At 42.8% G+C, this 101306-nt stretch overlaps 3 protein-coding genes across 6 annotated transcripts; 1 reads left to right on the top strand and 2 right to left on the bottom strand.

Moving 5' to 3' along the window:
• Positions 1-16966: 16966 nt before the first annotated feature.
• KLHL38 (kelch like family member 38) lies at positions 16967-23863 on the bottom strand. The gene is made up of 4 exons (XM_054815108.1): positions 23652-23863; positions 21627-23105; positions 20084-20189; positions 16967-18738 (listed from the first exon to the last, which is right to left on the bottom strand). The coding sequence occupies exons 2-4, from the start codon at positions 22974-22976 to the stop codon at positions 18452-18454; spliced, it is 1743 nt and encodes a 580-aa protein (XP_054671083.1). The 5' UTR covers positions 22977-23105; positions 23652-23863; the 3' UTR covers positions 16967-18451.
• A 9322-nt stretch (positions 23864-33185) lies between these two features.
• ANXA13 (annexin A13) lies at positions 33186-59898 on the bottom strand. Of its 2 annotated transcripts, XM_054815110.1 has the most exons (12): positions 59832-59870; positions 58050-58124; positions 46540-46618; positions 43093-43187; positions 40808-40978; positions 40135-40168; positions 39973-40052; positions 38058-38126; positions 37740-37841; positions 35728-35803; positions 34745-34857; positions 33186-33565 (listed from the first exon to the last, which is right to left on the bottom strand). In XM_054815110.1, the coding sequence occupies exons 1-12, from the start codon at positions 59844-59846 to the stop codon at positions 33446-33448; spliced, it is 1029 nt and encodes a 342-aa protein (XP_054671085.1). In that variant the 5' UTR covers positions 59847-59870; the 3' UTR covers positions 33186-33445. The 2 variants fall into 2 exon arrangements, with proteins under 2 accessions (XP_054671085.1, XP_054671086.1); XM_054815111.1 differs by lacking the exon at positions 58050-58124 and having other exon boundaries at positions 59832-59898.
• A 7073-nt stretch (positions 59899-66971) lies between these two features.
• Positions 66972-94738, top strand: FAM91A1 (family with sequence similarity 91 member A1). Of its 3 annotated transcripts, XM_054815104.1 has the most exons (24): positions 66972-67174; positions 69057-69141; positions 69900-70051; positions 70947-71004; positions 72665-72732; positions 73970-74083; positions 75134-75224; positions 77396-77458; positions 78530-78636; positions 79442-79480; positions 79586-79698; positions 80610-80728; positions 81121-81233; positions 81431-81517; positions 82252-82384; positions 83093-83241; positions 83710-83844; positions 86026-86139; positions 86967-87039; positions 87954-88103; positions 88622-88729; positions 88954-89077; positions 90120-90189; positions 91609-94738. In XM_054815104.1, the coding sequence occupies exons 1-24, from the start codon at positions 67103-67105 to the stop codon at positions 91783-91785; spliced, it is 2514 nt and encodes an 837-aa protein (XP_054671079.1). In that variant the 5' UTR covers positions 66972-67102; the 3' UTR covers positions 91786-94738. The 3 variants fall into 3 exon arrangements, with proteins under 3 accessions (XP_054671079.1, XP_054671080.1, XP_054671081.1); XM_054815105.1 differs by lacking the exon at positions 73970-74083; XM_054815106.1 differs by lacking the exon at positions 87954-88103.
• The last annotated feature ends 6568 nt before the right edge of the window (positions 94739-101306 follow it).

The raw sequence follows: 101306 nt of genomic DNA, 5'->3' as shown, positions 1-101306 counted from the left end.
TGCCATGAATTCATGTGCCATCGCACACTGTCAGAAAAACCACAGCTCCCTCTAGAAAGAGGAATCCATTTTCTCTCCCACCGGGGCTCAAGTAGGGAGAGCAGAGCATTACTGCACTGATCTGACTAAGCTGACGTAATAGGCTTCAAATAAATAAGTCCGAGGCAGACAGCAATTGCAGCTACATGGGCTTAGTGGTGAAAACGCAGATTGCCACAGGTATGCCCCCGCTGCGAAAGAGGGCATTGTGTCTTCCCTTGCTCCTCGCCACATAGGACTCCATTTTATAATTTACAATTATAGCTTGATTGGCACCTCAGACCAGAACCAACAGATGAAACGAAACCTGATAGCCCCTCCCTGCTATTTAAAATAATATTCCAAAAATATCCCCCTGTTCCCCAGACATGGATATCACAAAGGGCAGAAGAGGACATCGCCTCCCAAATTCTGACTCCATCTCTTTCCCCTAGCTGTAGCCTGGTCACATCCGGACTGTCCATACAATGTGCCTAAATATTTCTATCATTAACAAAAGAAAGGAAGAAGAAAAAGGGGCATCCTCTGTCAGCAGGCAAAATGTCTGGCTGCAATGTTTCCAGCAAGAAAAGGTTAAATTCAACTTTATGACATTTTTCATGAAGTGTCTGCTTTCCAGGGAATCTCTGGGTTTAGAAACATTAAGAGTTCGCTGCCGTGGTGATATTACCCCAGTGTGCCCCAGGAGGCAGGATTTTTGTTTCTCTGCTTTTCTGTCCTTTCCTATGGGCTGTCCTTCTCAGTCACAGAAGGTCTTCTGTGGTGCACCAGCATCAATGACTCTCATAACTTACCATTTTCCTTCTCCAGGAGGACAGACTTCAGTGCTTCCTGGGGGTTTTTGTCTTTACCAGTGAAATGTTGGCAGCATAAAGTGCATTAACTACAGGTTCCATAATGTTTAACAGGGATACAAAAAAGTCAGCACTAGAGTTATGCCTATTCACATGTAAACCTAATTTTCTGACCAACCACACGCATGGTTTTAATTTACTTTATTCTCTACAGGCTATCAGCAGCAGTCAGTCTGGTAGCAAGCTGTTGGCTTTTTCCCCTAGAAGAAGTAACACAGAGATGATATACAGGGTCAGAGCTGGAACAAACTAACCTGATGTAAAGCACATTCAAAACAACATAAAAATGAGCCTGCACATAAAAGCTTTAAGTGGTGCAGCATGATACCTGCAATTAAACTGACACCATATCAGTCAGACCATTGATCTGGTTTGCTGGACTAACAGAGGAGGATAAAAACTCAAGTTGGCACATACCAGAGTTTCAGCCCAGAATTTAGTTCTTGGACTAAATTCCAAGACTAAAGTACAGCTCTGAAGGCAGGAGCTCATCCAGTAACTGGTTGATTCCCTGTGCTGGGAAGCAGTAAAAGACATCGCTTTCAGCAGCAAACCAGATGGATGTCTCTTCTCAGAAAACACTGCTGTGAACTTCAGAGGCATTGTGTTATGTACAATGGTCACCTCCCTGGCATGTTGGATGAAAATACTCTATCCATAATAATAAGGCTGTAATTTAGCATATTAAGCAATGTGGCCTCAAAAGTCATCAGACAGTACATGGGAGGATTTAGCCCCTAGTACAGACAACCACCGCATGTGGTTTAGTGGTGCAGGTAGTACTAAAACTGCCCCCTCTTAAACAAAATGCAACATTATCCCAAGCATACAGTCTGCATGGACCCACCAAGACCAGTATTTGGAAGAATCCTGCTGGTCCTCCATTACATGTTCCAGCCAACTTTCTTCTTCCCCTCCCAGATAAAATGCCCTGCAGATCTAATGGTAGAATTTGGCTCTCAAAGCTAGAAAGCTCCAACTGTAGCCAAAGTAATATCCTAAAATAGAAAGAAAAATGAGAAACCAGAAATGTTGTTTTCCTCTTTCAAAAGTTTCAGCAGGAAGCTAGCAGTGAAAAACCGCTAAAATGGCTCTCTCCCAATTACCTCTCCCAATCTGGTCATCTCCTGAAGCGCTCAAAAGATCCCTCATCCTAAGGTCCAAAGGGACATTGATTTCATGCCTGTGGCTCCGGTATCACTGGAAACCACCTTAAGGTAATTGAGCTCAGGATTTGGTCTTTCTGTATGAATCAGTTTTAGGGAAGCTGACAGCTACAAATCCCCGTGTTTTTGTTCTGATGAAAACAGCCTGAAGATCTAAATTTAACAGTTGATTTCACAATGCTCATTTTTGACTGTAAGTAAAATCACCCTTGAAAAATAGCTTATAATAGGAAGAGATGTATTCTCCGAATGCTGGAAAAGCAAACCAAAAAAGCAAACAGGACAAATTTATCCTCATTCACAATTTAGATCACTTCTGATAGAAGCTTTCTACTCTCTGCTTGGGATCTCTGGATGAACACTGTGAATAAAAATAATGTTAGTTACAGAAGAGATTCATAATTCCTGACCCCATTTCAGAGGAAGATACAGCACATATCTGCAGTGTTCAGGTCAAAGGAAACAATGCCTGCAGGTCGAATCTGGGATGTGAATATTTTTTTCACATGAGGAAACCAGACAGAATATTTTTCCAAGACGAAAAAGACTCTTCTTCATGCACACAGTTACTCTGATGAATTTCTCCTTGAAGACAAGTTATCACTATCGCTTACCCCACAGTCACATTACTACACTTTAACAATGTAAAGAGACCATAGAGTGGATGTAAATATGATTTATAGTTGAAGAATGGCATAAATCACCTGCTCATTATGAGGCAATTTATTGTAAATGAGAGTGGGGCCTCTACAGTGAAAATCTGCTCCCAAGAGTGACAAATGGCATCTGCTCCTCAGCGCTTTGTATTTGAAACAAGGTCTGCTTTCAAATAAGCCAGGATGGATACCAGAGAATGACCTGCGTCCTTCTCCTCCTGGTGCCGTGTCAGCAGTTCACCGGGTTCCAGCCATGCAAATTCATGGAAGAGAAGAAGATGTGCATGTGTCCTTGGAAACATGATTTTTATTTGGGAACATCCTGAACTTCGGATGCCAACAGCATTCGTCAGTCCAGTACTTAGGAAAAAAGCCATTGCACTTATAAACTGAACGCAGCAGAGACCAGCTACTGTGAGAAATTACACAGAGGCTTTTATAATACCGTGTACCATGTCACAGCCCCCCCCAAAATAGGAGACGTGCACCCACTATGGCTCAGGGCCTGCCTTTGACCATTGGGGTGACAGAGGTGTCCCCTCTGCCTGTGCGGGTGCACATCTGCATGGACACCTCTGAGGAACCAGTTGGGACATAGGTGCCAAGGGCGCAGATATGGCCCAGGCTGCCCTCCTGGGCCAAGTCCTGGGTCTTCCCTGTCCTGGGTTCCTCGGGGTGTCTCCCAGGCTGGTAGGATGCTCAAGTACGCAGGGTGACCTGAGGCACCCTTCTCTTGGGCTTCATTGGAGGTGATTGTCCCCAAAACCATCTGCCCACTCTGGTGGGGTGTGACACCTGTCTCTCCTGGAAAAGCTCCTCCCACATCCCCCAGGAGAGCTGCTGGCGGAAGGGTTGGCGCTGCAACACCCGCTGCCGATGTGGCAGGCAGCTGGGTGCGTCCGGAAGAGCCACACTCATGGCAGAAGAATGTGACGTGCCTCCCTGGGCTGTGAGGCAGCCTGCGGGCAGGCTCAGCACTGCACGGCTGGTACATTGCTCCGTCTGATGCGTGATGGATGAGCAGGCGATGTGGCACGCTGCTGCTCTTCAGCCATCGACGGGGCCCATCCAGAGAAGCGGAGGGCTGGTGTCAAGCGTGATGTGTGCTCAGATGTCTGGCTGGATGGACCATGAGGCTCTACCTGGGCTACCAGCTCTGCTCCCTGGCTGCAGTTAGCTCCTCGGGAGAGGCAGGGCTTGGTAAGCTCCACCAAGAGGAGCTGAAACAGGGCTGGTATTTGGCCCATGATCAGGGCTATGTAGCAGTCCCACCAGCAGTTCCACTCCCTGTAGCTGTGCTCCATCCTGCTCCTTTACATCCCACTTCTGCTTCAGGTAAGAGTCTGGTCCTCAAGACATAAACAGCAATAAAACCAACTCTTTTTGTATTGCTCCTTGACCTCAACCATGCCAGTTCCCTAGACCTTTGATTCAGAGCAGACTGCAGCTTCTTTAGTCTGCCTCACAGCTGCCTTAACTTCACTGCCAACCTCCTGATCCTGCCTGGGCTCAAACCTGGCCCTACTCTTTGAGCCTGACTTTGCCTTGCCCTATTCATGCTTACCTGAGAGGAGAAGGTCTTTCCCTGTTGCATCCTTGCTCTTTCTTTGGGGGACAAATTCTTCCCACTCTGATGGACTTGGTGTCTGCCTTGCAGAACCCACGAGATAAGGTCTGAGCTCCAGCCACCAGCAGCCCTGGGCTGCCATGGGCTGCTTCTTTAGGGCCTGGGAGTCTGGAGGCACTTGACAGTGAAACTGTTGTTTTGGGTATTTCTCAGCCTGTGTTGCCTACTTTATGTGCTAAAGCTGCAGTTTAATTCCTCTGAACAGTCAAGGTGAGGCTGTTTTAATAAAAATTTTAAAACATAGTACCCCATGACAGACCCCTCATGGTACTAGGACTGGCTTTGTTGATGAAGGCCAGCTCATTGGCTAGAGTTAATCAGTTCAGCATCAGTTTAGCATCAGTGAGGCTTTGATGATTTGCACAAGCAGATTTGGCCTCAGCATCCAGTCCATATTATTTTACAGCAGCTAACGAATGGAGCATGTCATGCTTGCTTTTCCTACCCTTCTCTGAAGCTGCAATGTTGTTGACCTGAAAACATTTTCCCACTATTAAACTTTCAATCAGGATATAAGTCCTTTTTAAGATGCTGAACGCCACACAATGCCTTCTCCTTGTGTGGGAGCAGCTCTGCTGTACCAAGAGGAGGTGTGATCTTGACTTTATGGGATAGAGATTCTTTGTGGCACTGACTCATACGCTGTACGTTTGCGCTCATTTTCACATCTTCCTCCTGATCCTGTTTTAGGCTGTGTTTCCATTACTCCTCCACCCTGGGGGAGGAATCCTCAGCCAACACAGCTCTAACCCGGAAACCACAGAGGATGAAAAGACCTTTCATAGCAGTAATGATGCCATGTTCTTCTCCTCTGCAGCTGCATTTTGAAAACAAAAGACCAGGAAGCAAAGTCACCACCCACAAGCAGAACTTGCAGCTCCGCAGCCGTCGGGGACTGGTGCAAATGGGCTTAATGCAGATGCCAGAGAACATGCTTCCTATTGACACTAGGGAACAACAAGAACTGAAACTATAACCTAATCTAGGGTGAGAACAATGTCTATTTTTGCGTATTTAGCAAGGATAGGGTCAGGCCATAAGCTGAGAATTAGCTTAGCCCACACCCTAAAATCTTTGCGTTTGTAATCAGCTGTTTGGGTCAATCTATTGTAAAGACTAGGGAATGTCTGCAAAATAAGGTGGTGGATGCACTTCCACTTCATTGCACCTCAGTAGATACCCAGGTCTATGCACATATTCCAGCTTTAGTGGCCATGAAAGATTCCTCATCAAATGGATAGGAAGAAACATGGAAACACATCTAGTAGTTAGGTGAATCTGTTGTTTAACACAAAGTGTAGAAGAAGGGGTTGAAGGCCATGTACCGGTGACCTCATTTTACTACAGGCCAGGTTTAGCTGTGTGCTTCTGGGCCAAAGCACTCCTTGTGTCTTGATTTTCCAGCATGGATAGCACTTTTGAACTGGCAAAGGGTAGGTGATTGACATCAGACAGAAGGCTTGATTTCATCAAGGCTTTGGTATGCCACTTGTTGGAAAATCTATTCCGATAAGTGCCATCCAGTGTTGTTAAATGTGGCACTGAAAGGTAAACTAAGTCCCTGCCAAGGAACTGCCGCTCTGGACTTGTCTGTTCTCTGCTTGTATAGGCAGGCCTGATGTTAGTCATCGATGGGAGAAGGTCAGTGGGACTAGGAAGGGTCTGGCTGCATCTGGCTTTAACTTCTGAAAACCCCAGCCACATAGCAGCAGTGTAATCCTGTAAGCTTAGTATGTAAAAACCCAGCTCTTCCTTCTCTTGGACAGGCTCAAGAGCATGAATTGGAAGTAAACTATGACTTAAAGCTCTATGGCATTTCACGCATACTTTATGTGCCAGTGCCCACATGAGGGATAGGATGGTAGAGAACCAAGCTCAGTGTCCACCTGAGACACTGAAATGTCTATGGGAAGCCTTTCTGAGCTTCCCCAGAGACTGTTTCAAACCTAGTGCTAATTCTTTTCTTGACCTGCTATGAGTTCACTCCCATAGCTGCCCAGGGCCGGATAATCTTCTCCAGATCGCAGTGCTCTGCTTGGATTTCTGTCACCGCCTCTGTGTGACCTGTCCTCCGCCAGGCAGAAACCTGCAGGGTCACACGAAGTGGCCGTGCTGAGCTGGAAACACAGGAATGGGTTATTTCTTCTGAGTTGAGTGGACTCCCTAAAATAAGGACCTCATTTCAAATAGCATTTGGTATGGCTGAATGCGTTTGTCTTCTCCAACATGTGAGGTAGGGAAGAGCTATTTTCTCCCCAGCATGGAAACGAAACAGGAGAACTGAGACACCAATGCCCACATCTATGAAGGTATTTAAGCACTCGCTGCGATCTGCACATCGTGGCCAAGCAATTTGTTGATAGTCACATGCAGTCTGGGACAGCAGGTGCCTTATCCCCGTGTTTCCAAAGTCCTAAGGTACAGTCCTTATCGCAGGGTCGGGTTTCTCCAAAGCTCCTTGCGGGACCAATCCTAGGAAAGGGCTGATGCTGCGGGTGCCAGTTCCTCTGTTTATTTCCACGGTGCCTCATCCCTGCAGACACTTTTCCACCCCGTGCCATGCAGGCGCCTCGGCAGAGGTTGCTCTCAGCACCCAGCTTTGCTCGTCCCTCACGGGTGCTGTGGAGGAACCACCTGTTGCTCTAAATCTGGCGGCGTTTCCTCGTCTCCCCTGCATCCCCATTTCAACTTCTGTAACTACATCTGTGTGACCTGTTCTCTCCTGCTATGCAGAAACTTGGGCACTCACACGGGGACATGTGGGGTCGCTTGTACTCCCCTGACCCTGTAAATGTAGAAGGGTCAGTTTATTTCCAGAAAGTATGGTTTACATATGGTTTTCCTTTCATTATTTTAGATGTCAGCTAGAAAGGCTCTGCTTGCTCCCTTCAGCAACAGCAAGTAAATACCCAACCTGTTTAGAACACGGTAACGCTAGAGACCTGGAGAAATCTTCGGATGCAAGATGCGTGCTGAACTGTGTGTGACCCTCTGAAGAGAAACATTAGCTTAAAATATTAGTAAATGTTTTTTAGTGAAGATAAAAGAATATTAAAGAAAATATACAAGGCTTGAGGTCAAAGGTCCCTATGCAGTCCATTTCCCATTGAAATCAACTGGCCAAAATGAAGAGGTCAGCAGAAGTTTGCTTGAATTTGGATTGAGGAAAACAAGGAAAGCTTTTTACTCCCTCCAGGCAGTGCTGTTATCAAGAGGATCTCATCATACACACCGAGGCCAGTATTTTTAAAAGCAGTTAATTGGTTTGCTTGCTTCCCATGAAGCACACTGAGTGGAGCTGGTTTTGGGAAGGTGTGAGAAACGATGGAGCACCAAGGACCCCCACACTAGTCCTGGGAGGCTTAACCAGTGCCCTGAGGCTGCTTTGAAGCATTGACCCAACTACTGTCAGATCTACCCCAGGGAATAAATTAGGGAATTTTGGCTTGGACAAGCGCTGACGAAGCGTGCACTGTTGAATCTCCTGGGTTGCCAGCTTGGGCATCTCTACACTGTGTCCCCTTTTGTGCCGAGACAGTCACGCAGAGGCCAAAGAATGGAGATGCCTCATGTCAGCTTTAAGATTTCAGGATGAGTTGAGCTTACCAAGGCAGGTGGTGAGTGCAGGGACCTAAGGACCTGTGCTTGGAATACAAGGTCGAAGGACTCCTGCAGTTCACAAATGCTACTTGGGAACTGGATAGTCAAGTACTGCCAGTTCCTAGGATCAGCTTAAAGTTAATAGAGTGATGGCGGGTGCCCAAACATCCTTGCAATCTTACATTTTCAGGCAGTTTTCATCACAGAACAGACAAAATAAAATGATTTTTAAAAACAACACACCCTGCAGGTCTCTGTCCTTTCCACTGGCTATACGAAATTTAAACTAAAAAAAAAAAAAACCCCGAAACCAAACCCTAACAAAAAAAAAAGGGAATGGATTCATATAAATAATGTAATTGGAGAACCTTTAAAGTAGCAAGAATGTGTGAGACTTTGATACATTTTTATCCTTTTAAAATAAAACAGATGCTGAGGGGAGGTTATAAGAAGGCGTCTCAGAATGGCTGGTGAAAACATTGAAAGAACTGAAAAACTTGCATTTTTCAGAGAACAAGCAAGGATGCGGTCCTACAGACCCTGGGTGTAGAAACGCAGGTTATGGAAATGCCATGGTTTAGCATGATCTGAAACTGCAAACTTGGGAATGAAATGAGTGCACGGAGTGCTCCGTACCTCATTACTGTGAATTTAAAAAATAAAAAAAAAAGATTCAGATGACCTCAAAGGGATGATTTTCATATCTGGGTAGCCTTTTCATTAGGCCCGCTCTTCTCCCAGAGGGTCTATAACTCCATATTCAATCCATCCTTGATTTCTATGGAAAGCCGTGTACAAAAATATATTGTAGGAAAAGGAGGTGGGGACTAACTTCAGCCCTGTTATTTATAAAAGGCTTTTCCTAACACTGGTAGTCTTTAAAGGAGCATTTAGGGCTGTTTTCTTTGGGGGGTAGCCTCAGTCAAAATCAGACCTATATTCATTTTATGCATCTTTGTACTTATCCAGCTGATTACCAGTTCGTTTAAGATCATCGGTATATTCATTTAAGAGCGCAGCATTGTTTCTATAGGCGTGGTTACTTCCTAAATAGCACATAGTTGCAGTGGGATTGTACAGCAGCAGTCTTTGGCACTTGGTGAAAGACAGCCTTTTCAGGCTTTAGTGGATTCATTTGCAATGCTCTCACGGGGTTGGTATCATCCTTATTTTAATGATGTGGCAACAGATACACAAAAGAAATAACATGTTTTGTCCACGATCACTTAGCGAGCCCCATCCATTCTCACTTTGATAATGCCACATAACTCCACTGCTGCTGATGTACACTGGCAAGCTAACTCTAATGTCCACCATTAGTGATAATTAAGAGTAAGGTATGAAGTAAGGCAAGAAATAGACTCAATGATCCTTACGGGTCCCTTCCAACCTGCGATATTCTATGGAAAGATATTCTCACTGTCAGCCATGCAAATGGATGAACAGAAAGTCTCCTGTAATGAAGGGACTTGTTTCCCCACTGGTGTGCATCAGATTTGTCCCTCCCAGCTCGCCCTCCATCAAATGTGCTCATGTGGGTGTCAGGGGAGTCCCACCCGTGCGCCAGGCAGGGAGATCAAGGTCTGGCTCCACAGGGATGCTTTGTACTGTCCTGAAAGCATAACTTAATCCTGTGAGTGGAATAAAAAGCAAAGCAGCAAGGATAATGCACTCTTCAGTTGCTGGCTCCTTTGACGCCGTCCCTGTCTTGGACGTACTTCCTCTCATCTCTGAGGAGTTAACTGAGTACAGATCCAGTATTCTCCTCCCTAGAGTTTATTATGAATTTACTAAAAAAATAATCCAATCCCTTCAGCTATGAAAATTACCCTCATTTGTCTATAAATAGGCTTAACCTCTTAAACTGTGTCAGATGCTGCTGATTCACCAATCTGATCTAGATCTTCAGAAGTTCTCTGCTCCTACAGCTCCAGGGCAAATGACTCATGCTGTTTGCAAGTGCCATATCCCACTGAGCCTAGCAGTACCACGATTCTGCTAGCAATGTGTCTGCAGATTTCTACTAAAACCTGGGCAAGGGATTTTCTCCTGATCAAGCTGAGCTCACCACCATCCTGCAGTCACAAGGCGGTGTGTCGTATTTACATGAAAATCCATGTATTTGCATTAGTCCAGCCACAGATCAGCAGAGCAAAAATGTATTCTAGAATCAAAGAAATATGATAAAGGCAAAAACCAAATTATCCATGTAATCATTTCCCCAGCTGTTTCTCTTCTCTGGTGACAGTCCTAGGAAGGTCGATCTGCATTACCTATCACCTTATCTTTGAAATTGCTTTGGAAATATGAAAGGGCGATGCCAAAGTATTTTCAGTCAATCTAAATGGCTTTTATATCTTGTTCCAGGAAATCAGAGAGCCCTGAGCTGTCTGAATGTTCTCTTCTCACTCTCTAAAGGATTCATTTTTAAAAGCAGAAGGGATCCACTTTCCCAGTTGTGTGCCCATTCCTAGAGTTGTCCCAAACCTTCTGCTACCTTTCCTGGGGAAAAGGGAAATCTAGATGTTGAAAAACAGGGAAAAAACCTCTTCTTCTAGATATGTTTTAGGGTAATGACTATGACTTCTGGCTATGGGGCACCTGGGGACAGAAGAGGTTGGTGTTAGACACCTAACCCCCATCTGCCACATGTTGCCTGAGTTTCCAGGAAGCTCTGGACCTTGGCACTTGAGTGCTGATCTGTGGGAAAGGTTGTGGACCAGGGAGCCACAGGGAAGAGCTGATTTTTTTTTTTTTTTTTAAGTGTACTTTGGTTATCAAGGTTATGGCATAAGGTGTTGCTCTTGCCTAGCAAATGAGCTGCATGGTTTGAAACATCAGTTGATGATGCTCTGAGGGTCATCTGTGTCCTCTGCTCTGAATCTCCTGTAAGCTCTTTGGGGTAAGGACCCCTGTATTTTATGTTGCCATCACAAATAACAGACTCTTGGCTTGAAATCAGTGATTGACTGTGCATGTCACATTTCACGCTGTTAAAAACATAGGCTCAAGCTTGGAAGGGTGAACATGCTTTTGGCTTCTCTGCCATTTGTATTTCAGTCTGCAGGCACAACTTCTTTCACTGGGTGTTGCTGTTTTTCTCTTGGTAAAATTTCCAGAGCCCCCTATGCCTGGAGAAGAAACAGGCTCTACTTACTGACATTTGTTCCAAGTTATAATGAGCAGAAAGACAGCGCTTGTAGACTCTAAACAGGATCTCTCAGCTAGAAGCCTTCAGATCTTCAGCCAGCATCTTCCAAGCCCAAAGACTGCCTCCTTTTTAAAAAGGACTGAATTATCATTAAATATCACAGCATCTTGAAGAACATCCATAGGACCTCTCTGTTTTCCTCCTTGGTGTAGACTTGAGCTGGTGCCCAGTTAAGCTGCTGGGAGTCTTCTCCTTAGGATGCCATGGCTATGTGTGCATTGCTCGCACAAGCACGAGTTAGTTCACGCCGTGGGTAGGGGGAATTTGGGATCCCATTAATGGCAATTTAAGGTGCAAGCTCCACTGCAAGGGAGACCCAGGGCTGAAGCATGGCCTGCCACATATGGAGGCACCATCGACACAGCCTGGGTGACGAGGACCCTTTCCATGCTTTTGTACAGGATGAACCCCAGGTCAACACCTTGGGGAGGAACTGCCCTTTGCCATCGGCTTCCTACCTGCAAACCTCAGTGCGTGGCAGGGGAGTCTCCTCCGGCGGCTTTGCGTGTCTCAAAGGGATGCCGTCCTGCCAGGTGGCAGCAGGCAATGGCTGTGCACGCCCTGACCCCTTGGGCTGGCTTCCCATCACACGCTTGCTCTAACGATCCTCATGCCAGAAGCAAAGTTTTCTTGACAGGGGCCATATTCTGCAGTGCTCAGGCTGTCTCTAAGAGTAAGAGCCCTACCCAGGGAACAGATAAACAGAACAATGTTTGAGCCTCTGGTACTCTTTAATGTCATTTTCAGGGAAATATATGTGTCATAACAACATAAAGCAGGCATAATTCCCTTGCTTTCGATCTGCCTGGTGCCAGCGTCCACGTCATTTCAGCATCAAAACAGATCTAGCAAGTTCGTGGTAACTTTGCTCTTCCAAGAGCTGCCTCTTTTGCCCCGTTGGTTTGTACTTGTCTCTTGTCTTCCAGCAGCCTTCCTCACCCCTGTCAGGGGATGTCACGTACTGTTATGGTTAACATCTAATTTTCACTGAAAGCCCTTGGGAATAGGGCCCTTATCTCCACATACCATGCACATCAAAACGGTTTAATCAACCCTATTAATTCCAGAGCTTGCTGCTGATCTGGATAAAACACTGCACTTTCCCAGCACTGAAGCTTTGTAGCCAAGTTTCACGTTGCAGCAGGCTCTATACAGTTTGCTCTCCACTCCTCGGGGCTGGGCACATTCCCCTGCAGTCCCCTGGCTCCTACAGAGAGGTGTCAGGGCTCTGCTCTAAGGCTTAGATTGATTATGGCTGATTTGCCACATCAGGAGAGTCCCATTGGCTTGAAAATTTGGACTTGAGAGTCCTTGGTGTCGTGTCCTGGTGCTTTGGGCGGTCATTGCCACCGACAAATGTGCGTGCAGGTCACTTGCAGAGCTCATCTGCCCAGTTGTTTGGCCCAAGAAGGTGTCTGAGAGCAGGGAGAAACCTCAGCGATGCACCAAGACCATGGCAAAATTCAGTGGTTGTTGCTACAGCTGTGGCACTGGTGAACCTGAGGAAGGGGACATGCCTCTGCCCCCACCATGAGTGCTTTAGGGAGGGGTGGTGGGACGTGGCTTATTCATCAAAAGCCACAGCCTGACTGAGAAACAAACTTGGGAGGACTAGACATGGGAGGATTAGATATAGGAGGATGGTTTATAGATATCTTCCTGACCAGATGAAGAAGTGGACCAGATTCTGTCACCTTTCCCCACCTCCAGCAGTATTTTATCCCCACCCCCAGCCTAAAGCCAAATGTCTCCAACAGCTGTGAGGATGCCTTGTGTTTAAAACAGCCACGAGGTATCCACCTAATGACCTGGGGCTGCTCGAGACGTGCTGCTCCTTGCTTTTCTCAGAAAGGGTTCTTGCAACATGAAAGAAGTGCAGGAAAACAAAGAGCCCCAGGGAGAGAAGTGACAAGCGGCAGCTGGAGCCGGTGGGTGACTCGCCGAGTGACAGCGCAGTTGGGCTCCTCGCAACTCTGCTACTATTTTGGAAACTTCAATAAACAGAAGAGGCCAGATCAATCTTTCAGTGCTCCGGCACAAACCCTGAGGAGCCCCATTGACTTCGGTGGCAACAGCAGCCTGAGACATCAGTTTCTGCATACGCACCGTGCTTTGTTTGTACCCCAGGCAAACTCATCAGAAATAACATTATTAGCAGCCCACTAATTAGCAGGTCTCAGCTCCTTTGCTGGTGCAAGCTTGCACCTAGGAATTCATGCTCTATTGTGCCATGGAGAATATGACTGTTTAACTTCTGTGTGGGAGCTTTCAAGCAGTTGGGAAAAAAGTATGGATGTTTATATTTTTAAAAAGGGATTGTTTTTGCTGCTGTCAATTATTAATGGCTCTCAGGTCAGGCTAAGGAACAATGCCAGGGATAAATTACCCTGTACACTATTCATATGTGCCCTCCGCAATTGTTTCCTTCTCAACTACAGGATTCACCTCGCAGTGAACTCCTTGGCTTTTGGAAAAAAAGGCCCGATGAAGCCATGAACTTGGAGTGCCCGTTTATTTATGCATCGACATCTTTCCTACTTTGTCAGGTGTGTTTAATCAAAAAGAAGCAGGAAATGCATTATAATTATAAACATATTACTGCGCAAGAAAAAGGCTGCCCTTGGAAAGGATTGCATTGTTTGATAAACGGTTACAGTGAAAAAACACAGGCTTAACCTACGAAGCTCTTTGCTAAGATCAAAGCAAAGCTGCCTGTTACCTCAGACTGTCTGTGCAGCAGGATTCAGCTCTGAGTTTGCAGCAAGGGAAGTGGAAGAAAGTTAAAAAGAAAATGCTATCTATCTCCTCCTTTTTTTTTTTTTCTGAAACTTTTTCCCTAGTATAAAAAATGACTCAAACATTAAATATTTGCTGTTAAAATTAATAGAATTAGTGATGAACCCAGCTGAGAACACAATAGAGCTGGGTCCAAAGCCCCTTGCTGAAGCCCATGGAGAGACATATTGTTTTCAACAGGATCTGGCTCAGGACCCTGGTGAGCCAAAGCAAAGATGTAGTTATGGCACAACCCTGGGAGATCCTGGATCTCCCACAGTCTTTCCATGTGACCTTGCCCAAACTTGCAAGCATTCCTTAATCCCGAGCACAACTGAACCCGAGTCAGTAATATGCTGCTGCTGTGAAAAGCAAATGTCTTTCTGGGCTGCGAGACTAGGAGCGCTGTAGGTAAGACACAGAGGGGTTTATTGCCCCTCTCAGCAATGCGAGGTTGAGCCATGGCCCTGCACTTAAATAAATAAAAAAACCCCACAACCAAAAACCAAAACAACAGACAAACTGGAAATTGTCCAGAGGAGAGCAACAAAAATGATCAGAGGTCTAGAAAACATGACTTATGAGTAAAGATTGAAAGGGCTGGGTTTGTTTAGTCTACAGAACTTGAAACATCCTAATAAACTTCAAAGATGTAGAAAAAAAAATGATATCAAAAAGGGTAATCGATTGTCCTTTATCTCTGTGGGAATAGCAGAAGGTATAACAAACAAGTAGATAGTATTAGAAGCTGTGAGGTTAATAACACACTCAAGTATGTTACTTAGGGAGGGAGCAAAGTGTCTCTCATGGGAGATTTTCAGTGCATGGGACAAGTACCTGCCACGAGGGACTGGGTAAGTCACTGTCCCATGGAGCAGGCTGCTTTCAGCCACGTGGTCCTACAGTTTCCATTGATCTAGTGACTATCTTGGGACACCTAAGAATGAGACCTTGGAGGTGATGAGCCTTCACAGTCCTCTCTGATTTGAAAAAAAGCAGAAGGTGCTCAGCCCTTCCAAAAATTGACCCCCAACCCAACGACCATTTCTAAAACCCTTCTTTTCCTTGGCTTCCATGCTTATTAACTAAAGAGCAATGAATTCCCACCTCTGCATGGGGCCATGATCATATATGTGAAGTACCTTGCTGCTCTCCCATGGAGTATTCCCATCTAACTGCGCACTCAAATGCTTGAATACTAGGATGATGAGACCTCTGGAAAAGCATGTGATGACTCAGAAAGTGTTCTGGGTAGCAACGGCCTCGCAGATCCTGCTCGGGAAAGTCCCCTTCTGACACTGGAGAAAGGGCTGCATTGGTGGACCCTTGCTAGAAGAGCTTTCACCCATAGCACCACTGGGTATGGCAACTGCAAAGCACTTGAGACTTGCTCTAGGTGAGCCAAGTGGTGGCCAGCGCCTGATTAGAAAGGCAGCATCCCTTCTCTGGAGTACTGTGTCCAGTTCTGGGCTCCCCAGTTGAAGAAAGACAGGGAACTACTGGACAGAGTCCAGCAGACAGCTATAAAGATGATTAAGGGACTGGAGCATCTCTCGTATGAGGAAAGGCTGAGAGAGCTGGGTCTGTTTAGCCTGGAGAAGAGAAGACTGAGAGGGGATCTCATCAATACTTATAAATATCTAACAGGCAGATGTCAAGAGGAAGGGGCCAGACTCTTCTCAGTGATGCCCAGTGACAGGACAAGGGGCAATGGGCACAAACTGGAACACAGGAAGTTCCATCTCAATACGAGGAAAAACTTCTTTACTCTGAGGGTGACCGAGCACTGGGACAGGCTGCCCAGAGAGGTTGTGGAGTCTCCTTCTCTGGAGATATTCAAAACCTGCCTGGACATGGTCTTGTGCAACCTACTCTAGGTGATCCTGCTCTAGCAGGGGGGTTGGACTAGATGATCTCCAGAGGTCCCTTCCAACTCCTACCGCTCTGTGATTCCGTGAAATCTCCCTGTAGTGCCTGCTCTGGGGCTGCCTGTCCCCTGCATGTGCTGCTGCCTCGCTGTGACCGAACAACTCTACCGGCCCTCGTCTGCCTCGGTAATGCTCAACACCATTCACTGGCTTCAACCCTTTTTGCAAAGAGCCGCAAAAGCTTTGGTCAGAGTTTGCATCAAAGCCAATAGACCACAAGACAGAAGTCTATCAGAAACCAGGCTTTGTATTTACTGCCCAGTGAACCCAGATTCCTCGAATTATGGGCAAGAGGTGAGGAGGTTTTGAAGGGAAGGATCAGAGGGTTGCAGCCAGAGCAGAGCTGGCCATAGTCCTTGGCATTACTGGGGACTTGGGGTGACGTGAGGGCTCCCCAAGGGCCGGGGGAAGGATGCTGTGTTCAACGCTGCTGTGACCGTGCCTCTTCTTTGCACTTAGCTATAGCTGCACAAGTACTATTTGGTCCCCACATGAATGCTGAGAAAATCACTAGTTATATGATATGGGAATTAAAAAACTCTGTTTGCTTCCAAGTGTAAACCAATGACTGTGGCAATGGTTGACAAACACAGGGTTATGGCCCCAAATCAGCTTTTTTCCCTCGGTTCTGAGTACAGTCATGAGCCTGGCAGGAATCCGTGTCAGCTAAAATGTATGGCAGCAACTGCAGTCTCCTGGAGTTTTGGAGCTGAGCGGGGTCACAACAGGAAGGCGTTTGGGAGGGCGGCACTGTGGGGTTAGGAATAAACATCTCCCCAGGGCAGACTTTCCATAATTGGCCATGACAAGGCTTCTTTCTCCAGAGAACTGGAGCTGGCCTGTGAAGAAGCAGAATGAATCACTGCTCCGGTCCAATTTGGCAAGTGCTGTGATTTAGTCCTGCTTTGCACGGGGAGATGATGATATGGATTGAAAGACAGAGGAGAAACGTAGCCAAAGGCTTCTGAGCTGGGAGATGAGTTTGGGTTCCCACTCATATTTTGCAGGTTTACTCAGATCCTTAGAAGGAAACCCTGGCAAAAAATGCTGGGTTTTGGTTCCCTTTATCAACAATGCAGAGGGAACAATAGAGACTCCTGAACACAGAGCTCATACAAACAATAATAACCATTTTATTTTACATTGTTGCAACAGCAGTTGATATGCAATCCCTCGTTCCAGCCCCCCTCTTCACTAACTATTTTGTCTCCTGCTCCCAGGTACAGATTTATGGGAGGGGATCTTAGCAGTTGGAGCTGGGGTCCTGCAGCGTGGTGGTGACCATATGGCTGTGCAGCCTTCTGTGAGGAGGAGGGTTGAGCATGGTTTCCTCATGCCACCCTGTACCCTCAGAAAAGTCCCACTTTCTTTCAGGTATGAGGAAAAGGGGGTGTTGTTTCTGCCATCCTTTCTCTGGATCATGGTCACCAGTGCTATCTTAAAAGCTCCTTGCAATCTCAGCAATCTGACCAAGCCCGGTGACCTGACAGCAGTTCACAGCCTGTTCAGTATCTGATGATTAATCCCGTCCCTTTAAAAATATGAACTTAGTGGCAGAACCCCACAAAAATACTGGTGGAGCCAGAGCTGCTTTGCCAAGTGGCAAACTTAGACTTGCTCTTCTTGGAAAGCTGGTTTCCTGACACTGGCTTTCTCTCATTGCTGTTTTCCAGTGGTTTGGAGAGAGGAGGAAGGGGAAAAAAAATGTTCCTCCCAAATACCTCTTCTCTTTTACATCCTCTTTCCTCCATGTGTCCTCTCTGCTATTCCAGATTTCAGGAATTCCATCAGCCAAAAGGCTTCCTAACCAACCCCACTGCTATCCCCAAAGCAAAAGGAGAAGCAAGCTCCCTGCAAAACAAGATCTCTTGAAAAAGAAGACACAGACAATCTTCATTTCCATTGCCCCTTCTCCTGCTTTGGCGAGTAGATAGATGGAAGAAAAATCTTCCCTGCACCATGAAAGAGAGGTAGCTCAGAAAAGTCAAATTGCACCTTGTCACATTGTGAGAGTTCGGATCCAAGCATCAGACTTTTTCTCATTTCCAATTTGATGTTAGGAACATTAACACTTTATTTCTTATGAGATGACTACCATAGATAGTGCAGGCAGTTGCTGCTGGGCTGGTTACAAGACTAGAGCTTGGGGCTCCCTATTCCAAATGCTCCCACCACTCCAAATGGAAATGGTCTTTGTTCAACACTGAGCAGCAAAGGGCCATGGCACGCACGCTAACACAAATGCAAGTTACCCAGATCTTACTTTCCCCGGAGATACTGGCATTTCTATTCACCTTTCATTTTAAAGTCTGTACAAGGACAAATCCTGCACCAAGTTCTTACCTAGCATTTTCTTCCTGTTTTCTGAGACTCTGGGTAAGGTCTCTGGGACTTCAGCAGCACCACACATGATACCGGTCAGGTGAAAACTGCATGAGCACAAAGCTCACGACCTTTCTGGCAGAGCACTTGGGAGATGACTAATGCTGCTGGTGCCTTCAAGGTCAGGAGCTTGTGGGACCCCATGAGGATTCCCTGTCTGCTCTCTGCAGAGCAAAGCGGGTCCTTTCTGGGAAGGAAAGGACAAAATGTCATTTAGAGAAGGTTAGAACAGGGGACACACTGGAGTGTAAGGCACCCATGGTCAAAGAGTTTGTGTGGCAGTTTTCCCTTTGGTGTCCATGTGTCAGTCTCTGGGTCATAGCAGTCCAAGGAATCCAAGTCCTCAATGACATTGTCTGCAGTGAGACATCGTCCTCCTGTGACATACAGCTTGTTCTTGATGATGGTGGCCCCGTGATGCATTCGTCGGTCCTTCATGTCTGCACATTTAACAAACTTGTTGCCTTTTGTATCATAAGCAATTATTCTCCTGGTGTACCCTAAATGTGAAGCCAGAGGAGGAAAGGACAGATGGGAGTTAGAGTTTATTGCCAGCGGAAGGAATAATAATATATTTCCTGCTAGTCTTCAATAAAACCTATTATAAAGGTACATAATCTGGCAGAATTAAGATATCTAAACTGGGAAGTGATGATGTGTCACAAGAATGCCTATCAGTCTATCTTCTGTTCCTGTTTTTCCTTACCCTGTCTCATAGCACCTTGGCAGCCAAGGCTCGACAAGCACCGTAAACCCCATCATATCAGGCAAGCAATCTGCCAAACACAGTTGGAGCTTGCAGTTTTCTGCATGAGCCTTCAAAGTTTCTGAAGTATTTCTTCTCACCTGACAGACTCCTAGGGCTTCACTCGGAAATACAGAAACCAATGGCACGTGGGGAAGGAGCAACAATCTCTTGTTGGGTTGGAGTCACAGCTGCCTACCGAATGGAGCTGCGTACTCAACAGCACTGGTGCTCACTCCGCTCCCACAGCCCTCGGCACCAGATCTGTGGTGGCCACCATGCCAGTGACCCAATGGACAGCTCTTCCATTGAGGGGTGATGTAACCTCACATCTGCTGAGAGGTAAGGGCTGGTACCCGGGCCATTGCCCTGGAGCAACGGAGGCGTGGAAGCTTGGTACCCAGCAGTACCTTGCCCATGTATCCCTGCAGATAATCAAGAGTGCCCATGGCAAACAAACTGTTTTGGGCCATGTTTTGCAGGCCTTGAAGCCACTTTCCCTAACAAAAGTCAAGACCTGTCTTGTTTAAACCAACTCACTCCCCTTCGTTATGATGTGACCAGTCATGCAAAGAGGATCTGAAATGTGATGAAAGCTATTTTTAAGAGAAAATGTTATTTTTGTGGGGTTTAATGTTGTTGATAAACCAAGAGTATTTGGCTAATGTTTTGGCATGGAAGCTGGTAATTAAAACCTGACCATGGTTAATTTCTCTACTTGCCCTTGGCTTCCTCCCTTCTTCTGCAGAGCAGTAACTTGGGTGGGTCCTGCTACCCTGAGTAAGAAGGTGCCCCATGGAGAACTTGACACCCCTTCCATGGCCATGAGACACCCTAGGAGATGTGTATGGAGGGTAGACACACTCTTCCTGTCCTTCCCAAGCTCCACAGGGCTTTTTTGGGACCACATCCTGCACATGCTATTTGCCCCTGTAGCGTGATAGCCACGTTGGGCATTGGCACTTCTCACTGCCAGGTGGGCTGGCTGTGGCTCTGACCATCCCTGGCTGGAGTAGGGAGCACCCTGAGCAGGAAGGGTGAGAAATCCCGCAGGAGGCGGGCAGGGGCAGGCGGGAGTGAAGGCAAAACAGAGCTCTTACCTCCTACAATGATAATCTGGTCTCCAATCACGACAGCTGGTGCACAGACATTCTTCACCACTCTGGTTTCCATCCGAAACCACATATTCCTGGAGACATGGTAAACCTGACAAATAAATAAAGATATACACACAGCTGTTTATGTTGCATTTTAACTGGCAATTGTAATTACAGAGGAACTTATAGTTTTTATTTTCTCCTAATGATTACAATCCACTGGCCTGAGCTTCTGGAAACCTGAGAATTTACCCACTTCTTTTCCTAGTATGTCCCCTTGGAAAGTGTTCTAGTTCTCCAGACTTGTCTGCTCAGGAGATGCTAGCACATGCACTAAAGCAGAGTGTATCTGCCATATGCAAGCTGCTCAGCTGTAAATCTTTGTATGGCCATTAAATCACTGTAACTCCTGGATAATGCTCTCCCAAAGTGCAAGGCGTTTCATTTTATTTTCCAGTTATTCTGTGTATTCCTGCCTTAGTCTTAGCAATTTCCTGGACAAACAAACCTCAACTTCACCTAGCTTTGCTGGCAGCCACCGTGTTTGCCCAGCTGCTATATTTGTGCTGGTGGCTGGTTTGAACTCAGATTAGCAAGGAGACTTGTTGATGGGACTTAGCATCATATCTAAGTCATCAATTTATGTGAGAAAAAGAGTTCTTGCCAGATGATGATCAATCATCTGTATCTGGGCGACGCAAACTTTTATGTCATGTCATCCACTTCTTAGAATAGCAAATACCTCCAAGACATCTCCCCACTAACTGATAAATACATTTCCTTCTCCCTGATAATCAAGAGTGTTATCACCGCAAAGAAGTATTGCTCATGTGCTGGCTGAAATCTTGGCCTTTAATGATCTTTTTTAGTTAAAGCATCTAAGCCAGTGAAAAACAGTCATGGAGAAAGTAACACTACAACATCGTTAAAGCATCAAATCAGATAAGAAAGGATTTCATGTATTTTTTCCTCCTAATAGAGTTTAACCGCTGAAAGCAGGCAGAGACCCAGCAACATGTGGCAGGAGCCACATTTTTAACACAACTGTTTATATGAAATAACTGTCAGTTTAAGTTCTGGCCCTTTGATGAGTGAGAATCTAATCACCCTAATGATCACAAATCTTTGCTTTCACTGCGAGTGAGCAGGTGCATGGCCGAGACCCCAGCTTGGCTGCCGAATGGAAAGCACTGATTTTGGTGAGATTGGCTACAGGCATGAAGCCAGGCAGAGGGCTCAGCTGCTGCCTGCCACAGCATCACCTGCAGGAGCCCTGGCCCTACCATCAGAAACTTGCCAGTGGCAGAGCTGACTGGCACCACAAGAACTGCCTCTGGGCTTGTGCCTGAAAACCACTCAAAGGTGAAAATAAAAGAGTTGCAAAGTTCCTTGCAGAGAAGACTTCCCTGAAGCCATGTGCCTGCTCATCCTGCCTCTTGCTGCAACTCACAATAAAGTTTTTTTGGGGGTTGATTTCCTCAGGAGGGTGATGAACTGCTGAATACCTTAGATGAAACTGCCTACGACAAGTAGGACTGACCATTACCTGGATCAGTCGGACAGGGTTTTGCATAATGTCTTCTCCCCCAAACAGGTAGACCCTCTGATCTTTGGCAGCAACAGCAGGGTGAAGGACAGCAACAGGCATGTTTGCCATGCTCTCACAGGTGTTGTAGATGCTATCGTATCTTTCCACAGAATTCAGGATTTCCTGGTTTTCACCAATTCCACCAAATGATAAAATATAATTTTTATATGCCAAGCTTCTGTGGGAGTAACGTGGAACTAACATGGGCTCAACCAACCTCCACTGATTGAGTTTGAGGGAGTAAATGTAAATATTATCACTGACGGGGCTTTTCTTATTGCTAACAGGCATCCCTCCGAGCACATAAATATTGCTGTGTAAGCTCACTGCTGAAGCTTTGTACAGGCGCATGGGAAGTTTGGCCAGGCTTAGCCATTGGTTGGTCTTCTCATCGTAGAGCAGGACATCTCTCGTGGTCTGCTGACTGTCCTTCCTGCCACCAATGATGATGAGGAACTCTTGGTTGGAGTACCTGCGGGGAACATGCAACATGGGCTTGATGTCAGGTGCATTGGTGCTGTACAGGGAAAACATATGTCTCCGGACTGACTCAAGGATGCTCCTGCAAGTGGGCGAGGACTGAACAAGGGAGTCATTGGCAATGAAGTGGAAGAGGAAAGTTGGGTGGACATACTGAAGCCGGACCTTCTTGAACAACTCTTGGATGTAACGTTGTCTTGCCTGGAGGTCATGCCGGATCCAGACCATCAGCGTCTCAAAGACCTGCTCCTCCTCCCCGCAGAGCTCATCGTCCCCAAGGTAATCGATGAGCTCCAAGGGACAAAGGTCCTTCAGGTCCTCAGAAGAGGCCACTTCAGGAAAGCATTTCAAAGCCATAGCCTTGGCTTTTTTATTCAGGCTTTGGCAGTTCAAGACTTTTGCGAGTCTGATCATGCTTAGACAGTTGTCAGGAGTCAGCCTGTCTTGGAGGTAGGCAGAGCAGGCCTCAAACAGCTTAGTGTACTGCAGCATGGAGGCCGTCTCCAAGAGGCACAGTACATTCTCGGCAGATATAAGAATCTCCCCCGTGTAAATGTAAAGGATAATCTGATCCAAAATCTCAGCGTCAATGCCTTTCAGGATGACTTTAGCCTGGCGACTCTCTCTGAAGTCATTACAGAACATCGCCTTGAAGTAGGGACTGCTGGAAGCCAGCACGTTTCGGTGGCAGGGGATTTCAAAGCCCCCAGAGCAGAGGGTAACATCAGTCAGCATCCCGCTCTGCCGCAGAGCATTCAGCTGCCTCAGCAGTTCAGAGGAGAAGTCCTGGTCTTTGAAGAGAAAATCCTCAGTGGATCCTTCCTCCATAGCAAACTAGGAGAGAGATGAAGTCTGGACTTGGCAGGAAAAACTCCCAAATTCTTAGCAGCTTTTATTGAAATATCCAGCTCCAAGGGAACAAATCAGGACTTTGATGTTGCTCTAAATATCCGTTCACTGTTACGCATAAAAATGGAACATGGGTTAAGCACAGTGGGAAAATAATAAAGAAGCTAAAAGGTCGCTAAGACACTTTAAAATTTTCATAAAGTTATCAGATAGGTTGCAGCTCTGAGGTCAGCACTGCCCGCGTCCCTGGCAAGAAGCAAAAGCACTGAAGTTATCTCACTGATTTGGGATGAAAGCTGAATGGCCGAAGCAATTGGTTTGTTCGTTTTAATCACGTTGAATAAATGCGCTTAGGCATTTATTCACTATTTTAAAGTATTAGCAGTTTAGTAGCTTGCGCCTCTTTCCCCTAGAGTTAGTCACTCCCAAAGAATGTAAATCTGGCAGAGCTGAACTCTGCAGCAGGGAAAACGAAACCCTAGAGACTGGGAATCTGCATTAAAATGGTTATTTATTAACTCTGCTTAGCTGTTGTTTTTTTTATGTTAATCAGACACACAATGACTAAATTAAGTGCCAGGCAGAACAATATGAGTATCTATTGTCATGGCTAACTGCTCAACCTGCAGTGAAACGTAAGGTAGAAACATTTACCTTCTGTTGTCCTTCACTGCATGCACTTACTCTCTGCCGTTTATTCTCTGCTGGGATTTTCCATAGCTAGAGCCTGGATAAAAACCTATAAACCCACAGGACGTTTCTTTCAGTAGGTAAGTGATTCATAGAGGGTGATTTCTGGATGTGTTTATTCTGAAGTCACTTTTGCCGCTTTCGGGAGCTGTGTGCAGGAGTGGCGAGGCGGTGGGGCATTGTATACATTCCAGCGCTAAGAATAGGCACGCACGGGCTTCTCGCTGTTATCACATGTGACGCCGCCGTTGCCTTTTGCAATGACCTGACCAGTACTGAGCATGCCCAAGTGGTGTTTTTCTGGCAAATGTTTACATATAATAAATAGACACGGAGAGGAAAGTTCACTTATAAAAGTCCTGGCCGTCTGTTTGGAAACAGCGGCAGGACCCTGTCCTAAAGTGCCTGGGAACTCTAGAAGCCTGTAAACAGTCTGCAATGCCTTGCGCTAGGTAATGCACTGTCACCGTGCTTTCATGGAGGAAGAGGGAGAGAGAAGGGCTTCCAGGGGACTCGGTAGGATGGACCATGTCTCCACTTTAGGGAGAGATCTGGGGAGCATCAGCTCATTGCAGTCTGGTGGGACATGCTGATACACTGGGACCCTGCACCCAGGGCTGCCCCAAGGTGGGCAGGGAGACCCTGGCTACCTCTGCCAAGCAGGGAACAAAATTCACTCTTGGAGCAATTTATCTTTATGATGCTACTCGATATTTCATAGAAACAACCAGGTTATGGCCTTTTGTGTAAGGACGTCAGCTCTCTGAAACCCTTAGCAAAGAACTTCTCAAGCAGGTGGTTTGAGGAAGCTCAGCGTTACGGGTGGGAGGACTGGAGCAGGTTGCCGAAGTGAGTGCAGAAAACTGGAACCCGGGGTCACAGGGTGGCAAGTCCCAGGGTGGCACTCAGCTCCCCAGGGTAGACACCATGATGGGGTTTCTAACTGAAGATGCCTGCATGTGAACAAAGTGTCTGAGCTCCTTTTGCAGCCAGTGAGGTCTAGTCAATACAACTGAGTCTGCCAAGTTATTCAGGTCACCAGTAAGTACCATGTATATTTGGGCAGGTGAACAGTCCTCCAGGCACTGCTAAGTCTCCACGGGTGCTCAGCTGCCTCAATCACATGTAGGTGTCCCATGTAAGTATCTGCTATGACGAGCCTAAATCCATCCCCAGGGCTGGGATCAGTCAAGTGCCTCATGCCAGCAGAGGATCCTCCACAACCCCAGCTGGCCCCCAGCTGGGGTCTCCAGCAGATCCAATGTGGTGTGTCCCAGACCTGTGCCAATTTACCGGGTGTTTCAAGAAAAATGCATTGGCTGTCCATGCCTGGGTAACTGGATTGGGCCCCTCATCTGTGCTGAAATTCCTCCCTTTGTTCTGGGATGGGACTGAATCCAAAATGGCGTTTCTAAGCATCGCTACCACAGGGAAACACAAGGTTAAAGCAGAACTCCTTCTCATATTTTCAAAGCCTAAGCTCATGGGTGAGTCATGTCTGCGTCTAGTCACAGCGAGGCAGATGAGCGAAAATCGTTGGGAGCCATGGTGCCCTGTGTCAACTCCTGTGCCGTGCTGGTGTTTGCTGTCCTCCATATGTTCCTGCCCCCGCATCCGCGGCGCAGCAGACTGCAGGGATGGGGGCAGCTTGTTCCTCTGAAAACAGCAGCTTTGCATCATGGGTCATGCTCTACGTGGCCTTTCCCAGAGACTTTTCAATGCAGCATAACAACATGGTGAAATGCCTGAAGGCTAGACAAAACCCTGGAGGCCCAGACCCGTGTTAAAGACAGGGTGGGGTCGGGCTGGCATAGCTTTTTGGAGGCTGTAGCATCTTCCCTTCCTGCACAATCTGTGTGTGTTTGTGCACATGTGTGTGAGGATGGCCAAACGAGGTGAGGGAGGGGAAGGGCAGGAGCCACTAGACTTGACTCCTGCAGATGAGTCACTTTGAGGGTAAACATGGTAATGTGCAGGCTCTTCTCTCTCCTCGACTAAAGAGACGACCTGGAGGATGATGTTGGGGCACTGGGGAAAACGCGCTTTCCCCTCCTTACTCCCAACCGCTGCTGCCTCACCAGCTGGCCATGATCTTGCTATAAATATTTAGAGTGGCATTAAAAACCCAAAGGAGAATTTCTCTCTCCTCGTCCAGAGAACATTAGCTACCCAAACAAAACGCCCTCTCGCTTTCTTTCTTGCTCTGTATGTATATGCTCTCGTTGCGGTCCGTTTTGATGATTGATTTAGCTTTATATCTCTGTTCTGGCTCTAACTCGTTGCTGCCTGTTTAGTTCTGCCTCTTCCTGGCAGCGGCTTGGATTATTTTTTTAACCCTTAAAGAAACAAATGATGCTATCTGACTTCACTAACGACGCTGTTTTATGGGGTTGGGGAAGGGTAGGTGGGATGTTCTCCTGCTTTAGATACTGATAAATGTGGCATTTATTTAGAAGATCCCAGGCTCGAGGGCTTTGCACGGTTATGCAAACTCCTGCTAACCCAGAGTACAGCGTGTGCTATTTAAATAGCTTATTGCTCTTGGGGGGGTTGCTGCTCCCTGCTGAGTCCCCACACAGGTCCCTGCCAATTCGGGGCCAAGGCTCCCAAGCAATGAAGCTCGCGCTGCCTACTTTACGACTCTCTCTTCTTTCTTTCCCAGAGATTATGGTTTCAGACACATCTCCAACCAAATGCGCACATCAGCACTGCTTAGTTAGGATTTCCTTTATAAATAAACTAGAAATCATTTTTCATGGCATATCCTAGAACAGCATGTCCTATACAGCCCCTACTGCTTCCCAGTGAGAGGGAAGAGTAGTTTCTTCTGTGAGACAGTGTAACTTGTCTGAGAAAGTCTGTTTTTGAATGAGTTCTTGACGCAGGTTTCCTAGGTTGGTGTGCTACAGACAGAACCAGGTCTGAGCGGTCTTTTTTGGGAGAACAAGGTGCTGCATTAACAATGGGAGTGGGATGTTGCACGGCCTGGTCTGACCACTGTGTGCAAGTGGGAAAGTGGGCTCGTTCGCAAGTTATGTGACCCAGCAGCACCGTGGGACGTGATGCTGCAGGTCCCCCATAGCCCTGGAGCGGGGCTGGAGCCCTTGGGGGCTGGTGAAGACAGCGACCCTCTGCAACTGCTGCTGGACGAACTCCATCAATGGCCAGTTTCTAGAAAATGGAAATGTCTACTGAAGAACAATGACTTTGCTGCAGTGCTGTATACTCACGCTTCTGCTCCTTCTGCTCTCTCTCCTTAAGTGTTTGGGATTGCTCAGTTTTGGAATTAGGATGGTTGAACCTTTGATCTGACCCAGAGCAGTTCTTCTTATGTTTTAATGTAATAGGATGATGAAATGTCTATTATCATGCACTAAGCAACAGAGCGTAAAAAAGCTGTAATCTAATCAGCCAGCAGACAGGTGCACAGAGAAGATTGGTGATGTCAGACAACTTCTAAAACTCATACACTGATCCTATTACAATTCAGGTGAAAATGAACAAATATGGATAAGGAAAAAGGACTGTTCAAGGCAGAGACTTCACTGAGCTTATTCAGTGTTACGTGCGCTGCCTCGATGACTACCAGGCCACACATGTATCAAGACAGAGATCATCCCTTTCCCCAAATTTGCAGTCTAAATAGTCAGGGGGACAAGAAAAAATATTCCTTATTATGGTCTTTATAAAGCTGGGAGAGGGAACAAAACCCAGGGTTAACATTCCTCACTGTAAAAAGAGACAATTACAGGGATCATAACTAATCAGATGCCATGAGTTGGAGAGGATGGGAAGATGCCCCAAGCAGCAGTGGTGGCTGGCTGGGGTGACAGTCTTCAGCCCAGGCAGGGAGAGCAGCTAGTGCTGCCTGGGATGCTGCATGCCCTGACAGTGTGGAGCCTGGTCGGTGGCCCTGACCAGGGTAAGATGGGCACCTAACACCATTTTGCTTATTATAAGCTGGAGGGAAGAGAAATAAGGGAGTAGAAAGGAAGACTAATGTGTGGGGGAATTATTAGATTTTATATATAGCATATTTACACATGCCTGTAAAGGTATGTAATGAATATGCGCATTGAAAGATAAGTCTATACTAGCAAATTACTATCAAGAGATAGCATGGATAGGGATCTTTCTACTCAACATGTATGTCTGTATGTCACCCAGCTGATAACACCACCAGGAGACCTAACTCCATGTGTGATGTCTGGGCCAGACCTGTAAGGGAAATGTTTCCCAACATCCAGCACCCAGTTTTGGACACATTCTGATACTCCCCACTGAAGCAGCCTCCCTGAATCCTGTCCGTGCTCAGCTGGAGTGTGGATTTATTATTTGCTTCATTGGATTGGGAAAACAGACCTTTGACCTTGTCCTCTGGGTCCCTGGTTGACGTCTCAGGTTCACTGAAGGCAATGAAACTCCCCAAGCTAGCAAGAAGCAGAGAAGACATTGAAAAGTAAACAGAATTCAGTGTGAATATGGGGAATTGATGGACAATAGTACGTGACAATAAGATGAAGTCCTTTGTGTTACTTCAGGCAACTGAAATACAATGACTATTCCACATAGCACTACCAGGTGGTGTCTCCTGCTCACAAACTACCTAATTCTCCTAGAGTCATGGGAAGATTGGGTTGGGGACCCCCTGGGAGCTCACCTACCGCAACTGCCTGCTCACAGCAGGGCTAACCTCAGAGTTAGATCAGGTTGCTCAGGGACTCGTCCAGCTGAATTTTTGAAATCTTGAAAGATGGAGATTTTGCAACCTCTCTCGACAACCTGCACCAGTCCTGAACCACTCTCCTTGGTGAAGATTTTTTCCTGTCCGTCCAATAGGAATTTCCTTTGTTGCAACGTGTGAATGCTGCCACTTGTCCACAGAGAAGTCTGCTAACTTCCTTCTGCTGCTACTGTTTGCCAACTATGTGGTTGGCAACTATTCTTTAAGTCCAGACACCCTTATGATCCTTCTCTCTCATCCCTCTGTAACTATTGCATTACTGATTTTCTATTTAGCTGTTTAGCAAACATGATTTTCCCGAGTGCCTTATCACCACAGCTGTTGTTCATATTGGTATCATACTTAATTCTAAACTAAGGCTTAGTTTAAGATTTGAATGAATCTGGGTTTGGTTCTGATTTTGTAGGCAAGGTAACAGACTGCATCTATAAAGACTGGTCTTGAAATCTGAACTTGAACTTTGAACTCCCGACTTTTGTTACAGAGGCATAGGAACAAGTTTAACTCTTACAGCATTGGAGACTCAGAGCAACTTCGCAAGTGTCACTGCCATCACTGTATGTATTGTGTACAGATAGAGAGATATAGTATGTAATTCAGTAATAACTTTGGCCCAGTATGTGTGGATATGAAGATGTGTGGGCTCCTGGCTTGGTTTCAGGCCAATCTCTAATTAAAGAGTGAAAGAGTAAGATGAAAGCAATTGTACTCTTCCTTCTTTAGTCAGAATGACCTACTAGTGTTAATTAAAACAGTCTTTAGGCAAAAATAAATTTGGCTGCCAAAGTTATGTGCTTCATATTAAATAAGGACATAGCTGGGTTTAAAGTGTGCTGAGCTTCTAGAGGTTTCACAAAAACCACTCATATAGCTTTGGGCACTCTTGTTGGAATATTTTAAAACAAATCCTTTGCCTAGACCAGCTCCTTCATGTGCATTTCAGACACCCACTGGCTTTTTCTTCAAACTACATGATTTGAGAATGAGTACCTGCCATCTTAACTTGGACTGAACATACAGTGTTACCTCTGGAGGATAAAATATAGAATTGTAGAATCATAGAATGCTTTGGGTTGGAAGGGACCTCAAAGATCATCTAGTTGGGACACTCTCCACTGGACAAGGTTGCCCAAAGCCCCATCCAGCCTGGCCTTCAACACTTCCAGGGAGGGGGCATCCACAACATCTCTGGGCAACCTGTTCCAGTGTCTTACCATCCTCACAGGGAAGCATTTCTTCCTTCTATCTAATCTAAATCTACCCTCTTTCAGTTTAAACCCATTACCCCTTGTTCTATCACTACTTGCCCTTGTAAACAGTCCCTCTCCAGCTTTCCTGTAGCCCCCTTTAGGTACTGGAGGGCTGCAATTAGATCTCCCCGGCGCCTTCTTTTCTCCAGGCTGAACAACCCCAACTCTCTCAGCTTGTCTTCATAGGAGAGGTGCTCCAGCCCTCTGATCATCTTTGTGGCCCTCCTCTGGACCTGCTCTAACACATCTGTGTCAGTTTTGTACTGGGGCTGCCAGAGCTGGACACAGTACTCCAGGTGGGATCTCATGAGAGTGGAGTAGAGGGGCAGAATCACCTCCTTGGACCTCCTGGTCACACTTCTCTTGATGCAACCCAGGATACGGCTGGCTTTCTGGGCTGCAAGCACATTTTACTGGCTCATGGTGAGCGTCTCGTCCACCAACATGCCCATGTCCTTCTCCTCAGGGCTGCTCTCAATTTATTCTCTGCCCAGCCTGTAGTTGTGCTTGGGATCGTGCCGACCCATGTGCAGGACCTTGCACTTGGCCTTGTTGAACTTCATGCAGTTCGCATGGGCCCACCTCTCAAGCCTGTCAAGGTCCCTCTGGATGGCATCCCTTCCCTCCAGCGTGTCGACCACACCACACAGCTTGGTGTCGTCAGCAAACTTGCTGAGGGTGCACTCGATCCCATGTCCATGTTGCCAACAAAGATGTTAAACAATGCCAGTCCCAATATCGACCCCTAAGGAATGACACTCATCACTGATCTCCACTTGGACATTGAGCTGTTGACCACAACTCTGAGTGTGACCATCCAGCCAATTCCTTATCCACTGAGTGGTCCACCTGTCAAATCCATGTCTCTCCAATTTAGACACAAGGATGTCGTGTGGGACAGTGTCAAATACTTTGCACAAGTCCAGGTAGATGACATCAGTTGCTCTTCCCTTATCCACCAATGCTGTAACCCCATCATAGAAGGTCACCAAATTTATTAGCCATGTTGGCGGTCACAAATCACCTCCTTATTTTCCATGTGCCTGAGCACAGTTTCCAGGAGGACCTGCTCCATCATCTTGCTGGGCATAGAGGCTTGTAGTCCCCTGGGTCTTCCTTTTTTCCCTTTTTAAAAATGGGGATTACGTTTCCCCTTTTCCAGGTGGTGGGACTTCATGGGACTGCCATGACTTCTCAAATATGATGTAAAGTAGCTTAGCAACTTTATACGCCAGTTCCCTCAGGACCCGTGGATGCATCATCTCATGAGGCCCCATGGACTTGTGCACCTCCAAGGTCCTTAGATGGTCTTAAAACTGATCTCCTACAGTGGGCGGTTCTTCATTTTCCCAGTCCCTGTCTTTGCCTTCTGCAACTTGGGTAGTGTGGCTAGAGCACTTGCCAGTGAAGACTGAGGCACAAGTCACTGAGTACTTCAGCCTTCTTCACATCCTGCTTAATCAGGTCTCCCATTTCCTTCTGGAGAGTGCCCACATTTTCCCTAGTCTTTCTTTTACCACTGACATACCTGCAGAAGCTTTTCTTGTTACCCTTGACATCCCTGGCCAGTTTTAATTCTATCAGGGCTTTGGCTTTCCTAACCTGGTCCCTGGCTGCTCAGACAGTTTCTCTGTATTCCTCCCAGGCTACCTGTCCTTGCTTCAACCCTCTGTAGGCTCCCTTTTTGTGTTGGAGTTTTCCCAGGAGCTCCTTGTTCATCCATGCAGGCCTCCTGGCATTTTTGCCTGACTTCCTCTTTGTTGGGATGCATCACTCCTCAGCTTGGAGGAGGTGATCCTTGAATACTAACCAGCTGTCTTGGGCACCTCTTCCCTCCAAGGCTCTACGTAGCAGGTCCCTGAAGAGGCCAAAGTCTGCTCTCCTGAAGTCCAGGGTAGTGAGCTTGCTGTGCCCCCTCCTTGCTGCCCTGAGGATCTTGAATTCCACCATTTCATGGTCACTGCAGCCAAGGCTGCCCTTGAGCTTCACATTCCCCACCAGACCCTCCTTGTTGGTGAGAACAAGGTCCAACATGGCACCTCTCCTCCTTGGCTCCTCTACCACTTGGAGGAGGAACTGGTTATCAACACATTCCAGGAACCTCCTGGATTGCTTATGCCCTGCTGTGTTGTCTCTCCAAGAGATATTGGGGTGGTTGAAGTCCCCCATGAGGACTAGGGTTTGTGAACATGAGGCTGCTCCTACCTGTCTATAGAGGGCCTCATCCACTCGGTCTTCCTGCTCAGGTGGCCTGTAGCAGACCCCCGTTATGATGTCACCTGTCCCTGTCCTCCCTTTAATCCTGACCCATAAGCTCTCAGTCAGCTCCTCGTCCATCCCCAGGTGGAGCTCCATGCACTCCAGCTGGTGATTGACATAGAGGGTGACACCCCCTCCTCGTCTCCCCTCCCTGTCCTTCCTAAAGAGCCTGTACCCTTCCATCCCAACACTCCAGTCACAGGAGCCATCCCACCATGTCTCCGTGATGCCAATGAGATCACAGCCCTGCAGACATGTGCACGTCTCCAACTCCTCTGGTTTATTCCCCGTGCTACTGGCATTTGCATAGAGGCATTTCAGTTGGGCCCCCAGTGAAGCTGACTGGCTGGAGGGGCTGGAATTCCTTTGTGCTGCACTTCACGTGCTCTCCTGTTGACCTGACACTGGACACCTAAGCAGACTGTTCATCTATCCTTTCTATAGTCTCTGGTTACAAGAGCCCCATGGCAGCAGGCACAAGGAGATACGCAGATCCTGCAGGGCTCTGCTCTTTCTGGGTCTGAACATTAAAATGCCTTTGAAAAAGTCAAATCCAGAATCAGATGGTTCAATGCAGGTTCAGGATACGCCTCTGATATTTTTAGGTTGCTAGAAATGTTGCCAAAGGGGGCTCAGGCCTCTAAAACACTGGAACATCCTGTTAGGCCTGTGTGACACGCAGGTCATCCTTCTTAAAAGCCCTCCAGTGGCCTCTAATTTAACCTCCAGCTCAAAGCTGGATCAGCCATGAGATCAGTCAAGGTTGCTCAGGGTTTTATCCAGTCAGGTTTTAGAACCCTCCAGGGATGGAGACCATGCAACTGTCCTGAGGCCCATGTGGGAACAGCATTTCCCTCCCCAACAGATCCACCTCACAAAGCCCCATCTCTTCCCCAGCAGTGCTCCTGCAGCATATCCCCGGACGCAGTGCCGACGGGACTGCAAGGCTGTATCTCCTTCATGAGATAACTGAGGAGGTGACTATGCTGAGAGGGCCACTTGCAGACAGGCAGATCTCTCTGACCTTCTCTGTTGATAGCAGGATTTTAATCAGGGCCTGACTTAAAGCAGTAATTCACAGGTTGTTTAAAGAGCTGAGATAATGGGCTGAGAAGAAATTACTATCCATTTTCTCTTGGCAGGACTGTGACGGCATGACATGGCACCCGTTGAATTGAGGAAAGAACAGGGGTAATCTTCAGAATGAGAGAAAGACAGAAAATCTACCCAGAAGAAACAATGACAGAAGATTCCTCCACATATACAAACACAAAGAGGTCAATTTAGATTTAGTTTTTTTAACGTGTCTTTATTGCTTAAGGACATTTGGCGAGATAGCCATAACATAAACCTCACGTCCAGCATTACTTGGCAACACATTTCCCAGCTGGAAAGAAAATAAATTGGATTTTTGTCTTTGTGCTAATGCCATATTTTTTGGATGCTATTTTGGAAACCAATCAAGAGGTGCCTGCTCAGCATGCCTCTTCATTCTTGATGGCTTTTTAGTGCAAAAGAGCCAGGAGCAACTTTCTGAAGTCCCCAGAGGTATCAGATCGGACAGCTTCAGCTAACGACTTCTTGTACATTTGCTGGAACTTCTCCTTTATTGCTGGCAGGTCGCTCTGAGGAGACACCAAGAGCCTCTTTAGAACAGTGGGACGTGCTTTGAGTAATATGTCCTGCTCCAACCAGGACCCCTGGGGTCTGATCCAAGGTCCACTGCACCCGGTGGGAGGAGGAGAGGAGAAAGCAGGAGGTCTAAAAGCTTGGAGGACTTTCGGATTAACATTTGGATTTGAGGTAAGTCCATGTCAGATGGCATGGTGAGGGGACGCTAGCTGTGAAGAAGGGTATGGGCCTGTGTGGAGGGCCGTGCCGGGGCAGCCAGGGGCATCTCTGCCCAGTGCTCAGTGGTGCCATGTGGGAACAGCCTTGGTACTGGACAAACTCACACAGGTTGCTGTGAGCTCCTGAGGCCACTCTGTGGTGGCAAGCAGGGAAAGAGGCATGTCCAGGAGTATGGCTAAAAGAGAGTTTTGTTCCACCCACAAAAGTAATTTTTTGGTTACTACAGGGGAGAATTAATCGCCGTGTCTCAAGCTTTCCTGTGAAAAGGCACCCATGGCACAGGTCTAATATTTATCACTGGGGGTTTTAAATGGTATCATGATTGGACCAAGTCTTAACAGGGAGACTACCCTGGAGCCTAATTTCTCACACTGCTGATCATTGAGAAATATGGTTTCCTCATCCCTGTGAACGACTCCTCTTCTGTGTCAAGACTGAAACAGCCCTGGGGTTACAACCTACACAGCTTACAAGGAAGGAAGACTTAAAGACTATGTTTAAGATCTCAAATGTCTTGTGCAGTTTTGTGCTTTTTAAAATTGCAATTATCTCCTTTGGGTTTTTATTTTTCTTCCCTCCTCCCCATCTGTTTTTCCCAGCTGGAATCAGAGAGAATTGGCAACATTTTTACACACAATTCTGAATTTGGGAACTGCTGCTTTATCATTACTTAACTAGGAATTTACTTTTACAGACCTCTCCATGGGTTAGTTTTAACCAGGTACAGTTGCCTCCACTTGAAATTGCCTGCAAGCTTTCTGGTTTAGTTCTTTTGAAAACAGAAATTGATGCAATATCAAAATTAGAGTTGCCTGGGTACAAAAGCAGAGTGTGACCACTGATGTCATTGAGCTGACATGGGGTGACTGAGCACATGATCTACCAGGACTCACTCTACATTTGTATTTCTCCTAGAGCTGATGTGAGGTATTACAGGTCGCAGGGTACCCTACCTCAGCTCTGGTCACAAGGATGCGAATCAAGGTCTCTTCATCAGTCCCACCTCCTTTCATCGACTTGTGCAGAAGTGTAGCGAAGTAACCTGGGCAGTCTTTGGCACAGCTGACTAGAGAAAACAGTAAGAGGCTTCATTAGACTTGTATATTTACACTTTGTGATGCATCTTCAATGAGAAGGAAATAAATAAGGAAGAAATAAAGGAAACTCTCTAGGGTTTATCCTTAGACATATGAGCTGGTAGGGCTTTCATTTTGTGACTGGTCCCCTATCAGTACGCAAGGAGTCTTGGAGTCTGAACATGGACATACATTTCTCCATGGGGAAAGCTTTTACACAGTGAGATGATCGGCACTGAGTACTCTGCCATTCCGCAGTGAAAATGAAATGAATGAGAACAAACATTTACCCCACTGGGGCAAACTCTGAGAACTCTCTCAGAGTTCTCCAAACTCTGGAGGTTGTCTTGTCCATCTATTCTTGGGGTAGCTGCTCACTCCACAGCTCACAGAGGCAAGATTTGGGAGACCTCAGATCCAGATAGGTAACAGCAATACCAGTAAGCTAACCAGAGCCAGGGCACAGGCCTAAATACTGGTCACAATCATCCCCAATGCTAAATGGCTGTCGAGGACCCTGTTCATTTTTGTCGCGGCTGGCTAGCACACTTCTGATGATGCCCAGGCATCTGCTGGAAGTTATCAACAACCATGGCCTCAGGGGCAGCTTGGAGGTGGCCACCCTGTGTTAGAGGGCAAATAATTCAGCTGTGTGGAGAGGAGCTGTGTCTAGCAAGTTTTATTTCTAAAACCAAGGGGTCCAAAACTGAAAACTGGCTCTACTTCTCCTGGCAGATACGTCAGCTCAGTTTAGGGCAATCTTGATGTCTGTTGCCAGGCTGTACACAGAGCCCCAACAACCAATGTCAGATGATGGCAAGAACTAGAAAGGAAATCTCTTGACACTATTTTTTTTTTACCAAGAGTGAGGTAAGCCTTCTCCAGATCTCCAGATGTTTCACTTTTAATGGATTCTTCTATGTCCTTCCCACACACCTACGAGGACAACAAAAAGGAGCCATCAGAGCCGCTGTCTGTACATGTCATCCCACTGCCATAAAACCAGCATTAGATTTGGGATCCAACGGCAAAAGGCCAATTCAGATCCTTTAGAGCCTTTCCAAGGGAGTAATTTAAGGGCAAATGAAGTTCTCCCCTGGTGTAAGTGCTCACAGATCCACTGGCACCAAGAGAAGAAGGTCTATGCGGCCAAGTAAGGCATAAGAGATGGTTAAGACGGTTAAGAGATGGACAACCTAAATCAAGCAGTCACATGTATCTGAGGGCTTCTAGGACAACGAAGCTGCAGCTTCTTCTTGAATGACCCCTAGTCAGGAGAAACTGTTTGAGCTTCTTTTAACCCCCCTATCAAAGGCTCTGGATGGCTCCCACACAAATAAGATAATTTTTGGAGCTTTACCAGCTCTATGAAGTTTTGTTGCTTATTGTCTTTGGCTTCCCAGGGAAAGTTTACAAGCACTGCAGTTGTTCCCGAGTTTTTGTATTATTCTGTAGGAAAGGGGAAAAACAGACCGCCACTTCAAAACAAAATTTGTCCTGACTTTTGTGAACTTCATGAACCTCAAAGCCTTTTACTTTGCTCTGTTTTGCATATCAGGATGGCCCTGCATGGTTCAAGACTCTAGTGGACTTTTAGGTCAGAGCTGGGACACCATGGGTACAACGTGGGAAAGGGTAGGATTCGGGCTTAAGTTCTGCAAACCCTCAACCTGGTTTAGATCTGGCCCTATTTATCTTTCCAAATGCAGAGAAGGACTGATGTTTGCATGGCTCTAATCTTGGCTCACCTCTACTTCAAATACAGCCAGGCAGGATGTGGTAGATTGGTTTGGGCAAACTCATCTGCTTGGCTTTAGGAATCAAAAAGCCAAGGTAGCTTGGCTATTGGAGCATTTAACTGAAGCCCCAGGGTTTGGGCCACTCCGAGGGAGAGAGTATCAGTTAATGACTGGTTTTGTTCTCCTGCCAGCAACAACCCAAAACTTGGACTAAGCTGCAAACATTTTTTCCAACTATGGGTTCCTTATTGTGCTGACACTGAAATATGGCCTTGACTGGAGTTTTTTTCAACTTCAGTGCCTAGGGTTACAGTTTTCTGATTAACTCAGAGTCATCCTAGGGAAATTCAGGACTGAGCCAGAGGCTGGAGGGGGGACCCTCTCCTGAGAATAAATGTCTCTGCTGAGCTTCCACCTTGCTGCCAGGAGAAGGACCCTGGATCTCCCATTGCTTTGACTTTCACAGGTCATTGCCAGGTGAGAGGTCTCAGTGGAGGTCAGTTCCAGGTCCAGGCATGAGTAAAATGTCCCTGGTGGGTGACACAGGGAGAAGTACCAGACAGCCAGGATCCTGCTACCTACTTTGCCTTATGCTTGGAGACAGAGAAGAGTGCAGCAAAGTACCTGCACAGGCTGTCTGCCCAGCATGGGCAGAGAGGAAGAGGCTGAAGATGTGCCTCTGTCCAGCCAATATGAGCGTATGAAGCAGGGGGATCAGGATGAGAGACCTTGTCAGGGTCTGCTTTGGAGAAGAAGATGACCAGAAAAGCAAAACCCTGCTTTAGGGCAGGAGTTTGTGAACCTGTCCCTTTGCTGGTCTTCCCACAGGAGTGGGGACACCCACTGTCATGCTGTTATGGCGAGGAAACATCGAGACATTTATTTGGATGGATGTTGTGTGGGTTATGAAGGGGAATAGGTTCTTCACTGGCAGAAGACACAGCTTTTATCCCCTATGTGTCTTTCCATAAGATCAGGATGCAGTCATATAGAAATGTTTTTCCAAGATTTTTAAAGCATTCAGAAGTTTTAAAATGGTAAATAAAGGATTGCCTGCTCTACATATCGTTGCAGTGCCTGTAAACTATATGTTGGGCCCTACGCAACCCACATTGCAGAAGAGATTAACTCACCTTTTCATAGGCTTGAAAAGTAGCTCTCAGCTGACTATAGCTTCGCTTTGCTAAGACCACATTGAAAGCCAGCTCCTCTGTTCCCCAGCGGCCTTCTCCTGCCTTAAAGATTGCATGTTATTTTTTTCAAGTGCTTGTTTATTCACAGTAGAGACAAAAAGTCAGCCAGAGCTTGATCCACCAAGCTCCAGCCTGTGTCCCCCTCTCTCATCTCCTTACACTGCCATTGCCCCCGTACTTGGGGTGTTCAGTCACCCTCGAGGCAGCCCTTGCTGCGCAGCATGGGGAAAATGGGGATTTTTCCACAATTACACTTACTTTATACAGATCTGTGGCATCTTGCTCAGCGAGCTCTGCATTGACCTGTTGTGTCTCATCTCTGGTTGCCTACAGGAAAGGACATGACAGTAAAAAAAACAGACTAAGTGGCGGTGACATTTCATAGTGGAAGGGAAGATTGTCATCTCGTGGACCCCACAAATATTTCGGTTATAGTTTTGCTGCCATCTGCTGACAATGCCCAGTAATGGGGCATGGTGGCACTGGGTGGTACAGTTTTGAATGGTCTGTTCATGTTTACCACAGCCTCTGGTTTTGCTTACTTTAGGGGTGAAGCCTGTGTGGTAGGGTTTATCTCCCAGTCTTATCTGATGTGTGCTGGAACCCTTATGAGACTCCAACTCCGGTGCCTCTGGAGCAGGAAGGGGCTGTCAGAGCTGGGCAGCTGCATGGCATTAGACCATACCCTGCGGGTGCTCCCCCATGGCAGGGTGGCCTGCTGCCCCACCCTTGACTCCAGCCTCCTTGCCACCCCATGGGTAGCAGAAAACAAAATCAGAGGAAAACCTGATCTGAGTTTGGAGTTAGCCTTGCTTCGAGGAGGGCCAGAGCAGAGGAGCGCCAGAGGTCCCTTCCCACCTGCCTTGTTCTTTGGTTCTGCTTTCTGCCATTTTTTGGTGGGTATTTTTCCACAGGTGGGAAGTGGTAGTGTGTGTGGGCAGATGTTGGGGTGGGAATGGGCTGAAATGTGCAGACGGAGCTGGAGCAGGACTGCCCCAGCAAGGCCTTTGGTTTCACCCCCGGAGGGCTGAGCTGCTGGGTACGTACAGCACCCTGGGCGCAAACTGCAAAGTTTCTTAGAGAAGCAGCTGGTGTATCCATCATCCAGCTACTGCAAAAAGGTTCCCAGTACCTGCAGTGAAGTGCTGACAGTTTTTGTGGTGCTGGATATGCCCTGATAACTGCAAAATATTTTCCTGACTAACCTGCATACTCTGAGCATTCACTAACGCTGTAACTCCTGGTAGAAATTATGGACTAATCTATGAAAATAATCTATGAATAATATGTATTTGTCACTCCTAAAAATACACCCCAAGAGGTCAAAGAGAGATGTATCCATACTTTCCAAAATGAGAGTCTAACTGTGGTGTGTTTAGCAATGTGACTGTTAGGTCTTTAAAGCTTCTTCTATTTATTGAATCTTTTAACTTCTAAGGGCCATCTGCTCAGACTGGCCACCACATTGCATTTCTAGGCATCATCCTACTCTTCTTAGTTGTACTGTGTCTTTATGGAGATGTTAATTTTTTTCAAGCCTGTCAGAGTTCAAGGAGCGTCTGGACAATGCTCTTAGTCATATGATTTAGTTTTAGGTAGTCCTGCGAGGAGCAGGGAGTTGGACTCGATGATCCTTGTGGGTTTCTTCCAACTTGAGATATTCTATAATTCTACATAGCTGGTTTAACATAAAGTCTGTCGTACTGGAAAATATGGGGTTTTTTTTTTGTGAAAGAAAAATTGACAGCCATCTCTTACTTCTCCTGTATATATCTGAACTGTGAATTCCTCAGCTGAAATGGAAATCAGAATTTGCTTGGTTTAGGCCAAATTCAGCATAATATAGCCATGACCTTAAGTGGGTATTCTAGCCATTACCATGTTATAAATAGTAACAAAACAATGCTGTTGTCTTTTAATTATTGGAATTTATAAAACTACTTCTGATTTTATATAACTCCTTTAGTTATATTAAAAAGCTATAAATATAGAAGGCTCTTATCCTGAAGAATGCCTTTTGTGTATTACAATTATCTCATTATTGTATTACATATAATAATTACATTATTATAAATACCAGTTAATATTTACTATGATTACCCAGGGTAGACAGGATAGAGAAAAGGAAATACCTCTATCAGGTAGATGCATAAGAGGAAAGCCCCAGCCTTACCTCTAGCACAGTGACTAATATCTTCTGTAGGGAGCCACTTGTGTCGCTTTTAACGTCAGACTCTAGATCCTTATCAAAGACTGTGGAAAAAAAAATATCTGTGAGGGCTCACCCAGTGATAAAGGCTTTAAATGAAGGTGTTTGAAAGACAGTACTACTTACGCCGTTTGTATGCCTCCTTTATGTTTACAATTTCCTATGCAAAGAAAAAATAAATAAGAAAATTAATAAATAAAAAAGGAAAAGATAGATAGATAGATAGATAGATAGATAAATACACAGGCAAACAAAACCCTAGCAAGTCAGTACCATGCCTCTGTTGCTGCGTTGCACAGCAGGCATGGAGGCAGAAGAAGTGAATTCCCATTCCCCTTCGTGCTGGGACTCACTGCAGCGCAGAGACACAACTCAGCCCCAGCCTGGTTCAGGACAGCATTTGGAGGGATGCCTGAGTCCTGCAGGTGTCCCTCTGGTTTCACTTGTGTTTAGGTGTAAACTAAAGGGCTTTTTGAAGAGGATCACGTTCCTGTACCTGGTGGGAGCCACCTCTGAGCGGTCAGAGAGTGCCAAAACTGCCTTTAACAGGCACCCAGGGATTTCTCTGTCATCAGTGTTGCCTCTGTGCCATCCACAGGAGATATGAGTCAGATCAAGAAAGGAATTTGAATTATCTTGCTCTTTACTGCAAGAATTTCATGCCCAGTATGGCAACCTTATGGCTGCAAACACTGACAACAGGCATTTTGACCGTGGAAGCTGGACTGATGCCTCCTCTTCCTCCTGAGGGGATGCCCTTGCCGAGCTCTTTGCCCTGCTACCTAAGGAAGGTCCCAACCTTATTATTTCGTGTGCAGAGAATCTCGATCAGCAGCGACTCATCTGTCCCTGCGCCCTTCATTGCCTTCTGAAGCTCTCGGGCCTCGTACTCGCAGGGCAGGTCCAGCAGAGCCAGCACAGCCTTTTCAAAATTCCCACTCAGGTCACTCTTCAGGACCTCTTCCAAATCCTGTGGGGACAGTTGGAAGGGTTAGAGCAAAAGCTGAGGTGGGATTAGAGGGATATTTAATTTGTTTCAGGGAATTTCATGATTTCAAAGCTTCTTCTGTATCAAAAAGGGACAAAAACATAAAAAAGCCTTTAAATACATGGATTTTTTTTTGCAAAATAAATTCCCTAAGAATTTTTGAAATTCCCTAAGAATTTTTGTTTCATATTGAATGATTGTCCCATCTTCAAATAATAACCGATATCAGACCAGTTTTGATTCTTACTTGTTTAAATAAATGTCAACTAGTGTTTTTAAAAGCTTAACAGGAGACTTTACTCTGAAACACAATGCAGAAACTTCCTGCTTTGAAACAGCTGCAACAGAAGGGATCAAACTTACCAAACTTCTCTTCCAGTTTTGGTTAAAATTGACTTACTGGAAAAATAAGCAAATTTCTACAAAGTGCTTTGGTGTTAAGCAATCAGCATTTTCTCCATCCAAAAAAAAAAATCAATCTTCTGTGATATGATCTACTTAATTCAAAATTTAGTAAGAGCCTGGAGAAGAACTTTCTAGTGCATGCACGCTGAGAAGGATGCCTCCTGCTGATTTATTTCAAGCCCTATCTGCAGTTAACATTTCCTGTAGTAGGGGAAGTACTTGACAAGTTCAGAACAATGAACAAGAAGCCCAGCTCTAAATCTATTGCTCTTAAATATCCTCTTACACAATCTCAATTTGACACTCAGTCTATGGAAGTCAACATCTGACATGGGTGTTGGACCACTTTCAATGTGCGCACCATGAAACTCGCTTCCTCGAGCAGCAGGAGAGCAAAATGGTGCAACTTGTGGCTCCTTTCCAAGAGATTCAGGCTGCCCAGGCAAGTGAGAAGGGTTGCTATGTACTGATGTAAGCGGGATGTTGATAGGCTGAGAGAGTTGGGGTTGTTCAGCCTGGAGAAGAGGAGGCTCTGGGGAGACCTTAGAGCAGCCTTCCAGTACCTGAAGGGGCCTACAGGAAAGCTGGAGAGGGACTGTTTATCAGGGAGTGTAGTGACAGGACAAGGGGTAATGGGTTCAAGCTGAAGGAGGGTAGATTTAGACTAGACATTAGGAAGAAATTCTTCACTGTGAGGGTGGTGAGGCACTGGAACAGGTTGCCCAGAGAAGCTGTGGCAGCCCCCTCCCTGGAAGTGTTCAAGGCCAGGCTGGATGGGGCTTTGGGCAACGTGGTCTAGTGGAGGGTGTCCCTGCCCATGGCAGGGGGGCTGGAACTAGATGATCTTTGAGGTCCCTTCCAACCCAAACCATTCTGTGATTGTATGATTCTGTGTCTCATGACATTTGCTAATTTCTAATGCCTATTTTTTATTAATCCTCATTATAGAACTAAATCTATAGTATTTATGCAACCAAAATCCTTATCATGCTTGTTTTAAGGTTTACACATAGAAGGCTTTCAGTTTCAGTGCCATCTGCCTTATTAACATTGATTAATCACTAATGAGCAAGCAGACCTTAAGAAGTTACCAATTTAATAATAGCTTTGCAGGATTCAGCTGTTTACCTAAATAATATATTGGAGGCTTTATTTTTCTTACATGCAAAATCATTAAGGCAGTCTACATTTCTTCCTGCAGAAATCAAGTGCCCAACAAGATTTCTCAATTTTGCAATGTGTATTCTGCTTTATCACTGGAATAAATCAATACATCTACTAAACTCAACAAAAATATAATGATGTAAGATCAAATAGTTCCTCTGAATTTGTATCTGGTCTGAGAGCGATTCTGACTTAAAATTTCCCTATTACATTAATTCCTTTTCCTCAATGTGCCGAAGATGAACACAAGCTGAAATATTTCTTATTTCAGTTATGAATTCTATTCTAGCTCTCCCAGCTTGGATTAAAATGCTCTGATCTGGTTAAGGCTGATTTCAAGAAGACTCTGAGGCCTAAGATTAGGAATATAATTGGTATTTTAGGAGATAAAATAAACTGCTGAATCAGGAACTAACTGATGTCCTTAAATCCACCGCGCCCTTGATATTTTCAAAAGCAGAGGCCTGTAGGCTATATTTCTAGCTGGCATGTGGTTTGAAAGGGAGAGGCCATTTATTTCGAAATACCTTGCTATACAGAGCCTTGTACTTCTGTTTTATTTGTTGCCTCTGCTCTGATGTTCGACTTGACAGGACCTCGATAATTTTCTTTTCATCAGTTCCTGGAAAAGAAATTGTGCATAGGAATTATTTAATCAGGAATCTAATGCAGAGGAAAGAAAACATGATCTCTAAAGAGAAAAAAAAAATGCTGTACATATATCGCCACTGGTGCCAGCTCTAGGATTTGCAGCATCTGAGATTCTTTTGAGGATATATTTAACTGTAGCCAGCTACAATATTCAGAACATAAAAGTTCACCATCTCATGCCGCTCATCTTTTATCAGGGAAATTGAATCTCCTGTTTGAGAAGGTCAGACATAGCTCCTAAAATTGGGGTTATAGCAGCGCCTGTAGGCTGACATCCACGGTTTTGGTGGCAATGCTTATCTGAGCAGTCCTAAGGGATCAGCCACCAGATCCAGTTCATTAAGCATGTGAATGCTTTTGCCAGCACAACAAGCAGTGCGAGGTGAGTGTCCGGGGTAGGTGAGGATGTGTTTAAATCATTAACCCACAGCCAGAATGTACAGCCTCTACAAAATGGGTTGTGCTTTGTGCTAAACAGAGTCAGGAAGAGGAGCAGGAACCAGCCTTCATGCTCTGAGTCTCTTGCTGATGCTGCGTTGCTTGGCAAAATTAAGTGAGAGTGAAGTGGGAGCATAGGGTGCCCTGGTGATGGCCACCACAGCCGCCGCATCTCCTGGGAACCGGCGGGGGAGCTGAACGCGCAGCACCCCTCCAGGAGAAAGTCCTCGGGCAGCTTTGAGCTGTAAGTTATGCAATGGATGGAAGCACCTTACTAAGGCAATCACCTTGTTCTTGTACTTTCCTTGCCTTCAGCCATATAAACAGATATTTGCACTAAACAAAGCTGCTGGAAGGCATTTGTTATGTTTGTGGCTAAATGGACAGAACCGCAGTGATGTTACCTGGATGCCCAAAGGACGCAATAGAGTAACTATTGCAGTAAGACACATGTCCTGGTGCATTTCCATCTAAGGGCCAGCAGCCTACCTTGGGCAAAACAACCGTATGGCTGCCGTCACCACCACAATTTTGGGTTTTTCGATAATGGGATGGCTAACATGGCACCAGGCTTGCTGGCGTCAGATGGGATTCACCTTTCTCAAAGGGGAAAGAGGGTCTTTGCCAAGGAGTTTGTGAGGCTCATTGACAGAGCTTTAGACTAGGCTTGAAGGAAGAGGGGGATAATATCAGGCTTGCCTGCAACAAGTTGTGGGATGGCATGCCAAGGTTGGAGGGACGGGGTGCCAGTGAGAGCCCTCAGCCTATAGCTCAGAGATGTGCTGTATACACTGCAGCACACTTGCAGTCTTACAAAGATGAGACAGGGGCTCCTGAGGTAATAGGAGCCACCAGGGAAACACGGTGAAGTACCTCAAAGGAATTCCAGCCCCTCCAGCCAGTCAGCTTCATTGGGGGCCCAACTGAAATGCCTCTATGCAAATGCCAGTAGCACGGGGAATAAACCAGAGGAGTTGGAGACGTGCACATGTCTGCAGGGCTGTGATCTCATTGGCATCACGGAGACATGGTGGGATGGCTCCTGTGACTGGAGTGTTGGGATGGAAGGGTACAGGCTCTTTAGGAAGGACAGGGAGGGGAGACGAGGAGGGGGTGTCACCCTCTATGTCAATCACCAGCTGGAGTGCATGGAGCTCCACCTGGGGATGGACGAGGAGCTGACTGAGAGCTTATGGGTCAGGATTAAAGGGAGGACAGGGACAGGTGACATCATAACGGGGGTCTGCTACAGGCCACCTGAGCAGGAAGACCGAGTGGATGAGGCCCTCTATAGACAGGTAGGAGCAGCCTCATGTTCACAAACCCTAGTCCTCATGGGGGACTTCAACCACCCCAATATCTCTTGGAGAGACAACACAGCAGGGCATAAGCAATCCAGGAGGTTCCTGAAATGTGTTGATAACCAGTTCCTCCTCCAAGTGGTAGAGGAGCCAAGGAGGAGAGGTGCCATGTTGGACCTTGTTCTCACCAACAAGGAGGGTCTGGTGGGGAATGTGAAGCTCAAGGGCAGCCTTGGCTGCAGTGACCATGAAATGGTGGAATTCAAGATCCTCAGGGCAGCAAGGAGGGGGCACAGCAAGCAGACTTTGGCCTCTTCAGGGACTTGCTTGGTAGAATACCATGGGAAACTGTGGCAGTCCAGTTAAGTTTCCACTGACTGGAAAAGGAGAAACGTAACTCCCATGGAGTTACTTTTTGAAAAGGGAAAAAAGGAATACTCAGAGAATTACAAGCTGGTCAGTCTCACCTCTGTGCGCAGCATGATCATGGAGCAGATCCTCCTGGAAACTATGCTCAGGCACATGCAAAATAAGGAGGTGATTGGTGACAGCCAACATGGTTTCATTAAAGTCAAATTCTGCCTAATAAACTTGGTGGCCTTCTATGACGGGGTTACAGCACTGGTGGATAAGGGAAGAGCAACTGATGTCATCTACCTGGACTTGTGCAAAGCATTTGATACTGTTCCACATGACATCCTTGTCTCTAAATTGGAGAGACATGGATTTGACAGATGGACCACTCAGTGTATAACGAATTGGCTGGATGATCGCACTCAGAGAGTTGTGGTCAACAGCTCGATGTCCAAGTGGAGATCAGTGACAAGTGGTGTTCCTCAGGGGTCAGTATTGGGACCAGTGCTGTTTAATATCTTTGTTGGTTACATGGACAGTGTGACATGTGTGCTTGCAGCCCAGAAAGCCAACCGTATCCTGGGCTGCATCACAAGAAGTGTGTCCAGGAGGTCAAAGGAGGTGATTCTGCCTTTCTACTCCACTCTCATGAGATCCCACCTGGAGTACTGTGTCCAGCTCTGGCAGCCCCAGTACAAAACTGACACAGATGTGTTAGAGCAGGTCCAGAGGAGGGCCACAAAGATGATCAGAGGGCTGGAGCACCTCTCCTATGAAGACAAGCTGAGAGAGTTGGGGTTGTTCAGCCTGGAGAAAAGAAGGCGCCGGGGAGATCTAATTGCAGCCCTCCAGTACCTAAAGGGGGCTACAGGAAAGCTGGAGAGGGACTGTTTACAAGGGCAAGTAGTGATAGAACAAGGGGTAATGGGTTTAAACTGAAAGAGGGTAGATTTAGATTAGATAGAAGGAAGAAATGCTTCCCTGTGAGGATGGTAAGACACTGGAACAGGTTGCCCAGAGATGTTGTGGATGCCCCCTCCCTGGAAGTGTTGAAGGCCAGGTTGGATGGGGCTTTGGGCAACCTTGTCCAGTGGAGAGTGTCCCAACTAGATGATCTTTGAGGTCCCTTCCAACCCAAACCATTTTATGATTCTATGAATCTATAAGTTTATGTATATTCTCTTTATAATATTGAATTGTCCTTTGTATAAAAAACAAGAGCTTTCTTACCTGCTCCTTTGCAGGCGCTATGTATTTTCTTGGCATCTCGGTCTGCATCAAAACCATGATGATGGTGCTTATGGGTTGACTAGGAAAACAGAGGCACAACAGATACATGGGAAACAATTTTGCATTAGTCTCTCTGAATGATAGCAGTTTGGGCCAGATTCTTGCTTATTCTTTGTTCACACTATCTAAACTGTGAAACTCATGCTTGGCTTTGCTGAAATACTGTATCTGTCACTAGGGCTCCTAGAATGGATCCATATCGTTGTCACCACATGACACATGGTGCTGATCCTATATAACTTTGTTCTGCCAGTTCAGGCTTATTCAAATAATTTAAAGGTAATAACTTCATACTAGGCATCTTCATGCCAGATCAAATATTATTTGTTTATGCCACTTTAAGAATAGGCCAATATAAACGCCTTATCAGATGCATACACAACCAGGCCCCATCTCTGCAGTATGTTTGTAAGTACCAGGAGCTTACAGTCCCAATCAGCTGAATGAAAACTGGTCCTGCAAACCTTTCTTGCGTAGATGCATTCATGCAAACAAGATAATTGGAGATATATAATGTGATAAAGCCGGTGGGTTTTTTATTTTGGCAAAATAGTACATGTGGTTGGTTACCTTGAACTAAATCTATCGGGGATAATAACTCAAAGTCCACAGCCGCAGCAGCAGTTTGCAGCCCGACATATCAATGTAAACAGAAACCCGTGCCCGTTCCTACTAATCTGACAAGCTGTGAATCACAAGGGCTGAAATGCTGGTACATCCTCTATTCTGCTGTTTCTCAGACAAGGGTAGAAGTATCTGAGACCAGGAGGTCACCAACATTTTCAACTCTTGTAACATTATGAATCGGATCTTTTAAATGCCTAAACTCTAAAATAATACTGGAAAATAGGTCCTAGGCTCCTAAATCAAGTAGAACTATATGCACACCATGGACTCAGGAGATCTAAGTGGGCACTGCAAGTACTTTGGCATTTCCATTCAAATAGCAACATGTGGATCAGGCTATTTGCTTTGCAGGGCTGACAGGCCCTGGCACCACCACTGTTAATTAAGGGTTATGACACCCCAGGGCATGGCAGCCTGCTTTTAAGCCCTTCTGAAAATGCCACCAGCCTACTGAAGAACAGAAGAGGCTAAATGGCTGATTAACCTCCTTGTCTTTGGGACAGCACCGGGCAGAGATGATTCCCAAAAGACATTAGGCACAAAATCATTCTGCTTGTGGGATAAAGAGAATTTAGCCATATGGCTGTGGGCCATGCTCTGCCACGTACCCATCTGGCCAGAGAACAACCTGTTTTATTTACAAGTATAGATATCACCTGGAAGTCTGTTGGTATTCTTCAAAATTTCATGCTGTGATCTACTAGCTCTGGTGGAAGAGCTACAGCTCTGGATAAAGGAGTCCTCTGTCAAAAGACAAAGGGTCTTTTCTCAGGGACAAACCCCAAATCCAGTTCCTCCGCTGCTTTACCAAAGTACCCCTGTGATAAAGACCATTTAGGTATCTGGCTTTTCTAATGCAGTTAGCAGCTAGGATACAACTTACTGCTAATGGTAGCTGTCTCACTGTATTGAAAGTTATTTTTACAACAGGAACAATTAGTAAGGTACAATAACAATGCAATAATTTCTCTCAGTCTCTACTTTCATTGCCGTATCATTATCACAAATGTTGCTTATAAATGTGTATCCTACTGTATGCTCAGACACACAAATGCTTCTCTAAACCTTTGAAACAAAGTGGAAATAGATGCATATAAGTAACTAATATTTTCTAATGGGAGATTTTATTTAATGGTCTTAAAATTTCTCAGGAATTTTGTCAAAAAGGAAAAAGCACGAAGTTAGAAAACAGATGCACTGATCACTGTCTATCTAAAATGAATTGCATTCACATTTTTCTATTTTGATAGGGTGTACGTGCTTCTTTGATGGAATCACATAAAAAATCACATATTTTTTTGCACAACATGCTTGAAAATTAAGCAGCTCTTCTTTCTTTCTTCTTTTCTGATTGCTACACCCTCATTTCCATTCTTGTGAGAATAAAATTCACCTTTGTTCTCTGTAATACCAGACCAAACAATGACAACTAACCAGACTCAGTGGGTAATGAATTTGGGGGAACAGAATAATGGGATCCCACAACACAATGAAATTCTATTCTTGATATACAGCACCAGGATACAAATTCTGCATGTACAATGGGCCTCTCTGCTGGACAGTCATACAGGCATGTTGTTGATAGAAGGAGCGTGGTCCAGATGCTCCTCAACGCGTGGCGGATTCAATGAGCACCATGGCATAACATTGAGGAGGATGCTCTGCTGCCTGTTCAATTGAGCGTGCCCCGCAGACAGCAGTGCGTGGTACCAGCAGGGCCTTCCCCTCTCCATAATACCAAGTTTAACATGCAAATTGTTTTTAAACACTTCAGTCCGTACTTTAACATATGATTGGTAGCATCATCAGAGTTAACCACTAGGTTGGGTAATGTGCTCCTAATTACTTCTTGCATGTGTATCGTGCACCCTAGAGCAATCCCAAAGGACACTGTAAGCTGGAGAGACAGTACCCCTGCCTTTCCCCTGCACCACGTGGCAAGCTGTTTGTAGGAACGGGGTACAATATCTGAACAGAGTAGATGATGGTGACATTAAGCTATCATTATTTTGGCTCTATAGTGTTAGCCTGCTTTTCAGATGATGTTCATGCCACTCATACGGTTGATCCTGGTGTCCGTGTTAGGCAGCCAGTACTGAAGTTATTCTAGAGTTGTTTGCAAAGCATTTCTTTGTGAGGGTAAGGATCAGGGAAGCAGCTTAAAAATCAGCAAAAAAAGTGACAATTCTAGAGCACAAAATAGAGAAAAGTGCTAACATATCAAATGCATAATTTGACTACTTTGTAGTATCCAAGTGCTATTCTAACTTATAGACCCCCAAATTCACTCCAACAACATAAGTTGAGAACTGTTGCTCCACATTCACTTCCTCCTGACCTGGGGCAGGAGACACAGTAGTAAGAAGTGAGAGGAAAAAAGGCTTCGTCTGGCATTTGCTCCCACTGTTCAGTCATTCAGCCTGGACAGAAACACCTACACAAACACCCGAAGGCAAGGAGCTGGTTTGTACTTTGCTTTGCCTTACCCACCAGCAGTGCTGGGCTGTGGGTATCGCCCTTACCACGCTAATGCTGCCACCTCCGCAGCTCCCGCTGCCCCAACCCTACCACAGGTCACCAGGTCCTAGTAAGGTCATTACAGGACTTTGGGAAAGTGGTTTTCTCTCTTATGCCTTGATGGCTCGTCAGTTATGCTCGCGTTATAGTGAGTCCCTAACTCCTAGGTGCAACTTGCTATTGTAGCTGTTGTGTTTGTGTGTAGCACAGTTGCAAAAGGCAGGAAAATGGTAGCACCAGCAACTGAAACAACATTGTAGATTTATGAAGATTCATAAAGACATAAATAAGGAAACGTATTTCTTTTCAAGGGGAAAATCATGCAGAAGGGAAGGAAGGACTGTTTCGTAATGATGTTCAGGACATGTTTCTTTAAAGCACCAGAGGAATCTATTGGCTAAAGCCTCTGTCTTCAAATAAATCACTGTAAAACATTAAATGATGCACCTGGGGGATATAATTCTTATAATATTGCGTGCAGTACTAGCATCAGCTCTATAGATAGGAAATCTGATACTCTGAGTAACTGACTGTCAAGGTCAACTCCTGAGTCATCCAGAAAGCCCTGGTTAAAATTCACTGCCTGCTGGGTCCCAGCCTTGAACTTGCCCACTGACGCAGCCTTCCCATGCAGGAGAGGGAGAGCCATTGCAGAACTGTACTGCTTCCTACCCTGTGGATTTTGACAGGTGAATTTTCCTGCAAGGGAAAATTCTGGCAAAAGAAATCGATGTTTAATACCTTTTGTAACTTGTAGGCATTATTCCTTTAAAAATATGAGCAGAATCACTTTAATATAGTTCTTGTTTTGGAGTTAGGATCTTAGATTAGATTTGAGCAGTTAATGACTTACAAGTGTTACAGCAATTTTGGTGATAGCATGATGTGGAGTCTGAAATATCAGGCGGACAGAGTGCATACAAATTTGCAGCTGGACACAGGATGCAAGGGAACTTTCATAAATTGGTCCAGCTCCCTCTAGTCAGTTACTTCATTTTCTTCTATATTTTTCTCCAATATTTCCATTAATTTCTATATTAATTAGTGTAACCAGAGTTCTGGTGGTAAGAAATCCTCTTTTCACCTCCAGCCTAGCTGAATTCATGGCATGTGTCCACTTGTTTTTTCTGCCAGCAGTGTTCCTTAGCTTGAATAGTTTTTGCCTCACTCAAGTATATTTTAGACAACAATCATTTTCCCTTGCAGCTTTGGCTAGAATTGCCACAGATTTATTTTTATTAAACTGGATAGATTATAACTGATCTAAAACTAACACTTCTACCTTGTTGTAAAGCACACCAAGTAGTTTATTCCTACTGTAAATTACATTTTACTTTAAGGAGATGTAAGACAAGTTTACAGTTGAAGATGGTCTGCAAGGCTTAGAGAAGCATTTGGAAACTGTTCTTTGATATTTCAGCATGTGGAGCCCTTATGCTGCACAAATACACAGTTTAACGAAAAGGTCAGCAAATGCAAGAAAGACATGGGGGCGGGGGGGTGAATAAGAGCTCTGGTGGATTCAAGACATCAGTAGTTAGAATTGGTGAGATGTTGCAATACATTGCAGACATTTCTGAAGACAAAATCTAGTATCTTCTTCGAGCTAAAAAGACAATTAAGCAGCAGATACAAAGTGCTCATCTGTCAGTAGACAAGGACAGAAGAAACACTACCATGAGCATGCCACGTAGCTTACAGCTGATAATACAGCTCAGCAATCACAGCTATTTTTCCATTTCCATCATCTCAAGCAGATGCCACAACCATGCTCAGAACAGAGGTTTATGAAGGAGTAACATCAAAACAACAGAAAGGGTAGCTGCTTGGGATGCTGCTGACGGTGCTCACCCGCTGATCGATAACATACATGCATAAATGCAGATGCAGCCTCTTACAAGCAAATTGCTAGGAAGAGCCAGCAGGAATGTGGCTGCTGACCAGAGCAGTTGAGATGCAGGTCTGGTAGCAATGGGCAGAGCTCTAAAAAGCACTGGATTGATCCAGGGATGTTGAGTGCTTATCCCAGTCTTCATTTTTGCCAGGTTCATTTTATGTGCTTTATTTAGTGGATGTCTAATTCAAGCTTCTCATTGGTTGCTGCTTTCATTTTTCTTTGGCTTAACAGAAGTAAAAATTAAATCTCAAAATGACAGCGCATAGAAAGGGCAGACTGACCCAGCCATGCTCCTTACAGCATGTGAGTGGGATGTGGAATAAAATTTAAAGCAGTATTCAGTTGCCTAAACCCAGGTCTCTGGTGCCTTTAGAGATGCCCCAGGGTAAGCTGCCTGCCGCCAGTCAGAAATGTGTGGTCTCCTGTGGCACCTGCATCTGTCAACCTGGTGCAGATATCTCACATACCTGAGGGCATGTCCAGTGGTTACTGGTAACAGAATCAAGCCCCAGCTATTTCACCAGTTTTGTTATTGTTCACATACATTTAATTATGTTTTAAAAATGCATTGGAGAAAACCAACATTTTAAAAAGAATTTACAAAAAACAGTTCCATATGCAACAATCTGAGCTTTCCTTTCTACCAAGCAGGTGAGCACCAGAAACCCTCTGTCTGGCTTCCCACGGATTTACATCTCCTTGATGGCTGATCCTGGTGCCTCTACTGCCTACTGCAGCTGAAGTGATTCCTGTCACAGGCACAGGCATAATGGCTCATCACTGTGTGGATTCTCTGGTGTCTAATAAGGGTTGAGCTCATGCCTCTGTCTTTTGTTCAGGGGATATCCAATACAGTCTATTCTCAAGATTTACAAGAAATGTTAACAGGCACCTAATAGTTTTGAGACTTAACACCCTGCTGGTAAATTAATCTAAAAATTGTCCGGGGGGTTTGCCTATTTTTAGCTGGGGTAACAGATATATACACACTGCCAAGCCAAGCTGCAGATGATCCATAATGTCCCAAAGGTGAACACGGGAATGCCAGAAAAACAAACAGACAAGTCAAAAGAATTGAAAACCCATCACAGATCAGAAACTGTGGAACCTGTTGAGATTTCTTGGTTCTCACCACGCACAGTCACCGAGTCACCAGTTCAAAGACCTTCGGGGAGCCTTGTCTCCAACTAAGGAACCAGTTCTCCTCCAGCTCAGCACTCCTAGAGCTGTCAGAAGTGGTTTGGGCAGAACTGATCTTGCTGTAGGCAATGGATAAGTGGGCATGTTGTCTTAGATCCTGTGGTTTTAGTCTTCTAGTACATCACATGTTGTTAGGATAGCATCTTGTTAGCAGAACAAACTCTGAACTCCCACCCAAAGGGACAGTCTTAGTGACAAACAGCCCAAATCTCATCACTCATTTCCAAGCATTTCCATGTGTGAAGAATAAAACACAAGAACAAACATGGGAGTAGGCTGCTGTATTTTGATTCTGATCTAATTCCAAAGACGGATTGAAAACATGATGCTGTCTGATTTACTAAAACAGACATACCCAGTTATAAATTTTTTTTCAACCTATTGTAATGCTACCTTAGGCCCCTTTGAACTGGCTCGATTTTTGGTTCACAGCAGAAGGTATGAGCATAACAAGAACAGCCACAGTCTCCTACTGCTATATAAGGTATATTATTCTTATATAATACTGTCACCCTATTTTAAACCTACGCATTCCTAATAGAAAATGTATCTTCCTGCTTGTATCAGTTAAAAATGCAGTTGAGACTGGAGTGAACATCAACATAGAGGAGGAAAAAACATTTCAGCCATAGCATCCAACCTGCCTGACAAGTGACATACCTCCCTCACCCATGGCAAAGAGCCTGGAGACACATATCACACCGCTCTGGGAGAGCTCTCGCAGCCGGCAGGCAGAGGATCGCCCCTCCAGCGGGAGCCTCTGGCTTTGCTGTGGGATGTATGAGGGCCCTGGGGCAAGCTGGCAACGGGGCTCAGTGACCTGTGGCTGCTTTCTGCGGCAGCGAGGCCCTGGGACACTGGCCCAGCCCTGTTCCTCTGGCCATGTCAGCCAGCCTGGCAAAGGGCTGCAAATATTCCTGGGGGATAAAAGGCTGACTTGCTCAGAAAGCTCCAGACCATCGATCACAAAGGGCAGAAAAGCAGATAAAGCCCATTTCATTTCTGTGCATACATACTTCCATGAGAAAAACTTCCAAATATTAGAGCTCTTTAATAGAGTGGAGAAGCAAAAGAAACAAAGATCAGTTACTGGTAGGTAAGTTCAGGTCTCATCTAACCAGGAAAGGCTGTTCATGGGTGAGGATATCTAGTCATTAGCAGATGGCAGGTTCACCATCTCCTATCACCTTTGCATCAAAGAAGGATGTTCTTCTGCAAGCTCTTCTTCAGTGAAATTCAAATAATTGCGCTCAATTATTCAGGTAGGAATTTATGTGGAATGTAAAGGCTTTTAGCACAGAGGCCAGAGTAGATGGGCACTAACATTTAAAGAAAACCCAGCTGCGGCATGTTGGCAGTGGGACAGTATCAGCAAGCACCAGGGCTGGTGCTATATAAAAAGGCGGGGTTGATAAATACCTTTTTGATGTATGCCAATTAGCAAGTGCTACCTTAAGGACTACGTGTGTCCTTTTGACTGCAAGGTTTCTTCCTCTGCTGTTTTGTAAAACGGACCTGTCTTTTTTTGTTTGTTTGAGCAATTTTCTCAGTCAGCCACAATATGTAACTGGAAAATTGCCATCTGCCCCCTTGACTGCTCAGAGAATGGTATCAGCGCTGCTGAATGCCACCCGCCATCTGCCAGGCAGGCTGTCACTCTCTCAAATCCTTATGGCTGTTTTAGGTCTAACAGCTGTACGACAGCAACACGCAGTGTCAAGCTAGCTTGTTGCTGACAGTTTGCTGCTATCAAGAACAAAACAATTTCTATATGAAGTCTATACTGGATAATACAATATATGTAAGTCATGTAGATTAGACTTCATTACTTAAGAGCCTTTGCAATGACTCAGCGACTCCTTCCAAACTGAGAGGTACGAATAACCTTCTTTTCTACATCTGAGACTAAAACTACAGTGACAACAAGAACCTAATAGAATTTGTCACATTTGCTTTTTCCTATTACAAACAAGTGGCAACAGTAAAGGTAGTTGCTCAGACAGTTATTTAAACTGCAAAATTAAAACCATCTCTCTCCTACGAGGTCCCTCTTGTTTCTAAGTATCTGTTAATAATATCATCTCATAATAGCTTATGGCTAACTTTTTATCCACTCAATTTATTCACGCTCATCGTGACGATAGAGACGTCCACAACGAAGAGAAAAAATGTTTGGGGGGTTATCTCAGGGCTGAATTTTACACTGTCTGGTTTTAATGTGTCCAAACCCTCTTGTGGCTGGTGGAATTTCCTAATGCAGATTACATTTAAAATCAGTTAGCTAGCAGGGTACCATGCAGCAGGAATGCCAAAGCTGCAAAACTGCAGCTTTTATTTCTAGAGGGCTCAATTCGTCTTCTTAAACACAGACACATTTGAGACATGCCAGAGCACCTGGCACCTGCGTGGGGCTGGCAGAGGTGACACAGGGCTGACAGGGACCTGACTCCCCCAGTGTGGCAGCTGAAGCAGGGGAGGAAAGGATGTTAGAAACTCCAGAGACACCATGCCTGTGTTTAGTCATGAGTCACGCCTCACATCACTTCCTTATCTTGCAAATGGAAGCCACAAAAAAAGGGCAAATGGCTTTATTCACCTAGGACAAATCTAGAATTCCAAGTCTGGAATGATTCTCTGTTACGCTGGGGTGGACTTGTCTACTTTTATTGCCTGGTTGGAAAACACTTTGTATGCTGGGCCATGAGGGATAATGATAACGATAACTAAAATGATTGGAAACTGGCATATTCTGCCTCTTTTTCAGCTGAGACACCAAATCTCTGACTTGCATACTGATACAGAGATAGCTCAAGTGTTCTTATGTCTTATTAAAAATTTTATACTCATTACCTCAACTAAGACTTGTGATGAGTTTTGGTAAGTTAACATTGATGGAACTGAAGTAAATTCTTGTATATGCCAGCATGAAAGCTAACATGACTTAAGTATACCTATGCAAGGCTGAAAAACATGGACACAGTCTTTGGGAACATCATGCTGATTCTTTCATGTATGCTAAAGCTGAGTTATTTAAAAGGAGGAAGAACTGGAAGGATGTTGCACCCCATGAGGGAAGCCCCAAGATTACCTGCTTCTCCCTTTGGTCCCTTCATTGTTTTTAAAACATTCCTCTGCAAGGTGCACTATCTAAACACCACCTATATATTCATAGATACGTAGAAGGGCTATTACTATACAGATATTGCATGTTTAGTGTCCCACAAACCAACTGCGTCTACTGCACTTGGAAGTTTTTGTGTTGAACTCCTTTCCACCTCACAGAGGAAGTCTCAGGATACTCCCAGGTCAGCTGAGTCACCCAGAGCAGCAGTAATCAGTCCACTGCTTCAGTCAGTAGTCACAGTTAACAATAAAGGCAGAGTAATTTTTCTGGATAGAAACAACAGAACTTGGTAGAATATACTAAAAATGTTGTATACAAAGAAGAATGTTAGAGTCCAGATATTTTGGAATTTTTTATGTTTTTGTAAAACATAATTGTTTGACCTGTTTACATTATGTAAAACATAAATGTAATGACCCTTTGATACTTCCAATGGGTTCTTTTTTTTGCCACAAATGCATCATAAATTTTTCATGGGTAGATGCTTGTTAACACCTACCACAGCTGCACTCCCAGGACAGCCTCAGACCTAAAAGGAGCAGCAAATATCCTGGATAAAAGGGGACCATGGAAATGAAAAGAATCTGCCACAGCTTTTCCCCAGTGTTGGGTGGCTGAACAAGAAGATATTTCTGTCTCCTGCTAACTGTGGGCTTATGGCCAGGGACTGAACAAGAATCAACTGTCACTGAGTATTGGTCTGCCAGGGGAAGCAACAAATAGCAATTGTTGAGCTTTGTGATAAGATAATAAAATCATGCTGTGGTAAGTAATTCTGTACTAAAGAAACATTTCTACAAGGACAAAAATGTCTATAGGCAACACAGAGGTCTCCCCAAGAGGACCCCTCAAGCAGATGTGCTCTCCAGGTTATACTTACTTTTTTACTTTCAAGTTCTCAACCCATCTGGCCCATGACAACCTGTCACTCCCTTCTTACATTGTAGTCCTCCCTGACAGAAGGTTCGGGCTGCTTTACAATGAGAAGATGAAACTCAAGGCAGTCCCAAAGAATCTCAAAAAGTGGTTTAAATTAAAAACAAAGAGCTCGCCCACCCCACAGATTAATTCAAGTCACAAACATCACAGAGAACAATAGACTAATGCATAGAGTCTCCTTGGATTCTTGAGACAGAAGGTTAAAAAACAATTACACAATTCCACAGAAGTAAAAATCCATCAAACTTTTCAGACCATCATATCATCAAAACCATTGCTGCTATTCCCAAAATGTCCCCAAAGCACCTTGCTTACAGCAGAGCAGCTACCCAGATTTTCAGGTGGATTGATTCTACTTGTGGTAATTTTGAAGACAGCAGAATTACAGATAAGCTTGATGCAAGACTGCAAACAGAGAAAATAATTAGAGACTTTAAATCTCTAAGGATGTGCAGTCAAAAACTTTGATTGTAGAAAAAGGGACTGGATTGAGTTCAGAGAGCAAAAAGTGCGTGGAAATATGCAGATTTGGAGCTGTAATGTTGCATCAGGTGCAGCTCTTAATCAAGAGCTCAGTTTCTAAGAGAAAGACACACTTTAGAGCTGGTTGGAAATTTTTTGTTGAAAGCATTTTTTTCAGTCAAATGTGTTGCTGTTGTTTAAATGTTCAGGAAGATATTAATTTTGATGAAAGCTCCATTTTAAAATGAGACATTTTGATATAGCAGAAAATTTCCATTTTAACATCCATATAATGGAACCTTTTCTTTGAACAATGATTAGCTTTCAGTGAAAACTTCATTTAATAACGTCATTTTTAAAAGAAGTTTTAAAACCTAAATCCATTTAACCAAATAAAATACCTCATTTGACACAGATGAATTATTTGATATTTTTCCCAGCTGAATTTGGGCTTTTAAAAAAAATTTCACTTCTGAAATGTCAAAGTAGACAAAATTTTGGAAAGATGCAGTACTCAATAGAATGAAACAATCCAGTTTTACCCAGCTTTCCAGTGTCAGTCCTGACCATGAAAGAGGATTTGCCTTTGTGCACTGCAGTGCCGCCCAAAGCCACCATAAACTACAGCAACATGTGCTGCAGCACCACGCTGCCCCTTTCATCCTTCATAAAAACAGTGCTTACTGGCTCATCTGCTGACAAACTGGTAGTCCCTATGGTTGGTTTCCGTATATCCTCTGTGAGTCTGTAAGACTTGCTCTGGAGGTTTAAAAAACACAATACATAAGACACTCATGAACCTATGGTTGCAAAACACGAGATTAGGAAAGAGAACAAACTGCAGCTGAAAAGTTTTGTTAAGAACTTAATATTTTCAGGCTGTTCCAGAAGCGTTTCTCTGATACAGATGCAGGCATTTCTCCAAGATTACCTGTAATTTTCCTAGGGACAAACACAGAATGATGCAATTATCAGATGAGTCATGGGCTGAATCACGGGATTCTATTCCAACATGGGTTCACACCTCTACCCACTGAAGCCTACAGCACGACTCTGGTGTACTGCACCTACATCCAGGCTACCTACTGCAGCATGGAGCTCATACAACTGCTAAACCTGCCTGAGATGCAGTGCTGAGCCTCTCTTGTCATAGATGGACCTCAACTGGTTAGTTTAAACCTAAACTGAATATGCTTGCTCTACACTGCATTCAGTGCGGTATCCAGTGAAAGGCTTTCCAGGGTCAGGACTCCCAGGAGATGCCTGCCAACAACCCTACGACATGTGCTTATGCGGGCACACAGGACTGTGCAGCAGAAGCCTTCTTGGCCTATGCAAAGATAGGTTGCTGAACTGCTCGCTTCTCTCCCCTTACGCAAGCAGCCAGGCCACAAAAGGATGGTAAGGAGATGGGACCGTCTTCCCTTTCACAGGGAGACAAAAAGCTCCTTGGCTTAGTAGCTGGAGCTTTGCACAAATAGTACAGGCTCTCTTCTTCAGTCTGGTAGAGAAAATGTCCTGGAGAGCTGGTCCAAAAGCAGCAGCTCAGCATCTCTCAAGGCCTTGCTGAATTTGAATTTTAAAAATAGTCACGTAATAAAATAATATTAATCTTAGAGAAACTAATTTAACATTAGCTTGTATCAGCAAGCAGGCTGTCTTCTATTGATACATACTGTAAACCTGCAGGTTTTCAGCATTCAAGGAGAAAATGTGCTGCTGAATAAATATTGCCTTTTATCCATTAGTTTTAAAATTGAAGCTAAACCCCCCCCAACTTCTTCAGCACAAGCTACTTAACTTTCAGAAGGATTGATCATTCACAGCTAACACACACAAACTTTTGACAATCAGGTTAATGAGGTTAAATATCTTTATGCAAATTTAGAAATTTATTATTAAACACCCAAATGTTGGCCAAAATTGTCTCAGTCAAAACTCATGTGGTAATTTGATGTAGTAAATCCTGACACCTGGATTTTAATCAGGCCCTTCTGTGAGCACCACACTTTGAGATTACTCCTGTCCCTACTATTCAGTGATAAACTCAGCAAAATTTTTAAAGTGCTCGCTTTTGGGACAGGAAGTTTTTCATACATCTTTAGGGAATTATTTTAGTGTTCAGAAGGTTCCAACACAAATTTGCTAAATTAACTAAAATTAGTTTTCCCAAGACATCCTACACATCATTTCTTTTTCTCAAAATTTAAGTGTTGCCCTTTTTAACTAAGCCACGAGCGTTAAAACACTCAGAACCTGTGTGTTACAGTAATAGTTTCATTATTCATGTACTGCAATTAAGTTACGTTACCAGCTACACACAAGTCTCCCACCCACACTTAAAGTAGATTCTGAGATTAAATTCTTCATTTGCAGCTGTATTAATGCCATTTAAAGTGAAAATGGACAAAAATAAAACCGGCAAATTGATGCATTCTTGATAATCCAAATTAAATAGCTACTTACATGTGAACTGCCCATTTTTGCTTAGCCTGAGTGTGGAAGATGCAACTCTTCTGCTCTTCAATAAAACAAGTATTCAGATGGAATAGTCAACTTTTACTAGAGAGCTAAATCCTACCCGCCTCTGGGTTAATCAATAACTTCCGACATTACTTAAATTCTAGTCATTTCAGGGTGGGGCATATTCATCATTACATGGTAGCTTTATTATGCCTACTATCTAATATTACATCCTGTTGGGTCATGGAGCTGGCTGGTTTCTCCAAGGAAAATTAGGATTTCACAATATCAGCCTTGAGATTATACGTACTCATTTATCTAATTTTTATTACAATGATTTAAGACATATAGCTATGGTAGTGCCCAACACAAGCTTTCCAAACATTTTAGAAGGCAGGATGCCTCCTCTGAAGGGTTCATATTGGATCTTACGGGATTTAGTAGTATTTGTCATTGAGGACCCTCAGCTCCTACAAAATAGTTCCAACAGGATCTCATTGCTTTTATTGGGTTTAAGGGGCAGGGTCTGGGGGGAGGAGGGGGGGAACGGGACAGATTTGCAGGGGTAGCTTCTGTGAGAAGAGACCAGGTGTTGCTCCCATGCTGCTCAGAGCCAGTGCCTGCTGACTCCAAAATGGCCCCACCACTGGACAAAGCTGAGCCCCATTAGCAATGCTGGTGGTGCCTCTGTGATAACATATTTAAGAAAGGGTAAAAAAATACTGCACAGCAGCTGTGAGAGAAGAATGAAAAAAATGTGAAACAGCCCTGTAGACACCAGGGAAGGAGGGGGAGGAGGTGCTCTGGGTGCCAGTGCAGAGATTCCCCTGCAGCCTGTGGAGAAGACCATGGTGAGGCAGGCTGTCCCTCTGCAGCCCATGGAGGACCCCACAGCAGAGCAGGTGGATTGCCCTGAAGGAAGCTGCAGCCTGTGGAAAGCCCATGCTGCAGCAGCTTCCTGGCAGGAATGGTGGCCCATGGAGATGAGCCCATGCAGGAGCAGGTTTGCTGGCAGGACCTGTGACCCTGTGGGGGACCCACGCTGGAGCAGGGGAAGAACATGAGAAGGAAGGAGCAGCAGAGACGAAGTATTATGGACTGACTGTAACCCCCATTCCCCGTCCTCCTGTGCTACTTGTGGGAAAAGGGTATAAAAGCTGGGAATGAAGGAGTGAAGTTGAGCCTGGGAAGAAGGTGGTTTTAGTTTTGTCTTTGTTTCTCACTATCCTAGTCTATTTTTAACCGGCAATACAGTAAATTAATTTCCCTAAGTCAAGCCTGTTTTGCCCATGACAGTAACTGGTGAACAACCTCCCTGTCTTGATCTCAAGCCATGAGCTGTTTCATCTTATTTTCTCCCTCCGTCCTTTTGAGGAGGGGGAGTGAGAGAACAGCTTGGGGGGCATGTGGCAGCCAGCCAAGGTCCTGCTTTAGACCTCAGACAGGACACCCAGAGAAAAATAAGAAAACAAGTACACTTGAATTTATAGCAGTTCAAGGGGAAAAAAAAAATCTATGTGATTATTTAAACAGTAAGCAAAAGAAAATCACTGTGTTACTGAAAGTGCAGTAGTGATTCTAGGTTTTAAATGGTTTGATAGACAGTACTTTCCTGCAAAGACCTTGCTAACATTCAAACACATTTAAAAATAAATGATCAGCTCTGATTACAGTGTTTGAACACATTCAATGTAAAAATCAAATCTCAGTATGAAGAATTTTATCCAGAATTCAATGCTTTGTGGTAACATATTGTCTCAAAGGCGTCATCAAAGCCTTTACTGAGCTGAGAACTACCCACTGCTTTTATAGTATTTTTGGGAATAACGCCGTCCCAACTGACATTAAAGGAAATACTAAAGTTGGAAAGAAAGCAACTGAAGGGTTTCTTTGGAATCTGTCAGATCGGAGGGCACTTATAAGCTCAAATACAGACTGATAATCCTACTGCTTTTACTGGTTTTGAGTGAAATACAGCAGCCCAGAAGGCGCAACTCATTAAGGATTTAAAACAAACAGCAGATTGAGTCATACAATATCGTGCTGTGCATGCAAATGGTCTATCTAAGCATGCAAATAGGGTATCAGTAGGAAAACTATGTGCTACTCCCACTGATCAGTTTGACTTAGCTTACGTACTGGGAGTTTAAAAGTTTGTATAATTAACAAAAAATAAGGATTCTATGGTACTTTTCAGCTTTGTAAGTAACAGGACTGCCTCCCTGCAGAAGACCTGGGGACCATATTCCTGTGAGTAACATACCCCCAGCAATGAGATAGGGGCATCTCTTGGTGTCTAATGAATGGAGTCCGCCTCCATCTATTTCTTCCTTATTTTGCCAGCAGGATGGAAAAATGAGGCACGGGTATTATGTCACGGCAAGGTGAAGCAGGCTGGATGCAGAGAAGGCACAAAGGGCTTATCAAAAGGGTACCTATAAACAGACATTCTCTGAAAGGTGGAGAGAATTGAAAATGGTGAAAAGGTGGTGAAACATTATACCAGGTAAGAAACACCACACACTGCAGAGCGCAACTGTAGACTGATAACACTGCTGCTCTGGAGATTATTGCCAGCTACTACCAAGTGAGTCTTTGCTCTAGAGGTAACCACAGAATTGGTTAAAGCTGATGGGCCTTAACTGAAGGTAAATGGAGAAGGCAATTAAAATCTTCAGTCTAGAGAATTAAGTGAAATAATAAAGGACCAAGGTAGTAACAGGTAAGAACGAAGTGAAGCTGAGCTTTGCACTTTTTGCAGAGGATATTTGTGGTGGCAGCATGCCTATATGGCTAGGCAGTGGGATGGTACTTCGTCTGTCTGCAAGAAGAGGTGGAACTTTCCCTGGAGAGACAGGCACCTGGATTTCTGTGTGACAGAGAAACATGGCTTGTGGATTACATCAGAGTCAACAAAATTAATGCCTTCACCAACCTTGACTGCAGCATTGGTATGAGCTGTGAAATGGCTCTTACAGTGGTAGCAGTGCCTGGCATTCCTGTTCAACTCTGCTGATCCCTTGTGAACGTGTATGAGAGTGAGAATTTGCAGAAAGTAAATTCAACCACAAGAATTCTGAACAGTATTTGGAGATTTAACCAGACCAGACAAAAAGGGCAGTGGGTTGACCAGAGACTGATCAGGCACTATCAGGGACCAAAAGATTTTCAGACAGGTTTACCAAGACATTCACCAACAGGGATAAGCTGCAGGAAGGACTTAAGCTTTTAAATGTTCACTTTGAAGAGGAATTTAAGGGGTTGAAAACTGGAGTGGAAGTCCTAAATAAACAATTCAGCTTGGCAACAAACTCAGCTAAACCTACGCATTTACAATGAATTTGTCTCCAGTTGGAAGTCAGTGTCCTTGAAGAAAGTCACCGTCCCATTCCTGGATATGCAAAACCCCATTATTTCTGAGGAAAGATTTCCCTGGGAACTATTTGGTCCTGAGATCCATGCTGCACAAATCACTCCTGAGAAAGAGACAAGAGTCATGTTGGAGTGTAGCTATTCTTACCCCATGTTCGTGAAGGTGGCATGCAGCTGATCAGGCCAGCCAGGATGAGAAGGAATGACAAAAAGAGATCTCATTGCAGCTTCTCAGTGCAGGTGCTCAGTTCAGCGAACAGTTGCACTGATTCAGCTGAGCTGAATTTTTTTAAGGAAAAAAAGCAGACTTTTGAAAAGTCAGTGAACTGAAAGGTAGTATCTTTCGAGAAGGTGATCTCAGGAATGAAGGCTGCTGAGAATAACTGGAAGAGAAAATATTAAAACCCAGGAGGCAAATTTTCGCTATAGGAAGCAAAGATAGGAAGCATAGTAAGAAAAATGTGTAACAGTAAGTTTGCAACAAGTGGTCTTCAAGAAAATGAAACTCCAAAAGACAATTAACCATAACTGAGGCTGCAAGTAGATACAGAGAACAAGAACTCAGGAATCAATTTAGAAAAGCAAATGGACAGAATGAGTTATGAACAGCAAGAGACATCAAAGGCAAAAAGAATATGGTCTGAAAATATCTCAGAAGTAAGGGATAAACAAAAGTGGGCATTTATTACAGAATGTGGAAGGAGAGTAGCTAATGGGTGATGCACACCAGGCTAAAGTGTTCAATCCTTGTTTGGCTTGTCCTCACAAAGGAAGATTATTCCTGCCAGAAATTAATGCATTTAAGTAGTCATGTGTACTAACCAGAATAGGAAAAAAACCCAAAACCAAACATTAATGAATATTCATGATATATAGTTGGTAGCACAGGACTACTGAGTGCCAAACTAGGGGTAGCAATCTCTGAACCAGAGTCAATTACCTGTGAGCACTAACACAGGTCAAGGAGTGTCGTAAAGGACTGGAGAAGGCTACACAGCTACACATTGGGCCCATGTTCCAAGATAAATCTGTTCATTGCTGCAACTGCCTGAAGGGTCAGCTGGAGAAACTGTAAGCTGCAAAACATTCTACACATACATATGCATCCTGAGGAGCAGAGCTGGGAGGGAGTGGATGTGGTTTCAATGATATCCTAAGGTTTGGAAAAAAGGATCAGTAGCCTGATCTTCAGTGCTCACTGTATTTTACACACATGATTTCCACCAATGAGATTATAACTTCAGAGTCCAATGGCCTCAACTGAAGGTGCAGGAGTTCAGAGTGTTTTATCTATTTCATTTAGAAAGTGAATTTGAATCAGTTGTCTGCAAATTCTCAAACTCATTAATAAACATTTTTGTTGTATGGTACCCTTTCTGATAATAAATTAAAATCCTGTTAAAAATCAAGTACTTCCACTATTGTCTTCTAATCACAGCTCAGCTCGATTATTCTGCCTCTCTGAATATCTACCCCATGCCAATAATTTCCTTCTAATGGTCTTGTTTTCTTCCCTTTTTCCAGTGCTATCACTGAAAAGTCTGAGGCAGCTGATAGGAATTTAATGGAGTAGGAATACCGTGTACCTTATTGTTATTCTAAGCATATGAATTTTTAGCTTGTGGATTCTCATCTGTCTTACTAAAAGTATTATTCAGGTGCCAGTGCCACTAACAAGATAATTTACCTCAGAACCATCCAAGAAAAAAAATTGTCCTGCGCTGTTGAGAGGTGTGTCTAATCACTGATATCAAAAGCAAACAGACAGTACCAGCCAAAGACCTGTACCATCTGGTTTATGTGGCAACGGGCAAGGCAAAAAGGGTTTCTTATTAATTTCTTTTCATAGTTTATTTATAAACCATTGTTGGGTGTGACAGAGAAAGGCTCATAAGAAACCTGACAATTAGGTTTGAAAGAATAAAGAATTAAGGATGAGGTCAGGTTGGCGGGCTGTGACTATGTTCCTGGACTGAATCCTGCCAGTGGTATGAGCAGGGGGATCTTACCTGGGACTCGAGATTGTGTGAGCTGCTCACCATCTCCTCAGCTGCAGGAATCTCTGTGTGTTGGCACCACAGGGCACGTCCACAGGCTGAGGCTTTGTGTCTCTGCAGTTACGCAGAAGTAGGATCCTGAAGCCATCAGTGACACTGAAGGAGAACTGAGTCTGTAGTTCTCTGGGGACCTACTTGAAGATAACAGAGCATTGAGTTTCTTTCTATTGCTGTTGATCCCCTTCCAGCTCTGCCACCACTGCTACAAGGTTATTACTGAGCATACAGGATAACAGCCTTAAAAATTAAATGGCACAAGTGATGTGGGGGTAATTTGCTTTGTTTATTCCACTTATATATCAAAGCATTCACTAAAACGTTGTGGTGTTAAAAATATACCCCATCTGCAATTCCCTGTCACTTAAACAATAAGAAAATTCTTCCGCATGGAAAGTTGGCACTGAGTGTGACACTGGTAAGACTTTAAATGACTCATTCTACATCCTAAGACAAGGAGGGGCACCTGCTCCTATTTTATTTGAAGCAGCTTCCTTGATGATATTAATCCACTTGCTCAAGACCCTGTATGATTAGGATGGGCTGCTGTTGGTATTCAGGTCTGCAAGCTTTCAGTCCCCATACTATGCAGACCACAGACTGGGGGCACATTTGGTGGGCGTAGCCCAGGGCCACTGCTGAATGAGATGATTTTATTCGTTCCTTGTCGTGAAATGCTTACTTCTGCTCGTGCACCTGCCCTTGCTTTGAGCAGTCACTAGCATTTGTCCAGGTGTATTTTGAATTGTGTTAGGAAATGAAGGTTAACACTAACCATGTAGGTAACAGAGGTATTTTAAGCCTGGATCTACTACCAGAGTCAGTCCAAGGACAGCTGTGGTGGTTTATGGGGGAAGCAGCCAAGGTGAGGGATAACCTTTTCGAGGCACAAATACAGAATCATAGAATCACAGAATGGTTTGGGTTGGAAGGGACCTCAAAGATCATCTAGTTCCAACCCCCTGCCATGGGCAGGGACAACCTCCACTAGACCAGGTTGACCAAAGCCCCATCCAACCTGGTCTTGAACACTTCCAGGGATGGGGCATCCACAACCTGTTCCAGTGCCTCACCACCCTCACAGGGAAGAATTTATTCCTAATATCTAATCTAAATCTACCCTCTTTTTAGTTTAAAGCCATTACCCCTTGTCCTATCACTCCATGCCCTTGTAAACAGTCCCTCTCCAGCTTTCCTGTAGGCCCCTTCAGGTACTGGAAGGCTGCTCTAAGGTCTCCCCAGAGCCTTCTCTTCTCCAGGCTGAACAACCCCAACTCTCTCAGCCTGTCCTCATAGGAGAGGTGCTCCAGCCCTCTGATCAGCTTCGTGGCCTCCTCTGGACTCGCTCCAACAGGTCCATGTCTGTTTCGTACCGGGGGCCCCAGAGCCGGACGCTGTACTCCGGGTGAGGTACGTGAGTCTCAAAGCGCGTGTGGATGTACAGCGCCTGCTGGGGCACTGACTGAACGCGCTGGCTGCGAAGCACAGGCCCCATCTCCGCTTACAGCAGCGTGTTAACATCGATCGAAATAATCTCGCCGCGCTCCCTCCCCCGCCATGCAACGAAGCGGGAGAGAGAAGCGGCGGAAAGAAAGGGTGCACCGGGACGCCTCCAGCCCGCCGCCGCGCTCATGCGCAGCCACACCCCCGCCACCGGCCGTATCCCGGGTGACGGCCAGCCCTCGCCCCGCCGGAACTGACGTATGGGGACGTTTCCGGGGGGTGTAACGCGGAAGCGGTGGCGGGCAGGGGGTGGTTGCGGCAGCGGCGGGCCGAGGGCAGGGCGGCCCCTGGGCTGGAGCGCCTCCCGGCGGCGGGGCCTCACGGCGCGGCCGGGCCTCATTCGCCATGAACATCGACGTGGAGTTCCATATTCGCCACAACTACCCATGGGGCCGGCTGCCGGCCAGCGTCAAGCAGGTACTGGCGGGCAGGCAGGGTCCGGGCTGCTGAGGTCCCGGCCCGGGGAAGTGTAGGGCGGGAGTGCTGGGAGACGTGGGGACTCAGCTCTGCCTGCCAAGGGGGAAGGCAGGCGGCTGGCTCTGGCCATGGGGATCATGGGGTCCCTGCGGGGGGGGGGGGGGGAGGTGTGTGGCTGTGGGGAGAAGGGGGGTATGGGGGCGAGTGTGGGACTTCCTGCGGAGGAGGAGGGTATGGGGCCTGCCTGTGAGGAGGGGGGACGTGGGGGTGTGCGCGGCCCCTCTGTGGGGAGGGGGGGCCTGTGTCTGTGGTGTCACTGTGGAGAGAAGGGGATATGAGGGTGATGTGGGGTCTCTGTGTGAGCAGTGGGGAGATACATGCATGTGTTCGGGAGGGCCTCTGCGAGGAGAGGGGAGCATAGGGGTGGTTTGAGGCCCCTGTGGGCAGAGATGTGGGAGTCCTCTCTCAGCTTGTGCAGACATAAGACCAGCTGAGGCGAGTATCCCTCATGCAGCCTCTGAGTAGCGTGAGCTGAACCAGGACAAGTGTCAGAGACTTGTGCAGCCCTGTGTTTCCGTAGCCAGGGAACTGTTTCAGTGAGTGGCTCATGGAGAAGAAAACCTCATGAAATTTTGATTTGCTGGATTTAATGGGCCTCTGATAGCAGGGGGGAGGTACGGTGTCAAGAGGAGGTTCTTGTCTCCAAACAAAGTCTTATGCCGCTTGAAAGCAAGCACTGTTAAATAATTCTTGCTCTTGCACAATGGAAGGATAGAAGGGATAAGTAGCGGCTGCAGGCCCTGAGTAATTGAATTCCTTGAGTTTGAGATTTCAGAAGCTATAAGAGGGGCACGAATGATGATTTCTGTTTACCTGCCTAGCTGAGTGCCATACCGTTGGCTATGTGATTCAGGATAGAAAATATGCCAGTAATTTAATGCGTTATTTACTTTAATGTAACTTCCAGAATAGTGTTTTGTTTACTTTAGTGTTAGCATAGTCCTTAATATTTTTGTACTTCAAGCAAATGGATCCCTCTTTGGATATTATATCAGTTATGGACCCTGTCTGTGATATCAGGTGTTTCTTTTCTAATACCTGATTCTGCAGTATAAACGCAGCTTACTTGTTTATCCCATATATGCAGTAAAATACCTTTTTATCTAAGGATTTTTTTTAATATGAGCATTGATGAGGGGAAAAAACCCCAACCTGATCGCTTGTTGCGGATGCAGAGTAGAAGAGTAATATGAAGAATTTTGAGGGGACAGTTTTTGAAATAAGGCATTTAAAGCATCAAACAAAGTTCTCTTTTTATCTTCTTTCATGATAGTAACATGCTGTGCTTACACCTTAATCTTGTGACCTAGATTGTGGTCACAGTCTTGTGATTGCCTTCCTTGTGTGAAGCTACAGCTTGAACTGTTTCTTTATTTATTTTTTGCATTATAAGCTTCTGATGTGCAGCAGTTGAAGCTTCATGTGTCATTCACCATGCTTGGTTTATGCTACACTAATTCTGGGTAATTCTTCAAGGCTGCAAGATGCTGAATGCTTGGGTAAAATGCTTGATGCTTCATGTCTTCTAAAAGATGATTTAAAACCTTTGATTTGAGAATTAGATGCTCCATTTTTTGTTGGAATGGTACTAGGAAAAAGAAATCTAAAGATTATTGCTTAAATCTGCATCCTGTGTAGAGACACCTATTTAACTAAAGATACTTTTGACCTCATACAGAGACTGAAGATACTATCACTGTATTGAACTGGGGGACTCCTTGAGTAATGACAACTGCCTGTGTGTTCCTCATAAGACACTTTGCAGTGGTTTAACTAAAAGGGGTTTTATGTGTGTTGGCTAAAAGGCCTTTATGTTTTCAAGGGTCTTGGAAACTCTCAGAGGGAATATGAAAGGCAGGTTGTACTCTACAGCATCCGCAATCAGTTACGATATCGGAATAACTTAGGTGAGTAAAGAAGCTAAGTAATTTCTAATTGCTACCTGATTCTTCTGTGTGGAAGTTTGTCTTTACTGTAAAATTGCAAGAGCGAGCCCTGTTCAAAGGTCCCTCCTTCCCTGAAAATAAATACTTTTAAATGATAAAACATCAAGAAAAGTCTTGACTTTTGAGTCCGTTTGGCAGCTTTTCTAGCAAAGCAGTCTTTAAGGTTACTGAGTTGGCAGGTGACACTGAATTCCTGCTGTAGTTATGTTGCCCTTTTCCAAGAAATCAAGAGATTTTAAGAGAGGATTTTACTTACAGAATAAAGCCTGTCACTATGAGATGCAGACATCAGCCCTGACTCACATGAGCTATTGCCTATGACTTGTTTACAGACTTTTAATTTATTTTGCATTGACTGCATCCATTCGTCTTCCCAAAGTAGATAATAGTTTCACTAATTAAAAGATAATTTTCTACAGCGTGCATGAGTTCTGTCTCAACAGACCACTTCCTGGTGACCTGTAAAATAAATCTGCTCTGTTCTAATGCCATCCTTAAAGGCTCTAAGAGTACTTGTGTCATATGATCTTTGAGGTCCCTTCCAACCCAAACCATTCTGTGAAGAAATCCTTGAATGCTGAATGCCCTGCAGCTCTCCTTTATTTTGTTGTCAGTTTTTTGTCAATTGCTGTTATACTATTTTTAATCCTTTTGTTGTAACACTTTTTTTTATGAAATTGAACACAGAACAGTGTAACTGTATTTTTCTCCCCTTGTAGTTAAGCATGTCAAGAAAGACGAACGTAAATATTACGAGGATCTGTTAAAATACAGTCGAGATCATCTCATGTTGTACCCTTATCATTTGTCTGACATCATGGTAAAAGGTCTGAGAGTAACACCATTTTCCTATTACACGGGCATAATGGAGGTGAGTACAAAACTATGGCAAGAATATGTTGTTTTCTGTCCTGGAGAGGCTGGTAATGGGCCCCATAACGCATACGAGGCAGTGTCATGTAGTTCATTTGGTTTGGGTAGGGTCTGCTAACAAGTAAGGCAACAGTAGGGAAAGTTTCTAGAGAACTCCTTGTACCTGCAGTTTTTTCCCTTCTGCCTTCCAAGAGCTGGACTTTGTCATGTGGAACTGGGGTGGGACTCACTCTAAGGCCAGCGTTTCTCTTTTGGGGTTTGAGATTTGTGACTCTTCACTTCAAACTGTAAAAGAGATACCTCATTCTGTTAGATTAATAAAACAAAGAGAATTGCCATTTTTAAAAAATAGCACATTTGAATGGTTATTTTCTTTTTTTTTTTGTTTTTCAAAAAGGACACTTAACCATATTAGAAGCTTTTTCAAAAGCTTGAAGCAGATCTTTTTTATGAGAACAAAGATGGTTCTGTTTTCTGTCAGCACTCTGGCAATCTTCTTTTATTTTCATTGGATATCAGAAGTGCTTTTTTTTTGTTTTGTGTATAGTGATTGCAGACATAATGGATTAGTTGTTAGCTTATTCTGTTATTACTGTTAGCAATTCTGTGCGCTGTTTTTCTTTTTGTGAAGGCAGATACAGGATTTTGTTGTTTATTCTTTCAATCAGCATTTTTCTTTGTAAACCTTATGTTAAACAGAAGTCTCATTTTTAATGTATTTAGCTTATTGTGTAATGATTAATCAAGTAGTTGGCAAGTTTGATAAGGGAACTGACTTTAATAGATTTGTTTTAATCTCATTTTGTTATTTAAAAAATACAGGCAGAATTTTGGACTTGTTTCTCTGAAATGATGACTTTCTTGTTGCAACTAAGTTTTCTTGTCTTTTTAAGGATATAATGAACAGTGAAAAAAGCTATGATTCATTACCTAACTTCACTGCTGCTGACTGTAAGTGTTATCTAGTTGCATTACTGCTTTCAGTGAGATGGAAATAAGGAGCTTCTGAAAGTGGATTTGCAGGCATCTGCTTGCTTGAACATAAGCATGTGAACGAAAGTGTAGAAGTGTTTAAACAGTGATGTTAAGGAGTGTGTGCTCTCCATACAGAGTTCTGTGTGTATGGTCAGCACTGGAATTGGGCTAGTTTGCGTACAGATGGGCATGTGCAAACCTTGTGCGGCTTCTGTCCTTGCTTGTGTTGCGTTCCTGTTTGCTTGGACTTGTGGGTGGAAAGTCTTACTGGCTGTTGTGCATCAGCAAGCTGAGCTGCTGGTCCTTTCCTAGTGTGATTTTTGGCAGAGAGCTTTAGCAAGACACTGAGAGGCTGTTGACACTCCTGTGAATTAGCATCAGTGTGGATTGAGGGATGATGTACCAGAAAAGAGAGAGAAGAAAATCTAGTATTTTATGAAACTCCTGGATGTGTCAGATGTTTTATCCTGCTTTCTATTAGACTGTTGTGAGTATGGGATGGGAGGTTAGGAAAGCAAAAAATGTTGAACCTGGTGGAGGAGAATAGAGTAAGAGCAATAGCCTACTGATAAGTCTTAGAGTGCAAAATGTAAACTGCTGGCGTGGGCAGGGGGGGATGTTAATCAAACCTGCCACTGACCAGTTATTTATAGCTAAAGACTTCAGTCCTCACACTTGGTATGAATTTATAAAGTTCTCTTTAAGGATAGTGTGTAGTCAGATAAGGAGGAGACTGTGGCTTTTGAAAACAGTTGGTTTTGGGCTTTTCCTTTTTAAAAAGGATATTGTCAGTTAACTGTACTAATTTGCTTCTATGTAATGTTCACACTGGGGAAACAGATAAGGGAAAAACCTTTTTCTTCAGCACCACGTAGCTTGTTGGAGACCTAGTGTTAGCCAGGGGTATGAAGAGAGGAAAGGCTTCCCTGTTCTCCCAGCCCCAGCAATTCTGTTATTTTAGCAGCAGCTGCAGGTCAGTGACAGCAGTATAATTAAGTTAAACATCTTTATTAACATTTTGTCATAAAAACTAGTGTCAAACTAGAAAGTTGGTGTTAAAGCTGAGACAGAATATGGGTTAAAAATAATGAGTTGTTTTCCAATATCTGTTCATAGCTCCTTAAGGGTTGAAGGCTAGAGAGTATAGAATTAAATTTTGATTCAGTTTAACTTAATCATCTTCCTTAGAGGCTTATGTGGCCTTTTGTGCTCTAATTCTTAGTTTAGAGTTCTAATCCAGTGTGTGGTGTGGGCTTTGTTAGGGAGAAGAAAAACTATTGACCAAAATCTGGTACAAATTTAGTCCTGTTAATTTGAAGCATAGTTATTACCTGTTGATGTGAGTGTAGGAGAGAAAGGGATTGGATTATTCCCTGCTGCCCTGTGACTTGTGATATGGGATTTTTTTTTAACCCGTACAGAGTAAATGAATGGGGGTGGATTCTGATTTTAGATGCACATATTTTTCTGTCAAATTCAGTTAGAACTAAATTTAGCTCCTATAACTATCCTTTTATTTTGGGAAGAAAGAGTAATTAAAAATATTATAGAAGTAGGTCTGATTCTTTGAAGAATGTTTTAAGTATATTCAGCTTAAACCTGTCTTAAGAGAAATGAAACCTTACTTATTTTTCAGGTCTAAGACTTCTTGGTATAGGAAGAAACCAGTATATAGATCTAATGAACCAATGTAGGTCTTCAAAAGTAAGTTTGTTTTTAATTTCCCCTCCCTTTCCTTCGCCCTTCCCTCCTCCTCCATATTATTTCATAGCAAATGAAGAATGGAATCATTTCCTGGGCCTAGTTAGTTTAATAGCGTGGGTAATTGAGTGTGACATAGTATATTGCTAATTGTGTTTCCTGAAGTTAATAAAGAGCTTTTAAATTTAAAATCAAAGTATGCTAAAGAAAAAGATATTGAATGCTATGAGGTTGGCTGTTTTTTTTGTTTTGGTTGGGTTTTTTATTTTATTTCATATTTTCAGAGCTATATTTACTCTGTGGCACCGGATAACTAATGTCTTCTGGCTGGTATAAACATCAACTAAAAATACTGGTTCTGGAAGTGTTTCTGTGGGTGCAGTTGAGATCAGAGTTTATTCTGGGACAGTCCTCCATCTAGGTGTAAATTTTTATAGTATGTATGTTTTTCTCTAAGACAACGGTAATGAGTCTGAACAGGCACCCTTGCATGTGAACAGCACACATGCAAAACATTGTAATGACTGTTGATAGAAGTAGGCTCTTTAGTTAGCAACAGTTTCTTTCTCCAGGAAACTCCCAAGTGCTCTTACAGTAGCTTCACGGTGAAATGTGCTTACCAAAATATGAAGCTGATAGAGTGAACCAAAAAGTAATGGCTATACAATGGAAGAGAATCTATTTAGATCTATAAATAAACAATATCCTGCGGTTTTTCTTTCTTGGATTAACATTCACTGTATTATTTTAGCACCACACTTATAGAGAATATGGGGTACTTTGTCCTTTAAAGTAAAAATATGTTCCTAAAATGTTTGGGTTTTTTGATCAGTGAACATCTTTAAAATACTCCATTTGTATACTTTGTTTGCTGTGCTCTCTTACCTGTTCACATTAGAAAATATCATAAACAGTTTAAATTTGGACTTGATCCTAATGTGTTTGAATAGTGTGGGTTTTAATTAGTGACACATACAATATGGATAAAAATATGGGTTTATGGGAAGACTTAACAGATGTAAATGTTTTTTTTTTTTCCCTTCCCATTTTCATGTGATTTGAGAGAGGAGGGAAACTTTTACTACACGACAGGGCTAATAGTATTTGTGCATGTCCAGTCTATAACTATAATGTACTTAAAAATGGATGCTCATAAAAATCAGTTTATATAAAGGTAAGTGGCTATCTGCACATGTGAAGAGCTCTTTACTACTATCTCAAATGGACTGTACCACTGCAGAAGTTTTTCAGAAGGAAAACTGCTCATGATCTGTTACCTGTGAAACCCGTGGAGATCACTATAGAAGCGTGGTGGGTTGTGCAGTCTGGCTACATCACTGAGGATGACATCAAGGTATTTTAGTATGGATTGCATCCCTGATTTTGATTGAATACTGATAGTCCCTGAAAACAGGGACTTCCTTTTGTGTAGAATACACAGAGATTATGTTGTAGGTATATAACAACTCTTTTATGGAAATAGAGATAGGAACTAATGGAAACTTATGTTTTCTTTGTTGACATATTCTACCTTCTCCCTCCTTTGTGCTTTCTGCACTATGTACAGTGCTGAGGTGGTTTTGCATCAACCAATCTGTGGTAACTAATGTGCATGATAATGTGCTTTGTAGGGAATAAGCAACAAAATATGTTTTCCTAAATTTCATATTTAAGCTCTGACAGTTCAGTTTTGACTTAATCTTCAGTATGAGAATCAGAATATTGCTCTACTTTAATATACATTTTCATTGTTTCTGCTCCTTGTGTCTCATTTTCTTCATTGTTTGCACATGAAAAGCTTGTGAGCTGACTTAATGTTTCATCCTCATTCTACTTCCATTCTTACAGTTTCTTTTTACAGTCAGCTAGTCATTTGATCTGGATTTAATTCCTCCTTTGTAAGTCTCTTGTTTAGATTGGAATATATTTTAATAAGTGGTGGGATTATTTTTTGACTACTATTTGGAATATCTTTAGGCAGTGGCTACTCTTACATACCATCAACCCAGAGTAGTTAACCTGAAGCACGTTATTTTGATATTGTAATGAACCTTTTTCTAGAATGGTTCCAGTTGGCTGAACACTCAGTTTAGAAGTTTTAAAGTGCAAACCTATTATACCGTGGACTTCACTTGCCAGATACCTGTGCAATTAAGTACTGTTCCTAGAGCATGCTCTAGGAATTTTGTGCAGGGACAAGAGTAAAAAATTTTAAAACTTCAACAGGAACTGCAGTGAATTCTTCAGTGCAAATATTTTCATTAAGAACATGGGTTACTTTCTATATTTTTATATTACTTATGACTGATTTGAGGCTGAAATGTTTGGAATTTTTTTTTGAGTGATATTAAGTAAGTTGCATAGACTTTTCTACAAAAGACTAACATGATTTTTTTCAACCTAGATTTGTACTACATCAGAGAAGTCTGCTATTGATAAGATAATTGATTCAGGCCCTCAGCTTGCTGGTTCACTAGACTTCAATGTAGTTCACAGTAAGTTTTCAATGAACTTTCTGTTTGTAGATCTTAGTAAATTCTGAGAGTAGTGTCTGAAAACTAGGAGTAAAAGGGGATGCAGACAGCTGAAGCGTAAGAGGAGGTGGAGGAAAATACTCAAGAGCTTGTACAGACTGCAGTCTAGATCTTGTAAATGATTTAACAGTGAGCCATTAGCAGCTGTTGCTCTGTTACGGTTTGATTCAACAAATTCTTTCATTAGAAACTGTCCGTAAAGATTATGGGAAAAGGGAATGTAGATGAGGACAAGAGAAACTAAAATTAAAAATGTCAGAGTTGGTAATCCTGGGTGGTAAAACGTCACTCCTTGCTTTTCAAAGGAGGAGAGTTTTTGTGATTTTTGTACTGTTTGAACACCATAAAAACAGGGCTTAAATCTAAGAGGCTGTTTTGTTTCTCAAAGGTCTGCAACCATTACTGAAAAATTGTGTGCATGTGTCTCCCCATTTCAAGTAACAAGTATCAGATATAAACAAATCATATTAGACAAGGAAATACAAATTCACTGACAAGCTCCTCCTTGAGAAGTCTTCTGTAAATGCTGGGCTTACTACAAGCAATTGAACCTGTACACTGTAGTTTTCCTAAGAAATTGAGGCAGAATTCCACTGCCTGTTACTGAAGCAGAACAAAACAATAAAAAAGTGAGGTAGGTGAAATTCAAGCTCTGGAGTGGATCTGAAACAGTATAGGGCTTAAGAAAATTTGATTCTGAAAACTCTTCATGATCTTTCTCTGTACATAGCCTGGTAGCGTTTGTGGAGAGGGTTGCAGGTCAGGTTTAGTAGGTGTAGAAGGATTTAACGTACTTTTCTACCCTAGGTCATGGGTAGAAAAAGAACTTACAGACGATTAATGAACTGTCAGTAGGATGGGATTTTTATGGGGAAAGCGGACTCTTCAGTACAAACTATGATGCTGTCAGTACATTTCAGGTACAAGAAGTAGGCATGTATTAGTTATGAGAGCTGAATATGAAGGAGAGACACTGAAAAGCACCCTTAGCATGTTGATGGTTTGTAATGTCATCCTGATCCATTAAAGCTGGTTTATTGATCCACATCAGTTTGCACAGCTGAGTATGTGTCACTGCCTGTGCTGAACAGCAATTGTATCAGCATGAATTCAGGTTAGTTGTTGCTTTAATGCAGGCATTTTATCCAAGATCTTATTTTACTAGATATATTGTAGATATATGCACACATACTATAGCTGGGCTGAGCTCTGTGTGTGTGTGAAACATCCTGACAATTCTACTTCAGGTGTTTGATAACACTTCACCTGAGGGTTGTTGGTACACTTCCTCCCTGCTGTAATGAATATGGTGTATATGGAGTGATCTTGGCTAACACCACAGGAACCACTGACAATAAATTTGGCTTATTTTATACTGTGTAATTGAGCTTTATGCTTTACTATGAGAGTATAGCTGTTACAAACCTTAGACTCTAAAGATAACCATGCTGAAATGTTTTGTCCTTCCTTAAAAACTTCTCCCTGGCTTATCTACTCTGCAGAACTCAGTTGAGATGCTTAGTCCTCAAATCAATCTCATGTGGCGAAAGTGTCATTTAAAAATCTACCATATTATTGCCCTTATTGTATGCAATGTCCATCTGTATCTGCTGCAGCTTTGTTGATGCCTTGTGCTGAAGTACCACAGAATTTATGTTTGCAGTTGTATAAAAAGGACTTTCTGTGAAGATGTGTGGGAAGGACATGTGAGTGCCATCAAAACTGGTGTGATTTAGTGTGTGAGTTTCAGCCTGAGCTAGGAGAGAACCAAAATGTAGCCAGCATCCTCAGCTGACAAAACTAATTCAACAACAAAAACCCCAAAACCCAATCTACTTCTTGACAGTGCAGTGATGATGGCGAAAACTAAGTTAACATTTAGGTGGAGATGTGCTCATCTCTGTCCAATGTAACTGCTTCGATCTGTGGTCATTCTGCTAGGCTGTCCTGAAAGTACTTGTAGAGCTGCAAGTGTACTGCATCAGACTGCAAGTAAAGAACTTCTACTGCAGAGGCTATTAGGAAAAAATACTTTAAATTCTGAACTGGCTGATAGGGAAGTCTACTTTTGTATCATTAATACTCTAGAGAATGTGGTTTTTTTCTAAAATGATGTGCTTTTATTTATAAAGGTTTGTATAACAAAGGATTTATTTACCTCGATGTACCCATATCTGATGACAGCTGTATAGCAGGTAAGTAAATATTTAATGGTGGTATACCTATGTTTACCTGGTTTCATTTCAGTTATCCTGGAGTTCTCTGTCTTGGAAGCTGTTTGTCTGTGTGCATGAGTTTGCTTAAACAGAATGTTTGAGCTGTGAATTTTTTTCCTGACTAAATGTTTTCAACCCTATTAAAACATAGTTCATATTGTATATAGGATTTATTTCAACTTGAATTCTTATGTTATTTTGTATTCATATTTAGGTAAGATGAGATTCTTGGACTCATGGCATAAATTAATAAGTACCCTTCTATACATCTGTAATGAAAAGAAAGAATAACATAGAGGAACATAGTTGCCTCACCATAAAGACATGGGGTTTTGACTTTTTTTTTTTTTTTAGACAGATGCAACTTCTAATAGGTTCCATCCTTCATGGTCTCGTCACCTCAGCTATAGTCATGTGCTGTGTCTGGGGACTATATAGGAGCTTAAACTAGCGCAGCATATGGCTGCCCTTTGAACAAGTCATTTTGCTGTGCCAGGTCTTGAGGATTCCTGAATTCAGTATAATCTGCAAAGACATAAATCATTTGGAACCTGGTCATGCAGAAGTACCTGTCATTGCTGTAGTAGAGATCAGTTAAGTGAAAGTCCTCTAAATAAGAGAGACTTACTGCTTAGATAATAGCTTTGGGAGTCTCAGCTCTGGAGTGTTTGGGTGGGGTGGGTTTTTTGTGTCCCACTCCAATCAGAGCTATGATTTAATCTCCATCCACACTACAAAATCATTTATGGGCTGGATGACTGGAAATTGTCTGTAGTGGATGAGCTGGAGACTGCAAGGCTATGAAGTGAGGTAGAGTGGCTTTAGTTTTTATAAGAGAACACATTGACAGCCATTGCTTTTCTTAAGGAATGGGAGAATTTGAAATACCATATGTACTGTCTTTAGGCTTTTATTCTTTGTGACTGGGAAATCCTCAAAATTACAAGTACTGTGAAAACTAAATAAGTGTAAATTTATTTTTCTGTTTTTATGCAGTTTCAGTTTAATAAATTACCAAATTGTAATTTTGCAAGTAATTCTTCTTTTTAGTGCCACCCCTTGAAGGTTTTGTGATGAACAGAGTGCAAGGTGATTACTTTGAAACACTTCTGTACAAGATCTTTGTTTCAATAGATGAACATACTAATGTGGCAGAGGTAAGTAAAACTTACCTTGTGTCAGGGAGGTAGGAATACTTGAAAGGGCCCAAAGCACTCTGCTGAAAATACTTCAGGCAGATATATGGATCGATATCAAGTGATTTTATTTAGAGGTATTGTCAAGCTTAAGAGTCAACCTGTTTCTTTTATCTTGAATGTAACATTTATAGTGCTTTCAGGTTTGAAGGAGTACCTTCAATTCGGTGAAACAATTCCATCAGCTGGAATGAATTTATACAGGGGTGACTAATGTAGACTATTTTATATGAGTTAGAACTGGAATAGAGTCTGTTTTGCTAGTGTGAAATCAAAATTAAAATGTTTTTTTATTTTTCAGTGAAAACATGCAGGGTCTTGGAATTAAAGAATGAATGTAGTAGGAATGTAGGCTTAAGTAGGAATGTAACTTTCACAGAAGTATTTATAATTTTAATATGAGAAATATGTTTTCATAAGGTCTTATTTGCAAAACTTGGTGAATAAGTACCTGAAAAATACCCATTAAATATATCCAGGATTTGTTTTCCTCTTTGCATGTCTTCTGATATACATGATTAACACAAATAATATATATGATTAACCTAGAAATTACACAGTGGAAGATAACCTCATATTTCTCTTGCATGCTTTCAAGTGGGACAGTTATGGGACCTCATCCCTTTTTTCCTCACTTTCGATAAAGACAAGATTGCTCCTGCCGGTACAGGCTGGGTTTAAAAATAAAGAAAACCAACAAAAAGATGCCAAATTACCCTGCATTGTTAACACTGTATTGTTGATTCTTCTTTCTTTTTTTTTTTAGCTTGCAAATGTCTTAGAGATTGACTTATCTTTAGTAAAGGTATGTGTGTGTAATGCATCTGTTGAACTAAATGTGGAAAGTTCACTGTTTTGCAACCTGGTTTCCTATAGCAGTTGCTTATTACACGTATATGTGTTTCTTCAGAATGCTGTGTCCATGTATTGTCGGTTAGGCTTTGCTCATAAAAAAGGCCAAGTAATAAACCTGGATAATCTTCATCCATCGTGGAAGAATGTTCCTTCGGTAAACAGACTGAAGTAAGTGTCTTCGTTCTTTCACAAGGCTTATCTTTCTCATTGAAGAGAAATCTTAGAACCCAAATCTGATTGTAAAGCTATTGGTTGCTTTCCTCAACTTCTGCAACAACAAATCTCACTTGGCTTTCTAATGTGTATAATGACAGGAATACTTGATCCTCTTTTTAATCTGAGGATAAGGGATGGTAATTTAGCCTTTAAGTTCAATGTACTACTTCTGTTGCTGTTACTTGGTGCTGGATTTTTGACCTTTAAGTGCCTATTTGCTCACTTTTGAAACAGACAAGTGTATTTTTGCTTTAAACTCCTGGGGCCAGAAATAACAACTGTTACTGTGCTAGTACAGAGACAATGTCTCTTGACACTGCCGTCAGTGAATATGTCTTTAAAGTTTGCTTGCTTGCTATGAGGTACCATTGCAGTTCTGTCACTGACACTCACATATATGTATATCTATATTAAATTCTGGGAAAGTGATGTTAATACCAGTCAGCAAAGGGTTCTCCAAGTTGGAGTGGCAAGTTACATTAATTAAGAATTGTCAGGCACTTTTAGTTCAATATCTGTTAAGCCATTTAAAGTGAGCGCTATGCCTGAGTTTTCTTTAATGTTAATTCAGACTGAGAACAAAGTGGATTAGATTTTTTTTTCCCATTTGATTCTTCTTCAACAGTGGTGGTTTGATTTTTCAGATCTGTTTTTCACAGTCTGGTATTTTCAAACCCTCAAACTTTTCTGCTGAGGCTAAAGCTGGACTCTGAGGGACATCAAGCTTGACTGGTTTAGGGCTTAGAAGTATTGAAAGGCATGTATCAGGTATGCCTATGCATGGACTACTAGCACTGGTAGGCAGAGATACTTCTCTGGTGCTACAGTGACCGATAGATGTGGATTTTAATTCACATTAATAGGAGTACTTTGGACCCTCAAAAGATGCTGCTTTCATGGGACACTGGGGAAAACAGAAGTCCTGTACAGGAAGCTGGGTCATCAGCCACGGATACAGATACCAACAGTCAAGATGATCCAGGTTAGCACTAACAGTAAATTTTAATACTTCAGGTTCAATTATTTTTATATTTCTAGAGTCCTATAGGCTGTAAAGGGATCTAGAAACAAGTAAAACACAGATTATGTAGATTGTTTTTTCATATGTAATACACAGTGGGAGAGGTGGTGTCTACTTCTTGGTTTAAAATTCTTTAGACAAAGAGCTTTTTTTCTGAAGATGAGGCTGATCTGTGTTATGGGTATCAATTGACAGATATCAACTTCTGAATTAAGTCAATCAGTAGTTTAGTAGTGGTAAGGGAATTCTGTTCTACTCAGTACGACAATAACTTCTTTTAATAGATTTGACTTAAACTTGATGATTTTATTTTTAAAGAAATGTGATCATATATTTTCTTTGTTCTTTATTAGCTGAAACAGCCAGCGTGAGCAGCCTGAACCTGTCTAGTGGACACACAAAGCGTATTGCTTTCCTGTTTGATTCTACTCTCACTGCCTTTTTAATGATGGGAAATCTTTCACCAGTATGTCAAAATTGTTCAATGTATTATACCAAGAATAAATATGTAGAGCTTTAAAATACTTTAACTTCAATATAATACAGCTGTAACTATATTTTAAAACTTCTGTATTGTTTGTTGTTAAGAAATGTTTTTGCTTAATGAAACTTTTGCCTATTCCATTCTCAAAGAATTAAGAGGGTTTTGTTTTATTGTTCCAGAACTTGAAAAGTCATGCAGTCACTATGTTTGAAGTTGGGAAACTGTCAGATGAGAGTCTTGACAGCTTCTTGGTGGAGCTGGAAAAGGTAATCTGTTACATGTTTGACCAAATGCTTTTTCAGCACTTGAAGTGTTAAAGGGATCAAAACCCCCAGTATTTTCATTGTGTAAAACTATTTATTTAGCAGTACAATATCAAACCTAAGTGGTTCAGTTAAAATGGTTCTTATTCACAGCTTTTATGCCTCTAGTGACATTCAGGGACACACCCTGCACGCATATGAGCGTGGGAAGTCTGGTGAGCAAAGTGAGTTCATGAACTACGTTTGCCCGAGTCTGTGTAGACACACCTGCATTAAGCCTTGTTCAATGGAAATCACTTTCTTTTTAGTAGAATGTTAATGTGCAGACTTTCAGAAATAATGTTTTTGTAGGAAAATTTGACCATTATGTGCTGGTATGTTTAACCTATCCATCTTCTAAAGATAATTCTAGAAAGACAACTGTAGAATTATGTAGGATGACTGCGTTAATTGCTGTTATCATTTTATACCAGTCAGGATGACTGGACATTTAAATCCTTCTACCTAAAGACTGAGTCGTTCTGATTTATAGATGTTGTCTTTGTGTACTTCTTGACTGTTTGACTAGTATGGCAAACTCCCATTTAATAGTTGCTGTAAATCACTTTTGCATGTAAGCTGCAGGGTTGTTAATTACAAAGCTTTAAAATGCTCATTTGTTAATCTCTTCTTTTGTGTAATTGATGCTTGTGGAAACAACCTGCTACTTGTATGCATTTATTTTGTTTCTTGTTTAGGTTCAAAGCACAGGAGAAGGGGAAGCACAACGGTACTTCGATCATGCACTTACACTGAGAAACACAATATTGTTTTTGCGGCACAATAAAGACCTAGGGGCACAAGCTGTACAGCCTGATCAACCAAATAACGGTACTGTGAATGCTTTTGAGGAAACTTTCTAAATTTTGTTTACTTACTTGCCATGGACTCAGCTTTCTGACTAAGCTGCTATTTCAGAAAGCATCTGTATCCTACTTGTTTAAAAATATTTTGAGGCCAAAACATCACTTCTTCATCATCCTTTGAGCCTACATTACTGGGTTTGCCTGTTAAATGGCAGATTTGGTTGCCAAAGCATGAACTTAACATCCAAAGCAGCAGATTAAAGCATAATGATGGCAAGACAAGTTGAACTTGAGCAAGATGGGTTTCAAATCATGTTCTTCTGAAGGCTGTAATAAAGGAGTCATGGCTTATTCAGAGTTGTTCTGTCAAAGAAACATTTTTTTTTCAAGTCATGAAAGTGTATTCTTCTAATAGGGGTAGATTTTTGTGGTGTGTTGGGTTTTTTTGTGGGTTTTTTTTAATCTTGCCTAACTTAGTATCTCTGTGCTTATTTCCTGGGATCAGTTAGCTGGTGAGGAGCAAGCTGTAGTTCTGTGGCAGACAACCTTGTGTGACTGGAATTGCTAAAATTATATACAGATTTCTTAAAATTCACCCCAATACTTTAAAACTTAGTTGTGGAAAATACTGTATTCATGGCTTAGCAGGGGAGAATGGAAAATCTGAAATCATATTTTGGGTTGTATGTTCCATCTTCAGTGATAATTTAAGAATCTTACATTTTCAACATAGGGTTTCCCTTGGACCTCTTACGATGTGAAAGTTTGCTCGGCTTGGATCCAGCTACCTGCAGCAGAGTTCTCAACAAAAATTATACTCTGCTGGTTTCCATGGCACCACTCACCAATGAAATTCGACCTATTAGCAGCTGTACACCCCAGGTGAAAAAATACTGGGGGGTTTTCCCCTCAGTACCTACTAATATAGTATTTTCTTAAAAGCTTTGTTTTGGATACACCTGTTAGATGTCCTTTTTAAAGTGACTCAATTGTTGGCATGTAGAATAGTATTGCAATTCATCTAAAAAAAAAGTGTTTAGTGAGGAAAAACATGAATACTTAGTAAATTAAGTTTAATTTATTAACAATTCATCTGTTCAAGTATAGCCAATGCCAGTTACGTTGTTCTTGGATATATAGTCATAGAAAATACCTTTACTGTCACCTTTCCGTAAAGAATGTTGCAATCCTGGACTAAGTACCTAGAATATCATCATTAAATACATTTGAACTCCTGTGCTGCAAAACTAGATTTGTATTTTTTAAAGCTGTTGATTCTTAAATGATATCTGTACATATAACAGTTGCAATATTAAGTTATTTCTAATTTCATGAATAATCTCTCTTCAGCATATTGGACCTGCGATACCAGAAGTCAGTTCAGTTTGGTTCAAACTATATATTTACCATATAACTGGTCAAGGCCCACCCTCTCTTTTGCTCTCTAAAGGAACACGTCTTCGAAAACTTCCAGACATTTTCCAGGTAGCATATGCATGAATTTATTCTTCCTCCTTTCTATAAACATTTCAAAGATATGCCATACACTATTTAGGGATAACAGTTGAAGTCAGAGGTATAATTCATTGTAGATGATGTACCTTTTCTAGAAGCAAGTTCTATGTCTTGGTTTGTTTTCTTTCTAGGTTCTGAAAAAGGAATGCCGTTTAAGTCTCTCTTGTCACAGTGACTCCAGTGTATTTGATGCCCCCCCTTTCAATTTTAGTGTAAAATGTGACTGCAGTCATTGTGAATTTGTTTGTAAGCCCATCCCTAGAGTGTGTTACAAAGATGTAGAAGAGCTGTATCAAAAGATAGAGACCTAGTATATTGTGCTTTTTCTAGTATCATGTAAGAAAGGACACTTCTACATACAACTTTGCCTGATTTAGAAGATGGCTAAGATGATCACTTCCAGTTTGTCCACTGTAGAAATCTGTGATGGAGACTTTGAAGTTCTAGGCTGTAATTCTCTCTGCAGTTTAAAAGGCAGAATAATTTAATAAAGGTTGCATGAGGTTGGACAAAAGGACATCCTTGCCCAGTAGCCTGTCTGTAGCAGTGGCTGGAGGTAGGAGGAATAAGCACAATGTGTAGTATGTCTTCTCAAGACCTTTTCAGCCCTCTCCATGTTCTGGTCTGGAACTTCCAGAGCTGTGTGTGATTTTGTGTATATAGAGGTTGTGACTAGAATTCTTATCTCTGCGGTGATCAGTTGCTTTCCCAAATTCCTTCCAGCCTTGAATTCACCTAACTTTTTAGCATCCATAGAGTGCTTTGCCAAGGAGTCCCACAAAACAGTGCATGTGATAACTCACGTTTGAAAGACTTCAGATGCTGCCTTCTCCCATTCTGTCTCTGAAATGCTAGTAAGGACAAATGTGCCACAAAGACATACTGTTAGGCATTCTGTATACTGAGCAAACCTAGGTGGAAGTGGCCGTGGCAACTCCTAAACTTTGCCCGAACCAAAAATCGATATATCTATTGACTTCAACTTGAAATGTCATGGATGCTTAGCAGTCTTTAGGCCTTGCTGCTCACAATGGAACTCCTAAAATATTATTGTTCAAATTTATAATTGCAGAGAGGCCTCTACAGTTTTCACGTCATTGTTCTGAGTAGATACTTGAGGAGCTAAATATATTAGAATGGTATGGAGACATTCAGATAGGGATGTGTATTCTTAGGTGTACTTACATCAGCAGTCATCTCCTGGGTCTAGGATTTGTAGATGCATTTTCCATTCTTCAAGCTTTTCATGTGTCCTTGTCCTTTCCCTTTCCAATTTCAAAAGATTTGTTGATACTTCTGTTTCTAAGACTTACTTTAAGGTGACATAGGATTAAGTGAATCAAGGCTTCTAAAGCAGAAGGCATTTTGTAAGGCCATTGGTGGTGAACTTGATTCAAACCTTAGCCTGTCATTAGCTTAAACTATCAGTAAATGTATGGATTGTGCAATTTTATTCATAAAAAGCATTCAGTGTGGTAGCCTGGGAAAACTTCAATACTGCTTGAATCTCAGTGTGCTGATAGATCAGGTTTTCTTGTACTAAATGATCTCGCAGTCTGCGCTATCACAAACTTATTGCAGCTTTTTTCCTCTCTGCGTGCATATGTGAGTGCTTCTCTCCTGATACTATTTTGCGGTGTCATTTTCTGGAGACACTGTCAAGGCATTTCTCGAAATCTTACGGAGATGCAGGGGTATTCAATCTTGAAAACCGAGAAACTAGGAAATTACTTGGTAGTCAGTGTTCTTGTCTTTCTATCCCTTGGATAGGTATTTTGGGAGTTGATATATCTTTGTTCTCTTTTGATGGTGTTAGTTTATCTAGCTTATATTTTGCTTTTAAATTTGTGGGATTATTCTCATCTCCTGTTTGTTTGGAGGCTGCTGGGATGGCCACACAGTTCTACAGGAATTGGTTGCAGATACCTCCTGTTGAAAAATAGCATCTTAACTTTGAGGTTGGCAAACTTCTGCCTTTACTAGGAATATGAACATGAGTCATCCTTGGTACAAAGTATAACACTACAGAGTTGTAGTTACCTGTGGTAACTTCCTAATTGTAACAATATGCTAATGCCTAACTCTAGTATTTCGCTTTATGTGCTTTTATGTCCATTACAACTGCAAATACTCTTAATTTCTGTCTTCTAGGGTTATGATCGCTTACTAATAACGTCTTGGGGTCACGACCCAGGAGTAGTTCCTACTTCAAATGTGCTCACAATGTTGAATGATGCTTTAACGCATTCTGCTGTTCTAATTCAGGTATAGAGTGCTCTGTATAAAGGATTAAAACATGCATAATTTTTAGAGATAAACTGTTAAGTCGTAGAGGAGATTAACAACATTGGAGGGCTACATTTTTGCTGAGAGCTGGAAAAATACCTTTAACTTCTGTAGCCAGTGCTGCTGTGATTCCGTGGTGGTTAAGACATCGGTTTTGAATTGAATGCGTGTTACGTATGCATTATTGTATTATGGACAGATATAATTTTGCTAGCTAGAAGAGACATGGATTTATGAGAGTGTTGGAGATATAGTAAACTGGAATGAAAGTGAAGAGCCCACAAGCTTTTTAGACAGTAGTGGTACAAGGTAGCTGGGGGTATGAACTGTTATTCAACAAGTGCACTTTTTTTTGGAGTGCTTGGTATTCAGCTCTTACAGTAAATTATAGCGAAACATGCTCTTTATCACAAACAGCAGAAATAGAGTGGGTTTGTCTCTTTGGGAGAAGTATAATAGCTGGCTCAGTTCAACTGAACTCTCAGAATCATTCAAATAAATAGATATTTTATATTGTTACAAACATAAAGTTACACATTATTAAAGGCTTGCTTATGACAGCCTGGACTGCTCAAAAATGTTCTGTACTTAGAGATGGAACCTCCATTTTGCTCCAGAAGTGCTCTGTGATTAGGAAATCTGTTTATAACCAGTAATTGGAGAGAAAAATTTTAATGTATAAATATCTTGATCTACGTATTTGTTTCATCAACTTGACTGGTACTGCTTAAAAGGAAGCACAAGTAGGACTAAGCTAAGCTGATGAATATATTTTTCTGTTCCTAATTTAATTTCTTGATGTTCAGGGGCATGGCATGCATGGAATGGGAGAAACAGTGCACATACCTTTCCCATTTGATGAAGCTGAGCAGCAGGGAGGTAAGTGACTGTCTTTAATCTCTACACCACCATATGTAATTTTCTTACACATTACCTTGTGCAGTAAGGTTGCAATAAGCCTTTTAAGGTAATTTTTCTTGGACTTAGGAGTCAAGTTAGATGAGAGAATTGAAAGTATTTAAATGGTTGACAAGTCTGTTCTGAGCCTAGAGGAATTAACATGTTCTGAAGTACTCCTTGATGAGCAGGACGTAAGCATTGCATGGTTGAGACCATTGCCTTCCCAACTCAGAGCTGTCATAAAAGTATGAGTTTCCAGATACGAAATCCAAAATTATTTAAGCTACCCTGTAGAAAAATCTGGGGCAACTAGAAGTAAAGCTAACTTCCTAATGTAGTTTTTACTAGGTTCAAAACGAGTTACTTTTCTCTCGGCTCTCTCTGGGATGTCTGTTTTCTTGTGCCTTGATGGTAGGTGAAAAATCTTGAAGCAGAATCTCCTAAGTTCTAGCATGAACAACTCAATGTTGTAACTCTTTGTTAACCTCTAATACTGTATTCTAATTCTTCAGAATTTCAGATATGTGGAACATGTATCTTTGTATTGAGTTTGCCTTAAGACTCTGGCACTGAAAGAGCTGGACATTGATTCCTAGCTGAACCTTGCCATCTCTGCTGTCTATGTGTGTGAGAGAGAGAGAGATCATCTTCCATTTGTACTTTTCTTTCTCCTCAGTTCTTTTACTGTACTATAAAATACTATTTAGTGCTTGGTATGGGAAGACTGTGATCACTTATGTGTTATCCCAGGTCTACCAATGTGATCACTAAGCTGCAGCATTACGAGAGAGAAAAATCCAGATAAAAAACTTAGCCTGGCCTAGAGATGAACTATATGATTATGGAGGAGGCTTCCTGTAAAGTAAGCTGGAATATGTGTTGTTTTCTACTAGACTTCTCTCGTGTGAACATGGGCATTCATACGGCTTTAAAAATACTGAGAAACAAAGTAGACTTGCAGCATTTTTGTGGCTATGTCACTATGTTGAATCCTTCAAGTCAGCACGCTAACAGAAAGCTAAGCGATGCTTCAGACGGAAGAGGTTAGTTACCAATAATTCTTTTTTTTTTTTTGGCTCTGTTACTGTAATTTTGCATGTAATCACTTCAGCAGAAGTGAACAAAGGATTATGATTCTTTGATTTGGAACTCTACAAAATACTGTCCAACACAGATAGGAACCCATTTGGAGTGTAAATCTATTGGCAGTAGGCTTAATTCCTAATTCTTCTTTGACTAGCTCAGAAATATCAAATACAGAGTGAAAAATCACAGGACTAGAACAGTCAACAGAAGAAAAATAAAAAAAAGAATAATTTGAAAATATTAAAAGTAAATTTTGTCATTTTTGTAATGCCAGAACTTAGTGTTTCCTAAGTGTGTTGAGGATCCCTAACTGACTTTTTTGTCCTAAAATGAGTCAGGCCCTGTGTTTCTCCATATCCCTTCATCCAGTTTTATAGCTATGATCTTTGGGCAAAGCTTGTCATGTTCCTTACATCAGGTGGTAACTAAACTTATATTCATCTGCATGTTTATGTAAGAGTTACTTTACCTTTAGGAGAAGCTGAACTAGCATCAGGATCTGATGTAAATGGGAGCACAGAGTCATTTGAGATGGTGATAGAAGAAACCCCAATGGACTCTGCAGTCAAGCAAAGCCTTGAAGGTAAAAAACATGACAAATGGCTTGCACTAAACATTTTCAGTCCAATGAGATATCTTGGTTTTAAGGAGCTGAATGTGTTGTTTGATTATTGTCTGGGACAATAAGCGCAATGCTAACTGTTTTTCCTCCTTAAAATTCAGATTCCCTTAAAACTTGTTCTGGGATCAATATTCTTGCTTTGTCTTTTCTTAAAATTTGGTTGTCTCTTGGTTTTCTTTCTGTAGTACCCACAACAGAACTGGAGTGGGTTCCCCTGGAATTATGCTTTGGCATTCCACTCTTCAGCTCTGAGTTGAATCAGAAAGTCTGCAGAAAAATTGCCACTCATGGATTATGTAGAAAAGAAAGGTGAGCTGTAACTTGTGAGCTACAGGTGTTTAGCAGGTTGCATGTGTTATGTCCAGAGCTTCTGCAAAAACGATACCTACAACTCGATGACTATAGGAGCAGAACTGAGCTAAGTTTCATAGCATACCGAATTCTAGTGTAAGGTGGTCGCTCTTTGGCTCGTAGATACCAGCTATAAAGTACAATCTAGTAATCCTTAGTTGTGGTAAGATTAAGATTAGGCTCTTTTTGTAGTTTCTGCAAAGCAAAATAATTCTTTATAGTAAACTGTCTATTAACAGATCAGGAAAAAGTGAGTTTGGGTGCCTTCCTACTCATTTCCCCTTCCTAGACTAGCACAAGCTTTTTTTCTCCTCCTGATTCCCCTACCCCCCCATCCCCGTTCTGGGGGAAGCTTACTGGTAATGCTTTGATGTAAAATGCATTTAGCTGTCATGGAAATTTTCTTTACTACTGGTGTCTTATTTGATAAGTTTAGTCATGGCTTATGATCAAGCTATCTTCTGATTTTTTTTTTTTACTGTAGCTTTTCTTTATGAAAGATTACTCTTTCAACAATGGGATTTTTGTGTGTGTTTGGTGGTTTTTTCTTTTTTTATTTTTTTTCTAGGGCATGGTTCTGGAGACAAAAAATAAGACTGCTTGAAAATACGGCTTAAGGATTTTATTACAGTAGTTGACGTGCTTTTTAACAATGTGTCATTAATCTGCTTCTTAAAAGTCACGTTACCAGACTGTCCTAGATAAGAATGAGACATGGTAAAGTCTAATATATTAATATTTTATGTAAAATAGCATTTTTTCAATTGCAATAGTTTCACTTTAGCACAGTGTAAGTGATAGGGAAAATAGGATTTAGCTGACTAGACTTGAGCAGATGAGTTGAACTTCAGTGATTACAATATTATGAAGCTTTCTGTGTGAAAGCTTTTAACTTTGTCACATGGTGTTAGGAACTAGTAGAGCAAGTTACTATGATGGTACTTTACTAGTAAAAATTTCTGCATCTTGGACATACCTTCTTCTCTTCTGTTTTTGACAGCCTTCAAAAGCTCTTACATTCCAGTAGAAAGCTGTCTCTTCAGGTCCTTAATTTTGTTCATTCATTCCAGGTAAGGAGCAATAACCGAGGTGTAAATCATTCTGTATAGTCTGTCATACCTTTATGCTCTCCTACTTGCCATTCTTAGGTGTATGGAAACATACATGCTTTGTTTTATTTGCATTTTCTTTAAATGGTAACTGTATTAAGAACACTATCAACCTCAAATTCTACTGGTAGCAAAAAGTGAGTACTTCCCTATCCTTTTTCTAGCCTTGCTTAATACTTGTCTCAACTTCTGTGGTTGCATCTTGTGTGTAATTAGTTTCATTGGTTTTGTTTTATGGGACTTGTACAGCAAAATTGTTCTTCACTCCTGTTGTAACACGGCCTACTCTGCTGGTTACTTGGTTGTTTCTTAGATATGTTGGGGAGATTTTCTGCAAACCATGGATATGGTAATGTTTTTGAGATTTTTTTATCTGCATTTTGAGTCAACTGTGTTTCCTTAAAAAAAAAAAAAAAAAAAAAAAAAACATTAACACATATTTCATACCAGTTACATTTTGCACTGTGTCCTAAGATCCTCTAGAACTTGATGCTGAATGAGTATAAATATGCAAAACTGCATAGTTTGGGAGGATTTTTTTAAGAGCATAGATAGAGAATAGGGGTCTTGTGTAGCAAGCAAGGAGGAATGCCAGGTCTGCAACCTGCTATAATTCTGCATGGAAGTGTATGCTAGCAAGGCATGTCCACATATAACATGGAATCTGTTTACATCTTATGATACCTTACTGAACAGACAGAAAAAAGTAAGGAACTTGCAGGTTACTTAACCAGGTAGTATCATGGATGGTGTGATCCTGAAACGGCCTCCTCATGGGAATGTTGGAGATTCCCAGTAGGTTAGAAGCCTCGAAGCTGTCTGTCAAAGTCTCATGTGACTCCTGTCATAATGTCTTAGATGTTATCTCTTAAATACAGATCATCATCAAAAAAGTGTATAGAGAGAAAAAAAAGAAGGTGCTGAAGTGATCTTTAAGCTAAGAAAACCAAACTTCTGCGAAATAAAACTACTTAAAATATGGTCAAGTCAGTGCCTCCAAATATACGCATAGGTCTTAGCACAGTATGGCATAAATAGCAGTACAATAGCTGTCCTGAAGATTTTTATAGCATTACTTCCATTTTTGCTAGGCCTTTCCTTTAATTTTAAACCTCAGGCTTCCCTGAAGGTTTGTTGGAAGCCAAATAATGCATTCACAGATGCAGCTGAGGCAACCATATGCTTATTTCATGCTTCCCTTTGTTTATTCTGCTTTTACTTCCATAATGATTTGGTATTTGTTGGATTAAAGTAACACACTTCAGAAACACTATGTGTATTTGCAGATTAGATTGGCCTATTATATTCTATCTGTTAAATCCTTTGGCATTTGTCTTGTTTTTAAGACACTATTTTCTTTTTTCTTCCTTTTGCTTTTAGGAAGGTATTGCAACACTGGATCAGCTCCATGATGCTGGTTCTTCAAGTTCACTTTTGCAGCCTATTTCTGCAGATATGGGTGTTCCGCTTCCTGCCAAGAATCTCATGTTCAAAGAAGGTGTATTATCTGAATGGAACGGATGGTCCCCATCCTCATTTTTTTTCAGCCACACCTAAGGAACAGGTCAAATAGGGATTCTCATGCATTGATCACTAAAGGCCTTTCTTCTATTATGGTTAATTCCTAGTGCCAACCACTAAGAAGTGTACCACTGCTGCAGCATAACCCATGTAAAAGTAGTGTTACAAAAATGTGTTGTGTTGCAGTATTGGGGAAGTGCTTAAACCATCTAGAACTTGTTACTCATTACTGCATATCTTGCTGCAACAGAGAGCTTTTTAGCTGTCAGCACTATTTTTATCTTGAGACAATCTTTCTTTTATAACTAAACACACCCTTTCTAGGCTTTCTGATAATTGTTAAATTTCTATGTTGTCACCACAAAATTGCAATAGTAGTTTTCTATGTTCGTTACTCAGACATAAATTCTGTTTAGTTTTGTACTGTATTACTGAAAATCTTTCTGTATAAAGGTAAGAGGTTTGGCTCTTCCTCTGAAAGCTCAGTGATACCAACTGTTTAAAAAAAATTATCATGGTGATATGGGGCATTAAGAATTGTTGAATTCTGTAGTTCAGCTTAACACTGATGCCTTGACAAATCAGTACAATGGAAAGAGATTTGATGCTTACAGGAGGCTGAGTTAGTGCAGACTCAAAGGCCTGCAGATGACTTAAGGCCACTCATCTTCAAAGTGGTGAACTTTCATCTCTGGCAGAATTATGGAAGGGCTGAAGTGATCTGCTCTGTGGGGTTCTTTATGATAATGGATTCATCTTGCTCTTCATGTGAAACCAGGAGTGTCTGAGATTTGGTCACACTGGGTGTTAGTCCCTCATTGTTATTTAAAGCTGGTGATGATTGCTGTCGGGAAAACTCCTGATGTCATAAGTTGAGTTTAAGGTAGATAACTAGATCACATCCTGTTGATTAATGTTTGAAAGAACAGAGCTCTTGATTTTTCATGTGACGGTCATTAGCAAAGGAACATAACAGCAGAGGATGCGTAGGCAGAGACTTCTCTGCATCTGTTTTCCTTGAACCATTAGCTGCTGATTATGACAAACATTAACAGTGAGCCGTTTTATCTAAAATCATGTTTTGGCTCTATATGTAGGGGATGATTTTATGTAGCATGATTTCACTTTGTTTATATTGGGCATTAACAGCTTTTTGCCAGCTTAAAAAATTATGTCCTGTTTAGCACATGGAGGACAAGTGATGTAAAATGTTAAGACTTAGCCCAGCTGTCTAAAGTACTCTGCCAACTCTTATTTGCTGGAACTGCCTTCTTTTAAATAGTCATAATTAAAAATGAGACTTAATCATCCTGTCATTACTAGCCTACGATATGTAATGGACCAAGAATCTGTGGCATAGATGATGCTGGACAATAGCAAGGAGAAAAATGGCAACATTTGGGTTTGTATCCTGTTCTGTATGACTAAAAAAACATGACAGAAGTTTGAAAAGGACAAACATACCACAACAGGATAATGCAGTGGCTTCAGTTACAACTGTGAAAATTCTATTCATTTTTTCCTTTGCTTTTCTATACATTCCTAAAGTGTAAGTGTGGGACTCGCACTCTAAGAAACTGGAAGTCTGTAGTACTTCGGTTTGCTCGGTGCTGCTTTCTTACATCAGTTTTGGTTTTGTATTTTACCAACAGCAGCTGAACTTAGTATTCTGTGTGTATTACAGAGCTAGATTATATAGATAAAGTTGATCATTTACGCTACAGTGACTTTTGTACTGGATGTGCATAATCTCCATAGCGTTTTTTTAAGTTGCCTTATTTCTTTCAAAAGAAATTAAAGAAGAATTGGATGTCAATCTGCTAGAAATGGCAGAGGAAACATTTACTGTGAGGATTGTCATGTGGAGATTAAGCCAATATCTAGCACTGTAGAGGAACTAAGCAGTAGGTGATGACTTATGCTTTCAGTACTATAGATGTTACTTTAAGTGCTACAGTGAGCTGTAGTAGATGAGCTAGTTTGGCGTATTGTATTGAATTTTGCCATGGACTGTTTATACTAGTATGTAAGGTGATGATAGTGCAAGTTGTATGGAAGTTTGAAAATGGATGAAAATGTGTTGTTCTCACTGCATATTCTTCAGTGTTACTAAGTGAAGGATACCCTTTGTTATTAAGTTGTCTAAAGCTTCTAAATAAGAGTAGCCTGCTCTTCAGAGTTGTTTAATACCCATAAATGTTACAGTTAATGGTGAAAATTCCAGATATGTTGCAGTTTTTTAGAACTCAAGCCACTCTAATTTAGGTGCTTCGACACTAGTTTAGGAGCTTAATGTTCAAGTCTGCATATCTGAAGTTTACTGAATAGATTGCAACCAAAGAAGTCCATAAAATACCTGAAACACGACTACAGCTCCAGTGCTTGGGATGGTCCAGAGGCTTTACTCAAAGTATGTTACTTTTGTTTTAAATATGGTGTAAAAAATAAGATCTCAAAGATCTTCATACCAAAAGAATCTATTTTATATTGTATTGCAAATAAAGACTAATTAAATCAATTTCTTTTCTTCAGGTAGTTTTATTGACAGTGGGGAAAATCATATGCATTACATATTGTAAAGCTATTTTAAGTTTGTTTTCAGCAATATTTTTAACTTGCAGAAGAGGGGTTGGCTTTGTGCTCTGGCACAACTCAAGTAGTATTCAGTCTAGATGGATATACCTGAAGATGTTTAGGAGCCACCTAAAAAGTGTGTTGTGTTTTGTGTTCAGGTTTTTTGATGATGATTTATTATTTCCCAGTTCTTTTTTTCTTCTCCTTCATTGTTCTTAAATTTTCCTTTTTCTTGTTCACTGTTCCAAATGGTTTGTATTTTGATGGTTTTAAAGTACGACTGTAACTGAATACAGTTGAGCTCTTCTAGTGTGACAATGTTAATATTATACGTTGAATTGTACAAAGTCTGTGTTCAGTTAAATTATTGGCACATGTAACAAACGTTTACAAATAAACTGTGGTGTAGGTCAAACCATGTGCAGAATCCTTCACATGTAGTAGTTCTCTTCTTGGGCACAGCACTAAAATGTCACTCTGTCACTATAGTGCTCAAGACTACCAAATGTCATTGAAGTATCTTTTTCCCATATGCATGCAATTCTGCAGAATTGTGGTTTTATCAATGGAAACCCCTTATTTTAGTGTAGTCTTTTCCATACCACATGTTTAATGTCTAAGGAGAAGGGAAAGTACAAGAGGATGGTATACACTGTCTCCTCCTTGAGCCACAGTCTAAACGTGTAGTGTCTGGTACGGGATGTTTGAGGGCACTTGCGCATGTGGTGTTTTATCTGTTTTCTTTGATTAAAGACATTTTTGAGTGGAAACTTGGAAGAAATGAGACCAAAATTGTAATTTATTTGTGGTTGTTTTTTTTTTTTTTAAAGTAGTCCAGGCCCAGGATTCATCTCAGGAGTGTAACTGCAGAGTATCTGACTTTTGATTACAATATAAAAAAGAAATACAGACCTGGATGGTGAAAGAAACCTAATAACCCCCTCCTTGGGTTTAATCCTTCATTTATCCCATCTCGGATTTTCTTGAGAATGTGTATGTAATTACCTTTTTTGTTTGGTGTTTTTTTTTCTCACCCCAAGGCCTTTTGTTCCACTTGAATACTCCAAATGCATGCCTCTAGCTTTGTCATCGTGATAGAATTCAAGGCTCCTTTTGGACCATAGATGAAATGCATCTGGTTTTATCATTCAGCTAATAATCCTCCCCCTCATCCCTAGAACAAAGCCAAGCTTTTTAATGCTTCTTGAAGAGGGCTTTGGGTGACTGATACCAAGATCATTTGCTTAGGAACTATGTCGTACAAGATGCCTTTTGCAAATGGGCATTCTGTTGAGCTGGGACTGGGCAGGCATTAGGAACTGAGCTGGGCTCGGAGACATAAAGTACTTCTGGGGCTGCAATGAGGTACTCGGCTCAGGGTTCCATCTTGTACACATGGAGCTGAATGACGTTGCATGATGTGCTCAGGTTGTGCAAACTTGAATTGCTGTCTTCAGTAAGGCAGGCTTTAGAGATGCAGGTAACTCCTTGTATCCTTGATTCTTTGTTAGGTGATTTTGCGCAGCTTCACAAAAGTGAATCGGAAGCATTGCGATGTGACTAGGAAGAGAGAGACATTGGTTTATGATAGCTTTAATGAAAACTGATGTTGGATTCCTGCAAATTAACGCAGACATAATTTGTTGTCTGTCCTGGTTTCAGCTGGGAGAGAGTTAAGTTTTCTTCCTAGCAGCTGGTATAGTGCTGTGTTTGAGATTTTGGATGAGAATAACGTTGATATCCCACTGATGTTTTAGTTGTTGCCAAGCAGTCAAGGACTTTTCAGCTTCTCATACTGGCCTGCCAGCGAGAAGGTGGGGGGTGCCCAGGAAGCTGGGAGGGGACACAGCCAGGACAGCTGACCCCAACTGGCCAAAGGGATATTCCATACCACATGACATCATGCTCAGTATATAACTGAGGGAGTTGGCCGAGGAGTGCCGTGGCTCAGGAACTAGCTGAGCATTGGTCAGGTGGTGAGCAGTTGTGCTGTGCATTGTTTGTTTTGTATATTCTTCTATTGCTATTATCTTTCTCTTCATTTTCTGTCCTATGAAACTGTTTTCATCTCAACCCACAAGTCTTACCTTTTTTTTTTTCTCCCCTATCCCACTGGGGAGGGAGGGAGTGAATGGCTGTGTGGTTTTAGCTGCCTGCCAGGTTAAAACACAACACTGCCTCTTTGCATTATCGATTTACGTCCTGTACGTCAAAGCTCCCCCTCTCTGTCCTTTGCCTTCCCTCCCCCAAAACTCAAAAAACCCCCTGTTGTTCCAAGTCCAAGGAGAACTGTGACAGAAATTGGGGTTTGTTGTTGCGGATTTTTTTTTTTTCAATTAAGAGAGTCAAGGACTCTCAGGCTACCCAGAGGTGTTGTGCAGCCTTCATCCTTGGAGGTTTTCAAAAACAGACTGGATAAAGCCCTAAGCAACTTTATCTGTTCTCATGGCTGACCTTGCTCTGAGGAGGAGGTCCTCAGGAGGACCTGAGGTCCTTTTCAACCTCAGTTATTCTATGCTTCTGGTTATAAAATACATGAAGTGATTTTATACCCTTGTTTTTAAGTAGGGCAGGGTTGAACTCTGGACAAAATTAAAATTATGAGTTTGGAGACCACTAGTATAGCAGAACATACAGCCACTAATACAGCACAACACACTCCTGTAAAACTACTAGTTCATTGCTACTACCGGCATTAGACCAGCTTTATGAATGTGGTGTTCATGTGGTACCAGCTGCTTTGTGGAAGCAAATGAGCCAGGGACAAGAAAATTTAATGGCAACAAGAGGAGTGGGACTAGAGCCCAGAGCAGCAGCAAAGTTGATACCTATACAGTAGAATTTTCCACTTTACAGGTACAGTATGTTTGGGTTAATGCTTAGACACTGTTTAATTTAGGGTTAAATACACTGCATTGCTTTGCTACAGCTATACCTTTGAAGAAGAGTTGAAAGACTCAAAAAGGAAAAATGTTGCTACAGAAGGCATGGAGAGCTGGGTGATTGCCAAAGAAGGCTGAAGTCAACAAAAATCTGCAGTGACTGAGGAAAGGTAGAGGTGGCTGGGGGAGTTTGTGACCACTGACTCAATTAAAGGACTATGCAAATTACACCCCCACACACCCTCAAGGAGGTTGTGTGCTAATTTAAACATGTTTAACCAATAGTGGATGATGTAATTACCAATTAGTGTCAATTTAGATGTTTTTTTCTAATCCTGTAACAAGGTATGTTGTAGTTTGTGTAGTGTGCCAGCTTTGTGGAATTACCACCTAGCGCCCATCTCTATGAGGACATTGAAATAAATAAAACACCTCTGCTCTGTGTGTGTATATTGGTGTACTGCACGCCAGGGAAACGATCCCACTTTTGGGACCACAAAGTGCTGAGGACTGAGACCGTGGAGGAAGAAAGGGTGGATGGAGATGAGATGATCAAACACTGCAGAGCAGGAGAGTGATGCTGCTGAGAACAGTAGCAAGGAGGCATGTGGCTGCAGCAGCTTGGAAGTTGTTGATGGGCTTCCAGGTTCTGTCTTACCTGCTGGTGTCCAGTATGGGGGAATTTACTGCTTTCCTCATCCAGCAGCACTGAATGGTTCCTGTGGCCTCAAGCTCTGGGTGTGAGGTTTGCTGATGAGAAACCCCCAACACGGCTTCAGCTGCGGCTGTCTAGCAGTAGTGAGTTTTTCTTTGTGGTTCTGTTATGTAGGTCAATACAGGAAGGGTTTTTGTTGGTTACTGGGCAACTAACCTGATTTCCTAACCTCAGAGGTGGCTGCTTTTTTATGGATTTTTCTGTCCTATTGTGTTTAGGAGGTTTTTTCCCCATGTGAAAGGGGGAAATACTGATGAACCGGCTGAATCCCTTATTTCTAGATGTAATATGCCTGTAGGAAACATCCTAGCTGAAAAAACCACCATGAGAAACTGAAGAGATCTGTTGCAAGGCTTTCGTAGGTTGTTCTGTTGTGTCTTCTGAATTGCTTCTGCGTTGTATGAATCAATGATAATATCACTTGAGACCAGTGGTTTCTGTGCTTGTCCTGTTTCAACCATTTTGTTTGTAAGTGATAAGCATTTAGTTCTTTTATGGTTTTATTGTCATAGGACTTGAACTTGTTTTTCCTGGTCTGTAGCTTTTTCTTGCTTTCCTTCTATACACAGAAAAACTATCATGTTTTCTGCAATGCTCGTTTTCTTCTTGATTACTTGTTTCCTGAGGGTTTTTGCGCTGCAGCCTCAACTTTTTACCTGCGGCTGCCTTACACATCCCTCTCGGTCACTTTACATTATGCTTTTTGCGCACATGCAAAATCTAGCCTTGAATCTCTGCTTATGTCTTTCCTCTTTATTAATAATGTTTATGTGGCTTTTTTCTTGTCTAAAGCCTTTGACAAGCTCAAAACTTTCCTTCATCGCAGTTATTGCATGAAGTCCTATATGGGGGTGGGGGGCACCTCCCTTACTGTTTTCCATCACAGTGCACATGGGCTTTTGCCCTAGCCATGAGTCTGCCACTTACACCGCCTGTTTGAAGGGCAGCATGGCATACATTGATAGCCCTAAATTTCTGTGAGTTATCTGGGCCTTTACTTCCAAGAAGCTGCCAAATTCAGACACGGGTTCCGATTGAATGATTTGGCTTGGCAAGACACTGTTTTGTTGTTCCTTCAATTTGTAAGTACACTTCTTCAAAAGCTGCAGGGCAGCAGGGGTCCTGAGAAGAGAGATTTGGAAACAACAGGAAAAATTAAGTCACTTGTCAGGAATAAAATGTTCCATGTGATATCAATGCTAAACTTGCAGTGATTTGTAAGCTGTTCTGTAGCGTGCATAGCCTATGACACATATGGCATGTATATATGCCGTGAGGTTTAGTGAGTGGAGTCTTGGCCCATAGTTATTGACTGTAAAGAGTCATTGTGCCAGAAGAAATATATTCACCTGGGGAAAAGAAGGTAACGATGAGAAGGGGGAAGGAATAATAGTCTAGAAAAAGTCCTGGGAGAAGGAGGGAATTGTCTCTGACCTGTTACATCCTAGAGCTCACTCTTACAGAATAGAGAAATGGAAATGAACCTCTTAATTGCAAGTCCTAAGGGACCATTCCTATCCCAAAAAAATCTGGGAAAGAAGTTAGATGCAGCAATGAGAGAGGCCAAGTATGTTAGCAAGGAGTAGAAATAGAATTGGAAAAGTACTCTCAGGATTTACTTTTCCAGCTCACTGAACTCCTTCAAACAATCAACATGAACTAGCCTAGATTGCATTTTCACTCGATGTATAAAACCAAAACATATTTTGAAAATGAGTGAGGAGGTATTACTCCAATGGTTTTTTTAAAAATTAAATCAGATCAAGTAGCTGCCATATTCTGAATTATGCTTGTTTAACTGCACAGTACAGTGTGAGTGGTGCAGTAGGACTTAACCAGGTTGAGGTAAGTTGCCCTGTAGGTGTCAGCACTTCTCTGGTTATTGGCTTCCAGCAACGGCCAGCACCAGGAAAAAACAGTGGATTTGCTGGGTTTTTTGTTAAAAGTATTATTGAGGTGAATGTTCTTTGCTAGTGAACACTGCTGAATGAAGGCAATTTTATGTAATTAACGGACAGACGTCTGAAAGAGGCTTCAGAAAAATAGACTTGGTTAAAATGTTACTTGTAGAATATCATATAGCTGGTTATAAAACTATCTAAATAATAGGACTAAGCCTTTGGCTAATATTGATATCACGAATGGCAGACAGAAGTTGCATTACAACTTGTTGATTCCATAAGTATTGCTATATGTGATGGCATCTCTTAGGTTAAACATTAGCTCCAAGTTGGCCAAGTTCTGGCTTTTGAAGCAGAGCCAGGAATCTCTGAGAAGGATGGGGTGTAGGACTTTGTTACTCCTTATGCGCAACTGGTTCACACTCACGTTTGTCTGTTGTAAACCCAACGAGGGCAGACTTACTCTAACTCAGCTTTCCTGGAGGACTCGAAGACCAGCTCTGGAAAGGTGGTTCAGCGCTGAGTATGTGTGTGGGACTCAAGTGTCTGAGCAACCTGGGGATCCTGGGTCTGAGGCACCTTGGAAACAGGAAAAAGAACACTGTTTTAGCCCAGTGGTGTTTACATAAGATTTTTTTTATAATTGTGATTGGGAAGATGGAAAAGTGAATTTGAAACATCTTTTTAATGCATAGATAGAAAATTGCTCTGGAGCATCTTCTCTGTCAGACCTGGTTACTCTCTCAGGTGCCTGGCAAGTCTGACAGTGCTAGCATAGCCATTTGATTCAGAGATAGTTTGGGGATTTGTATTCAGAAGACTTCTGAAGCTCAGTTTTGTAGCATCTTGTGCACTTCTTGCTCTGCATTGATCCTGACTAGCAATTTGTCTAGGCTGTCTCTGTATTTCTGACTCTGAATTACTGAAGAGAGCTCTTTTTCTTGGCACTTGCTTCCAAGCCAGTCTGATAAAGTAGTATTAGCTGAATTTCCATACAGCAGTTTCTAAAGTATTAGTTTCTTTGCTAACAAATCTGATTATGTTGGCTTGTATTCTTTATTGGACCAACATTTCTTGCCCTCTTGCTAGAGAGCTGATAATACAGAATATGTCCCAAGGGGACTGAATAGATGTCAGTGATGAAACTGAAGGTTTATCCATGGTAACACGCATGTGATAATATTTCAGAAAGGGGAAGGAGATACTGCATTTTCATCTCTACTCTTCAGAGCAGATGCATCTCAAATCCATTATTAAACAGATGGCAGGATCTATAATTGAAGTGCTCTATGTTTGTCCTCAGGCTAGCTGTACAGGAGGTGAAGGTGCCATGGGTTTGAGAGAAACAAGACAAAATAAAATAGAGCCAGTTCCTCTGGACAAGGAGATTATCTTTTGGCTTGAGTTCATGCATCGAAATAATTAATTTATCTATGCCAAACCTGCAGACTGAGTTGATAGAGCCAGCAGCTCCTGGGGACATCA

The sequence above is a fragment of the Grus americana genome, chromosome 2 (genome assembly GCF_028858705.1).
Source record: "Grus americana isolate bGruAme1 chromosome 2, bGruAme1.mat, whole genome shotgun sequence".
In the NCBI taxonomy this organism is placed as follows: Eukaryota; Metazoa; Chordata; class Aves; order Gruiformes; family Gruidae; genus Grus; species Grus americana.
Note: the sequence above shows the minus strand (reverse complement) of the source record. Positions and strands in the feature narration are given on the sequence as shown.

What these genes read in the sequence shown, in the direction of transcription:
- KLHL38 (XM_054815108.1), bottom strand. Translation starts at nt 22,976, where the DNA reads ATGGAGGAAGGATCCACTGAGGATTTTCTCTTCAAAGACCAGGACTTC. An exon ending in ACCCTGTCCGACTGATCCAG is followed by an intron (nt 20,190 to 21,626) that starts GTAATGGTCAGT and finishes TTTATTTGTCAG; the next exon opens with GTTTACCATGTCTCCAGGAA. An exon ending in CCAGATTATCATTGTAGGAG is followed by an intron (nt 18,739 to 20,083) that starts GTAAGAGCTCTG and finishes CTTCACATTTAG; the next exon opens with GGTACACCAGGAGAATAATT.
- ANXA13 (XM_054815110.1), bottom strand. An exon ending in ATGCCACAGATCTGTATAAA is followed by an intron (nt 37,842 to 38,057) that starts GTAAGTGTAATT and finishes GCAATCTTTAAG; the next exon opens with GCAGGAGAAGGCCGCTGGGG. An exon ending in CTTTTCAAGCCTATGAAAAG is followed by an intron (nt 35,804 to 37,739) that starts GTGAGTTAATCT and finishes TTGTCCTCGTAG; the next exon opens with GTGTGTGGGAAGGACATAGA.
- FAM91A1 (XM_054815104.1), top strand. Translation starts at nt 67,103, where the DNA reads ATGAACATCGACGTGGAGTTCCATATTCGCCACAACTACCCATGGGGC. An exon ending in CAACAGTCAAGATGATCCAG is followed by an intron (nt 80,729 to 81,120) that starts GTTAGCACTAAC and finishes GTTCTTTATTAG; the next exon opens with CTGAAACAGCCAGCGTGAGC. An exon ending in GCCTGATCAACCAAATAACG is followed by an intron (nt 82,385 to 83,092) that starts GTACTGTGAATG and finishes TTTTCAACATAG; the next exon opens with GGTTTCCCTTGGACCTCTTA.